This window comes from Somniosus microcephalus, chromosome 29 (assembly GCF_052327205.1).
Source record: "Somniosus microcephalus isolate GS21.2 chromosome 29, FLI_Smic_1.0, whole genome shotgun sequence".
NCBI lineage: Eukaryota > Metazoa > Chordata > Chondrichthyes > Squaliformes > Somniosidae > Somniosus > Somniosus microcephalus.
In genome coordinates, this window is record NC_141015.1 from 32703527 (window position 1) to 32847705 (window position 144179).

Genomic DNA, 144179 nt, shown 5'->3' on the forward strand with positions numbered 1-144179 from the left:
ATGGTCATGTGTTGTTCTGCCGCAGCGATAGCACTTCACTGTTCCGTATGCCATTCCATTTGTGCCATATTCTTGCGGTCTCCGTTGTATCTCAGCCGCGCCCCGTGCTGCTGCTTCGTGTGAGACTGCCATGCTGAAAGCCTTGTCCAGCGTAAGATCCTTTTCTGATAGAAGCCGTTTCTGGGTTCCTTCACTTTGAAGCCCACACACAAACTTGTCCCTTAAAGTATCTGCTAGTCCCGTTCCAAACTGGCAGTGTTTCGATAGCTTGTGCAGTTCCGTTAAATACTCAGCATTACTTTCATCTTTATGCTGGTTCCTTTTGTGAAACTTAAATCTTTCTGCTATCAGCAGCGGTGTGGGGTTTAAGTGGTCCCGTAGGATTGACACTATGTCTTCAAAATTCTTTTCCGCTGGTTTCTCTGGGGTTACTAGGTTTCACAGTAAGCCATACATTTTTGCACCCATTGAATTCAACAATACCAGCGCTTTCTTGTCATCTGGCACTTCATTCGCCTTGCAGTATACTTCAATGCGTTCGACATATGTCGTCCAATCTTCGACTTCATTGTCGAACGCTGTGATACTGCCACTCTTCGGCATTTTTGGGTGTGGTTAGACTGGCTCAAAATGGCATCTCTCACGCTCTCCCTTCTTCTCCGCTGCGGCTCAAAATGGCATCTCCCGCGCTCTCCCTTCTTCTCCGCTGCGGCTTGGCCCTTGAACACCGGCTACGCTCTGCGCGTTTTCCTGCACACCTCTCTCTCTCTTTGCCGCTGCTCGGCCCTTGAACACCGGCTGCGCTCTGTGCGCTCTACCCTCTCTCTTCTCCTGTCGACGCCGCTCAGTCCTGAACACCGGCTGCGCCCTGTGCGCTCTACCCTCTCTCTTCTCCCGTCGACACTGCTCGGCCTTTTCTGTGCCGTCGGTCGGCTCTAGCCACCACTGTCCGGGAAGGGTCTGCGCCGTACCTGCTGCCAGACCGTTTAGCTGGACCACCGTGACTGGAGAACCAAGCCCAGCTCTCAACAGCCTCCCCTGCGATGCTCAAATCTCTGTTGGATGGTCGACGCCCGTGCTTCTGGACTCGGCCTTCTTCTTTCACTGTTCTCCAGGAGCGAATCCCTGGGAGGTGATGCAGAGTTGCAGGTAGGTTTGAATCGTCTTGTCGCCACTGTTGGATCCGTGTATCTTGATGTTGTATTTCCTTCAATAATGAGACAAGAGACTGCAGGGAACAATCAACAGGTGTTTACTGGATGAGGGTTACTCTAAAACTAACTCTACAGATCCCTACTCAGGGTTTATATATAGGTGTGGTCACTGCCGGTACTACAGTATACAGGAGCTGTAAAAAGTAGTTCTCCCCTTAAAGGTACATACACTACAGTTTCCTCTTGACGAATAGGTTCCTGTGGAATTGTCTCTGTCCCTGGTGGTGGCACCACAGATGCACTTGGATAACTGGGGGCAACCCTGTCTTCAATCATTGTATCTGGAACCTTCATTTCAATTTCCCCTTGTCTGGGAAGTATCTGATCTACATGTCTGCGTACTACCCTACCATCTCCCAACATGACCTTGTATGATACTGGACCTGTCATTGAGTTGATGAAACCAGGAATCCACTTTGGTCCATAACTGAAATTCCTGGTAAGGACTGCATCTCCTTCTCCAAAACTTCGGCTCTTTGTTCTTTTGTCATGGTTCTCTTTTTGTTTGTTTTGTCTGTTTTCCATTTTCCTTTTTAGGTCTGGGTGGACAAGGTCAAGAGTGGAGCGTAGTCTATGACCTAATAACATCTCAGCAGGAGAGAGTCCTGTGGTGGATTGAGGTGTTATTCTGTAGCTGAACAGAACCCGTGACACTTTGGCTGCTAAACTCCCTTCTGCACTTTTTTACATCATCTCCTTAAATGTTTGTTTGGCTCTCTCCACAAGTCCATTCGAGGATGGATGATATGGGGCCGAGGTCACCTGCACTATGCCATTTTTTCTCCAGAACTCTTTTGTCTCTGTACTCACAAAACAAGTGGCATTGTCACTCACCACGATCTTCGGTAGCCCTTGATTACTGAAGCTCCAATGCAGGCAGTCTATAGTAGTAGTGGCGGAAGCAGAATTTACAGGATAAACATCCATCCATTTGGGATGTGCATCAATGATTATGAGGAACATCTTCCCCATGAATGGACCCGCATAATCTAAGTGCAATCTTCTCCATGGTTTATCCGGCCACTCCCAGGGGTGGAGAGGAGCCGCTGCTGGTGCCTTCTGGTGTTCCTGACAAGTGCTGCATGTCTTGACTAGATTTTCTATCTCCTCATCTAGCTTTGGCCACCACAAGTAACTCCTAGCCAAGGCTTTCATACGCGAGACCCCAGGATGACACTGATGTAGTTGCTCTAGGATAGACTGTCGTGCTGGCTGTGGAATAATCACTCGTGCTCCCCACAACACGCAACCATCCTGCACACTCAGCTCTGTTTTCCTGACACTGTAGGGTGTGAAGTCAGCCCCTTCCGGATGCTGTGGCCATCCCCTCACCACATATTCTCGAACTGTAGACAGTACTGGATCTTTACCTGTCCATGTTCTTACTTGCTCTGCAGTCACAAGTGCCGTGTCAGTGTCCTCCAACATCAAAACTCTGTCCTCTGGAGCTGCACGGATAGGTGTGCCTGGCAGTGGAAGACGGCTCAAGGCATTTGCGTTCCCATGGTACTTGCCCGCCTTGTAGACGATGACATATTCATATGCCCTCAACGTCACTGCCCACCTCTGGATCCGGGGTGACACCATCTGTGGAACTGCTTTCATTTCATTGAAAAGAGAGAGAAGAGGTTTATGATCGGTGCATATGGTGAACTTCTTGCCATATATGTACTTGTGGAACCTCTGTAACCCAAACATTACTGCTAACCCCTCTTTGTCTAACTGGGAATAGTTTTTTTCTGCTGGTGTTAGAGTTTGGGACATAAACCCTATTGGTCTTTCAGTTCCATCTTCCATGCAGTGTGAAAGAACTGCCTCCACCCCGTAAGGTGAAGTGTCACAAGAGAGAATGATGTCTTTCTCTGCATTGTAGTGAACCAGCACATCCGACAACAGCATCAGTTTCTTGGACTGTTCAAATGAAACCCCCTGCTCCTCTCCCCACTGCCACTGTGTCTCCTTGCACAGTAGTTTGTGAAGAGGTGCTAACACAGTTGACAAGTTTGGTAAAAACCTGTTATAATAGTTCAGCAGTCCCAGGTAAGCTTTTAACTCAGCCACATTTGTAGGAGCAGGGGCATCCTGCAGTGCTTGTACCTTCTCCTTGAGTGGATGGAGCCCGGTGGCGTCCACTCTGTGTCCCAGGAACACTGCCTCATTCCCCAGGAAAGTGCACTTACTCCTCTTGAGCCGGAACCCTGCCCTCTCCAATCTCTGTAGTACCTCTCTCAGAGTGCTCAGATGCTCCTGGTCAGTTCTTCCCGTCACCAGAATGTCATCCAGATAGATGGAAACATGTGGAATCCCTTGCAGTACACCTTTGATTGTCCTCTGGAAGAAAGCTGGACTAGATGAGACACCAAACGGTAAGCGGTTATATGTAAACAAGCCCTTGTGTGTATTTATGGTGACATACTTCTTTGATTCGTCATCCAGTATAATCTGCAAGTAGGCATGACTCATATCCAACTTTGTGAATTTCTTTCCTCCAGCCAGGTTTGCAAAGAGACCCTCTGTTTTGGGAATCAGATACTGCTCTAGTTTGGACACCCGATTGACTGTCAATTTATAGTCTCCACAGAGTCTTCCCGAATTGTCCGGTTTTAAAACAGGTACTATGGGAGCTGCCCATTCCGAACATTTCACTGGCTCCAGTATGTTCTCTCTCAATAGACGGTCAAGCTCAGCCTCTACCTTTGGCTTCATGGCATAAGGCACAGGTCGTTGTTTAAAAAACCTTGGCAGTGCCTCCTTGTCTACATAAATCTTAGCTGGGGGGCCATTAAATGTGCCAAGTTCCTCCTTGAACACATTCTCATGTTCACTCAACACTTCTTGCAAAGTCAACTGTTTGCCCGCATCTATTTGATGTACTGCTCCCCAGTCTAATTTAAGTTCTTTTATCCAGCCCCGACCTAACAGGTTTGGTCCGGTACCCGATACTATAACTACAGGTAGCTGTTCCACTGTGTCCCTGTGTTGCACAGTTACCTTAGCTGTACCTAATGTCGCTACTCGTTCACCTGTATATGTTTCAAGATGCAGGGAGCAAGGCTTTAACTCTGGAACTTTTGCACAGTTCCACAATTTTGAGTACTCTGCCTTGTTCATTATGGTCACGCCACACCCTGTATCCACTTCAAAGTTCACCTTAGAGTCATTTACTCTCAGTTGCAATGTGATAGGAGCCACTTTTGGAATGTTCTCTAACATGCTATATATTATGAACATATCCTCTTCTTCCTCAGCTTCCCCGCTGATGTGGTGTGCTCCATGTTTTTTCACTTCTCTCCCTTGGTTTTGCTGTCCTCCCCCTTTTGGTTTGGATTCCTCCACAGGTGATTTCACCCTGCAAGCTCGTTTTATGTGTCCTTGTTTCCCACACTTGTAGCACTTTTCCTCCAGAAACCGGCATTCACTCGCCAGGTGATCGCCCTTGCATCTATAACATGCCTTCACATGCTCACGTTGTGGTTTCTGACACATGTTCAACTTGTGCACAACAACCTGACCGGCAACTTGCATAGCATTAGCCCTGTCTGAACCCTGTATTTCTTTTACATCTCGGTTCGCTGTCTCTATGGCTTGAGCAAGTTCCAATGCTTTTTCATAAGTAAGCCCAGTCTTGGATAATAATCTGCGCTGCATTCAGTTGTCCATTATTCCGCAAACTAGCCTCTCTCTCAGCATTTCCTTCAGGTTGTTCCCATAATTGCAATCTTGTGCTAATTTACGCAACACCGCTACATAGTCCATTACACTCTCTTCCTCTTTCCTGTTCCTTGAATTAAACTTGAACCGCTGTACAATCTCACTAGGCTTAGGGTTGAAATGTTCTTTTAGCAAGGCCACTAATTCAACAAATGATTTGTCTCCAGGCTTTTCAGGACTGGGCAGATTCTTCATCAAACTGTAGGTTTGGCTTCCCACTGAACTAAGCAGAATGGCTTTCCTTTTTCCGGCATCATTTATTTCATTTGCTTCGAAAAAATAACCCAACACTTCACAGTATTCCTCCCAGGTTTGTGCTTGACTATCAAAAGCGGAAACTGTTCCTACCATGGCAGCCATGCTCTCTTCCAGCTGGTAGCTAACCGTAGCTCGTAATTTTGTTGTTTAAATGTCCTGGCAGACTTTTCTTCTTTATTCAGGGTCCTTTAGTTTTCTCGTCGCCAAATGTGATAAATCCATGTAGTGAGACAAGGACTCGAAGAGGCGAGGTATTAGGATTAATAAGAGTACTTTGTTAACAACTGGGAAACACATTTACAGACAGCCTGCATCAGCATCCTGGCATTCCACCTTGTGCTGACCTATACAGGAAGCAAACCTCTGACCTTAACAGGAAGCAAACCTCTGACCTTAGCAGCAGCATTGGCTACAGCACCACCTGGTGGATAACCTTAATCATAACATCCCAGATTACTATAGAAACATACGGAGCTTTTGAGCTCCGTATCTGGCAACAAACCCTGTTGCTTAGCAACAGCTCCCAAACAGTCGGCCGTACCTTGCAAGCGTCTCTGTAGCTTAGCAACAGCTTCAGCGAGACCTTGCAGAGCCTGACTGGTGAAAAAAAAGCAACGAAAAGAAAAAAAACCTAACGAAACGGCTCCTGATTTTTGCCTGTGGCTCGAGCATTCCGGACAGTTAACCTCCGGTTAAACCAAAGTTTCCTGTACTGTTCTCTTTTATTGTCAATTGCTGTCCAATAATATTATTTTCTACTATCCCTGTTAGTTTCAAGGACTTAGATTCATATTTACATAGTTACATGGAATCTACAGCACTGAAACAGACCATTCAACCCAACTGGTCCATGCCGGTGTTTATTCTCCACACGAGCCTCCTCCCACCTCTCTTCATCTAACCCTATTAGCAGATCCTCCTATTCCTTTCTCCCTTATGTGCTCAGCGAGCTTCCCCTTAAATGCATCTATGCTATTTGCCTCAACTACTCCTTGTGGTAGCGAGTTCCACATTCTAACCACTCTTTGGGCAAAGATGTTTCTCTTGAATTCCCTACTGGATTTATTGAAATATCTTGGGCCGGATATTCCGATCCCTACGGGTGTGTACGCGCTGTGTACCCACCCGTAGGGACATTGGAAATGCCGGTTTCAGACATGCACAGCGCATGCGCTGGAAACTGGTATTTCCGATCTGTCAAGATTGACAGATCCTCCATCTGCCCAGAAGCAGGGCCTCTGCGGGCGGATAGTTCCGCTTTTTGGAAACCCTCCACCCACAGAAAACCCTTAGAATTCTTGCGCCTGGTATAAGCAGGCGCAAGGCCTGCTTTTACTTGTATGAGTTTATTTTTAATTATTTTTTAAAATTATTTTTGTTTAAAATTGTTAATTTATTGGACTTTCAAGTAATTTTAAAAATGTGATCTTTTAAAAAAAAATTATTTAAAGTTTTACTATGTTTTTTCATTGATCTCCATTCATATATTTGACAGGTCTTCCTGTCAAGTGTATGAAGGGAGATTCCCTTCTCTGATTGGCTCCCCATGGCCCACGTGATCCCAGGGATGCTGCGAACTACCTGCGCCCCTGGGATACGTGGGCCCTGCGCACTTGGAGTTTGGAAAGGCCCAGGATCGGAAGTGTGCGCATCCCGGGAGCCCTCAGGTAAGGGCACAGATTTTTCCAGATCGCAGCCCTCCGCCCACGGGAGGCCTGCGATCGGAATATCTGGGCCCTTATATATATGGCCCCCAGTTTTTATCTCTCCCCCACAAGTGGAAACACCTTCTCTACATCTACCTTATCACTTTTTGAGGATGTAACTGGTAAAATAGATAAGGGAGAACCAGTGGATGTGGTGTATTTGGACTTTCAGAAGGCTTTCGATAAGGTCCCACACAAGAGATTAGCGTGCAAAATTAAGGCACATGGGATTGGGGGCAAGGTATTGACTTGGATAGAGAACTGGTTGGTGGACAGAAAGCAAAGAGTTGGAATAAACGGGTCGTTTTCCGAGTGGCAGGCAGTGACTAGTGGGGTACCGCAAGGATCGGTCCTAGGACCCCAGCAGTTCACAATATATATTAATGATCTGGACGAGGGAATTGGATGTAATATCTCCAAATTTGCAGATGACACAAAGTTGGGTGGGAGGGTATGCTGTGAGGAGGATGTCATGAAACTCCAGTACGATTTGGACAGGTTAGGTGATTGGGCAGAAACATGGCAAATGCACTATAATGTGGATAAATGTGAGGTTATCCACTTTGGTGGCAAAAACAGGAAGGCAGATTATTATTTGAATGGCAATAGATTGGGAGAAGGGGAAGTGCAAAGAGACCTGGGTGTTCTTGTGCACCAGTCGCTGAAGGTAAGCATACAGGTGCAGCAGGCGGTTAAGAAGGCAAATGGTATGTTGGCCTTCGTAGCAAGAGGGTTCGAGTACAGGAACAAGGATGTCTTGCTACAGTTGTACAGGGCCTTGGTGAGACCACACCTTGAGTATTGTGTGCAGTTTTGGTCGCCTTATCTGAGGAAGGACGTTCTTGCCATGGAAGGAGTGCAACGAAGATTCACCAGGCTGATACCTGGGATGGCAGGAATGACGTATGAGGAGAGATTGTGTCGATTGGGCTTATACTCACTGGAGTTTAGAAGATTGAGAGGGGATCTCATCGAAACCTATAAAATTCTGTCAGGCCTGGACAGACTAGATGCTGGAAGGATGTCCTGGTCCTGGACTCCCCGACCATCGGGAACATCCTTCCAGCATCTAGTCTGTCCAGGATAGAGGTCTTTAAAATTATGAAGGGGTTACATAGAAACATAGAAACATAGAAGATAGGAGCAGGAGTAGGCCATTCGGCCCTTCGAGCCTGCTCCGCCATTCAATGAGATCATGGCTGATCATCCAAATTCAGTACTCTGTCCCTGCCTTCTCCCCATATCCCTTGATCCCTTTAGCTTTAAGAAATATATCCAACTCTTTCTTGAATATATTTAATGAACTGGCCTCCACCGCCCTCTGTGGCAAAGAATTCCACAGGTTCACCACTCTCTGGGTGAAGAAATTCCTCCTCATTTCAGTCCTAAATGTCCTACCCCTTATCCTTAGGCCTTACCCACTCAGGGAATACCGCCAGCAGGTGTCCTATCTCACCATGACTGCCGCGCATTGTGTTAAGAGGCTGCGCTTCAGAAGGGAGGTGGTTGCAGAGATCTGCCAGCTGCTTCACAGAGATCTGCGTCCACAGCTGATGTGCAGGACGTCTCTGTCGGTGGAAGTGAAGGTCACGGTGGCTCTGAACTTTTATGCAAGCGGCTCCTTCCAAGCCGCTGCTGGGGACATAGCGAACATCTCCCAGTTCGCCATGCATCGCTGCATCCGGCAGGTCACCGATGCCCTTTTCGCAAGGAGACACCAATTCATCTCCTTCCCCATGACCCTAGAGAGGCAGGAGCAGCGTGCAGTCGGATTTGCCAGGATCGCCGACTTCCCCATGGTGCAGGGCGCCATTGACTGCACGCATGTGGCTATGCGGGCACCTATCCACAATGCCAAGGATTACCGCAACCGGAAGGGCTACCATTCCCTCAATGTACAGCTGGTGTGTGACCACAGGCAGCGCATCCTAGCTGTCAATGCCCGCTTTCCAGGAAGCAGCCACGATGCATTTATCCTGCGCCAGACTACTGTGGCTGACATGTTCGAGGCACAGCCTCCACCAAGGGGATGGCTTATCGGGGACAAGGGCTACCCTTTGTGCACATGGCTCATGACCCCGCTCCGCGCGCCCAGGACCCCTGCGGAGGAGGCATACAACGAAAGCCATCAAGCCACAAGGAACATCATAGAGCAAACGATTGGCGTCCTGAAGCAACGGTTCCGCTGCCTGGATCGATCCGGCGGATCTCTACAGTATTCGCCGGATAGAGTCTCCCAGTTCGTCGTCGTTTGCTGCATGCTGCACAACCTGGCTATCCGCAGGACTCAGGCACTGCCACCTCACGTTGGGCCACCACCTCAGGAGGACGAGCAGGAGGACCATGAGGAGGAGGAGGAGGAGGAGGAGGAGGAGTACCAGCCCAGAAGGGAGCCACAAGGTCCAAGGGCCGTCCGCCGGCGGCTTATTGAACGACACTTCTAGGCCCCCTGTCAGGGAATGGCTTGTGGCAATGAACGCACCTGAATGCAGCCGCTCCGCAAGCCCTCAGCCGGTCAACGCAACAACCACTTGAAACATGACACTTGGACAAGCTGAATAAATAAAAAGCTTTATTTAACAAACTCAGGGCCCTTCCCACATGAAACAGAAAAACAGACAAGACCCCCAAAAAACAGTGAAAAACATATCTCACTCCCACAACCTGGGGAGGAATAACAAAACTTGTCAATCCAATTGGCCTTCATCTTCGGCCTTTCCAAAATAAGCCCCCCCCCTCCAGAACACAAACACCCCCATATAAAAAAAACAGTTGCCGACACCCTCTACTTGGTGTGCCGAGAGGGCGAGTCCTTGTGCAGGCTTCTCCGGCCCCTGCCCGACCTGTTGCTCCGCCTCAACCTGGGCCCTGTGGGTGTTGGAAGGCTGGGGAAAGGCTCCTGAGGGCCGCAATGCGTAACGGCAGATGCCCTTGGGGGTCGGCCTAGACGAGGTCCGGCCCTGGAGGGTCCGGCTGCTGACTGCTGCAGCTGTGGCTGGGCAGCATCAGTCTCTGCAGCAGCTCGTCGCACCTTGGCTGGGGGAGTGGCAGTGGCGGCTGCAGCAATGGGGGCAAGCTGGCTGATGCCAGGCGCTCGCTGGTCGCCAGAGACATTGGCACTCGGCCGGGCTGGCACTGCAGCAAGCGCAGCAATCTGGTGGAGGCCAGACCGCTGTGCTGCAGCAGGGCGGCGGGTGCCCTGTCGATGCTTCCGTGACACAGCGAGTGTGGCAGAAGTGAGTGCCCGAACTGCCCTGTTCTGTGCCCGCATCAGATCAGCCAGTGTCTGCACGGCACCACTCATGAACTCGCGACTCGCGTCCTGTGCTGCCACGAGTTGGTCGACACCCCTGGCCTGTGCTGCCGCGAGTTGCTCGACACCCCTGGCCTGTGAGTCCCCGAAAGCGGCCACACTATGAGCCAGGGACTCAATGGCCTGAGGCAACTGTCCCACAACCCCCATGAACTCGTTGTGGCGCCGCTCGGAGGCCGTGGACATTTCATCAAGGAGGCGCACCTCCTGGGCGAGGACCGTCTCCGGACTGGAGGGCGGACTCTCCATCTGGGGAGAAGGCCGCCGAGCTGCCCGACCCTTCCCACGTGCCTGGACGCCACTGGGCCCAGCAACTGCCCTTCCCTGCAACACTTCCCCCCTCTGGGGAGAAGGCAGCCGTGCTGCCCGACCCTTCCCGCCTGCCTGGACGCCACTGGGCCCAGGAGCTGCACCCCCCTGCAACACTTCCCCCTGGCTCTCCTCCAGGCAAGACGTGTCCCCTCCATTGCCATCCCCTGGCGCGGATGAGGGTTCCCCCGATGTGCCGCCTTCCTCTTGGTCCTCGTCGTCCTCCTCTTCCGAGGGACTGGCACTCCCAGCTTCATGGACCTCCTCCTCACCAGCTGAAAGCAGGAAGGCACAAGAGTAGCTTTAGAGTGAGGACAGGGCGTCAGCGAGGGAGGCATGAGTGGTGGCATTATGCGCATTGGTCGGACAGTGGCAAAGGATGTAGATCTGAAGCGCAAGGGGAACGAGAGAGGTCCAAACGGTCATGCCCTTACCATTGGGGCCCAGCACAGGGTCGGCATCTCCAATAGCAACGGGGCCAACCACCCGGCCACGCATGAGTCGAGCCACGCGCTCCTCCAGGTCACTGAGCTCCTGGAACTGGCCATGGCCTCCCCCGGTGACATTCCGGCTCTTCATATTCTTGGCCAGCTTGGCCTGCAAGAGAAAGGACGGCCTCTAAGTACAGTGTGTTGCCCTGTTGTTGTCTGCACTGCCTCCCATGGTCGATTAGCATGGCCAGTGTGGTGCCCTGTTGTTGTGTGCACTGCCTCCCATGGTCGAATAGCATGGCCAGTGTGGTGCCCTGTTGTTGTGTGCACTGCCTCCCATGGTCGAATAGCATGGCCAGTGTGGTGCCCTGTTGTTGTGTGCACTGCCTCCCATGGTCGAATAGCTTGGCCAGTGCGTAAAGTGCAGAAAGTGCTATTGATGATCATGCCAGTGCCATAGCTGCGGGAGGAGGGATGGCCATTAGGCCTTTGAGGTCTCTTTGCCCATAATGTGAGGTGCACATGCAAGGATGAGGAGGACACTGGAAAGGGTACTCACCCTGACCATCCGAGTGAGGTCGTTGTACTTCTTGCGGCATTGGTCCGCACTCCTGGGGACATCGCTGGTGGATGACACCCTGTGGGCGATTTCCCTCCAGGCTCTCCTGTACTGCCTCCTGGGAGCCTTCTTGCCACTGTCCGGGCACAAGACCTCTCTTCTCTTTTCAAAAGCCTTAAGCAGCACCCTCAAAGCATGCTCTGAGAAGCGCTGCGCTCGTTCACGGGCCTTCTGCATGGCTTCAGGCGCTATTTGGGTCCACCAGCAGTGTTCAGGCCTAGCTGCAGGGCTCCACTATCCAGGGCGTGGCAGCAGACAAAGTCGACCCTTCCCCCTTTAAGAGCTGGCCGGCGTCAGGGTGTCTGCTGTCAATCAGAACATGACCGCACCTGCGCTGCGCCCGGCCTCGGCGTTATCAGTCCGCACCGCCGGCTTAGCGCCTAAAGATAGGAGTGCAACGCCAGTTTCAGCGCTCGCCCAAACTCCTTGGCCAAATCTACTGAATTTCGGCGAAGTGGCCTACACTTTCTGGCGGGCGCTAACTTTAGTGCCCGCCCGACTTTAGCGCCCCAGAAGTGGCGCGACTGAATTTCTAGGCCTCAGACTTTTCTCGTGGGCTCCGGAGGCTCCTCGGGCCCACAAAAAATAATTCAAGCACTTCTCTTTGCCGGGTCTCTTCTCCTCCATCGCCCGTGGAACTGGTCGGAGCCTGCACTGCGCTGGCTCCGACCAGTTCTGGCCTAAAATGGCAATTGGAATCCTATTTACGTCATAGGACCCCGATTGAAAGTGGCCTATCGCCTGAATCAGGCAGGTGCTTTAGACACCCAGAGATAGGGCCCTTTTTTAAAATGGCGCCGGCTGCACCGCTGGTGGTAACGGGCCGTCAAGGCTACCGACCCCATATTGAGGCCGTTACTGCCCTGATAACACCAGGTGAAGAGAGTAAAAATTAACCCCATAGTTTGGTCCCTACACAGTAACATCACCTTCATTTTTACCCAGTAGAATTTTGCAATGATTATGTCCAGTAAAAAGAGCAGCAGAACCGAGTGTGCATAGTCATGGTTGTGTAGATACAGGCCCCCACATTTGAAGTAGTCATGGTAGTCTTGCAGGACAAAATTGTTTTTACACCCGCAGTAATGCAGTGTCAGCACTGTTTGTGAATCAGAAGTTTGTGAGTTCAAGACTCATTCCAGGACTTAAGTATAGAGGACATGCATTAAAAAAGAAAGACTTGCATTTATATAGCGCCTTTCACAACCTCAGGGCATCCCAAAGCGCTTTACAGCCAATTAAATACTTTTGAAGTGTCGTCACTGTAATAATGTTGGAAATGCAGTAGCCAATTTGCGCACAGCAAGCTCCCACAAACAGCAATGTGATAATAATGACCAGATAATCAGTTTTTTTTTTAAGTGATGCTGGTTGAAGGATAAATATTGGCCAGGACACCAGGTAGAACTCCCCATCTCTTTTGAAAAGTGCCACAGGATCTTTTACGTCCACCCAAGAGGGCAGACAGGGCCTCGGTTTTGACATCTTATCTGAAAGGCAGCACCGCACTCCCTCGATGTCAACTTAAATTTTGTGCTCAAGTCTCATGGAGTGGGATTTGAACCCACATCTTTTATGATTCAGAGGCGAGTGTGCTACCAATTGAGTCACAGCTGACACACCCTGGCACTATACAGAAAAGAGGGGGGAGTTCTCCTGATAACCTGACCAATATTCTTCCCTCAACCAATGCAACTGGAAGACATCCCACTGCTGTTTGTGGAATCTTATTTTGCACAAAATGTGACTCTATGTTTCCCAAATAACAGCTGTTGTAAATATGTGATATTTCTGAGAGATATGATACAGTGCTATACAAATCAAAATTTTTATATTGAGGGATTGTTATAGTTTATTGATTGTCTTCAGGCCAGTTAGGCATGTAAGAAACTCTAATTACCAATAGTGGCCTATTTAAAACAATGAAATATATACTGGACATAGAATTTCCTGGTACTGTGCAGTAATGGTGATAATGATCATTAATCATAGCACGCATCCAAACTATGGAGCACAGTGACAGTTAACATCCAAACTGACCACTAACAGAATAAACTCTTGGTCAAATGTAAACAACTTCAATCTCTGGGATCAGTCCATGCTTATGAACTGCTGACGTGTTGCGGTCATGGTCTTTGAAGTTATCTCCATGTGATGACAGCCTTGTAAACACTCCCAGGTATCCATTACTCTGTGCACAACAAATCCCAGTGTGCCTGCTACCTTTGTATTTTCTCTCGAGTTAGAATTGGGGCAGCGTATCGAACAACAACAAGGTGCATTTATATCGTGCCTTTAACGTAATAAAACGTCCCACGGCTTGTCTCTGTATCCTGAGCTCTTTTACAGCTCAACTAGTCAGGTGGAGATGTTGGACAGAATAAGGGAACCAAATCTCCACAGATCTGAAGTAGTGGTCACTGTAAATAGTGCCTTAATTACTTCATTGCATGTGCTTCATTGTGAATGTTTCTGAGGCAACGGATGTCCTATGAGAGTCAAGCCCTGTTATTTTCACTTTATGATTTAAAAAGCCAAAAGTACAGGACATAAAGGCCTACACTGTGTCTGGTTTCTGCAATTCCTTGGGGGTTGGGAGATTACTCGTTGCTGTCACATTTCTTGCTCATTAGGAGCTCCCACTCAGTCTCCTACAACTGCCATGTGACCACTGTTCACTCTGGTCTATAATCAGCCCAATTATAAGAAAGTAAGAAATAGGAGCAGGAGTCAGCCATACGGCCCCTCGAGCCTGCTCCGCCATTCACCAAGATCATGGCTGATCTTCGACCTCAACTCCACTTTCCCGCCCGGTCCCCGTATCCCTTAAGAGTCCAAAAATCTATCGATCTCAGCCTTGAACACACGCAACGACTGAGCATCCACAGCCCTCTGGGGCAGAGATTTCCAAAGATTGACAACCCTCTGAACGAAACATAGAAACATAGAAGATAGGAGCAGGAGTAGGCCATTCGGCCCCTCGAGCCTGCTCCGCCATTTAATGAGATCATGGCTGATCATCCAAACTCAGTACCCTGTCCCTGCCTTCTCCCCATATCCCTTGATCCCTTTAGCCTTAAGAAATATATCTAACTCCTTCTTGAATATATTTAATGAATTGGCCTCAACTGCCTTCTGCGGTAGAGAATTCCACAGGTTCTGGGTGAAGAAATTCCTCCTCATCTCTGTCCTAAATGGTTTACCCCTTATCCTTAGCCTGTGACCCCTGGTTCTGGACTCCCCCACCATAGGGAACATCCTTCCTGCATCTAGTCTGCCTGGTCCGAAGAAATTGGTGCACTTGTATTGGTGTCAAATCTTGTCTGATAACGCCAGTGTGAAGCGCCTTGGGACGTTTTATTACATTAAAGGTGCTGTATAAAGGCAAGTTGTTGTAGCCTGTCTGTCGGTTTCCCTCCCCCCGCCCCGAACATCCCATCATTGCCTAACACTCCTCCTAGGAGCCCAGACAAAGGCTTTGCTCTTACGAGCAATAGCTGGGCTAAAGCAGTGGGCAGCCCCAGGACTCAATCCATCTAGTTGGGTCACAGCTGCTCGACGGGCTGCAACAGATAATGGCTTTTCCTACCAAAACAAACCCCTTCATAAAAAGCCTGCATCTGAGCCCAGGAGGCGGCAACCTTTCCTTTATTCCTCAGCACAAGTAGTTCAGCCGTGGAGCTGGCAAAACCTGACTCGATCTCAAAAGATTCTTCACTCAAAATGGACTTTAGAAAACAAAATCACCACTGCACACACTCCCGTCTGATTTATGGTAATTGAACAGTTGAATCTTCTCCAGCTTTCTAGTGTTTCCTTTCTTATTAAGAATAAACATGAAATTATCATTTTTCCATATGGGGGCTACTTTTTCAGGATTGTTTCAACCTGACTGCTTTCAAGAATAGTCGTCCGTGCATCCACGCGATCAGGTTTGCGTTTTAAAAGAGGAATTGAGGAGAAAATGGATGTTGAACTGATTTTTTTTTAAAAGGGGGAAAAAGTACATGACAGATAGTTGCAATGTAAAAGGGACTGTGGCGACAGCCTCTCGTGTAAGCTGTCGACCAACTAAAGTGCACAGAATACTCTAAAGAGTTTCACAGAGAGAATTGCGAACACATGCTGTTTTAACCACTTCCTCTTATCGTGAAAATCGTTTCCTTGGGGTGGGGGTTGGGGATAGTTTTTTGTTTTGGGCAAAGAAACCGCTAAAAGTGAAGAGAGAGCATTAATGAGACACAGTCCTGAGCAGTTCAGGCCCCCTCTGTCAACAGGAAGCCGCTCTTTGTTTATATGAGGCTAATTGGTAACATCAAAGATGGTGGTGGATAGGAATGAAAGAAACAGCCCGGCTTCCGAGATTCAGATCACGCTGACTTTCCTCGGGCACCAGGAACAAAGTCCAGATGAACAACGTCAGAGATTTAAAAGGGCACTGTCTTCAAGGGGTGGGGGGGGGTGGTTGAAAGAAAAGTCTTTAGCATACTTCTTTGGATTTAGGGAAAGAGGGAGGAGATGAGTGTCAGCTGCTAATTATAATGACTGGAGTGTCCCGATGATTTGTTTGGACATGATTCATGTCATGCCGTGTGTTCTAATTAACAAACAGGAAGAGGTTTGCCAAACACTTTTTCGTCTCGTTGCTGCTCCTTTAAGTCTAATAAGAGTGTGACTCTGCTGTTCTGAACATTAGTAGACATATATTATGGAATTTTTACAAAATGAGGGCGATTGGTTGCACTTTTTATAGTTAAGATAAGGTCAAGAGCAGGGAATGGTTTAATTGCCACATCTGAAAAGAATACAGTCACACGGATAATACCCCGCACTGGGCTCACCACAACCAACGCAACAAATTCAAACAGGTTTAAGAAAGAAAGACTTGCATTTCTATAGCGCCTTTCACGACCACCGGACGTCCCAAAGCGCTTTACAGCCAATGACGTACATTTGGTGTGCAGTCACTGTTGTAAAGTGGGAAACGCGGCAGCCAATTTGCGCACAGCAAGCTCCCACCAACAGCAATGTGATAATGGCCAGATAATCTGTTTTTGTTAAGTGGATTGAGGGATAAATATTGACCCAGGACACCAGGGATAATTCCCCTGCTTTTCTTTGAAATAGTGACTTGGGCTCTTTTACGTCCACCTGAGTGGGCAGACGGGGCCTCAGTTTAACATCTCGTCTGAAAAACGGCACCTCCGACAGTGCAGCACTCCCTCAGTACTGCATTGGAGTATCAGCCTAGCTTTATGTGCTCAAGTTCCTGGAGTGGGACGATGAAAACACAACCTCCTGACTCAGAGGTGAGGGTGCGACCCACTGAGCCACAGCTGACATTTTTATGCAGTGACTCTAACTAACAAACTGTCGCAAGGTGCGTCAGAGAAAAATAACAAGAACAACAAAGAGGGTGGTTAAGAGAGGTGACTGAAGGCTAAGTCAAAATGAAGGATTTTGAAAAGGTTTAAATTAAAACAACACAAGGCAGACTCAATATTGGTGTTTCAATGGAAGCCATCTTGGGTATAGCTGGCACAATATGCTTTGAATCATAAAATAAACCCCAAATACGAAGACAAAAGAAAGCCAAGTCCTGTAGCTCTAGTATTGGAAGTCCAGGCTTTTTCAATGAGTAATCTGAGACATGAACTATTGTAAGAGTGGTGTGCTTGAGAGAAAGAGCTGACTTTGAACCTATGCTTCCCAAAGCTTTTCACCACTGCTGAGTTTTCCTCACTCCATGTCTGGATCTGTTCTAGGCTAATTGATAGTGATTGATTGCCAGGATTAGTCATTAACTACATTGTTGTTGTGTCATGCGACTACCAGGATGGTCGAAGATGAATTAGATGGACCGTGGTCTATTTTTGTCTAGCAATTCCTATGTCTCTGTGGGACACACAGGTGCATATCATGCAGGACCTCATAAAAAGTTTAACTCAATGTTCTTTTTAATTTGTATTTTCTCGGGCTGAATATACAGACGGATCATGATGTTCCACCAACGGCACTAAGAACAGCCCTTTCCAAACCTACAGGCCCATAAAATTCAAACAGGACAAAGCAAGCAGTAAGAAGTATAAATTCAAATAGAGATGAGATGGCACATGTGGTCCTAGATTGGTTACCCCAGCTTCCAGCACATAGCAGGATGGAATATGCCTCACAATAGTGGGTCAGTAATCCAGGAATGACACCTTCTAAAGCATTGATCTGATTTATTGGGGGCACTAACTTCGCCGGGGTGCTACTTTTAGTGCCCCCGCGCCCAAAATTGAATGGTAGCGCCCCAAGCAGGAGGTGGGGTGCTACTGGAAGCGCTCCCCCTCCCTCTTGGGGTGCTCCTATGGAATATCGCGGCGCTATATGCAGCAGCGCCACGAGTGTCAGCACGTCGCGCCGCGGTACTGTGAGCCTCCCTCCCCTGATCAAAGGGGAGGGGCCTAGCACAGTGCGCACCAGGGCCCAGCTGGGCCACCAGGGAGCGGGCTGCCGGCAAAAGAGCCCGGCACCCCTCTTGAGTGCTGGGCTGACTGATCGTGGCCGGCACCCCGCAGGGGGAGGCGAGAGGGGGCAGGTGCTGGCAGGCAGCCCAAAAAAATGGTTGCCCGGCACCTGCCGGAGGCACAGCACCGTGGGGCACTACCGGCTACCGCCGCCACTAACCTCCCGCTGAATTTCACGGGAGGCATTAATGGCGCCTCGCCCAGGCGCTAGGTGCTTTGCACAACCAAATTTTTCCCCCATTATTTCTTCCAGCTGCACGGTTTTTCTACTTATAAAAAATATTTTCTCTCCACTCCGAAGGCGTTATCTCCTTAATGGGGTACAGTTTCACAGTCAGTGGTTGTCCTCCAGGGCTGGCCTGGCCATTATTCATATCTGAGCCTTGATAGTGAGTGCCAGCAGCCTATTCAACAAGGCAGGGCCAAGCCTGATCCTATTCTCACCTGTCCTCCACACACACCTACCTCAGTAGGGGTCACTGAGTTATATTGATCAGGAGTGTGGAACCTGGACAATTTTCCCTTTCCTAACCTAGGAATGGTCATGCGTAGCTCCACTACTGCCATCTTGGCTGGGATTAGGTAACTTGGCACAGGCCTGAATAGGAACTGTGCCTTCCTCCTTTTCTTCTTCTTAGGCAGTCCCTCGGAACCGAGGATGACTTGCTTCCACACTAAAAATGAGTTCTCAGGTGACTGATGAGTCCAATACGGGACCTACAGTCTCTGTCACAGGTGGGGCAGACGGTGGTTGAAGGGGCGGGTGGGTGGGTGGGGTGCTTGGGTTGATGTGCGCTCCTTGCGCTGCTTGCGCTTGGCTTCCGCTTGCTCCCGGCGAAGAGACTCGAGGTGTTCGGCGCCTTCCCGGATGCTTCTCCACTTTGTGCGGTCTTGGGCAAGGGATTCCCAGGTGTCAGTGGGGATGTTGCACTTTTTCAAGGAGGCTTTTAGGGTGTCCTTGAAGGGTTTCCTCTGCCCACCTGGGGCTCTCTTGCCGTGCCGGAGCTCCGAGTAGAGCGCTTGTGCCTTCCTAGTCTGTATGGCTCTGTAGGTGGTGACTTTACCTTACACTAAAGCTTTCTTGTACGACCATGGCAAGGCACTGCAGTGCTTGTGACAATGGGTGGTGCCATTCAATAGCAACATCACAAGGCCTCTTCCTCTCTCGGGCCTCTTCCTCTCTCGGGGCCTCTTCCTCTCTCGGGGCCTCTTCCTCTCTCAGGGTTTCTTCCTCTCTCGGAGCTCCTTCCTCTCACGGATCTTCTTCCTCTCTCGGGTCTTCTTCCTCTCTCGGGCCCTCTTCCTCTCTCGGGGCCTCTTCCTCTCTTGGGTCATCTTCCTCTCTCGGGGCCTCTTCCTCTCTCAGGGCCTCTTCCTCTCTCGGGGCTTCTTCCTCTCTCGGGGCCTCTTCCTCCCTCCGATCTTCTTCCTCTCTCGGGGCCTCTTCCTCTCTCGGGGCCTCTTCCTCTCTCGGGGCCTCTTCCTCTCTCGGGTCTTCTTCCTCTCTCGGGGCCTCTCCCTCTCTCGGGGCCTCTTCCTCTCTCGGGGCCTCTTCCTCTCTCGAGGCCTCTTCCTCCCTCGGATCTTCTTCCTCTCTCGGGGCCTCTTTCTCTCTCGGGGCCTCTTCCTCTCTCGGGGCCTCTTCCTCTCTCGAGGCCTCTTCCTCCCTCGGATCTTCTTCCTCCCTCGGATCTTCTTCCTCTCTCGGGGCCTCTTCCTCTCTCGGGGCCTCTTCCTCTCTCGGGGCCTCTTCCTCTCTCGGGGCCTCTTCCTCTCTCGGGGCCTCTTCCTCTCTCGGGGCCTCTTCCTCTCATGGGGCCTCTTCCTCTCATGGGGTTTCTTCCTCTCACGGGGCCTCTTCCTCTCTCGGGGCTCCTTCCTCTCACGGGGCCTCTTCCTCTCTCGGGGCTCCTTCCTCTCTTGGGGCCTCTTCCTCTCACGGGGCTCCTTCCTCTCTCAGAGTTGCTGCAGTGTAGACATAACCGCAAGCAGACCTGTAATTTACATTAAAAGCACAAGCCTTACAGTTGCCTTCTCCTTTGAGGTGGTGCGGGTAAGACAATCTAAATGAAGTCGCAGGGGCCTGTAGCCTTGGCAAACTTTTCTCAAAGCTCTGGAAAAAGAGCGAATCTTGTTAAAATGGAGAAAGTGAACCAGGCGGCACAATAGTGATGGTTTCCGTAAAGGAATGCTAGGAAAATGGATTAAATCCATGTCAGCTTTACATGCCGACGTGCAGCAGTCAGGAAATGACAGCTCTTGCAGTTAATGAAGTCCAGAAGCTAAAAGATTAGGTATTGCTTTCATCCCAACTTAGCTTTTAAACAACTGAGGAGCAATTCCCTCCAGTTTGTTTGCTAGTAAAATGTGCCTGCCCGTGGTTCAGAGTAAGTTCAAGGATTCCTTTGTAGCAGACTAGAGGCTGATCTGCCCTCTTAGTTCCACGCCAGTGACGAGTTTGTCTTTATCATTGGAGGTCAAACAGAGACTTAACCAACAAGTTGATGTGCCTGCAAACCTGACTGGGGGTAGGAATGACAAATGCGCACTCCATCAGAATCCCATTGTTGCACAATGTGTGCTGTACACTGATGCCCTTCATTTGTAACACAGCGTTCTCGAGTGACATTCCAAGCAAGTACTGCCGCACAATGCTCTTTTTGTTCTGGAGAATGGCACTCCTTACTTTTGCTATCATTAGCCAACATTCCACTCATATTACCTATATGTCTCAGTGAAACACCAATGTAATAGGTGGAAGCAACATCAAATAGGCTGCAGTCAACTCCTAGACACTCCTGCATGGAGGTTACAGGGATGCGGACCTGTAGTTGAACACAACTTGATATTTTTCGCTGATTCTAGCTACACAAACCATTGAACTCCTTTCAATGTTGATATCGTCTTGTCTTTTTTTTGTTAAGACAGATTTCCTTTAAATTCAGTGTCTGCTGCAATATGAAGATGGGGGGTTGATTCATTGATGGCGAGGGGAAGCACTCTCAAATAAATGTGGCAAAACAAGAAGAACTGCAACAAAATAGAGATGGGGAAATAATGAAACAGCGCGCAAAGATTTCCTCTGTGTGTTGGGCGTAGCAAAATCGTAAACCAGTTCTTTATAAACAGGTTTATGATATTATTTCACTTGGCACGCAGATGAAATCTTACCCAAGGAGGAGAAAAGTATGATACATAGGGCAGAACAGAGACCAGGTTACATTGATATTGACTGGGAGATTAACAGGCCGGGGTATAGAACCTGCAGAGGGAACAGGTACAGCAAGACAAGTGGTAATAGGGTAAAAGGGGCTATTGCATCCATTGAAAGAAAGGGTGTCGGTGCTTTAGCTGCTGCAGCCGGGCTACATAGAATTCCATATTACATAGAGTCTACAGCACAGAAACAGGCCATTCGGCCCAACTGGTCTATGCCAGCATTTATGCTCCTGAGTGTGGGGAGACAATCTTGTCCCATCTCTGGAAACACATGAAAAGAAAGACTTGCATTTCTATAGCACCTTTCACGACCACCGGACGTATCAAAGCGCTTTACAGCCAATGAAGTACTTTTTTGAAGTGTGGTCACCGTTGTAATGTGGGAAACGCTGCAGCCAATTTGCGCACAGCAAGCTCCCACAAACAGCAATGTGATAATGACCAGATAATCTGTTTTTGTTATGTTGATTGAGGGATAAATATTGGTCAGGACACCGGGGATAACTCCGCTGCTCTTCTTCGAAATAGTGCCATGGAATCTTTTATGTCCACCTGAGAGAGCAGACGGGGCCTCGGTTTAACGTCTCGTCCAAAAGACGGCACCTCCGACAGTGCAGCACTCCCTCAGCACCACACTGGAGTGCCAGCCTAGAGTTTTGTGCTCAAGTCCCTGGAGTAGGGCTTGAACCCCCAACCTTCTGACTCAGAGGCGAGAGTGCTGCAAACTGAGTTGATACTTACATAGAGTTTATGGCCCAGAAACAGGCCATTCAGCCCAACTGGTCTATGCCGGCATTTATGCTCCTGAGTGTGGAGAGACAATCTTGCCCCATCTCTGGAAACACATGCTCTTCTTTAACTCTTTCTCTGCTGTTTTCATGCTCCATAGTTGTGTAATTTACATTGACACCAAAAATGATGCTCTGGCTGTTAAGTCTGTGTGTTATAGTGATAATTACTACACAGACTACAAGAGTAAATTCAACAGGTCTTTACTGGTTGGAGGTAGGGACTATACTGAATACAATATTAATACACAGTGCTTATATACCGGTGTGGTCACCACCGGTATTACGTATACAGCAGCCAGAGAAAGTAGTACATCTCTTAAGGTGGAACAGGCTTAAGTTCTCTTAAGGTGGAACAGGTTACATACACCACAATCCTCCCTTTTTAGCTTAACAGTCATATCCCCATTTAACATAACATAATAACATATATACATATATAACTTCAGGTATAACAGTTCAAAGGTTCAGTCTCTCAGGAGGCTTTCTGATGCGGCTTGGATAACGCCTCTCAGTAGTCTCTGATTCTTGTTGTTGAGGTGCCTCCTCTATTTGGTTTCCAATGTATTGGGTGTCATCATCATCAAGTACATTCCCTGCCGAGGTAGATGCCTCAGGTTCATTAACGTCTTCCACAGTTGTCTCTGTCACAACCATGGGTTCGACCCTTGCTCTCGACTCTACCAGTTGATCCGCATGACGCCTTATCACATTATGACCAATATCTACTGTGTACATCAGAGGTCCTTGTCTGGCCCGAATTGTTCCGGACTGCCATTTTTCGTTTCCATAGCCCCTTGCCAACACTGGTTGTCCTACGTCGAAAGTTCGAGTGGTCTTGTTGTTAATATGCCGAAACTGTTTGTTTTCCACTTCCCTCCGCACATTTGGTTTTAACAAGTCCAACTTGGACCGCAACCTCCTGTTATAAAACATCATGGCAGGACTTTGGTTAGTCACTGCATGATCGGCGTTTCGATATGACATCAGGAACTTGTCGACCTTGTGTTGCAGCGGAATTTGATCATCGTTCATGGCCTTAATTGCCTTTTTGAATGTCTGGACAAATCTTTCAGCCAACCCGTTTGTCGCCGGATGATATGGGGCAGAGGTATAATGTTTTACTCCATTCTTCTTTAAGAATTGTCGGAATTCTTCCGATACAAACTGTGGTCCGTTGTCCGAACAGATCTGTTCTGGCAATCCGTTCCTTGCGAATATTGTTCTTAACACCGCAATTGTCTTTTCTGAAGTAGTGGTATTCATCTTGATGACTTCTGGCCATTTGGAATGTGCGTCCACCGCGATTAGGAACATGGAGTCCATGAATGGACCAGCAAAGTCAATGTGTACGCGTTGCCATGGGGCTGAAGGCCATTCCCATGGGTGTAGCGGTGCTATCGGAGGTGCATTTTGTACTTTTTGGCACCCAGCGCAGCTTTTCGTTAACTCCTCAATCTGTTGGTCAATACCCGGCCACCATACATAAGCCCTAGCAAGACTTTTCATTTTAACTCCCCCCAGATGACCTTCATGCAGTTCGTTTAAAACTCTTTCCCTTAACTTGGGAGGAATAATCACTCTTGTCCCGTACATCAAGGTACCATGGCAGACGGACAGCTGGTCTCGCCTTGCCGAAAATGCCGGTAACAGAGGATCACCCCGTGTTGGCCATCCTTTCACTGTCACCTCGTAGACTCTGGACAGTGTTGGGTCGTTCCTGGTTTCTCTTTCAATACTTGCATTGGTGACTGGTAAACACTCGATGATGGTCGAATGAAATAACTCAACAGGGTCAACTTTCGTTGTGTCCTCTTCTTCAGGTAGTGGCAGGCGCGACAGCCCATCAACATTGCCATGCTGTTTCGTACCTTTGAATTCTATTTGATATTGATGTGCCCCTAGGAAAAGAGGCCATCTCTGGAGACGCTGCGCTGTCATCACCGAAACACCCTTCTTAGGGTTAAAAATGGATACCAACGGTTGATGGTCTGTCAGAAGTGTGAATTTTTGGCCCTGCAGGTAATGATTAAACTTCTTCACTCCCCATACAAGGCTAAGAGCCTCCCTATCGATCTGCGCATAGTTGCGCTCAGCGGAGGTCAATGATCTGGATGCAAACGCGACTGGCCTTTCCGTGCCATTTGGCAACTTGTGTGAGAGTACTGCCCCAATACCATATGGAGAAGCATCACAAGCCAACCGAATAGGCAGTGTCGGGTTGAAGTGAGCCAACACTTCCTCTGAGGTGATCAATTCTTTGCTTTTGCGAAATGCCTTCTTACAGTTTTCGCCCCATTCCCATGGTACCCCTTTCTGTAAAAGAGCATTTAACGGGTGCAGTACCGTGGATAGATTTGGCAGAAATTTATGGTAATAGTTAATTAATCCTAGAAACGACCTCAACTGAGAGACATTCTCCGGAGCGGGAGCCTTTACAACTGCCTCAATCTTGTCAGGAGACTTATGAAGCCCCTCCCGGTCAATGACATGGCCACAGTATGAGATCCGCTTCTGGAAGAACTCACATTTCTGCCGATTTACTCTAAGTCCATACTCTTTCAGTCTGTTGAGCACCAGTTCCAAGTTTGCGAGATGTTGTTCATCACCATCACCTGTGATCAGAATATCGTCCTGGTAACATTGTGTGCCTGGAATTCCCTGTAATACCTGCTCCATGGCCCTCTGCCAAATTGCTGAAGCCGATGCCACTCCAAAAACCAGCCTATTGTACCGGTACAACCCTCGATGTGTGTTGATCGTGAGGTATTGGCGTGACTCTTCCTCAACCTCCATCTGCAAGTACGCCTGCGCCAGGTCTATCTTGGTGAAGTGTTTCCCGCCAGACAATGAAGCGAAAATATCCTCAATCCGTGGAAGCGGATACTGCACCGTGTGAAGCACCGGATTAACGGTGATTTTGAAGTCTCCACAGATGCGAACCTTCCCTGGATCTCCTGGCTTGTTGCTCGCAGGACGTTTCATAACGGGAACAATGGGCGTAGCCCACTCACTCCAATCTACCTTAGACAGTACACCTGAACGTTCTAGTGCTTCCAGTTCCGCTTCAACAGTAGGTCGTATTGCATAGGGTACCGGTCTGGCTTTAAAAAATTTTGGTTGTGCATGTTCATCAATCTTGATGTTTGCCGTAATTCCTCTCAGTGTTCCCAGTCCCTGCTGGAACACCTCTTTAGCATCATCCAATATTCTGGACAATCGTTTAGGTTTGACATCTGTTTCCCCGGAATCTACCATTAGTGCCTTCAAGGAGCGCCAGTCCATCTTCATTTTCCTAATCCACTCCCGTCCTAGTAGTGGTGGACCTCCTTCAGGTAGCACATATAAGTCCATTACTTGGCTTTCTTCGCCCTTGCGGACCACTTCTACCTCTATTTTTCCGATGGGGTACACTCTTTGCCCCGTGTATGCTTTCAATATAATCTCCGTATCCTGTAGGGGAATATGTTGGAATAACCTTCTGTAATCTTTCTTATTCATGACCGTCAATGCCGATCCAGTGTCCAATTCCATTTTTACTTGGACTCCTGCTATCTGAAGAGTGACCCAAATTGTCTGGAGATCTGCATCCTTACCAACGTTGTGTACTCTTAAGCTATCCAGTTCATTACTGCTAGCATCTGAATCTGACTTCTGTCCGGTCAAACTGTTCTTTGTCACCTTGTGTACCTTTGCGTATTTTCCTTGCGGTGACTTTTTGTTGCTGGTCTTCTTTCCTGACCGGCATACTTTAGCTATGTGGCCAAGCCTGCCACACGTTCTGCATTCTTGGTTTTTAAACCAACACTGGTTCTGATCGTGCGTTGTCTTTCCACAACGATAACATTTGACAGAACTCAAACCCAATTTGTTTGTACCGAGTTCCGGTGACCGTAGCTGCATTACTGCCGTGCCTCTCGCTGCGGCTTCGTGTGCTGCTGCCATCGTGACCGCCTTCTCAAGCGTCAGCTCATTCTCCTCGAGCAGTCGCTTTTGTGTATCCTGTTTAAATAAACCACACACAAATTTATCTCGTAGTGCCTCTGTCAGTCCCGTTCCAAACTGACAATATTTTGCTAGCTTACGTAATTCCATCATATATTCAGCATTGCTTTCATTCTGCAGCTGCCTTCTGTCGTAAAATTTAAATCGTTCCGCTAGCATCAGCGGCGTGGGGTTTAGATGATTTTTCAGGACAGTAACAATCTCATCGAACGTCTTATCCGCCGGTTCATCTGGTGATAACAGGTGTTTCAATTGCCCGTATGTCTTCGCACCCATTAAATTTAATAATGTTAGTGCTTTATCTGCATCAGGAATTTTATTTGCCTTACAATAATTTTGTATGCGTTCTACATACATGGCCCAATCTTCGATGTCACTATCAAAGGTATTAATGTTCCCATGTTTAGGCATCGTTGCAATTTATTGTATTTTTATGTTATCCAAGGTGGCGTCTTCCCGCTTTTGTCGTCGTCCTCTGCCCACAAAATGGCGGTTTTCCCGCGCTTGGCGGTCTTCAACCGTCCCCCGACGCTGTCTCCGCTTCACCGCGGCTCTCGCGCCTTCAGTTTCCCCAGACGCTGCGCCTTTTAGCCCGAATGCGGCCCTTATCTCCGGTCGCGATCGATGTCCCCGCGCTGCGCCTCTCGCTCAAAAGCGGCCCGGCCCTTATCTCCGGTCGCGATCGATCTCACCGCCCTTATTCCTCCGTCTTCCCAGCCCCGTCTGTACAGCCAAAGCGGTTGACTTTCTGTCGCGTCGCTGCCCAGCTTACCCACCACCGAGGTAGAAAAGAAGAAAGCTGACAGTCGCTGATGGAGGCTTCGAGGTCAGGATGTCTTCTGCACTCCGGTTTCTCGATGCCTGCCGCTCGACGTGTCTTCCAGTAGGGTGATGAGGGTGGAAACCTCTCTTCGACGTCCTGTCTGTGGACGAAGCAGCCGTGGAAATAACTGCCGCAGGGTAAGAATCCCATCCTCGTCGCTGTGGTGTATGTAACCGTTCCACCTTTAAGAGAACTATTTTAAGAGATGCACTACTTTATCTTGGCTGCTGTATACTGTAATACCGGTGGTGACCACACCGGTATATAAGTGCTGTGTAATGATTTATTGGGCAGTTCAGCCTGACCTCCGACTAGTAAAGACCTGTTGAATTTACTCTTGTGGTCTGTGTGCAGTGATTCTTATTAACAATAACTAGAACACACAGACTTAACAGTGGCGACGATGACGATCTTACCCTGCGGCAGAGATATATCCAAGGCAGTTTAACGGGCATCGAGAAGAGGCATCCGCCCTCATCATCCTGCTGAGAAAAGACTCGGGTCTGAAGAGCAAGGAAGAATCCTGACACGAAGCCTTCCATCAGCAACAGGCAGTGATCATCCCTTCTATCACGGTGGTGGGTAAGCCGATCAGCGACAAGCAGCAAGTCGGCCACGTTGGCTGTGAAGTAGGGGAGGGAAAAACGGAGGATATAAGGGCGGAGAACTCGACCACGGCCGGGGTAAAGAGCCGGACAGAAGTCGGGGCCAGAGGCACTGAGACTGGGGCAGCGTAAGGCACGGGAGCTGCGGTGAATGCAAACGCAGCCGGCTGCAAGCGGGCTGGGAGACGCAACAGCGTCGAGAGAGAGCTCGACCGCGACCGGGGAAAAAGGCCGGGCAGCTACCGAGGCCGCGAGGCGCGGGATAAAATAAAAAATAAAAAACGTGGAGAACTCAGCCGCAGCCGGGGGAAAGGACCGGACTGCAAGAGGGGCTGGGAGGCACGATTTGAGAACCGCTGGGGAGGGCGAACGCAGCAATACGGCAATCGCCATTACAGCCAGCGGGGGAGAAAGGCAAACGCGGGAAGCCGCCATTTTCGTAGGCGGGGGAAGAAGACAAACGCGGGAAACCGCCATTTTGAAAAAAAAATTAAAATTTCTTTTTGTTTCTCAAGAAGCTTGCGAGGATGCCTAAGCGTGGTAACATCAACGATTTCGATCCCGATGTTGAAGATTAGGCCACGTATGTAGAACGCATAGAGATTTATTGTAAGGCGAATAAAATATCAGATGAAGATAAAGCACTAACCTTACTAAACTCAATGGGTGCGAAGACATACGGGCTATTGAAGCATCTTCTATCACCAGCTAAACCGGCGGATCAGGCTTTCGCTAATATTGTTGCTGTCCTGAGAAATCATTTGAACCCCACACCGCTGATGTTAGCGGAATGATTTAAATTTTATGCGAGAACGCAACTGAAAGAGGAAAGCAACGCGGAGTATTTAATTTAACTGCGTAAGCTAGCGAAATACTGTCAGTTTGGGGAAAGACTGACAGAGGCACTGAGAGACAAATTCGTGTGTGGATTGTCGAAAGAAGGAACACAAAAGCGGCTGCTTGAAGAGAATGATCTTACACTTGACAAGGCTGTCACTATTGCAGCATCGCACGAAGCCGCAGCGAGAGGCACTGTGGAAATGCAGCTGAAGGCAGCGGTACTCAGCGTAGATCAAATGGCTTTGGGTACAGCGAAATGTTATCGTTGTGGAAAGACAACACACGATCAGAACCAATGCTGGTTTAAAAATCAGGAATGTAGAAAATGTGGCAAGCTTGGTCACATAGCTAAAGTATGCCGGTCAGGAAAGAAGACCAGCAACAAAAAGTCACCGCAGGAAAAGTGCAGAAAGGTACATAAGGTGGCTGAGAAGAGTTCGGATGAACAGAATTCGGATTCAGACTCCAACAGCAAGGAACTGGGTAGTCTGAGAATTCACAATGTGAGTAAGGAAGCTGACCTACAAACTATCTGGGTCACACTTCAGATAGCAGGAGTCCAAGTGAAGATGGAATTGGACACCGGATCGGCGTTGACGGTCATGAATAAGCAAGATTACAAAAGGTTATTCACACATATTCCCCTACGGGATACGGAGATAGTATTGCAGACATACACGGGGCAAAGAGTATACCCCATCGGAAAGATAAAAGTCAAGGTGGTACACAAGGGCAAAGAACACCAAGGAATGGACTTATATGTACTACCTGAGGGAGGTCCACCACTTCTGGGACAGGAGTGGATCAGGAAAATAAATATGGACTGGTACTCCCTAAAAGCAATAACGGTAGATTCCGGAAAAAAAAAAGATGTCAAACCTGAACGATTGTCCAGAATATTGGATGAGGTTAAAGAGGTGTTCCAACAGGGACTGGGAACACTGAGAGGAATTACGGCAAAAATCAAGATTGCAGAACGTGCAAACCCAAAATTTTTCAAAGCCAGACCGGTACCTTATGCGATACGACCTGCTGTGGAAGCTGAGCTGGAAGGGCTAGAACGTTCAGGAGTACTGTCTAAGGTGGACTGGAGTGAGTGGGCCACGCCCATTGTTCCCATCATGAAGCGTTCATCGAGTAACAAGCCAGGGGAACCGGGGAAGGTCCGCATCTGTGGAGACTTCAAGATCACGGTTAATCCGGTGCTTCACACGGTGCAATATCCGCTTCCGCGGATTGAGGATATCTTTGCTTCATTGTCTGGCGGGAAACACTTCACCAAGATAGACCTGGCGCAAGCGTACTTACAGATGGAAGTTGAGGAAGAGTCGCGCCAGTATCTCACAATCAACACGCACAGAGGCTTGTATCGATATAATAGACTGGTTTTTGGAGTGGCTTCGGCTCCAGCAATTTGGCAGAGGGCCATGGAGCAGGTATTACAGGGAATTCCAAGCACTCAATGTTACTTGGACGATATCCTGATTACAGGAGATGACGATGAGGAACACCTTGCAAATTTGAAACTGGTGCTCACCAGATTGAAGGAATATGGACTTCGAGTTAATCGCCAGAAATGTGAGTTCTTTCAGAAACGGATCTCATACTGTGGTCATGTCATTGACCAGGAGGGGCTGCACAAGTCACCTGACAAGATCGAAGCTGTTGTGAAGGCTCCCGCTCCGGAAAATGTATCCCAGTTGAGGTCGTTCCTAGGGTTGATTAACTATTACCATAAGTTTCTGCCAAATCTATCCACGGTGCTGCACCCGCTGAACGCTCTTTTGCAGAAAGAAGTACCATGGAAGTGGAGCGAGGACTGTAAGAAGGCCTTTCGCAAAAGCAAGGCATTGATCATCTCAGAGGAAGTGTTGGCTCACTTCAACCCAACGCTAGCTATTCGTTTAGCTTGTGATGCTTCTCCTTATGGTATTGGAGCAGTACTCTCACACAAGTTGCCAAATGGCTTGGAAAGGCCAGTCGCATTTGCATCCAGATCATTGACCTCCGCTGAGCGCAACTATGCTCAGATAGATAGGGAGGCTCTCAGCCTTGTGTGGGAAGTAAAGAAGTTTAATCATTACCTGCAGGGCCAGAAGTTTACACTGCTGACAGACCACCAGCCGTTGGTATCCATTTTTAACCCTAAGAAGGGTGTTTCGGTGATGACAGCACAGAGGCTCCAGAGATGGTCCCTTTTCCTAGGGGCACATCAATATCAGATAGAATTCAAAGGTACAAAGCAGCATGGTAATGCTGATGGGCTGTCGCGCCTGCCACTACCTACTGAGGAGGAGGCACTGACGGTTGACCCGGTGGAGTTATTTCACTCGACCATCATCGAATGTTTACCTGTCACCAATGCAAATATTGAAAGGGAGACTAGGAATGACCCGACACTGTCCCGGGTCTACGAATTGACAGTAAAGGGATGGCCAGCCCATGGTGATCCACTGTTACCGGCATTCTCAGCAAGACGAGAACAGCTGTCTATCTGTCAGGGAACATTGATGTATGGAACAAGGGTGATTATCCCTCCTAAGTTAAGAGAGAGAGTTCTAAAAGAACTACATGAAGGTCATCTGGGGGGAGTCAAGATGAAAAGCCTTGCTAGGGCTTATGTGTGGTGGCCGGGTATCGACCAACAGATAGAGGATCTGACGAAAAGCTGCTCAGGGTGCCAAAAAGTCCAAAATGCACCTCCAATTGCATCGCTGCATCCATGGGAATGGCCTTCAACCCCATGGCAATGTGTACATATTGACTTTGCTGGTCCATTCATGGATTCCATGTTTTTAATTGCGGTGGACGCACATTCTAAATGGCCAGAAGTGATTAAAATGACTACCACTACCTCGGAGAAGACGATCGCGGTGCTAAGAACGATATTTGCAAGAAATGGATTGCCAGAGCAAATATGTTCAGACAACGGACCACAGTTTGTGTCAGAGGAATTCCAGAAATTCCTGAAGAAGAGTGGGGTGAAACATTATACCTCTGCCCCATATCATCCAGCTACGAATGGGCTGGCCGAGAGGTTTGTACAGACGTTCAAAAAGGCAATAAAGGCCATGAGCGAAGATCAGATTCCACTGCAACACAAGGTGGACAATTTCCTACTGGCATATCGAAACGCCACCCATGCAACAACAAACCAAAGTCCTGCCATGATGTTCTATAACAGGAGGTTGCGGTCCAGGTTGGACTTGTTAAAACCAAATGTGCGGAGGGAAGTCGAAAACAAACAGTTCCAGCATATCAATAACAAGCCCACTCGGAGTTTTGAAATAGGACAACCGGTGTTAGCCAGGGACTATAAAAACGAGAAATGGCAATCTGGAACAATTCGGGCCAGACAAGGACCCCTGATGTACACGGTAGATGTTGGTGAAAATGTAATGCGACATCATGCTGACCAACTGGTGGGATCGAGAACAAGGGTCGAGCCCATGGTTACGACAGAGACAACCGTGGAGGAAGTTAGTGAACCTGAAGCATCTACCTCAGAAGTGAATATACCTGATGATGATGTCCTATCCATAGGGGATCAACTAGATGAGTCACCCCAGCAACGAGAACCAGAGACCCCTGAAAGGCGTTATCCGTCTCGGATCAGGAGGCCTCCTCAGAGACTGAATCTGTGAACTGTTTTTACATGAAGTTGTGTATATATGTTATTATGTTATGTTTAATGGGGAATATATACTGTTAAGCTAAAAAGGGAGGATTGTGGTGTGTATATAACCGTTCCACCTTTAAGAGAACTATTTTAAGAGATGCACTACTTTATCTTGGCTGCTGTATACTGTAATACCGGTGGTGACCACACCGGTATATAAGTGCTGTGTAATGATTTATTGGGCAGTTCAGCCTGACCTCCGACTAGTAAAGACCTGTTGAATTTACTCTTGTGGTCTGTGTGCAGTGATTCTTATTAACAATAACTAGAACACACAGACTTAACAGTCGCCACTGTTAAGTCTGTGTGTTATAGTGATAATTACTACACAGACTACAAGAGTAAATTCAACAGGTCTTTACTGGTTGGAGGTAGGGACTATACTGAATACAATATTAATACACAGTGCTTATATACCGGTGTGGTCACCACCGGTATTACGTATACAGCAGCCAGAGAAAGTAGTACATCTCTTAAGGTGGAACAGGCTTAAGTTCTCTTAAGGTGGAACAGGTTACATACACCACACTGGCCCTTTTTACACATCTTCCTGATCTCCAATACACTTCCCTGTCTATCCAGTCCAGGAGATCTAGGAGAGCAACTAATAACCTTCTTTTATCTGCTGTCCTCGAGCTCAAGGCATACTATCAGGTACATGTGCAGTTGGATGTCCAGCGCAATCGCCCACCCCTCTTCATCTCACACTATCAGCATAACCCTCTATTCCTTTCTCCCTCATGTGCTTATCTAGCCTCCCCTTAAGTGCATCTATGCTATTTGCCTCACCTACTCCCCATAGCAGCGCATTCCACATTCTTACCACTCTTTGGGTAAAGAAGCTTCTCCTGAATTCCCGATTGCATTTATTAGCTTATCGTATATTTATGACCCCCTAGTTTTGATCTCCCCCCACAACTGGAAGCATCTTTCCTGAAATGTTAACTCTTTTTCTGTCTTCACAGATGCTGCCTGACCTGCTGAGTATCTCCAGCATTTTCTGTTTTTATTTTATATTAGTGGAAACATCTTCTCTGGTTTTATGATCTCATTGGCCAAGGGGAAATCTACAGTACTACATCGCAACCACGAACATTTTACAAAGACACCAAGGCCTCTGACACTATATAGATTTGCACCAACATTTTAATTTATTTTAAATCCCGTTTATTAAAAAGAAAAATGATTGTGTTGGACATCCAACTACCTCATAGTATTTCTTGAGGTCAAGGACAGTCGACGAAAGAAGGTTATTAGTTGCTCTTCCAGATCTCCTGGTCTGGATCGACAGGAAAGTTTTTTGCAGATCAGGAAGATGTGTAAAAAAGAGCCAGAGCATCATTTTTGGTGTCAATTGAAAGTACCCAGCTATGACGCATGAAAACAGCAGAGAAAGAGTTAAAGAAGAGCAAGTGTTTCCAGAGATCAGGCTGTTGAAGAGTGAAGGTGTTCAGCACTTATTCTGGACCTAATCATTTGTAATGACCTAAGTATGGAACGTAAGAAAGCAGTAGGTGATTCACTGAACAATGGCCCAGAAATTCGGGTCCCAACGCGTGAGTACGCACAGGGTACTCACGCGTAGGCCCAACGAAAGTGCCGGTTTCGTGCATGCACTGCGCATGCGCGGGAAACCGCACTTCCGTTCCCCTGAAAGAAGGGGTTGAGAGGTGGAACGCGTGCGCTGGAGAGGCAGCACGTGCGCATCGAACTTACGTTTTTTTTGCAGGTTTCTCCGGGAGGGTAAGTCTCCAGCAGTTACACTTTTAAAAAGCAGATGCAAGGCCTGCTTTTAACAAGGTAAGTGATGAATTGATTAAAATTAAAACATTTTTCCCACAGGTTTATTATTTTTAAATACTTTAAAGAAAGGTAAGTTTATTTAAGCCCCATTAGAAAATGTAATTATTTTTTTCAAAAATTTAAATTATTGTTTAAAATAGTTATTTCATGTAATTTATAGTTATTTTAAAAATGTGATGTTTAAAAAAAAATGTATTTCAAGTTTTAGTGATGTTTTGGGGCTTATAGTATTTATAGGTTTGACAGCTTTTCCTGACAAACTTATGAATGAAGCATTCCCTGCTACCATTGGCTCTCCATGGCCCACGTGATCCATGGGGACGCATCGAACTAACTGCGCCCCTGGGATACGCAAGCACTGCGTGCCGGCAGTTGGAGGAGGCCCAGGATCGGAATCCCATGCAGGCCCACAGCTCAACGGCCGGCGCGCAAGGTAAGTGCAGGTCGGGGGCTTGCACCCGCGGGAAGCCTCCGACCCGAATTTCTGGGCCATTATATCACTGGAACTCAAATTTTATGAGCACGTAAAGAAAGGACATTGGACTTTAAAAGAGCAGACTTTGAGGGGACGTAAAATGAGTTTTGAAGGATTTTGTACTTTTGATACTTATTTTAAAGAAGACTAAAATAATGGACTTGAATAAAACCCTTGCTTTCTTGGTAACGAGCACAGCTGTCAGCTTGACCAAAGTCAAGAAGCATCTTGTCCAGGATGCTGAGAAAAGAGAAACGTATGTGCCAGCCAGACGAAATGGAGCCTTCGTAAGATTATATCTGAAGTAAGTCAGAAGAAACAATGTGGACAGTTGCAGAGATAAAGAAGCAAGGCCTGCAAACTGATAAGAGATCCTTTGATGTTTGATAGTTAGAACAGTAGATTTTGGAAAAGAAACCTTATAAAACAGCTCATTCTACCAGTGTCTTGAGGAGAACCACGGATGACATCAGAGCAAGACAGCACAGGAGAGCAACCTTCGTTTTCTCCCCAAGGCAAAGAATCTGGTCGATTCTTTGTCCTGAGTTGCACTCGCGAGAAAGAAAAAGGTTGTATGAAAAGTTACTACTTTCCTTCTGGTACAAACTGTCGTGTTGTATGTCAAATTAAATTCCCTAAAGTTAAAAACTAACTTCAGTGTCTCGCTTGATTTCTTAGCTTTTTGTATTCTGAATGAGAAAAGTAATCATACAATTTAAAATAGATTAATTGGAATACAACAAAGATGGGTGACTTACAATGGAAAGAATAGGAATTATTTAAGGAAATTTTGAAAAGGCTACAATTAAAGTTCATTCTGGGCAAATCAAAACCAATTAAGAGTAATAAAGGTCAATCTGATTAAATATTAATGTAAGGAACAATATTAAGGATGAGCCGATGGGTTTCAAAACATACAAGGAACCTGGTAGACAGGAGGATTGGAACAATTATAATGACAAGTAATAGCAAGTTTAAAAAAGAAAGTAACAAGCAGAACCAAACATAACAAGCGTGACCAAACGCAACCCAACAAACTGGGTCTTTTGTAGACTGATTGATAGTGACTGATTGATATGATTCGTCAAATACTCCATTATCATGGTATCATGCGACTACCAGGATGGTAGAAGGCGAACGAGATGAACGTTGGTCTTTTTCTGTTCCTATAAGATTGCTGAGAACATCTGAGCTGCCGGCACAGACACGATGGGTCGAATGGCCTCCTGCTGTGCCGTAAAAATTCTATGATTCTAACAATTAAGGATTTTAAACTATATGTACAATAAACAAAGGTTAAAAGAAAATAGTGCTCCACTGATAAATGACAGTCGGAATCTGGAGATGGAAGAAGTTGAGAATTTAATAATTGCTTCATGATGTCTTTACCCAGGAAGAGGAGGGGAAGTTGTCCAAGTTAAACATCATGCTTACGGGGACATCTAAAGAAGAGCTAAACAGTATATAAACATCAAAAGATACAATTATAAAAAGGTTAGACAAAATACGTGATCCCGACTACTGGTACTCATGAGCCTTGAAGAAGACATGGGCTGAAACTGGTGAAACTTAAACTGACATTTATGTAAGTTCACTACATTCAGGAGAAATTCCTCAAGATTGGAAAACATAACTCCATTATTTAAACTCAGGATCAAAGGACATACTTGGAAACTATAGACTACTAAGAAAGACTTGGAAAGAAAGTTCAACATCTGGCATACGAAAGTGCTTGAAACAATCTTCAGAGGTCTAAAAGACTTGGGAAAAGCATAACCTGTTAAAAGATGGTTAGCATGGGACCAGGAAAGGGAGGTCATGTTTAACTAACCTACTGGATTTTTGCAAAGATAGTACTGACATAGTGCAAATGCAGATATTATATATTTCTACTTTCGAAGTGATTTTGACAAGGTTCCGTGACAGCAATGAATGGTTAAGATAAGACGTCATTGGGCTATGGTTTCCTGCCTGGTACCAACTAGATATGGGCAGCACCAAGGCAGGCGGGGACCAGAAATTGACTGGGAAACCAGTCGGCTGACTCCCCATTGTTCACCATCACTTTCTGTTGGAAATGATGGCGATTGTTGAATGCATTGTCTAAACATGGGCTGGTGTATTCAGATTACACATTAATGGGGTGTAATGTCATACATTGCATTTTTCATCATTGTATATTAGGAATGCCAGTGCTGTGGGGACGGGAGAAGAGAATGGAGGCTAAATATTAAATGGTCCAGAAATTAAGTGCAACCAATTGCAAGTGATCGATGGACTCGTCCAGTGTTAACATTCTTAAGCCTCGCACAGCACTTTTCCAGCTGCCCCAGTCTTTTTCCAGTCGCCCATGCTCCGTTACTGAACGCCCCTGAGGTCTTCAGCAGGTTATCCTTCTCCCACCGTGCCCCCACCGCCCCTCCTTCCCCAAGCTGGCTTCCTGCTGCCAATGGAAATTCTGCCAGGAGCCTGTCAAAAACCAGAGTGTCTACTGACACCATTGTGTTAGCCATTGAGTTGGAGGTGGGACGGTACTTACGGCAGACAGTTTATTTTACAGCAAACAAAGTCTATTTACTCTGCAAACAGAGCCTATTTAAACAGCGCACTACAGCAAACAGCCTACAGAGTTTATTTAAAAAGAGTCTTTACGAACTACAGCAAAGTGGACTCATGACCAAAACTACAGCAAAGTCTCCTGATAAAAGCCAGGTGATTCCTCCAGCAAAATGCAGTGAGTGGAGGATAGTTATGTACAAATGATGTGCGTAAAATCAATCCCAGTAACTTGCAGCAGTCCGGTCTCCAGGCGTGATTGACGGGGGAATTGCCTAATCGTCTCCATTCTGGTCGGGAATAGTGGTGTCACCTACATGCAGCCATCAAAAAAACATGCAAATGGGCCTCACCCCAGCAGTCCCAGCCTGCCCTGCCACAGTTCAGGTTGGAGAGAGGAAATTCTAGGCAATGGAATGGCATTGGATCGAAAACTGGCTTAAAAAGTAATAAGATGGAAGACATAAATGGAAACTTAACAAGTTGGAAAGAGGTTACAGGCCAGCTATCCCGAGGTCGACATTTCACTCTTCCTATTTTCACTGTACATTAATGACTTCGACAAGGATATCATAAGCAAAACCTCCCAGGTTGTGGGTGGCACCAAAGTAGGAGGCAATAATCAAGAAAAGTGCAACCAGATTCAGAAGAACTTAACCTCAGGCAAATAGGTGGCAGATGTAATTCAATCTGGTCAGTGTAAAGTAATTAGTATGGGAATAAGAAACCGAAAGAGGGAATATGTGTTAAGTGAACTGCGGTACAGTATGCCGATCACAAAGAAGATCTCGGGGTTATAGTGGATGGTTCCATGAAAACTATCAGCACAAAAAAAAGGAGTGGGTTGCATTAGCTGAATGACCGAGAACAGATCTGGAGATAGTATTGATGCTTAATATGCTGTTCATCAGATGCCATGTAGAGTACCTCATGCACTTCAGCTTGTCTAATCTTAGAAAGGGTGATTGTGATCAGTGGTGGTAAATCTGAATGTTATATCACGTAATTTTGGGACAGTCCAGAACTAGGGGCCATAAATATAAGATAGTCACTAATAAATCCCAATACGGAATTCAGGAGAAACTTCTTTGAAAAATAAAGACTTGCATTTATATAACGCCTTTCACGACCACTGGGCGTCTCAAAACGCTTTACAGCCAATGAAGTACTTTTTTTGAAGTGGAGTCACTGTTGTAATGTGGGAAACGCGGCAGCCAATTTGCACACAGCAAGCTTCCACAAACAGCAATGTGATAATGACCAGACAATCTGTTTTTTGTTATGTGAGTTGAGGGATATATATTGTTCAGGGCACCGGGGATAACTCCCCTGCTCTTCTTCAAAATAGTGCCATGGGATCTTTTACATTCACCTGAGAGAGCAGACGGGGCCTCAGTTTAACGTCACATCTGAAAGACGGCACCTCTGACAGTGCAGCACTCCCTCGGCACTGCACTGGAGTGCCAACCTAACTTTATGTGCTCAAGTCCCCAGAGTAGGACTTGAACCCACAACCTTCTGGCTCAGCAAGTGAGTGCGCTACCAACTGAGCCACAGCTAACACTTTGTCCAGAGATTGGTAAGAATGTGGAACCCGCTACCACAGGGAATAGTTGGGGCAAATAGCTTAAATGCATTTAAGGGGAAGCTAGGTAAGCACACGAGGAAGTAAAGAATAGAGGCATATGCTGATAGGGTTAGATGAAGAGGGGTGGGAGCAGGCTCGTGTGGCGCATAAACGGCAGCATAGACCAGTTGGGCCGAATGGCCTGTTACTGTGCTGTAGACTCTGTCATTCTATGTAATACATAAAAAAGTTGCACGCGCTCTTCATAAATCATAAATTGTTGTAAAGCACCTTTGATCTTAAGAATGGACAGGTATTTTGGCCCTTGGGATTGCCATACTGCGGCTGTGATTTCTTGATGACATACTGACAATCATTGTAGCTGTTTGATGTACCAATATTGGTCCTTCAGTTTTACAAAGTCAATTAGACAGGAGTATTGTAGTGTATGTGCCTTTAAGAACCCCATGTGTGCTGTAATGCCGGTAATGGCCACTCGGGCTATATAAGCCTGTATATTGTGTTATATCCGTTAGTACCCCTCCAGACTTTGCTTAGTAAACACCTATGAATCAACTCCTGTCTTCAGTGTCTCTATCAACACACGGACACAACAGTGGTGGCGGGATGGTATGGGGCGGACGTGTAGTGCTTAACCCCACTGTTTTTTAAGAACTTCCTGAATTCTTCGGACACAAATTGCGGTCCATTATCAGAACAGATCGGTTCCGGCAGCCCATTCCTGGCAAATATGGTCCTTAATACTGTGCTGGTTTTTTCCGTGGTGGTGGAGGACATCTTTATTACCTCCGGCCACTTGGAGTGTGCATCAACCGCGATTAAGAACATTGAGTCCATAAATGGACCAGCAAAGTCGATGTGTACCCTTTGCCAAGGAGATGAAGGCCACTCCCATGGATGTAGAGGGGCTTGTGGTGGAGCGTTTTGGACCTTCTGGCATCCTAGGCAGCTCTTGGTCATTTCTTCGATGTCTTCATCGATACCTGGCCACCATACAAACGCCCTGGCTAGGTTCTTCATTTTCACTCCACCCAGATGCCCCTCGTGAAGCTCCTTTAGCACTTTATCCTGGAGTTTGGGTGGAATCACCACTCTGGATCCACACATCAAGGCTCCTCGGCACACTGACAGCTGTTCTCTTCTTTGCGAGAATGCTGGCAACAGTGGTTCGCCATGTGCTGGCCATCCCTTCACTGTCAAATCGTAGACCCGTGAGAGAGTCGGGTCATTTCTCGTTTCCCTTTCAATGGCAGAATTTGTTACTGGTAGACATTCCACTATGGTAGAGTGGAACATCTCCACTGGGTCTACTGTAGGTGCCTCTTCTACCGTTGGCAACGGTAGGTGCAATAAACCGTCAGCATTCCCATGCTGTTTTGATCCTTTGTATTCTATGTTGTATTGGTGTGCCCCTAGAAAAAGGGACCACCTCTGTAGCCTTTGCGCTGTCATAATGGGAACACCCTTTTTAGGATTGAATATGGAGATGAGGGGTTGATGGTCAGTCAACAAGGTAAATTTTTGTCCGTGTAGGTAATGGTTGAATTTCTTCACTCCCCATACCAGGCTGAGTGCTTCCTTGTCAATTTGGGCATAGTTACGCTCAGCTGAGTTCAATGAGCGTGACGCAAAAGCTATCGGCCGTTCCGAGCCATCAGGGAATTTATGCGATAATACTGCTCCTATGCCGTAAGGGGATGCATCGCACGCCAGTCTGATTGGCAGTGATGGGTTGTAATGAGCCAAAACTTCTTTGGATGTGATTAAGTCTTTGTGGATTGGCTGAAAGGTTTGTCCAGACCTTCAAGAAGGCCATAAAGGCCATGGGTAATGAAGACATAAAACTTCAGCACAAGGTGGCTAACTTTTTGTTCGCATACAGGAATGCAACACATATGGTTACAAACCAAACTCCCGCCATGATGTTCTTCAATAGAAACCTAAGATGCCGGCTGGATTTGGTCAAGCCCAACATCAGAAGGGACGTGGAGAACCGGCAGTTTCAAGGCATGAATGAAAGGCCAACTAGAACCTTCCAGATAGGTCAACAAGTTTTGGCCTGGGATTACCGTACCGAGAAATGGCAGCCTGGAACTATCTGCATACGACTAGGACCACTGATGTATACCGTGGACATCGGAGAAAGCATAATAAGGCGCCATGCTGACCAAATCATAGGGTCATCCGAAAAAGGACAACCTACACCACAACTCTATGCGCCTAACGATGAAGTAGAGATGCCGTTATCTACCTCCGATCCGGTGATACTGGAACCCGATGAACCCGACACTGGCATTCAAGCCGAATCAGCCTTGCCAAAAGAACCTACTACACCACCAGAAACTACTACACCACCGAGGCGTTATCCGGACCGAGTCAGGAAGCCTCCAGAGAGACTGACTTATAATTAATTAACTACAGCAATGTGTATATTATTTTTCTTATAACATGTAATTAATAATTACTTAAAATATGATGTACTGGTTAGCTAAAAGGGGAGGAATTGTAGTGTATGTGCCTTTAAGAACCCCATGTGTGCTGTAATGCCGGTAATGGCCACTCGGGCTATTTACGCCTGTATATTGTGTTATATCCGTTAGTACCCCTCCAGACTTTGCTTAGTAAACACCTATGAACCAACTCCTGTCTTCAGTGTCTCTATCAACACACGGACACAACAAGTATGCAATAGATGAGGCAGCTCATCTTGGCAGCTGTCTTTCATTCTGCCATCGCCATTTACGCTTCATCTAGAGCCATCTTTTGTTTCGTAACTTGTCCCATTACCATCTCCTTTTGCCTCGCACCATCATCCCTTTTGTCTCTTAACCTCTCCTCCCTTCCATCCTATCACAGACCTTCCCTTTTGTTCTTTCCTCCCCTCCCCCCTTTCCCTGCCCCTGCACTTGCTTAAAACCTGTTCCATCTCAAACTTTTTCAGTTCTGACGAAAGGTCATTGACCTGAAACGTTAACTCTGTTTCTCTCTCCACAGATGCTGCCTGACCTGCTGAGTGTTTCCAGCATTTTCTGTTTTCATTTCAGATTTCCAGCATCCGCAGTATTTTGCTTTTGTATTAGTATGTAATAGATGATGTGAGATGATGTAGAAAAGTATCTGTCATAGGGGTATGTTTATGTGATGTGATGGTGAGACAGATTCAGTATTGTTGCCACTAATCTCTCTTAACAATGACACCTCATCATCTCCCTCAGGCTCGCATAATTTGTCCTCATCCATAGCCAGGTTACAGATCCATCCTTTGACAATGTCACAGGGGAATAACCCTATGGGTAGGTAGGTTATCTACTATACAACAGAGTAAGAAATGTTTGGATTCGACATGATGCAGAGCACCACCACACCAATCAATGAAACAGAATCACTGCTCGGCATCTCAACAACAACAACTTGCATTTATATAGCGCCTTTAACGCAGTAAAATGTCCCAAGGCGCTTCACAGGAGCGTTATCAGACAAAATTTGACACCGAACCACAGAAGGAGCTATTAGGCCAAAGCTTGGTCAAAGAGGTAGGTTTTAAGGAGCGTCTTAAAGAAGGAGGGAGCGGTAGAGAGGCGGAGAAGTTTAGGCAGGGAATTCCAGAGCTTAGGGCCCAGGCAGCGGAAGACACGGCCACCGATGGTGGGGCGAAGGAAATCAGGATGCGCAAGTTGCCAGAATTGGAGGAACGCAGAGTTCCCTGAAGGTTGTACAAAGAGGGGCGGAGCCATGGAGCGATTTAAACACAAGGATGAGAATTTTAAAATTGAGGCGATGCTGGGCTGAAAGCCTGTGGAGGTCAGCGAGCACAGAGCTGATGGGAGAACGGGACTCGGTGCCAGATAGGATACAAGTGGCAGAGTTTTGGATGAGCTCAGGTTTACGAAGGGTGGAAGATGGGAGGCCGGCCAGGACAGCATCAGAATAGTCAAGAGATCTGGTACACTCGTGTACTAGATAATACTTAGCTAACACTTGCAGTGTCACAAAGAGCGCTCAATCACATCCCTGGTCTCGCAAAACTCGGTCTAGCATCTGGTTATTGTAATGTATGTACCTTTAAGAGAGAACTACTTTTACAGCTCCTGTATACTGTAGTACCGGCAGTGACCACACCGGTATATAAGCCTTGAGCATGCCTCTGTACTGTTAGTCTTTAGACTACCCTCCTCCAGTAAACACCTGTTGATTGTTAATTTACAGCCTCCGTCTAGTTATTGGAAAACATCATACTTTAAGAATCACGGATTCAACAGTGGCGACGAGGTTGATTCGAATCTACCTGCAACTCTGCATTTCCTTTCAAGGATTCGCTTCGGGAGGACGGTGGAAGGAAGTCGAGGCCAGAAGCACGGGCGTCGACCACGAGCAACCGCCCAGTCATCCGGCAGAGAGTGAACATCGCAGGGGAGGCTGTTGAGAGCTGGATTTGGTTCTCCAGCCACGACGATCCAGCAACAGACTGGCAACAGGTACAGCGCAGACCCTTCCCGGACAGCGGCGGCTGGAGCCGACCAATGGCACAGAAAAGGCTGAGCAGCGTCGACGGGGTAAGAGAGAGGGTGAAATACACAGGGTGCAGCCGGGGGTTGAAAACCGAGCGGCGTCGACGGAAAACAAAAAGAGAGAGAGGGTAAAGCAGCAGCCGGGTTCAGGACCAAGCGGCGGCAATGAGAGAGGCGCACAGGAGAACGCGCAGAGCACAACCAGGGCTCAAGGGCTGAACAGCGTCCTTGGGGGAAAGAAAGGAAGCGCGGGAGACGCCATTGAGCCGCGGAGAAGAAGGGAGAGCGCGGGAGACGCCATTTTAGAAGCCGCAGCGGAGAAGAAGGGCGAGCGCGGGAAGAAAGGAAAGCGCGGGAGATGCCATTTTGTGCCAGCGGAGAAGAAGGGAGAGCGCGGGACACGCCATTTTAGACAGTTTAATCACACCCAGGGATGCCGAAGAGTGGCAGTATCACTGCGTTCGACAATGAAGTCGAAGATTGGGCGACATATGTGGAACGCATGGAGGTGTACTGCAAGGCGAATGAAGTGCCAGATGCTAGGAAAGCACTGGTTTTGTTGAATTCCATGGGTGCAAAAACTTATGGCTTACTGCGAAACCTAATAACCCCAGAGAAGCCAGTGGATAAGAATTTCGAAAGCATAGTGGAAATCCTACAAGACCACTTAAACCCCACACCGCTGCTGATAGCAGAAAGATTTAAGTTCCACAAAAGGAACCAGCATAAAGATGAAAGTAATGCTGAGTACTTAACGGAACTGCGCAAGCTATCGAAACACTGCCAGTTTGGATTCGGACTAGCAGATACGTTAAGGGACAAGTTTGTGTGTGGGCTTCAAAGTGAAGGAACCCAGAAACGGCTTCTATCAGAAAAGGATCTTACGCTGGACAAGGCTTTCAGCATGGCAGTATCACATGAAGCAGCCGCACGGGGCGCTGCAGAGATACAATGGAGACCGCAAGAATATGGCACCAGTGAAATGTCATATGGAGCAGGGAAGTGTTATCGCTGCGGCAGAACAACACACGACCAGAAGGATTGTTGGTTCAAGGACCAAGTGTGCAGACAGTGTGGAAAAGCAGGACACATAGCAAGAGTCTGCAGGTCAGGGAAGAAAACCAGCAGCAAGAAATCTCCACAGGAGAAGTACAAAAAGGTACATAAGGTGATGGACAGTAGTTCAGACGAACAGAAAAGTGATACAGACTCTGGAAGCAAGGAGCTGGGTTGTCTGAAACTACATAAAGTAATCAAAATGGAGGATCACCAGACTATCTGGGTCATGCTCAAGATAGACGGAGTCCAAGTGAAAATGGAATTGGACACAGGATCAGCCCTAACAGTCATAAACCAAAGGGACGACAAGCGGCTATTTCCACATTGTGGTAAACCACTGTTAACCCTGTACATGTCTGTGTGGTAAACCACTGTTAACTCTGTACAAGTCCGGGCATGTCTCCACCCCTGGCTCCACCCCTAAGCCCGGGTATAAAGGTGACTCACCACCCTTCCCCCGGGAGCTCTTAGGATGGATCCACTAGCAGAGGCGTGCTCCAGTTCTTAGTCAATAAAAGCCTACTTCGTGTAAGTTCAACTCGTAGTCTTTGGTGTTGTTGATAGTGCATCACACATATACCCTTGAAAGCTACAGAGATTGTCTTGAAGACGTACATGGGGCAAAAAGTCTACCCCAAAGGAAAAATAAGGGTGAACATGATATACAAAGGCCAGGAAATACCCAAAATGGACCTATATGTATTGCCAGATGGAGGACCACCACTACTAGGACGAGAATGGATCCGGAAGATACAATTAGATTGACATTCCATACGGGCACTGAAGGTTGAGGCCAAAAAGGATGACGACGTCACACCTGGCTGACTGTCAAAAATGCTAACTGATGCACAAGAAGTGTTCCAGGAGGAACTCGGAACACTAAAAGGCATAACAGCGACGATTAAAATAGAGGAAAATGCAAGCCCAAAGTTTTTTAAGGCCAGACCGGTGCCTTATGCGATCCGACCAGCCGTCGAAGCAGAGCTGGAAGGGTTGGAACATTCAGGAGTACTGTCCAAAGTAGACTGGAGCGAGTGGGCTACACCCATCGTTCCTGTAATGAAGAGGTCGTTGAGTAATACGCCTGGGGAACCAAAGAAGGTCCGCATCTGTGGGGATTTTAAGGTGACAGTGAACCCAGTCCTTCACACGGTACAATATCCACTTCCACGGATTGAGGATATTTTCGCCTCGCTATCTGGAGGTAAACGCTTCACCAAAATTGATCTGGCCCAGGTGTACCTGCAAATGGAGGTAGAAGAAGCCTCGAAACAATACCTCACGATCAACACTCATAAAGGTCTCTACCAATACAACCGGCTGGTGTTCGGGGTAGCATCAGCTCCGGCTATTTGGCAAAGGGCAATGGATCAAGTCCTGCAAGGGATTCCAGGGACCCAGTGTTATTTGGACGACATCCTGGTCACGGGCGAAAATGACAGTGATCACCTCGCCAACCTGGAGAAGGTGCTCACTAGATTAAAGAAATATGGGCTATGAGCTAATCGCCACAAGTGCGAGTTTTTCCGGAATCAGATCTCGTATTGTGGCCACGTTATTGATGAAGAGGGGTTACATAAGTCCCCTGAAAAGATTGAGGCAGTAGTCAAGGCTCCAGCACCGGAAAATGTGTCACAACTGAAGTCGTTCCTCGGGCTGGTGAACTACTACCATAAGTTCTTACCAAATTTGTCTACAGTATTACACCCACTGAACACCCTACTGCAAACGGGGGTACCATGGAAGTGGAATGACGAATGTAAACGAGCTTTCCAGAAGTGCAAAGAATTGATCACATCAAAAGAGGTGTTGGCCCACTTCAACCCAGCACTACCAATTCGGTTGGCATGTGATGCATCACCCTATGGTATTGGAGCGGTGCTGCCGCACAAATTCCCAGATGGGTTGGAGAGGCCAGTAGCCTTTGCGTCTCGGTCACTAACCTCAGCCGAGCGCAACTACGCCCAGATCGACAGGGAGGCCCTCAGCCTAGTATGGGGAGTAAAAAAATTCAACCACTATCTGCATGGGCAGAAGTTCACCTTGCTGACTGACCACCAACCACTTGTCTCCATCTTTAATCCAAAGAAGGGCGTTCCGGTGATGACTGCACAACGGCTACAAAGATGGTCCCTTTTTCTAGGGGCGAACCAATATGAAATAGAGTATAAGGGCACGAAACAGCATGGAAACGCTGATGGGCTATCACGCCTGCCACTGCCTACTGTGGAGGAAGCACCAGCAGTGGACCCTATCGAAATATTTTATTCGTCGATAATTGAACGATTGCCAGTAACTAACACGGATATAGAGAAGGAGACCCGCAATGATCCGACACTGTCTCGGGTATATGATTTGACGGTGAAGGGATGGCCAACACATGGCGACTCACTGTTGCCAGCATTCTCATCCAGAAGAGAACAGCTGTCAGTATGCCAGGGGACAGTGATGTGTGGATCCCGAGTGGTAATTCCACCCAAGTTAAGGGAGAGAGTGCTCAATGAGCTTCACGAATGCCATCTGGGAGGGGTGAAAATGAAAAGCCTTGCTAGGGCTTATGTGTGGTGGCCGGGGATCAATCAACAAATCGAGGGCCTAACAAAGAGCTGCTCAGGATGCCAGAAGGTCCAAAATGCACCACCACATGCCTCTCTACACCCATGGGAGTGGCCCTCCTCTCCATGGCAACGGGTGCATATTGATTTTGCTGGTCCATTCATGGACTCAATGTTCTTAATAGCAGTGGATGCGCACTCAAAATGGCCTGAGGTGATCAAAATGTCCTCAACCACTACAGAGAAAATGATTGCAGTCCTATGGACCATATTTGCCAGGAACGGCTTGCCAGAGCAGATTTGCTCTGATAACGGACCACAGTTTGTGTCCGAAGAGTTTCGGAAATTTATGAGAAGGAATGGGGTAAGGCATTACACATCCGCCCCGTATCATCCAGCCACAAATGGATTGGCTGAGAGGTTCGTACAAACCTTTAAAAAGGCGATAAGGGCCATGTGCGATGATGAAATTCCACTACAGCATAAGGTGGACAATTTCCTGTTAGCCTACAGAAATGCGACACATGCAGTTACCAACCAGACCCCGGCCATGATGTTCTTTAACCGAAGGTTGAGATCTCGTCTGGATTTGCTCAGACCAAATGTGCGAAGAAATGTTGAGGATAAGCAATTCCAGCACATCAATGAGAAGCTGACAAGGAGCTTCAATGTAGGACAACCAGTCTTGGCCCGCGACTACCGAACAGAGAAATGGCACCCCAGAACGATATGCACACGGCAGGGGCCATTAATGTACACAGTGGATGTCGGGGAGAACATTGTGAGACGCCACGTCGACCAGATCCTAGAGTCACAGGAATGAGTCAAACCCATGTCTCGCGTACCTGGGGATGAACCCGACATACCGGTAGCATCTACCTCAGAAACAGTAGCAGTGGAAACTGATGAACTAACCGACGAAAGGGGGCCAGAACCGCCTCCGCACCAAGAACAAGAACCTCAGGAAAGGTGCTATCCAGAAAGGATCAGGAAGCCGCCCCAAAGACTGAATCTATAAATGGACTATTTCAGTTTAAAGTGCACGTTAAAGTGTTAACTGTTATTTGAATGTTATGGGTACTTTTAATCTAAAAGGGGAGGAATTGTAGTGTATGTACCTTTAAGAGAGAACTACTTTTACAGCTCCTGTATACTGTAGTACCAGCAGTGACCACACCTGTATATAAGCCTTGAGCATGCCTCTGTACTGTTAGTCTTTAGACTACCCTCCTCCAGTAAACACCTGTTGATTGTTAATTTACAGCCTCCGTCTAGTTATTGGAAAATATCATACTTTAAGAATCACGGATTCAACAGTTATCTTGTTCAAATAATCCAGGCATCTGAGAACGAATAAGCATGCAGACTTGGGAATGCTGCAGTCATCTGGAACATTCTGTTCTGGCCACGACAGACCATCTCCTATTGAGGGAATGGAAACCCTTGCAGTGTGGATTGTATTTTGATGTTGGCTCAGTCCATCATCGGCAGTATTCTTGAGGACTTGATAAGAGACTAAAAATGTTTGCTTGTGGTTGTTTCTCTGCACTTTACAGAATAAAAATGGAGGAACCTGCCAGTCCTTCGAACAGTCCATCTGTCACCGTGTAAAGTCCAGATGCTTTCAGATTTGGTACCTTGAGCAATGCCACCATAGCCTCCAGGTACCTGGAATTTCCCTGTAGCAAAAACATTACAAAGATGTTTACAGCGACTGGCAGGAAGCAGTAGACACCCTCCAAATCTGGAGTGAATACGTGCCGAATGTCAGCAGCTACTTCCCGGCTGAACACTGTCGTACAGTTTGGGCTTGTTCCGAACAATCTCTATTAAATCTCTTGACGTAGAAAGAAAGAAAGACTTGCATTTCTATCGCACCTTTCACAACCTCAGGATGTCCCAAAGCGCTTTACAGCCAATTAAGTACTTTGGGAGTGTAGTCACTGTTGTATTGTAGGAAACGCAGCAGTTAATTTGCGCACAGCAAGCTCCCACATACAGCAATGTGAGAACGACCAGGTAATCTGTTTCAGTTGGATGAGAGATAAGTATTGGCCAGAACACCTGGGAGAACTCACCTGCTCTTCTTCAACATGGTGCCATGGGATCTTTTACATCCACCTGAGAGGGCAGGCAGGGCTTCAGTTGAACGTCTCATTCGAAGGACGGATTCTACTCCCTCAGCACTGCACTGGCGTGTTAGTCTAGATTATAGTGCTCAAGTCTCTGGAGCGAGACTTGAACCCACAACCTTCCGACTCAGAGGCAAGAGTGCTACCCACTGAGCTGACGCTGTGATAGTTTTCGACAGAGTGAATAGGGAATGACTATTTGCTCTGGTGGAGAGTCAGTCACAAGGAAGGCTTTCAAATTAACTTTTTAACTAAAACAGGTTATGAGAAATTTCTTTACTCAAAGGGTTGTTGGAACAAGGATTGCTTTGCCGCAGGGAGTGGATGAGGCAGCGAGCACAGAATTGTTGATAGGAAAATTGGATAAATACTTGAAGAGGACGGACAGTGGTAGGCCCGGTGCTGGCGGCAATGGGCCGGTAGGTCATTGACAACCATTTTCAGGGCACAACTGTAATGTATATACCTTTAAGGGGGGAACTACTTTTTACAGCTCATGTATACTGTAGTACCGGCAGTGACCACACCTGTATATAGCACTGAGTAGTAATCTGTACAGTTCAGTTCCAGAGTGAGCCACGTTGAGTAAACACCTGTTGTACCGTTCTCCTGCAGTCTGTGTCTTACTACTGACGGACACAACATTGGTGACGAGGCAAATTCGATCCTACCTGCAACTCTGCATCCCCTCCCAGGGATTCGTTCCTGGAGACCAGTAGATTGGCGGTCAAGGCCAGAGACACGGGCGTCGACCACGGGCAACCGCCCAGTCATCCAGCAGAGACTCGAGAATTGCGGGGGAGGCTGTTGAGAGCCAGGCTTGGCTTTCCAGTCGCGGTGGTCCAGCGAAACGGGCTGGCAACAGGTAGTGCGCAGACCCTTCCCGGACAGCAGCGGGCTAGAGCCCGACCGAGCAGCACAGCAAAGGGCCGAGCAGCGTCGACGGGAGAGAGAGAGAGAGGGCAGAGCGCACAGGGCGCAGCCGGTGTTCAGGGGCCGAGCAGCATCGAGGAGAGGGAGAGAGAAGCGCGTGAAACCTACAGGGCGCCGCCATTGCCACGAGGACCGCTGAGAGCGGCGTTGGCAGCAGCGGGGGAGGAAGGAAAGCGCGGGAGACGCCATTTTATGCCATTTTAAACCACACCCAAAATGCCGAAGGGTGGCAGTATCACTGCATTTGACAATGAAGTCGAAGATTGGACTACATATGTCAAACGAATAGAGGTATACTGCAAGGCAAAGTGTCAGATGACAAGAAAGCGCTGGTATTGTTAAATTTAATGGGTGCAAAGGCGTATGGCTTATTACGAAATCGAGTAACCCCAGCGAAGCCAGTGGAAAAGAGTTTTGGAGACATAGTGACGATACTACAGGAACATTTAAACCCCACACCGCTGCTGATAGCAGAAAGATTCAAGTTTCACAAACGGAACCAGCATAAGGATGAAAGCAATGCTGAATATTTAACAGAACTGTGCAAACTATCGAAACACTGCCAGTTTGGAACGGGACTAGCAGATACCTTAAGGGACAAGTTTGTGTGTGGGCTTCAAAGTGAAGGAACCCAGAAACGTCTTTTATCTGAAAAGGACCTTACGCTGGACAAGGCTTTCAGCATTGCAGTATCATATGAAGCAGCAGCACGGGGCGCTGCAGAGATACAACAGAGACCGCAAGAATATGGCACAAACGAAATGTCATACAGAACAGAGAAGTGCTATCGCTGCGGCAGAACAACACACGACCACAATGATTGCTGGTTCAAAGACAAAAGTGTGCAGACAGTGTGGAAAAGTAGGACACATAGCACGAGTCTGCAGGTCGGGAAAGAAAACCAGCAATAAGAAATCTCCAAAAGAAAAGTACAAGAAGGTACATAAGGTGATGGAGAGTAGTTCAGACAAACAAAAGAGTGAAACCGACTCTGAAAACAGGGAGCTGAGTTGTCTGAAACTACATAATGTGATAAAAACGGAGGATCACCGAACCATTTGGGTCACTCTCAAGATAGCAGGAGTCCAGGTAAAAATGGAATTGCCACAGGATCAGCCCTAACAGTCATAAACTGACAGGACTACGAGTGGCTATTCTCACACATACCCTTGAGAGACACAAAAATTATTTTGAAGACGTACACGGGGCAAAAAGTCTACCCCAAAGGAAAAATAAGGGTGACCGTTATATATAACGGTAAGGAAACACCAAAACTAGACCTGTATGTATTGCAAGATGGAGGACCACCATTACTGGGACATGAATGGATCCGGAAAATACAGCTGGATTGGCATTCCATACAAGCACTGACTGTGGCTGCCAAAAAGGATGACGACGTCACACCTGGGCGACTGTCAAAGATCCTAACCGACGCGCAAGAAGTGTTCCAGCAAGGACTCGGAACACTAAAAGGCATGACAGCAACAATTAAAATCGAAGAAAACGCAAGCCCAAAATTTTTTAAGGCCATACCGGTACCTTATGCGATCCGCCCAGCTGTCGAAGCAGAGCTGGAGAGTTTGGCATGTTCAGGAGTACTGTCCAAGGTAGACTGGAGCGAGTGGGCTACACCCATCATCCCTGTGATAAAAAAGTCGTTGAGCAGCACGCCTGGGGAACCAAGGAAGGTTCGCATCTGTGCGGACTTTAAGGTAACAGTGAATCCAGTCCTTCACACCGTGCAATATCCACTTCGGCGGATTGAAGATATTTTCGCCTCGCTATCTGGAGGGAAACGCTTCACTAAGATTGATCTGGCCCAGGCGTATCTGCAAATGGAGGTAGAAGAAGCATCAAAAAAATACTTCACAATCAACACCCATAAAGGTCTCTACCAATACAACCGGCTGGTATTCGGGGTAGCATCAGCTCCGGCTATTTGTCAAAGGGCAATGGAACAAGTCCTGCAAGGGATCCCAGGGACCCAGTGTTATTTGGACGACATCCTGGTCACGGGCGAAAATGACAGTGATCACCTCGCCAACCTGGAGCAGGTGCTCACTAGATTGAAGGAATATGGGCTCTGAGCTAACCGCCCCAAATGCGAGTTTTTAAAAAAACAGATCTCATATTGTGGCCACGTTATTGATAAAGAGGGGTTACATAAGTCCCCAGAAAAGATTGAGGCAGTAGTCAAGGCTCCAGCACCGGAAAACGTGTCACAACTGAGGTCGTTCCTCGGGCTGGTAAACTACTAACATAAGTTCTTGCCAAATTTGTCTACAATACTACACCCACTGAACACCCTACTGCAAACTGGAGTGCCATGGAAGTGGAGTGACGAATGTAAATGAGCTTTCCAGAAGAGCAAAACACTAATCACATCGAAAGAGGCATTGGCCCATTTCAACCCAGCACTACCAATTCAGTTGGCGTGTGATGCGTCACCCTACGGCATTGGAGCGGTGCTGTCGCACAAATTCTCAGACGGCTCAGAGAGGCCAATAGCCTTTGCGTCACGATCACTAACCTCAGCCGAGTGTAACTACGCCCAAATTGACAGGGAGGCCCTCAGCCTAGTGTGGGGAGTGAAAAAGTTCAATCACTATCTGCATGGGCAGAAATTCACCTTGCTGACTGACCACCAGCAACTTGTCTCCATTTTTAATCCGAAGAAGGGCGTTCCGGTGATGACTGCGCAATGACTACAAAGATGGTCACTCTTTCTAGGGGCGCACCACTATGAGATTGAATATAAGGGCACGAAACAGCATGGAAATGCTGATGGGCTATCACGCCTGCCACTGCCTACTGCGGAGGAAGCACCAGCAGTGGATCCTGTCGAAATATTTCATTCGACTATAGTTGAATATCTACCGGTAGCTAATGCTCATATAGAAAAGGAGACCTGAAATGACCCGACACTGTCTCGGGTATATGATTTGACGGTGAAGGGATGGCCAGCACATGGCGACTCACTGTTGCCAGCATTCTCGACAAGAAGAGAACAGCTGTCAGTGTGCCGGGGGACCTTGATGTGTGGATCCCGAGTGGTAATTCCACCCAAGTTCAGGGATAGAGTACTCAATGAGCTTCATGAGGGTCATCTGGGAGGGGTAAAAATGAAAAGCCTTGCCAGGGCTTATGTGTGGTGGCCGGGAATCGATAAACAAATCGAGGACCTGACAAAGTGCTGCTCAGGATGCCAGAAAGTCCAAAATGCACCACCACATGCCCCTCTACACCCATGGGAGTGGTCCTCATCTCCATGGCAACGGGTGCATATTGATTTTGCTGGTCCATTCATGGACTCAATGTTTTTAATAGCTGTGGATGCGCACTCGAAATGGCCTGAGGTCATCAAAATGTCCTCCACCACCACGGAGAAAACTATTGCAGTCCTACGGACCATTTTTGCCAGGAACGGCTTGCCAGAACAGATTTGCTCCGATAACGGACCACAGTTTGTGTCCGAAGAGTTCCGAAGATTTATGAAAAGGAATGGGGTAAGGCATTATACATCCGCCCTGTATCATCCAGCCACAAATGGATTGGCTGAGAGGTTCGTACAAACCTTTAAGAAGGCAATAAAGGCTATGTACAATGACAACATTCCGCTGCAGCATAAGGTGGACAATTTCCTGTTCGCGCACATGCAGTCACCAACCAGGCCCCAGCCATGATGTTCTTTAACCGAAGGTTAAGATCTCGCCTGGATTTGCTCAGACCAAACGTACGAAGAGATGTTGAGCGTAAGCAATTCCAGCACATCCATGAGAAGCCAACAAGGAGCTTCAATGTAGGGCAACCAGTCTTGGCCCGTGACCACTGAACAGAAAAATGGCAGCCAGGAACGATATGCACACGGCAGGGCCCACTAATGTACACAGTGGATGTTGGGGAGAACATCGTGAGACGCCATGCTGACCAGATCCTAGAGTCACAGGAACAAGTCAACCCCATGCCTCGTCCATACGTACCTGGTGAGGAACCCGACGTACAGGTCGCATCTACCCCAGAAACAGTAGCATCGGAAGCTGATGACCCAACCGACGACAGGGTGCCAGAATCGCCTCCGCACCAAGAGCGAGACACTTGGGAAAGGCGCTATCCAGAAAGGATCAGAAAGCCTCCCCAAAGACTGAATATATAAATGGACTATTTTCAGCTAACGTTGTATGTTAAAAGTGTTAATTGTAATTAGTTTGATATTTAATTGTTAAATGAGTGTTATGGTACTGTTAATCTAAAAGGGGAGGAATTGTAACGTATATACCTTTAAGGGGGGAACTACTTTTTACAGCTCATGCATACTGTAGTACCGGCAGTGACCACACCTGTATATAGCACTGAGTAGTAATCTGTACAGTTCAGTTCCAGAGTGAGCCACGTTGAGTAAACACCTGTTGTACCGTTCTCCTGCAGTCTGTGTCTTACTACTGACGGACACAACAACAACCATCACCATTTCTGCCAGTTGACAAGGCTGCATATTCATCCTGTCGAGTTTTAAATAGATCGGGAATCAATTGGCGGCGAGAGGAAATATCTGCTATAAAGAAAGACCCAATTAGCTGACATCAACTGCAACATAGTTTTGAGTCAAGGCTTTGAAGTTCTTTTTGATCAGCTAAGCTAGTTTTGTTGGTAAAATGAACTCTGTTGATATCGCAGTGGTTGACAGTATTTTATCAAAGGTTTTGTTTGTTCACGTAAATACAAATCACCTTCATGCCAAGCTGTAAAACTCCCAGCACAACTCTCATTAAATGCTGCAAGCAACCTTTCTCTCAGCTGATTTCACTCAGCCCTTTAAATATTATAGGCCACGAATTACAAAATGGACACTCGCATAATGATGATGCCTCCCACATTCCACCCAACGTAAACTTGAGGTCATCCAAAACTTGGCTGCCCGTGTCCTAACTCGCACCAAGTCCCGTTCACCCATCACCCCCTGTGCTCGCTGACCTACATTGGCTCCCGGTTAAGCAGCGCCTCGATTTCAAAATTCTCATCCTTGTTTTCAAATCCCTCCATGGCCTCGCCTCCTCCCTATCTCTGTAATCCCCTTCAGCCCCACAACCCCCCCCCCGCCGAGATATCTGCGCTCCTCTAATTCTGCCCCCTTGAGCATCCCTGATTATAATCGTTCAACCATTGGTGGCCATGCCTTTTGTTGCCTGGGCCCTAAGCTCTGGAATGCCCTGCCTAAACTTCGCCGCCTCACTACCTCTCTTTCCCCCTTTAAGACGCTCCTTAAAACCTACCTCTTTGACCAAGCTTTTGGTTACCTGCCCTAATTTATCCTTATGTGGATCGGTGTCAAATTCTTTTGTCTTAAAATACTGTGCAGCGACTTGGGACGTTTTACTATGTTAAAGGTGCTATATAAATACAAGTTGTTGTAGTTGTTGGTGTCTGAAATTCCCTTCTCCGTTGTTTTAGCTGAGGTGTTAACCTGCTTAAGATAACCCAGGTTAACGCTGTTACTGAAACAGCTAAGCATTTCACATGAACTCATTAAGTGTTCGTTGACTGGTACCCACTGTGCAATTTCAAAATGAATACTTTTTTTTAATGAGGGGGGTCTGAATAAGTACTTTGTGCTCGCCAGAGGTCGGGATGGCAGTGGGGAGGAATGGAATCGTTTCGTTGTCGACATCAAGCACTCCAGGGTAAGGTATAGTGTAGGATAGCAAAATACTGCGGTTGCTGGAAATCCGAAATAACAACAGAAAATGCTGGAAAAACTCAGCAGGCCAGGCAACATCCGTGGAGAGAGAAATAGAGTCAACGTTTCAGGTCGAAACCCTTCGTCAGGACTGAAAAAGCACAGGAAATGAAACAGATTAAAAGGCCAGTTTGGGGGCTGGGAAATGGGGATGAGAGAACAAAAGAGAAGTGAAGAGACATTAAGAGGTATTCAAAACCAGACGAGATGGTGATAGGACTAGTGGAGACAAAAGACGGCTCTAGATGAAGTGTGAAATGCGCTGGCAGAATGAGAGACAGCTGCCATGTGGGAGAGAGAAAAAAAGGGGGAAGGGCACAAAACAAAGATGTGGATAAAAAATATATGTAAAAATGTAATGGGGGCCGAGGTTATGATCTGAAATTGTTGAACTCGATATTGAGTCCGGAAGGCTGTAAAGTGCCTAATCGGAAGAGTTAGTGTAGGCCAGGTACACAATGAAGCTTCCTCTACTCTGCTGCAACAATGCACCTTAACTCCAGTTTCTGAAGAGCACCCCAACTGCGCCAGGATAACGTTGCCATTTCCTACAGGACCCAGTCCTATGATCTGGCCAAATCAGACTGCCAACTCGGTGCTAATTAGTGCAAACTATAAACAGTTTGATGCTCTGTCCTTACATGCATTAAGAAAGATACATTTGCACACTCTGGTCCAATTCCCCCCCACCCTCTAACCCTACTTCACCTGAAGGAAGAAACAAAGACTTGCATTTCTATAGCGCCTTTCACGACCTCAGCACGTCCCAAAGCCCTTCACAGCCAATGAAGCACTTTTGAAGTGCAGTCACTGTTGTAATGTAGGAAACGCGGCAGCCAATGTGATAATGACCAGATAATCTGTTTTTGTGATGTGGGTTGAGGGCTAAATATTGGCCAGGACACCAGGGAGAACTCCCCCTGCTCCTCTTTGAAATAATGCCGCGGGATATTTTACATCCGTTAAGGATTGGCTGCCGAAAGCAGCATTTTGTTTCATTTTGGATCCTCACAGCTGCCATATTGAGCACACTTTCAACACATCAATTTGGACTGGACTGAAAGCCAGGCCTGGAGAGGAAGGATAATCTCCTTTTCAACTGTACTACCAAACATGGCTTACAAAAACGGTATGTCGAAAGGTGAATAATCTGGTTACATTTTAATGTGAAGTCACTGACATTATAGGAATCTGAGGAAGCTCTATTGCATTGTGGTGCTAAAGATGTGAGAGTGGAGTTTCTCCCAGTACGTTACCTGCCAGCAAATTTGCCGACATATTCGAATGTTTTTGTGAGTTGTTAGGGTGCAATTTCACGTCAGTTACACCCCATAAATGGGCATAATCGTACCAGGCTTATCTGGTTTTATTTTGCCCCCAGGCAATTTTTTCTGCTCTACGCTCTACTCCTTAAGGTGCTGCCTTGCACTAGGATACAGCTTCACTTCAGCATCTCATCCAAGTGGTGTGAAGGAATAAGCCATATAACCTATTCAGAAAAAGACACCATTCTATGAAAGTATTCTGGCCTTATTGAAACATGACAAACTGGGTCTGGAAATCTCGAAACCTAATGATGAAAAAGCTGTGAAAGCATTCTGGCTATAGAGATAAGATAGTTGTTGACACTGAATCAATAACCTTATTGAAACAGAAGGTTAAAGGCTCCGGCAGGCTGAACCTTTCAGAATCAAACAATGGTTCACCCTGTACAAGGTGTTCTAATTTACACTTCGTAAAGAAGCACATAAAAGTAAGAAACATCTGCCTTCGTAAAAGTGACATCAAGTAAAACACACCTGCCGTTACACTGTTTTTTATGGTAAACTTAGAACACCTAGAGAGGAGACATGATTCTGTAATGCTACCAGCTGAGGTGACTGTAAGAGTTGCAGGGGTCAGCAGAAAAATGACTAGAGATAATTAACTTACATCAGCAGAAAACCTTAAAGGAAATACCACTGGAAAAGGGTATAAATATTGAACTCTCAAATGGGATAGTAGACTCGCTTTAAAGGGGCAAAGTGATTCTCGGCTTCAGAGGCGGCTCTGTAGGTCTCCAACTCTTTGAACCTTGGGAATCAAAGGTATTGGATTTTGGTGGATATCCTGAATATAACTTTAAGAACTGTAAAACTGTAGTGAAGTTAAGATTTGAGAGTAAGGTTCTCTGATAATAGAATTGTAAGCTTTCTCTTTTTGGAACTGCTAATGTTGCGATTGACTCACCAACTGTAAATTACATGCCGGTTCTTTAATAAATCTATATATTTTTAGAATTGTCTCACATAAGACTTCTGTATCAAACTCGCGAACTCAATCTCTGTACACTCTTTGGTGAGGAGTTGCAGAATTCTGGGGGAGCTTTCCGGACCCTTATAATATCCAGAACGTTACAGTCTAGCTAAACTTATTAAAAGTGCTATCTGGAGGATGGTAACATTTTCAGGTTGTTCCTTTCCTTTGGGGAGAGATAGTCCGGACCTTTAGACCCAATTAAGCGTCTTTAGGATTCGGCTACCTCAAACTTTAGTTGAAAGTGACCGTCTGATGAATACGCCTGATCCGGGGTAGCCCTAAAGGGGCTAGGACTAGTAATTATCCCTTCAGTGGTAGTTCTTCATGTGATCCACGTGGCTTCAGACTGTTCATTTTTAAAGGGAGGGGAGTATCACAGTCAACGTTCCCGCTAATGTTCTTTTGGTTTGTGCACGGTCCCTTTAAATTTGCTGCGCATCCGCCCATGCACGGTATGTTCCAGCGGCAACAGCTTGTGAGCTGCCTGTGCGGGACCTCCCAATTGATGCGCAGCTGCACACCCGCGCACCTTAGGAGGAACATTGACCACAGCCCAGCCAAATTCCACCCCACCCAGTGTCCAAATGTGCACAGTTTTCAGGAAAAGTCACTGCTTAGCGATCAAGAGTGAGAACTTTGGCTGACTATTTCCTCAGTCAGCCAATTGCAATGGCCAAGGCTAATTGCAGCACCTAACTCAGGGGTCAAACATGGCACCTTCCTAGTCTTTCTGCTGCTTCATATTTAAAAGTCAATATCCTGGGGGTCACCATTGACCAGAAATTTAACTGGACCAGCCACATAAATAGTGTGACCACAAGAGCAGGTCAGAGGCAAGGTATTCTGCCGTGAGTGTCTCACCTCCTGACTCCCCAAAGCCTTTCCACCATCTACAAGGCACAAGTCAGAGGTGTGATGGAATACTCTCCACTTGCCTGGATGAGTGCAGCTCCAACAGCACTCAAGAAGCTTGACAACATCCAGGACAAAGCATCCCGCTTGATTGGCACCCCATCCACCATCTTAAACATTCACTCCCTCCACCACCGGCATACCGTGGCTGCAGTGTGTACCATCTACAAGATGCACTGCAGCAACTCGCCAAGGCTTCTTCGGCAGCACCTCCTAAACCCGCGACCTCTACCGCCTAGAAGGACAAGGGCAGCAGGCGCATGGGAACACCACCACCTGCAAGTTCCCCTCCAAGTCACACACCATCCTGATTTGGAAATATATCGGCCGTTCCTTCATCGTCGCTGGGTCAAAATCCTGGAACTCCCTCCCTAACAGCACTGCGGGCGCACCTTCACCACACTGACTGCAGCGGTTCAAGGCGGCTCACCACCACCTTCTCAAGGGCAATTAGGGATGGGCAATAAATGCTGGCCTTGCCAGTGACACCCACATCCCATGAACGAATAAAATAAAAAGTCACTGCTGCTCCTGTTGAGCATTACATCTCGTAGACAAGGGCTTTTTCGGTTTGATGAAGGGATTGTCCAGATAAAGGTGATTTATTTTTTTGGAGGCTTTCAGAACACAGTCAGCACACAGTTTCAGATACACACACTGAGTGAAGGCAAGCTGAACGCTATCACAAAAACATCCACATATGATTTGCTTGACACGCAATATGCTGGAATTGATTGCTCTGCCTCCGGGTCGCACACCTTCAGTCAGATCGTCTCACACACAAGGTGATTCGCACATCAACAGAAGAGGGAGACGGTCAGGGAGTACCGATGGCCATTTAAAGGGGACGGAGTGAGACGGTAAAAAGGTGTCCTCATCTACCAATGTCTGTGAGAAGAAAATAAAAAGGGAACAGTCAAGCAAGTGGCTAACTTGACTGTGCTCTTCATCTTGTCTGCTGATCCTACCTTTGATGAAAGACAATTTTTTTTTAATGTACTGCAGCTCCAAAGCCTTCCATTTACACACACTTTAAATGAAGCGGTTTGATGATTCTTCGGAGACTGGCCAGATAGCTCTTAGAAGGCAGGGCAGGAACACTCTGTATGTATGTGAGCGTGTGATAAGCCTATAATGAGTCGGTTGCTATTCCAGCGAGGTACTGGATTCTGAAAAAAAGGTGGGTATTTGTATTGATTTATTGTATGTATAAAATACTTTTGTATATAAGGAACCAGTTTATTTTATCTCCCAACTCTATGGCACAAGCTATGTCCCTGCTTTGGGATTTGAGTGAGCGCCATATGAAATGGAAAAGCATTGCACAGTCTTCTTTATTCTGCTGCTGCAGTTCTTGGCTTTTCAAAAAATGGAATTTCAGATTACTCTTTCCAAGATTTATAAAGATGAGCTTTTTTTTTTAACCAATTTATAAGGTGATGGCTGTAATAAGTTTCTCGCTCAGTTGTCCCTGAAGCTGTAGGATCTTGTCTCGTATGGGAGCCAATCTTCACTTACCCTGCTCCCAACACACTGAAGGACTCTGATCGACACTCGCTGTAGGTAAGGGATTTGGTCTTAATCAAAATGGTGTCGGATCAATCTGTCGTAAGCTATGAGACTAGAATTTGGAATTTTAGGACCATAGCAAGTGCAGCTATTAGTACTATTAAAGGCACTCTGTTGTCAAGATTTCTTTCATGTAGAACAGGATCTCTGATCACACAAACAAAAAGAGGCTGCAGTCACAATACTGGTGCAACTTGAATGGCTGTGATCTTTTCAATAGCTTTGATGAGCTTAAACAGAAGCCTCTATACGAAGCTTTGGTACAAGCTCTTCAAAGCTACTAATCACTTGGGCCCCTTTTTATTCAATAAGCACTTCCTGTTCTAATTAACAACAGCAGTCTGTTTTATCCGAGGCTTTTCATGCTGGTTTGAGCCTTGGGAGTAAATTTGGTGTGGCAAAACCAAAGGGAGAGTGGGAAATCAAAGGTGAGTTATCACTGGGGGGCACCATTGCGTGCCTCCTAGAGGCAGACCTGGCTCAAGAGCAGTATCGCTTCTGCCTGGGAGCAGACTTTCTGCCCGCCCAGTCAATCACAAGGTCAGGGAGGTCAGAAGTCATTTTAGCTACGAGGAAAGATTGGATAGGCTGGGGTTGTTTTCTTCGGAACAGTGGAGGCGGAGGGAGACTTAATCGAGGTGTATAAAATTATGAGGGGCCTAGGTAGAGTGGATAGGAAGGACATATTTCCCCTTATCAAAGAGGTCAATAATCAGGGGGCATAGAGTTAAAGTAATTGCCTCACAGCGCCAGAGACCCGGGTTCGAATCCGGCCTCGGGTGACTGTCTGTGTGGAGTTTGCACATTCTCCCCGTGTTTGCGTGGGTTTCCTCCGGGTGCTCCGGTTTCCTCCCACAGTCCAAAGATGTGCGGGTTAGGTTGATTGGCTATGATAAATTGACCCTTAGTGTTAGGGGGATTAAATACGTGGGGTTACGGGGATAGAGTGGGATATGTGTTGGTGTAGGGGTTACGGGGATCGGGCGGGATATGTGTCGGTGCAGGCTCGATCGGCCGAAATGGCCTCTATCTGCACTGTGGGGTTTCTGTGATTCTGTGATGAGAGAGGAGTTGGAGAACTTTTTTCACCCAGTGGGTGGTGGGGGTCTCAAACTCACTTCCTGAAAGGATGGTGTCACATTTAAAAAGTACTTGGATATGCACTTGAAGTGCCGTAACCTACAGAGCTATGGGACCAAGAGCTGGAAAGTGGGATTAGGCCGGAGAGCTCTTTTTCAGTCGACACAGACACGATGGGCCAAATGGCCTCCTTATATGCCGTAAATTTCTCTGATTCTATGATTAACTGAAGGAAAAATAAGGAGGAATAAAATTAAAGGTAATATATCCGCAAATATTTATAAAAGTGAAGAAAGAACCTGCGTTCATATACCGCCTTTCATGTCCTCAGCACGTCCCAAAGCACGTCACGTCCAATGAGTTACTTGTGAAGTGTAGCCACTATTATATAGGCCTGTATGCCTCAGAGACATGGACCATGTACAGCAGGCACCTCAAAGCACTGGAGAGGTACCAGCAACGCTGCCTCCGCAAGATCCTGCAAATCCATTGGCAGGATAGGCGCACCAACGTCAGTGTTCTCGCTCAGGCCAACATCCCCAGCATCGAAGATTTGACCACGCTTAATCAGCTCTGATGGACGGTATTATGTCCATGTGTAATTGAGACATGGACTGCAGGAATTGGTTACAACAGGTCTTTACTGAGTGGAGACAAACTGGAACTAACTATGCAAAGTTACTACACAGGCTTATATACGGGGGTGGTCACTACTGGTACTGCAGTATACAGGGGCTGCAGAATATAGTTCCTTCTGCAAAGTACATACACTACAATTCCTCCCCTTTTAGCTAAACAGTACATAACATTCGATTAATAATTAAATAACATATTTACAATTACAGTTGCTAGATACATTAGCTGAAGTTAAGCAATTATAAGTTCAGTCTTTGAGGAGGCTTCCTGATTCTGTCTGGATAACGCCTCTTTGGGGTATCAGGTTCTTCTGGCAAAGTTGATTCGGGATCAACGTCGTTGTTTGGTTCGTCTGCTTCCAATATCACCGATTCTGAGGTAGATGCAATTGGTACTTCGGTTTCATCACCAGGTGTATCGGATCGTGGTGTGGAATTGACGTTTTCCAGTGACTCTAGAATCTGGTCAGCATGGCGTCTTACAATGCTCTCTCCAACATCCACGGTATACATTAGGGGTCCTTGCCGTGTGCAGATCGTTCCTGGCTGCCATTTCTCTGTGCGGTAGTCCCGGGCCAAAACTGGTTGACCTATCTTAAAACTCCTGGTCGGCCTTTCATTCATATTCTGAAACTGCCTGTTCTCCACATCTCTTCTGATGTTTGGCTTAACCAAATCCAAGCGGCATCGTAGTCTTCGATTGAAGAACATCATGGCTGGAGTTTGGTTGGTAACCGCATGTGTCGCATTCCGGTAGGCAAAAAAGAAGTTATCCACCTTGTGTTGTAGGGGTATGTCTTCATTACACATTGCCTTGATAGCCTTCTTGAATGTTTGAACGAACCTCTCAGCCAATCCATTGGTGGCTGGATGATATGGGGCGGATGTGTAATGCTTAACACCATTGTTCTTTAAGAACCTCCGGAATTCTTCAGACACAAACTGTGGTCCATTGTCGGAGCAAATCTGTTCAGGTAGCCCATTTCTGGCGAATATGGTTCGTAAGACTGTGATAGTTTTTTCTGTGGTGGTTGAGGACATTTTTATTACCTCTGGCCACTTTGAATGTGTATCCACCGCAATTAAAAACATCGAGTACATAAATGGACCAGCAAAATCAATGTGCACCCTTTGCCATGGAGATGAGGGCCACTCCCATGGATGTAGAGGGGCTTGTGGTGGGGCGTTTTGGACCTTCTGGCATCCTGTACAGCTCTTGGTCATCTCTTCGATTTCTCTATCGATTCCCGGCCACCACACAAACGCTCTGGCTAAGTTCTTCATTTTTACCCCTCCCAGATGACCCTCATGAAGCTCATTGAGCACTCTATCCTTCAATTTGGGTGGAATTACTACTCTGGATCCACACATCAAGGTTCCTCTGCACGCTGACAGCTGTTCTCTTCTCGGCGAGAATGCTGGCAACAGTGGTTCGCCATGTGCTGGCCATCCCTTCACCGTTAAATCATAGACCCAGGAGAGTGTCGGGTCATTTCGTGTTTCCTTTTCTATGTTTGCATTCGTCACAGGTAGACATTCAACTATGGTCGAGTGGAATATCTCCACAGGATCCACTGCAGGTGCTTCTTCCACCGCCGGCAACGGTTGGCGCGACAATCCATCAGCATTCCCATGCTGTTTAGTTCCTTTGTGCTCGATGTCATATTGGTGTGCCCCTAGGAAAAGGGACCACCTCTGTAGCTGTTCTGCTGTCATTATCGGGACGCCCTCCTGAGGGTTGAAAATGGAGACAACAGGTTGATGATCAGTTAGTAGAGTAAATTTCTGACTGTGCAGGTAGTGATTGAACTTCTTCACCCCCCACACCAGGCTGAGGGCCTCTCTGTCAATCTGGGCGTAGTTACGCTCGGCTGAAGTTAACGAGCGTGACGCAAAAGCTATCGGCCTCTCTGAACCATCAAGGAATTTATGTGACAGTACCGCTCCAATGCCGTAGGGAGACGCATCACACGCCAGTCTTATCAGTAGTGATGGGTTGCAGTGAGCCAATAGTTCTCGTGAAGTGATTAGGTCTTTACTCTTCTGAAAGGCCCGCTTACATTCATCGCTCCATTTCCATGCTACTCCAGTTTGTAGTAGGGCGTTCAGTGGGTGCAGAATTGTGGACAAATTCGGCAAAAACTTATGGTAGTAATTCACCAATCCAAGGAATGACCTCAGTTGCGACACATTTTCAGGCGCTGGAGCCTTAACCACCGCTTCAATTTTGTCAGGGGACTTATGTAACCCCTCTTCATCAATCATGTGGCCACAATACGATATCTGTTTCTTAAAAAACTCGCACTTGGGGCGATTGGCTCGTAGCCCATGTTCTCTTAGTCTAGTGAGCACCTGCTCTAGGTTGGCAAGGTGTTCACTGTCATCTTCACCTGTCACTAGGATGTCGTCCAAGTAACACTGAGTCCCCGGAATCCCTTGCAGGACTTGTTCCATCGCTCTTTGCCATATCGCCGGAGCTGATGCTACTCCGAATACCAGTCGATTATACTGGTAACGACCTTTATGAGTGTTTATCGTGAGATACTTCCTAGAGGATTCTTCAACCTCCATCTGCAAATATGCTTGTGCTAGGTCAATTTTTGTAAAACGCTTCCCTCCAGATAGTGAGGCGAAAATATCTTCTATCCTCGGGAGAGGATATTGTACTGTGTGAAGGACTGGGTTCACCGTCACCTTGAAGTCCCCACAGATGCGAACCTTCCTTGGCTCCTCAGACTTATTGTTTAACGTTTTCTTCATGACAGGAACAATGGGTGTCGCCCACTCGCTCCAGTCTACCTTAGATAACACGCCTGCATTCTCCAGATTCTCCAGCTCTGCCTCGACGGCTGGGCGAATTGCATACGGTACCGGTCTTGCTTTGAAAAACTTGGGAATTGCATTCTCTTCTATTTTTATCGAGGCGGTTACACCTTTAAGAGTTCCCAGTTCTTGTTGAAATACCTCTTTGGCGTTGGCTAAGATTTTTGACAATCGTCCAGGTGTGACGTCGTCATCCTTTTTACCAGCCACCGTCAGTGCCTGAATGGAGTGCCAGTCTAAACTTATCTTTCTGATCCATTCACGTCCCAATAACGGTGGTCCACCATCTTGCAGTATGTACAGATACAATTTCTGTATTTCCTTGCCGTTGTATTCGACAGGCACCCTTATTTTCCCTCTGGGGTATACTTTCTGCCCCGTATGCATCTTCAAGACAATGGATGTCTCTTTCAAGGGTATGTGTGAGAATAGCCACTCGTAGTCTCGTCGATTCATGACGGTCAGGGCTGATCCTGTATCCAATTCCATTTTGACTTGGGACCCTGCTATCGTGAGGGTGACCCAAATGGTTCGGTGATCCTCTTTTGCGATTACGTCGTGAAGTTTGAGACAGCTTAGTCTCTTGTTCCCTGATTCATTATCGCTCTTCTGGTCTTCAGAACTACTGTCCATCATCTTTTGTACTTTCCTGTACTGTTCCTTAGTAGCCTTTTTGTTGTCGTTTGTCTTCTTCCCAGACCTGCAAACTCGTGCAATGTGTCCCATCTTTCCGCATTGCCTGCATATTTTGTCCTTAGACCAGCAGCCCTTCTGGTCATGGGTTGTTCTGCCGCAGCGATAACATTTTTCAAATCCCCGTGTCATTTTGTGGGTGCCGTATTCCTGTGGCTTTTGCTGTATTTCCACAGCTCCCCTTGCTGCTGCTTCGTACGATACTGCCACGCTGAAAGCCTTATCTAGCGTCAGCTCTTTCTCTGAGAGTAACCTCTTCTGGGTTCCTTCACTCAGGAGTCCACAGACAAATTTGTCCCGTAGAGTATCTGTCAGTCCTGCTCCGAACTGGCAGTGCTTTGATAGCTTGCGTAGTTCCGTAAGGTAATCAGCATTGCTCTCATCTTTATGCTGATTTCTCCTGTGGAATTTAAATCTTTCTGCTATCAGCAGCGGTGTAGGATTTAGGTGTTCCTGTCGGAAATCAACAATTTCGTTAAAACTCTTCGCCTTCGGTTTGGCTGGCGATGCTTGCGCCCATTAAGTTTAGTACTACCGATGCCTTTTTCTCATCGGCTACTTCGTTTGCCTTGCAATATACTTCGACTCTTTCCACATACGTGGTCCAGTCTTCTATTGCATTATCGAAGGCAGTGATATTGCCTGTCTTTGGCATCTTGGAAATCTAAGATGGCGCCTCCCGCGCTTTGCCTTCTTCCCCGATTTAACAAAATGGCGCCTCCGCTTTCTGTCTTCTCCGCTGCTGCTAGCGCTGTTGCTGGCGTTTTTATGCCTTGATGGCGACGCCCTATGGTCTTCGCGCACTTCTCCCCCGCGCTGCTGCTAACGCCACTCTCCGCGGTTCCCGTGGCAAACTGCAGCTCCTTGCGGCTTTCTGCGCTTCTAATTTCTTTTATTTTCCCGTCGTCAGAGCAACCCTATGGGACACTTTCCTCCCTCTTCTCGGGTCTGTACGCTGCCCGGCTTCGTAGCACCGGCCGCCCCCTGTGTGCTCCACCCTCTCTCTCTCCTCTTCCCGACAACGCTGCTCGGCCCCGTTGAAAAGCCACCTGATCGAGCTCTAGCCTGCCGCAGCCCAGGAAGGATCAGTGTACTACCTGCCACCAGCCCGATTAGCTGGAACACCATAGACAGGATAACCAAGCCCCGCTCTCGACAGCCTCTCCTGCAAATCTTCAACTCCGATGAATCAGAGGCGGTTGCCTACGGTCGACGCCCGTTTCTTCTGTTTGTTTTTTTTTTCTTTCTTCCTTCTGGCCTCAACCTCTAACAACTTCGCTTCAGGGATGGATCCCCATGAGGTGGTGCAGAACTGTAGGTAAGTTCGGATCTGCTCGTCACCAGTATTATGTCCGTGTGTAATTGAGACACGGACTGCAGGAGTTGGTTACAACAGGTCTTTACTGAGTGGAGACAAACTGGAACTAACTATGCAAAGTTACTACACAGGCTTATATACAGGGGTGGTCACTACTGGTACTGCAGTATACAGGGGCTGCAGAATATAGTTCCTTCTGCAAAGTACATACACTACAGACGGGTCACATTGTCCGCATGCCCGACATGAGACTCCCAAAACAAGCGCTCTACTCGGAGCTCCGGCACGGCAAGAGAGTTCCAGGTGGGCAGAGGAAACGCTTCAAGGACACCCTCAAAGCCTCCTTGAAAAAGTGTAACATCCCCACCGACACCTGGGAATCCCTGGCCCAAGACCGCACAAAGTGGATGAGAAGCATCCGGGAAGGCATCGAACACCTCGAGTCTCTTCGCCGGGAGCAAGCGGAAGCCAAGCGCAGGCAGCGCAAGGAGCGCACGTCAACCCAAGCACCCCACCCGCCCACCCCTTCAACCACCGTCTGCCCCACCTGTGACAGAGACTGTAGGTCCCGCATTGGACTCATCAGTCACCTGAGAACTCATTTTTAAAGTGGAAGCAAGTCATCCTCAGTTCCGAGGGACTGCCTAAGAAGGAGAACACTTGTGAAGTGTAGCCACTGTTATATAGGCATAGCAAGATGCCACAAACAGCAACTGAGATAAATAACCAGTTAATCTGTGTTTCTGGTGTTGGCTGAGGGATGAATGTTGACCTGCCCTTCCTTGAATAACTCCATGGGATCCTCTACACCCACTTGGACAAACAGACGAGGCCTCAGTTTAATGCCTCATTCGAAACCCGGCACCTCCAGCAATGCAGCACTCCTTCAGTATTCACTGAAATGTCAATCTAAATTTTGTGTTAAAGTTCTGGGATGAACGCACAGGGGGTTATTTTGACCAAAGGGTGAAAACAGGCGCTAAATGGGCGCTGTGCTAATAAGACACGCCTGCTTGAAAGTCTGGATTCAGCACACAATTTTGGTCCGAATTGCTGATTACCATAATTGGAACTTGTCTTGAGGCGCTAAAACAGAGACACTTGCCGGTTTAGCACTCAAGTGCTGTTGTGTATTTTGAATGTGTATTAGAATTGTCCCACATGGGATACCGTAGTGGTGATTTGCAATGCACTATGGGAAATGTAGTGCATTGAGTGAAGCCATATAAATACTGTGGCTACAAGAGCAGGCCAGAGGCTGGGAATTCTGTGGCGAGTGTCTCACCTCCTGACTCCCCAAAGCCTTTCCACCATCTACAAGGCACAAGTCAGGAGTGTGATGGAATACTCTCCACTTGCCTGGATGAGTGCAGCTCCAACAACACTCAAGAAGCTCGACACCATCCAGGACAAAGCAGCCCGCTTGATTGGCACCTCATCCACCACCTTAAACATTCACTCCCTCCACCACCAGCGCACTGTGGCTGCAGTGTGTACCATCTACAAGATGCACTGCAGCAACTCGCCAAAGCTCCGTCAACAGCACCTTCCAAACCCGCGACCTCTACCACTTAGAAGGACAAGGGCAGCAGACGCATGGGAACATCACCACCTACAAGTTCCCCTCCAAGCCACGCACCATCCTGACTTGGATCTGTATCGCCGTTCCTTCACTGTCGCTGGGCCAAAATCCTGGAACTCCCTTCCTAACAGCATTGTGGGTGTACCTACACCATATGGACTGCAGCGGTTCAAGAAGGCGGCTCACCACCATCTTCTCAAGGGCAATTAGGGATGGGCACTAAATGCAGGCCTAGCCAGCGATGCCCACATCCTATCAATGAATAAAAAAAGAAAGAAGCACATTGTAAATAAAATGGCCGTTAACTAAACTCTCCACCCCAGAGTCCTTCTTAATTGTTATATAGGTAAAGGTATAAAAACCCCTTGAGACACAACAAAACTGACGACGAGGACGACGGACTTGCGCATCACTTTGCACTGGAATCAGCGATGTTTAAAGTAAGAAGTTCCTGTCTTTTCTTAATGGCACGCCCGCAGTTTAGTGTTGATGCAATCGCCTCGTAAAGGTGGTGGTTCGTGTGTTACACAAATAAGAAGGGGGAGAGTAACGTTACAGTGAAACGAAGTGGAGGAAAAGGACTGTAAAAATAAATTTAAGACGTGGAGGAAAAGGACTGTAAAGAAAAAAAAGAAAACAAAATGGCTATGCTAACCGGAGCGTTTGGACCATTTGATGAAACGGCGGAGCAATGGAGTGCTTATACAGAGCGTTTCGGATTTTTCGTGACTGCAAATGGCATTAAAGGTGACGTGAATGTGGCGACGTCCCTCAGTGTGATCGGAGCAAAAACATTTGGCTTGTTACAGAGTTTGATGCACCCGGATAAGCCCGGCGCTAAGACATGGTCAGATTGTGGAAGTTTTGGAAACACATTTCGCACCCAAGCCGCTGCTGATTGCCGAGAGGTTCAGGTTTCACAAATGAAACCAAGGGGAGGGTGAGTCCATAGCTGAATATGTTGCAGTGCTAAAGAAGCTAACTGAGCATTGTGAGTTTGGTGAAACTCTAAATGACACTGTCCGTGATAGGTTTGTGTGTGCATTAAGATGTGAAGCAACACAGAAGCGCTTGCTCACAACTGACAAACTGACGCTTAAATCAGCAGTGAAGCTCGCTGTGTCTATGGAGTTAGCAGCTAAAGATGCACAGCTGTTGGGGGCTGCAACAAGAGTGCACAGGGTAGCAGCTACGCCGGATAAGCATGCAAGGGGCGCCAGAGAGTGTTACAGATGTGGAAGGTCAGGTCATCAGCCATCTGACTGCTGGTGTAAAGACCTGACCTGTCGGAAATGTGAAAAGAAAGGACACATTGAACGTGTGTGTAAAGGGCAAAGCAAACAATCCTACACAGAGACACACAAAAACAAACAAGGAAACACATCCAACTGGCGTTCTAAAAAGAAAAACCTACACATGGTGAAACAAGAACAGGAAGACAGTGGCACAGACTCTGATGGGGAGCTGAATCTCCATGTGTTAACGGTGAATGGAGGCTCATCAGGCTATGGAGTCACTCCACTACGAGAGGGAATACCGGTCAAAATGGAGCTGGATACGGGGGCCGCTGTCTCCTTGATTTCAGAGAAGCTATTCAAAGAAAAACTGAACCACCTATCACTGACGCCGGCCAAGATCATCTTAAAGACCTACACTGGGGAAACAGTCCCAATGCTGGGTAAGATAGAGGTCAAGGTGGAGCTTAATGGACAAACCGTGATGCTGCCAGTTTACGTGGTCAAGGGTGACTATCCATCCCTGATGGGCAGGCCATGGTTGGAGAAAATTCATCTGGATTGGAAAAAAGTGAATGCGGTGTCAGTCGAAGAGGCGGGGCTAGCAGCAGTGTTGACAAAGCATGCGGCTGTCTTTGACGGAGAATTGGGGAGTATGAAGGGGATTACGGTCAAACTCAAGGTGAAGCTTGACAGCCAGCCACGATTCCTGAAGGCCAGGAACGTTCCTTACGCCCTCAGACCAAAGGTGGAGGCTGACCTGGAGCGTCTGGTCAAGATAGGGGTCCTGGTGCCGGTTTAGCACAGTGAGTGGTCACGCCCTTGGTACCAGTGATGAAGAGTGATGGCGCGGTTCGTTTATGTGGAGATTTCAAAGTAACAGTGAATCCTGTGCTCTCAGCTGAACAGTACCCCCTCCCCATCATTGAAGATCTTTTCGCGGGTCTAGCAGGCGGTCAGGAGTTTAGCAAGATTGATCTATGCCAAGCCTACTTGCAGATGCATGTAGAAGAGGACTCACAGAAGTACCTCACCATCACCACCCACAAGGGCCTCTACAGGTACTGCCGCCTACCCTTTGGTATAACGTCAGCACCAGCATTGTTTCAGCGGGCTATGGACCAGATCTTAAGCGGCATTCCAGGGGTACAATGTTATCTCGACAATATCCTTGTCACAGGAAAGGACGACAACGAGCATCTGCAGAACCTGATGAAGACACTGGGAAGACTTGGAGAATATGGCTTACGCGTTCGCAAGGACAAATGCAAATTTTTCAAGCCATCAGTGGAGTACCTAGGCCATGTCATCGACACGGACGGCCTACACACAGCACCGTCGAAAGTGAAAGCCATTGCCGACGCTCCTGCACCTACAAATGTCGGCCAGCTGCGGTCATTCTTAGGTCTCCTGAACTATTACGGAAAGTTTATTCCACAGCTGGCATCACTGTTGAAGCCATTACATGAGTTGCTGTGTCAGGGCAAGGCCTGGGCGTGGACGAAGGAGTGCGAAGCTGCATTCAAGAAAGCCAAAGCAGCTTTGACTGACCCCAGAGTGTTGACGCACTTTGACCCGTCGTTGCAGATTCAGCTGGCCAGTGACGCGTCGCCTTATGGCGTCGGTGCGGTCATGTCCCACATCTTTCCCTCAGACGAAGAGAAGCTGATTGCATTCATGTCAAGGTCCCTGAGCAAGGCGGAGGTGAAATACCCGCAGATCGAAAAAGAGGCTTTGGAATCAAAAAGTTCCATCACTACTTGTTCGGAAGGAAATTCACCTTGCTGACGGATCATCGTCCTCTGACATCGATCTTCGGTCCACACACAGGAATACCCTCCCTGGCAGTGTGCAGGATGCAGCGCTGGGCGCTGATGTTAAGCGCTCACAATTACAACATCAAATACCGGAGGTCAGCAGCACATGGCAATGCGAACGGATTGTCAAGGCTTCCGCTGCCTGTGCCCTCTGAAGGCTGTGAGCAGAAGATTTTCTACTTTGATATGGTGAGCAATGCCCCTGTCGCGGCCCGGCAGGTCAAGAAAGAGACCAGAGGGGACCCTACGTTAACCAAGGTGCTGGATCGGGTGATGCGAGGAGACGGATCACGGGTGTCAGACGCACCACCTGAGCTCCTACCTTACCTGTCAAGAGGGAAAGAGTTGTCTGTCACGTCAGGATGCCTCCTTTGGGGCATGCGAGTGATCATACCACCAAAGCTGCGGAAACATGTCCTCAACGAGCTGCACTCAGGACATTGTGGTATTGTCCGGATGAAGGAGCTGGCATGAAGCTACTTCTGGTGGCCCGGTCTGGATCATGAAATTGAAGTTGAAGCGAAATCATGCCCATCATGCGAGACAACCAGGGATACGCCAAGAGCAACGCCACTGCATCCATGGGAATGGCCGGCGACACCGTGGCAATGGATCCATCTGGACTTCGCGGGACCAGTGGAAGGAGCGATGTTCCTGGTCACGGTGGACTCCCATTCCAAATGGCCGGAGGTTGCAGTAATGTCCACTACCACTACGGAGAAAACCATTGAGACTCTGAGAGAGATGTTCGGGTGATTTGGTCTGCCGGAGCAGATCGTAACCGACAATGGAACACAGTTCACATCCCAGGAGATGGAGGAGTTCCTCAAGAGCAATGGAATCCAGCACACGTTCTCCGCGCCTTATCATCCATCCACGAATGGATTGGCGGAGAGATTTGTCAGAACGCTGAAACGCGCGTTGAAAGCGGCAAGAAGTGATGCTCCTCTAAAGCAGCGCCTGAATGCTTTCTTGCTGAAATACCGAAACACGCCTCATGCTACGACTGGAGCATCTCCTGCTTACCTACTCATGGGAAGGCAGCTGCGGACACGCCTTGACCTGCTGAGGCCAACGTCCACAGAAGCAGTGGTGCACGCCAATCAGCAGGATCAAGTCAGCAGACGAGCTCAGAGGTCCAAAGAACGACACTTTGTGGTGGGGTCAAAGTCCTCGCGCGTAACTACACCACCCCGGAGCGGTGGGTCCCGGCTACGGTTATTCAAAAGACGGGCCCTGTTTCATACCGAGTCCGCACCGGAGATGACCGAACATGGAGATGGCATGTAGACCAGTTACTGCCAAGACAGTCGCCACAGGTAACCCAAGAAACAGAGGATCAAGGACCTGCTGGGGGCTCCAGCAGGGACTGGTCGTCCGACCCTGAGATGGTGGCACCATCCACTCTTGTGCCATCGAGGGAGGAAGCCACGCCTGCAGGGTCACGGGAGAGCCAGCCAGAGCCTGCTCCTGAGACTAGGCGTTACCCCCAAAGAGAAAGGCAGCCTCCAGAGCGCATTAGTTACAGTTAGTGCTAACCTGTGTGCATGGGGCAGAATAATCCCCAGGGTTAGCGGAATGTAGAGGCAGTCTACCCTCTCTTCCAAAGTTATAGTCATTTTCAGTTATTCTGTTTTGTGGACATTCTATTTTAAGGGGGAGGAAATATGTTGTGTATTTTGAATGTGTATTAGAATTGTCCCACATGGGATACCATAGTGTTGATTTGCAATGCACTATGGGAAATGTAGTGCATTGAGTGAAGAAGCACATTGTAAATAAAATGGCCGTTAACTAAACTCTCCACCCCGGAGTCCTTCTTAATTGTTATATAGGTAAGGGTATAAAACCCCTTGAGACACGACAAGTGCTGATTAGACGCAATTTTTGTGGAGCAGTATATGTGGGCTCCTCGCACCCACTTCCACTGAAGGTGTGGAATGTGCTGGCTGATACACAGCGACACATTGCCGGAGGGCTCAGGGACAAAGGGAGAGAACGCACAGGTTCTTGGACATGCCACTGGAGGTCTTGGTGGAGCAGGTCCAGCGGAGGAGGGATGTCCTGTACCTACAGGGGGGAAGGACGCCACCTCGCCCTTCTGTCCCTCTCTCCTGCAGCAGCTGGTGCTGCTCTGCCTGGCCTCATGTCCTCCTCCCATTCCTCGTCCAGACCAAGGGGGACCCCTAGCAAGATGCCGATGGCCAAGCACTCCCTTTCTCCTGGTGACTCCAATAAGGTACCAATAAGGTGGAGTCGCAGAGCACATACTTATTTCAGGTGAAGTCCTCAGAGAATTTGCAGAATAAATGTTGCTCGAGTGTTGCTGAAGTCTTGACAAAATATACCAGAAAGTCTCCCGATGTGTTTCCGAGGTCCTCTTCACAGCTCCAGCAGCAATGAACATGAAATGGTGAGTATCCCTTTAAGTAGTGCTAGAAATCCTTAGCAACGACCTGTTTACTTCCAAACAGCTGGTCGCTGTTAGGAGAGGGACATTAGGACAAGCGCTAGCCGCCAAAATGATGCCGTGCAGCCTCCTTAATGAGCGCTAGCAGGCCTTTTAAAGTGGCAATCAGCTCCTTAACGCGCTTCTGGGAGGCCAATCCTAGCGCAGGCTTCAACTCCTTTACCAAGATGGCGTCTTGGGCTAAAGTGGCGTTTCAGTTCGGAGGCTCTTTAGCGCTTAGACGCCGCAAGTCATCCCCACAACAGAAATCACAGAAATCACAGAAACCCCACAGTGCAGATAGAGGCCATTTCGGCCCATTGAGCCTGCACCGACACATATCCCACCTGATCCCCGTAACCCCTACACCAACACATATCCCACCCTATCCCCGTAACTCCACGTATTTAATCCCCCTAACACTAAGGGTCAATTTATCATAGCCAATCAACCTAACCCGCACATCTTTGGACAACCTTCTGACTCAGAGGTGGGAGTTTACCTCTATGGTGTGACATTGATGCTCAAAGTGGTATTGGCCTTCTCCCAGGAGATTGCAACTCTGAGGGGGTTGGGGGTGGCGGAGAAGGATGATGATGCATGTTGACTGCACTGAGTCTCGGTGGGGCAGGTTTGATGGACCAGTTGGTCTTTTTCCGTCCTTTTTCCTCTGCCCGCATGTAGAGCAAACTTCTTCCTTCTTCACTGAAACCAAGATAGGGATGTGAATGAATTACCTGTCCACACACTGGGGCTGAGATGAATGACATTGCAGTAGAAAAGATCTGCCCATGCAGATAAGGTTAGCGAGGTTGCTGAGCACAGTACACATATGATGATAGATGAGCTGGTTAGGTCCGAGGGTCAGGACAGGAGGCTTAGAGAAATAGTGGTTGTGGGAGACTCGATGCTAAGATGAATGGCTAGCCACCTGTATCACAATGAGAGTGTAAACAGAATGAGACGTGTGCTTGCCTGAAGCCAGAGCTGCTCACATTGAAGAGAGGTTTGGAGAGTACTGGGATCAGGAGGTTTAGGATCAGTAGCAATTATCCATGTAGGGGCAATGATATAGGGAGAAACCACACTGGAGCCCTTACACACAGATATGTAGGAATAGTTAGAAAAATGGAATCAGCGAGGATCTGACGTCGCATTGTCACACATACTTCCAGTATTAGACAACGGGGGAAAGAAATAAACAGGAAAACTGGAAACGTTAACATTTGATTAGCTGAATGGTGCAAAATGAAAGGAAATTCATCAAATAGAGTCAAAAATTAAAATATTCTGGGGCTCCTGCCCCATGCCCCCTAGAAAATAAATCTTGTGCCTTCAATACTTGATTCTGCATTCAGGCTCTCATGTATTTAACATGAAGGGATGTTGGATATTCCCATGGCTTATTTTACAAGGTTGTGTCCCACTGCATTTTCAGTGTAATTACTTGCCTTCATTTACTTTTTTTAGTTTTTTGGGGGCTTTGTCAGCTTTTTTGAAGCTGTGGATCAACTTATACCAGCTTTCTAGGCTGAGATTTATGCAGGAGAAAGAACAGTGGATTATAAACATGCTACTTTTTGGAGGTTTTTTTTTAGCAGAGAGGACACGATAATATACTGGCCAACATCAAGCTCAGACTGGGTGTGTTCCTACTTTACAACAGTGCCTACACATCAAAAAGTACTTCATTGGCTGTAAAGCGCTTTGGGACATCCAGTGATCGTGAAAGGCGCTATAGAAATGCAAGTCTTTCTTTTTTTCTTTCCTAGTATTTGACATTAGTAAAGTAGTTGCTTGAGATTCACTGCATGAGTTGACAATCAATAAATCCCCAGGAAGGATAAATTAAACCCAGGGTACCTTGAGAGACAACAACAGAGATTTGTGAGGCATTGCTACTCAAATTGAGAGAGTAATTGAACACTGAGGGCTGGATTTTGTCAATGGGGACGTGATGGAGGCGGGACTCCCACTTTTTGGGTTGTAGTCCCGCCTCCATCGATTTGTGGCCAACCCACGCGATTTTCCCTTGATTGACCTTGTTGAGCCCACCCAGCAACTTTTGACAGCTCGCGGCCATTCTGCTTTCTGCGCCGGTGAGATGAGGGACTCCCGAGACCTGAAGGAAGCCTGCATTAGTAAGTAAAGGTAAGTAAAACTTATTTAAACACTTTACACACAACAAGCACACTTACCTCTGCACTCATGCACCCATCACTCACCTGAACACCGGACATCTCGAACCCTCCAAGCCCTTCAGCCCGACGGTCCGCCTCGCTAACCTGGTGTGGTTTGGAGCCATCGGGCAGCCCACACTTCAGGGCTAAGAATAGGGATTAGGCCAAAAAATGCCTGTTAACTACCTGTTAACAGGCAGTTAATTGGCACTAATCCCCTTCCCGCCTCGGGGAGGCGGCTCCCAGCACAGGTCGGGTACCCGCCTCCTGGGAAACGGGCATGGAGGCGGGTTGGGGGCGGGAAGGGTTCTTGCCCCCCGATTCTGCAATTTTCCCCCCACTTCTGCCTCCAAACCCGCCTCCACGGGGCTTGGAAATTCGAACCCAGATAGTTTAATAGATTGGAAAAAGGCAAATGTAATAATAATAATAATAATAATCAACTTTATTGTCATTGTTCGTGCACAAGTGCAGTACAACGAAATGTAGGCTTGCGGCTCCCGAGAGTGTACGTTTAGATTAAGACATTTAAACATTCAACATTCATTTGGCTTGTAATACATTAACATAAACATAACCATAATAAAGTGCATTGGCAGATGTGCAGGCTTTAGAGTTTATTTGTGGAGTTCAGTAGGATGACAGCCCTGGGAAAGAAGCTGTTCCTAAATCTGGTCGTTCGGGTGCGAATGCATCTGTAGCGTCTCCCAGATGGCAGGAGGGCGAACAGACTGTGGCTGGGGTGGGTAGGGTCTTTGATGATGGTCCGTGACCTCCGTAAACAGCGTTTCTGGTATATGTGCTCTATGGTCGGTAGCCGGGTGCCGGTAATGCGTTGGGCAGTTTTGACTACCCACTGCAGGGCTTCCCATATTTAAGATGGTGCTCAACACCTGGGATGGTTTAACAGGAAGGATGGTTGAGGCCAGGAACTGGGTTCATTCTAAAATCAGCTGGATGATGTAATAGGAAAACAGTAGAGTTGGTATTCTGCGAGGATGAGATTAAATAGGCGGAAGGCTCTTTTTAGTCCCAACCTATCTTATGTAGCTTTTAAAAGCTCTTTAGAATAATTTGTCCATGACTACACAAACCACTCCAGGTACAGGTATATTGGCCCAGAAATTTGGGTTGGGGGCTTCCCGCGGGTGCAAGCCCCCGACCTGCACTTACCTTGCGCGCCGGCAGTTGAGCTGTAGGGCCCCGTGGGATTCCGATCCTGGGCCTGCTCCAACTGCCGGCGCGCAGTGCTTGCGTATCCCAGGGGCGCAGTTAGTTCGATGCATCCCCTGGGATCACGTGGGCCATGGGCAGCCAATCGGAGCAGGGAATGCTCCATTCATAAGTCTTGACAGGAAGAGCTGTCAAGACTTATAAATACTACAGCCCCAAAATAGCAGTAAACCTTCAAATACATTTTTTAAAAACATCACATTTTAAAAATAAACTATAAATTACATTAAATAACTATTTTAAACAATAATTTAAATTTTTGAAAAAAATAATGTTATATTCTAACGGGGCTAAAAATAAACTTACCTTGCTTTAAAGTATTTAAAAATAATAAACCTGTGGAAAAAATGTTTTAATTTTAATTAATTGACCACTTACCTTGTAAAAAGCAGGCCTTACGCCTGCTTTTTAAATTTCTAAATTCTAAAGACTTACACTCACGGAAAAACCTGTAAAACAAATGTAAGTTCGATGCGCACGCGCAGACTCCCCCACACACGCGTTCGACCTCTGAACCCCTGCTTTCAGGGGAATGGAAGTGCCGGTTTCCCACACATGCGCAGTGCATGCAGGAAACCGGCACTTCCATTGGGCTTACGGGTGAGTACTCCGTGCATACTCACCCGTGGAGACCCGAATTTCTGGGCCATTGTGTATAAGTAAAACAGGTTTATTAAGTAATATTAACAAGAAGATAGTCGCAGTCTCTTCATCGAACCCCGGCGTTCCTTCCGAGTGACTGTGGCGTAGTCTCTTTAATCTCTTGCTGTATTCTGTTGACTGAAGCTTCTCATCCTCTGGTTTCACGCTGCTTTCGGTGTTCAATATCTACATTTTTATACATTTTTTCTCCCATTTTTAATTAGCTTCTCTGACACCTAGTAAATGTCCCTCCTCTCCTTGCCAATCATCTTATGACCTCGTTAGTCCCACTAGGCCTCTTTCTGTGCATAACAAAATACCCTCATCTAAGAATTTCACTTTAGAAAAAACCCAAAGGATGTTCTGTAAACAGTTTGTCTATTCTGCAGTTTCTAAAATGAAGGCTCCAACTCCTATCTCTCTCTAGCTCTTATCTCTTTTCCATAACATTACCGAACTCCATGTCCCCGACAGTCTCCGTGTTTATTCAGCACCACATTCCATTACTCCAGTCATTTAAAACTGAGGTTTTTAGTCAGGTTGGCATAATTTCCCATCCTGCTTTGGTCTCAGCCATTCACCATTTTATACAGGCTTTTTAGGTTTTTAACATACAATTTCGCATATTATAGTTATATAATAATGGTATAGAATCTTAATAATGTTTACTGAATCCTACAGGTACACTCTATCCTACACTTATGGTATGGTTGTATAAATTATATACACAGGAGCTCAAACTCTGTGTTATCTGAGCAATTTACCTGTTAAAAGGTTGCGGTATAAGATCTGGTTTGCTTACACATCTTTTGTGGAATTCAGATAAAGGCATAGAAATTAGTATGCTTCTTAATATCATACGCAGTGTATTATCAGTGTGGTGTCTTGATACCCTACGTTGCACTTGAAAAATGTTTCTGTATAGAGACTGCCGCAGTACAGTGTTACACAACCTGCCCTATCTGGGAGACTTTGCAGACATGACCTCTTTTGAGGTTGAAAAGCTTGGCCAGTTTCCCTTCCAGTCAGTAATTTTATTCTCATGGTGTAGCTCCCCTACGCTCCCTCTATTATGTGTTACCTTCATCCTTCCCATACTTCTGAGGTCATTGAGATGCTTCCTGCAAACTGCTCCACCTTTTTCAACCTCTAAAATGATGTAATTGTTGGGGTTCTTAACGTTTAGGTTTTTTGATGCCCACAAAGTATACCTTTCGGAATTCATTGCTTCTTTCTTTCCTTTTGTTGAATTGATTTCCTCAAATGTGAGCTTCCAGTCCCTGATGTGTGATTTATGCCTTGAAGGGCTTTGCCAAGCCATTTTCTTTCATTTATCGACAGGGAAAATACTTGTTAGCAAAGGTTGGGTGGGTCATTTCTAGTTATTAAGCAGCCATCATATTTGATGTTCCTATGGATGGCTTATCTTGCCGTGCGAAAATGTAGAACACCCTGACATTCTGATGGTTGAACAGTTAATTTAAAAATGAGGATTAATTCTTTCCCATCTCCACCTACTGAAGTTGGTGATTCTTGGCTGTGCAGTTCCGTGGGACCTAGTACCCGCTGTATTAGCCTTGGCAATACATCAGTATGCTATTTCACCTTGGGGTGTGAGTGATTGCCATTCAATGTTGTTATACATACGTTCTAGCAAGGGTCATTGGCAGTTGGTACAGGGAGAAAGCCTTGGATGATTTCTGTCCCCCTTCTTCCCCAGCTGACATACCGCCATCGACTGTAGGCTCTTTATGGCTGCCCCCTGGCTGAGGTCAGCTAACGCAGCAAGGAGTGCAAATGGAACCTGACACCCTCCTGGTTTGCACAGCTGAGTACCTCGCCTTGCTGTGCATTTGTCGATGACCCATCGGGCATCCAGGGAACCAATTCGACAGCACTTCCCAAGCCCGCAACCTTTACCACCTAGAAGGACAAGGGCAGTCTTCTTCTTAGGCAGTCCCTCGGAACTGAGGATGACTTGCTTCCACACTAAAAATGAGTTCTCAGGTGAGTCCAATGCAGGACCTACAGTCTCTGTCACAGGTGGGGCAGACGGTGGTTGAAGGGGCGGGTGGGTGGGCTGCTTGGGTTGACGAGCGCTCCTTCCGCTGTTTGCGTTTGGCTTCCTCTTGCTCCTGGCGAAGAGACTCGAGGTGTTCGGCGCCTTCCCGGATGCTTCTCCTCCACTTTGTGCGGTCTTGGGTCAGGGATTCCCAGGTGTTGGTGGGGCTGTTGCACTTTTTCAAGGAGGCTTTGAGGGTGTCCTTGAAGCGTTTCCTCTGCCCACCTGGGGCTCTCTTGCCGTGTCGGAGCTCCGAATAGAGCGCATGTTTTGGGAGTCTCGTATCGGGCATGCGGACAATGTGACCCGTCCACCGGAGTTGATTAAGCATTGTCAAAGCTTCGATGTTGGGGATGTTGGCCTGAGCGAGAACACTGACGTTGGAGCGCCTATCCTGCCAATGGATTTGCAGGATCTTGCAGAGGCAGCGTTGGTGGTACCTCTCCAGTGCTTTGAGGTCCAGGGCAGCAGACGCATGGGAACACCACCACCTCCAAGTTCCCCTCCAATGTCACACACCATCCTGACTTGGAAATATATCGGCCATTCCCTAATCGTTGCTGGTTCAAAATGCTGGAACTCCCTCCCTAACAGCACTGTGGGAGTACCTTCACCACACGGACTGCAGCAGTTTAAGAAGGCGGCTCACCACCACCTCCTCGAGGGCAATTAGGGATGGGCAATAAATGCTGGCCTTGCCAACGATGCCCACATCCCATGAACGAATAAAAAAATAAAAATTGCTTGTTGGACGTTTTTTTCTGACAGTACTAAGATAAAAATAGTGCCTATTGATTTTATTTTGTGAGACAGAATCCCATATTAAGTTCTGTAGTGCGACAAACCCTAGGTTTATCAGAGTGACATCTTCTTACTCAGAATAGACTGACGAAAGCTGAAGTAATGCATTCCACTATCCAGGTAGTGAAAATGCAATGTCATACCTGACAGGACACCCATAACATCTGTATGAAGCTCTACCGATATAATTTAATAAAATAAGTGTATGGTTCAAAGAGGAAAAGCATTGGTGTGGAGCTCTGTTTGTATTTGCGCTTTTGACCACAATACCTGGTTTTGTGCTTTCGACGCATTGCTGATCTTTTCACTTAACTGTGCCCTTGAGTTGGTGATCCCAAAACCATGCGCTGTGTAATAACCTATTACTATACCCTCCACGCTGCTGGTGATGTATTTCTGCTGTAGCATTCAAATGTATTTTCAGATGCTCTGCAGTCTAAAGATTGAACAAAGAGCACTGGCACTGCTAAAGGTAATGCATTTAAAATAGCGAAATTATTTATTGAAGGACGGAATTGATTCGCAAATAATCTGCGCTGAGCCGAGCTTTCCTCCATCTCGATAGATGTGCTGTGGCTGTTGCAGTCCATGGATCACTGATCTCACATTCTGAAGTGATGGGAGTGCTCCTCTGAAATGTTATCCAAGTTGTCACTGAATTTGGTGAAGGACACAAGACAGAGTGCTTGAATCTTTATGAGACCATATCCAGTGGAACAAGAATAATTTGTTTTCATTTTGTGTTAAAGTGAGGGTGGGGGACCTCTACTCTATTCTAAATAGGGGAAAAAAAAATTGAACAATTCGCTCGCAAACAAAATAGTCATCCCAGCTCAGACAAAAATAATAATAGGTCATTGATTTTATTTATGAAGCAAGAGGCAGAATTCTGTGGTAAGCGATGGAGCATTGCTCCAGACCGTAAGCTCATCGCAGTGAGGTCATCTTACCCAGAAGGTACTGCAGGGCGACAAAGTGGCAGCGTTTCCCTCTCCTGGAGGCGAGAAATGAAATGACAATGTCACAAATCGCGTTTCTCCACAGCATGAAGCTACATGTCGGTCAGGACAAGTGCTTGTGAGAAAAGCATTTCACATAGATTGTATGAAATAAAAGTTGTGTTCCTGTTTAATATGCTTCCCCATCTACCCTTACAGTAGATTTATACTTGCACTTCACTGCACATTGCTCTATGTAGTGCAGTATGCATAAAGATTAATTAAATATTTTTAATTTTTAATTGTCTGTACCATGAATCCGTAACCTGAGTGGAAATAACAAGCGACACACATTCTCAAAGGTTACGTATTCATTTGCCTTTTGATATGCAGCTGAGAGCATGTCCCTGACATTTTTTCATTGGAAGATATCCAGGATTTACAATGTAAAAATTATTGCTGCTAATTGCTCCACTGATATATTTTCTGACCTAACATAAACCATTTTATTTGTAAAGGTTAATGTGTGTCATCCACTGTCCAGGTGATTGAGGAGGGATGAGATTACAAGGAGGGGCTTGCAAAAATGCATGAGGGATGAACGGATTGAGATTCCCATCGAACCCAAGCCAAAAGCAGGTCTAATTCAAATTACTAAACACTGTTGTTCCCCTCTGTTGCTTCAAGTTTCTATTTCTTCAGTGAATAATTGTATCTAAAAGCTACTATCAGTAATGGTGATCATGAAACTGCTGGATTGTCGCAAAAACCCATCTGGTTCACTAATGTCCTTTAAGGAAGGAAATCTGTAGTCCTTACCCGGTCTGGCCTATATGTGACTCCAGACCCACAGCAATGTGGTTGGCTCTTAACTGCCCTCTGAAATGGCCGAGCAAGTCAATCAGTTGTCAAGAAGGTGGCTCACCACCACCTTCTCAAGGGCAATTTGAGATGGGCAAAAAAATGCAAGGGTTCCCAGCCCAGGCCACATCCCGTGAATGAATTTTTAAAAAGTCTGAGTTTGTCTGTCAAATTTTGTCTGACTGCGCTTCTGTGAAACGCCTCGGGAGGTTTTACTACATTAAAGGCACTATAACGCCCTCCTGTATGCTTCAGAGACATGGACCAAGTACAGCAGGCACCGCAAAGCACTGGAGAGGTACCACCAACGCTGCCTCCGCAAGATCCTGCAAATCCATTGGCAGGATAGGCGCAACAACGTCAGTGTTCTCGCTCAGGCCAACATCCCCAGCATCGAAGCTTTGACCACGCTCGATCAGCTCTGATGGACAGGCCACATCGTCCGCATGCCCGATACGAGACTCCCAAAACAAGAGCTCTGACACGGCAGGAGAGCCCCAGGTGGGCAGAGGAAACACTTCAAGGACACCCTCAAAGCCTCCTTGAAAAAGTGCAACATGCCCATCGACACCTGGGAATCCCTGGCCCAAGACTGCTCAAAGTGAAGGAGAAGCATCCAGGAAGGCGTCGAACACCTCGAGTCTCTTCGCCGGGAGCAAGCGGAAGCCAAGCGCAGGCAGCGCAAGGAGCGCACGTCAACCCAAGCACCCCACCCCTTCAACCACCGTCTGCCCCACCTGTGACAGAGACTGTAGGTCCCGCATTGGGCTCATCAGTCACCTGAGAACTCATTTTTAATGTGGAAGCAAGTCATCCTCGGTTCCGAGGGATGGCCTAATGAGAAGAAGATATAAATACAAGTTGTTGTTGTTTGAAACTATCAACTCTCAGTCATAGCCACTGAGAAGAAAAGGGTGTAAAAGAAAAGACAGCCATCCGTGGCTAAGTAAAGAAATTAAGGATAGTATTCGACTAAAAACAAGGGCATATAAGGTAGCCAAATCTTGTGGGAGGATAGAGGATTGGGAAAACTTTAAAAGACAGCAAAAAATAACAAAAAGATTGATTAAGAAAGGGAAGATAGATTATGAAAGTAAATTAACAAAAAATATAAAAACAGATAGTAAGAGTTTTTATAGTTATATAAAAAGAAAAAGGGTGGCTAAAGTAAATGTTGGTCCCTTAGAGGATGAGACTGGGAAATTAATGGTGGGAAATATGGAGATGGCAAAAACACTGAATGCATATTTTATATCAGTCTTTACAGTAGAAGACACTAAGAATATCCCAACACTGGACAAACAGGGGGCTAAAGGGGGGGAGGAGCTAAACACGATCAAAATCACTAAGGAAGTGGTACTCGGTAAAATAATGGGACTCAAGGCGGATAAATCACCTGGACCTGATGGCTTACATCCTAGGGTCTTGAGGGGAGTGGCAGTAGGGATTGTGGATGCATTGGTAATAATTTTCCAAAACTCCCTGGACTCGGCAAAGGTCCCGGCAGATTGGAAAACTGCTAATGTAACACCCTTATTTAAAAAGGGCAGTAGACAGAAGGCTGGAAACTATAGACCGGTTAGCCTAACATCTGTGGTAGGAAAAATTTTGGAGTCCATTATTAAGGAGACAGTAACAGGACATTTGGATAATCATAATTTAATAGGACAAAGTCAGCATGGTTTTATGAAGGGGAAGTCATGTTTGACAAATTTGCTGGAGTTCTTTGAGGAAGTAACATATAGGGTGGATAAAGGGAAACCAGTGGACGTCGTGTATTTAGACTTCCAAAAGGCATTTGACAAGGTGCCACACAAAAGATTATTGCTTAAGATAAAAAAATCATGGGATTGGGGGTAATATTCTGGCATGGATAGAGGATTGGCTATCTAACAGAAGGCTAAGTAAGTGGGCAGAGATTTGGCAGATGGAATACAATACTGAAAAGTGTGAGGTTATGCACTTTGGCAGGAAAAATCGTAGAGCAAGTTATTATCTTAATGGCAAGAAACTGGAAAGTACTGAAGTACAAAGGGATCTGGGGGTCCTGGTGCACGAAACTCAAAAGGTTAGTATACAGGTGCAGCAAGTGATTAAGAAGGCCAATGGAATGTTGGCTTTCATTGCTAGGGGGATAGAATATAAAAATAGGGAGGTATTGCTTCAGTTGTACAAGGTATTGGTGAGACCGCACCTGGAATACTGCGTACAGTTTTGGTGTCCATACTTAAGAAAGGACATACTTGCTCTCGAGTCAGTACAAAGAAGGTTCACTCGGTTAATCCCGGGGCTGAGGGGATGGACATATGAGGAGAGGTTGAGTAGATTGGGACTCTACTCATTGGAGTTCAGAAGAATGAGAGGCGATCTTATTGAAACATATAAGATTGTGAAGGGGTTGGATCGGGTGGATGCGGGGAAGATGTTCCCGATGATGGGTGAAACTAGAACTAGGGGGCATAGTCTTAGAATAAGGGGCTGCTCTTTCAAAACTGAGATGAGGAGGAACTACTTCACTCAGAGGGTGGTAGGTCCATGGAATATGCTGCCCCAAAAAGCTGTAGAAGCTACATCATTACATAAATTTAAAACAGAAATAGAGAGTTTCCTAGAAGTAAAGGGAATTAAGGGTTACGGGGAGCGGGCAGGAATTTGGACATGAGTCTAGGTTCGGATCGGTCATGGCCCTGTGGGTAGCGGAGCGGGCCCAGGGGCCGTGTAGCCTGATCCTGCTCCTATTTCGTGTGTCTAATTCTGTTAGATTCAGGAGATGGTTCTGTGATAGTAGATTGGCGGTTAGGATCAGATCAGCCATGATCTTATTGAATGGCGGAGCAGGCTCGAGGGGCCGATTGGCCTACTCCTGCTCCTATTTCTTATGTTCTTATGTTCTTATGTTCAACAGATTTTACCCAAGTTTGGTGTTCGGGAATCGAATTTGCTTTCATCTCCAAGCATAATAGAAAATAGAGTGGTTGTATTAATCTGACCTAACAGACAAAGAATTTACATTTAAGGTGGCACCTTATCATATTCTCAGGACATTCCAAAGTGCTTCAAAATCGTCTGAATTACTTTTTGAAGTATAGTCACTGTTGTTATGTATACAAACACAGCAGCCAATTCGTACACAGTAAGATTGCAAGAGGGGAAATATGTCTCTGGAAAATGTCGACACAAATTACACACGAATAAAAAGTATAAAATTGGAGAAACTTCTATTTGTAGTATCAGTAGCCAGATATTAAGATGCCAACACAAAATATCAGCATGGAAACTTTCAGATGCTAATCTATTTAGATACCTTGGGCGCGATCTTACCAGCCCTGGGGAGGCGGGTTTGGAGTCGGGACTGCCGGGAAAATGGCAGAATCGGGGGGGCGGGTACCCATCCTGCCCCCAACCCGCCTCCATGCCATCTTCCCAGGAGGCGGGTAGTCGACCCACGCCGGGTCCTGTCTCCTGGAGGCGGGAAGGGAATTACAGCCACTTAACTGCCTGTTAACAGGTAGTTAACAGGCAGTTAAGAGGATTATCCCCATTTTTTCAGCAGAGACGTGGGCTTCCCGACGTCAGGAAACCCTGCCAGGGTCACCGAGGCGAGCAATAGGTCTGCGGGGGTTGGAGGGGTGCAAAAGTGCGCTGTGAAGGTAGGTGATGGTTGCATGTGTGGAGAGGTAAGTATGTAAGGTGATTGAAAAGTGATAGAAAATGTTTACTTACCTTTTTTTCTTCCTGCAGGCTTCAACAGTTGGGGATACGGAGAGTCTCGCATCTCACTGGCAGAGATGACAGATTGCTGCTGCATTCTCCGATGCAACATCCATCTAATTTCTGCTCACAAAAGAGGTTTGGTGAGTCTTGAATACAAGAACTCATCAAACAATGGAGAATGTCAGTGTTTGACAGCTTTACAGAGCTGTCAAACGATGACAATTCATCTGTCAAAATATTTTGACAGACGAAACGTCATACACTGACGTTCTCTGTAACTGGCTTCCCCTTAATTGACTGGCTAAACCCGCAGGGCCGGCTTAACAAGGTCAATCAAGGGAAAATAGCGTGGGTTGGCCACAAGTCGATGGAGGTGGGACTGAAACCCGACAAGCAGCAGTCCCGCCTCCAGCGCGTCCCCATTGGCAAAATCGCCCCCCTAGTATATGTATGCAGTGTCACATCTTTCAACGGGCCACACCTGAAAAGAGTTACTCTTCAGGGAGTCACACTTCCAAAGTGTCATATGTCCATGGGGAAATAAACACACCCGATAGGTCAAATGGCCACGCTGTTTCTGTGCTGTGACAGTCATGCTTCTATAAATCTTAGCACACACAATTTTCCAGTCGGGCTGCATTCAATAAATCTCGATTGTCTCAAATACTATTTATTTAACAAAAATATGAACACATCGATAACAAGGAAGAAGTAATCAGAAATTCAAATCTCCCCATTTTATTCGAAGCTACCGTTCACAAACTGGCAAGTACCACAAAGCTAACCACTCAAATTGCTCAGATAATTTCTCAACGCACTTTGTGCCTGTTATCATCACCTTCTCTGAGATCAGTGTACACCGGCTCAAAGTATCATTTCTAACACAACTAACAAATGAAAAAAAATGGCAACATTCTGAGAAAATCTTCAAACTTACCCATAAAATTGGGCCATTTCTTTTTAAACTGTGCTTGCTGCTCACACTTTCTAATTTTCCTCTTTTTTTAATTCCATTTTAAAAGACTTCATGGACTCTGCTTCAGCAGCAGTTTTTGGAGGAGAGAATTTCACATTCCAACTACTCTGCGTAAAGAATTTTGTTCTATTCTCTTTAATCCTTTTTGTGATTCTCGTAAGTCTGTGCCTTCCTGTCTGGAGCCTTGCTTTCCTTTTTGAGCGCCCCATTGGTGCTTGTTCCTGGGGTGCTTTGATGAGGTTGTCACCAGCCCCAGAAGTGTTTGATGTGCAGTTCCAGTTGGGCGGGTGCAGGAAGTGAGAGCTTTCATAAGAGCTCCTGATAATTATCGAGAAAGACTGAACAGGCGGGGGCTCATTTTTTTTTCTAGGAAAGAGAAGGCAGCACGGTGGCATAGTGGTTAGCACTGTTGCCTCACAGCGCCAGGGACCCGGGTTCAAATCCGGCATCGGGTGACTGTGTGGAGTTTGCACATTCTCCCCGTGTTCGTGTGGGTTTCCTCCGGGTGCTCCGGTTTCCTCCCACAGTCCAAAGATGTGCGGGTTAGGTTGATTGGCCATGAAAAAAATTGGCCCTTAGTGTTAGAGGGGATTAAATACGTGGGGTTACGGGGATAGGGCTTGGGTGGGATGGCTGTCGGTGTAGGGACCGGGTGCTAGGGTTTGGATGATCAGCCATGATCTCGTTGAATGGCGGAGCAGGCTCGAATGGCCTACTCCTGCTCCTATCTTCTATGTTTCTAAGGCTGAGGGGTGACCTAATAGAGGTCTTCAAAGCGGTTTGATAGGGTAGACGTAGAGAAAATGTTTCCTCTTGCAGGAGAGTCCAAAACTAGGGGCCATACATATAAGATCGTCACTTATCAATCCAATAAGAAATTCAGGAGAACCTCCTTTATCCAGAGAGTGGTTAGAATGTGAAACTCGCTACCACATGGAGTAGTTGAGGCGAATAGTAGAGATGCGTTTAAGGGGAAGTTGGATAAGTACATGAGGGAGAAAGGAATAGAAGGTTATACTGATAGGATTAGATGAGGTAGGGTGGGAGGAGGCTCGAGTGGAGCATAAACAGCAGCATGGACCAGTTGGGCCGAATGGCCTGTTTCTGTGCTGTAAATTCTATGTAATTTGAAGAATGCGGGAGCTTCATTATAATATTTATATAATTCAGAACCGCCGATCTGAGGCCTCCCACTTCTTTTCTGCACTTGGTCCTGTTCTAAGGCCATTGTAACTGGCTTTCCAGGTAATGAGCAATGCAGGTAAGTAAATTTAAAGGTGCCATTACACAGTGTTTTGCAGTTGAGTGGCTATTTCTGCTCTGTTTCTCTTAACTTGTTTTTATTTATTTTTCCCTCACGGCACATAGGTTCCCATGGACTTCCTTGCCAATTGTTTTTTGTTTGTTTATTTTTCCCCGCAGCACCATTCCAGCCATCGGTGGATTTCCTGAGGAGAATCCACGGATAGGAGATGCTGGGACGAACAGGAAGATGACCAATGGTGTGGCAAACAGAGTCATGATGCGCGAGAGGTGCTCTGTATCTATCCACTGCTAGCTGCAAACCCACATCTGCAGAGAGAGAGACAACCAGACCTCTCTTTGGCAGCTGATTAATTGGAGACTCCAATTCTCATGGCAGGTTGTGCCCGCAGACCCCACGGCACAGATAAGTGCGAAGGCCTAACTGCTATGCTGGATGGTTCTTCAGAAGCACTCCAATCATGATATGTGGCACTGCTTTGAACAAGGTGTGCCAAGGTGATCATCGACCACTGAGGTTTGATGGGCAACATCCATCAAAATGCCACGAACCATGTTTCCAAGCGTTGCCGTCCCCACCTGGAACTAGCTGCAGGAAAGGGTCCTCACAGGGCTAGGGTCAGCACAGAGCCGTGCCATCTGGCTGTCAGGACATATGCTGCTAGTATGGACTGCAGTGCTGGCACAACAATCGATTAACACAGCAAGTGACAGGACCGGTCAGCTGTGGCTTCAAGCTGCATATGAAGCTTTGCTTGCCTTCATTTATGTTGTTCACTATTTAATCCCCTCCCCCTTCAGTCTTGGCAAAGGCTGTTAATGAGTTGCGATGACTTTTTACATACATAGGATTACATAGGATAGATGGCACAGAAACAGGCCATTCGGCCCAACCAGTCCATGCCGGCGTTTATGCTCCACTCGAGCCTCCTCCCGTCTTTCCTCATCTAAATCTATCAGCATAACCCTCTATTCCCGTCTCCCTCATATGCTTGTCCAGCCTCCCCTTAAATGCATCTCTACTATTCGCTTCAACCACTCCCTGTGGTAGCGAGTTCCACATTCTCACCACTCTCTGGGTAAAGAAGTTTCTTCTGAATTCTCTATTGGATTTCTTGGTGACTATCTTATATTGATGGCCTCTAGTTTTGCTCTTCCCCACAAGTGGAAACATTCTCTCTGTATCCACTCTATCAAAACCTTTCATAATTTTAAAGACCTCTATTAGGTCACCCCTCAGCCTTCTTTTTTCAAGAGAAAAGAGACCCAGCCTGTTCATCCTTTCCTGATGTGTATACCCTCGCATTTCTGGTATCATCTTTGTAAATCTCTGCACCCTCTCCAGTGCCTCTATATCCTTTTTATAATATGGCGACCAGAACTGCACGCAGTACTCCAAGTGTGGTCTAACCAAGGTTCGATACAAGTTTAGCATAACTTCACTACTTTTCAATTCTATTCCTGTAGAAATAAACCCTAGTGCTTGGTTTGCTTTTTTTATGGCCTGTGTCGCAACTTTTAGTGATTTGTGTATTTGTACTCCGAGATCCCTTTGTTCCTCTACCCCACCTAGACTCGCACCCTCCAAGTGATAAGTGACCTCCCTATTCTTCCTACCAAAATGTAATACCTCACATTTATCTGTGTTGAACTTCATTTGCCAATTATTTGCCCATTCTGCAAGTTTATTAATGTCCTCCTGTAATTTGTTGCAGTCCTCCTCAGTATTGACTATCCCCCCCCCCCTCAATTTGGTATCTGCAAATTTAGAAATTGTGTTTTTGATTCCAAAGTCTAAATCGTTAATGTAAATTGTGAAAAGCTTTCAACATTTTTGTCCCCCCCACTTTTCTAATTCTCCCCATCCATTTCAATTTTGCTTAGACACTCCGACTACTGTGCTGCCTATACTTGCACTACTCTGTATCTGCCACTATTTATTTATCATAATAATCCTTCTTAAGTTTGAAGAATTCTATCAGGTCCATCCTTCAACTTCTCTCACCAGAGTGGAAAAAAAAGCCCCAACTCCTCAAGCCTCTCTTCACAACTGTAACCCCTGAACCCTGGTGACATCCTAGGGAATTTAAACTGCACCTTTCCAATTGTGGTTATAACCTCTCGATAATGAGATGTTGAAAGCTTTCCAGATATTTCCCAACCGCAGCCTACCTAAGGTCTTGTACAAGTTCAACCTCCCCTCCTTGTTTTTGTATTCTATGCCTCGAGATACAAACAAAAATTCCATTTGTTTTTTTAATGGCCTTATCTACTTGTGATGCCACCTTTAATGTCTTGCTTACTTGCACACCAAATTCACTCTCCTCCTCTACTCCATTTACATGTTTACCATTTAAGCTTTCTTTCCTTTCCCTACTCTTACTTCCAAAATGTATTAATTCCTATTTTTCTACATTGAACTGCTTTTGCCACCTATCTTTGAACATATGTAAGTCTTTCACAATCTTCCTTGCAGCCCCACCCCTACAATTTGCTGTCATGAGAAATGTTTTGATGTTGTTTTCTCATTTCTTACAACCACATAAATAATCTGGAGTTAAGAGCAGGCCCTGCATGGATCTGTGTGGAATAGCACTCATCCTACCTTTCCATTCCAAGAAAATTCCTTTTTTTTTATTCGTTTATGGGATCAGGGCGTCGCTGGCAATGCCAGCCAGCATTTATTGCCCACTCATCCAGGCAAGTGGAGAGTATTCCATCACACTCCTTACTTGTGCCTTGTAGATGGTGGAAAGGCTTTGGGGAGTCAGGAGGTGAGACACTCGCCGCAGAATACCCAGCATCTGACCTGCTCTTGTTGCCACAGTATTTATGTGGCTGGTCCAGTTAAGTTTCTGGTTAATGGTGACCCGCCCAGGATGTTGATAGTGGGGGATTCGGTGATGGTAATGCCATTGAATGCCCAGGGGAGGTGGTTAGATTCTCGCTTGTTGGAGATAGTCATTGCCTGGCACTTGTGTGACACGAATGTTACCTGCCACTTATCAGCCCAAGCCTGAATGTAGTCCAGGTCTTGTTGCATGCGGGCATGGACTACTTCATTATCTTTGGAGTTGCGAATGGCGCTGAACACTGTGCAGTCATCAGTGAACATCCCCATTTCTGACCTTATGTTGGAGGGAAGGTCATTGATGAAGCAGCTGAAGATGGTTGGTCCTAGGTCACTGCCCTGAGGAACTCCTGCAGCAATGTCCTGGGGCTGTGATGATTGACCTCCAACCACCATAACCACCCCATCTCATGGCTTTATGCCCTTTCATCAGTCTCTTTATCCATGAGGCTACATTCTCCTTAATTTCATGTGCCATCATCTTTGCCTTGTGTCTTTTATGTGGTACCTTATCAAATGCTTTTTGAAAATCGACTGAAAACCACATCATTGCCTTTCATTTATTTATCCTCCCTGTTATTCTTAGAGGGCTTGACAGGGTACATGCTGAGAGGCATGGCTAGAGAGTCTAGAACTCGTGGTCATAATCTCAGGATAAGGGGTCGACCGTTTAGGACTGAGATGAGGAGAAGTTTCTTCACTCAGAGGTTTGTGAATCTTTGGAATTCCCTGCCCCAGAGGCCTGTCATGCTCAGTCATTCAGTATGTACAAGACTGTGATCGATCGATGTTTGGACACTAGGGGAATCAAGGTGAGGTTGGGCAGGAAAGTGGAGTTGAGGTTGAAGATCAGCCATGATCTCATTGAATGATGGAGCAGGCTCAAAGGGCTATATGGCCTACTCCTGCTCCCATTTCTTATGTTCTTATGTTCTTATATTCTTATGTTATCTCTACAACACTTCTATTCTGTTTGTCAAGGACCCATTGCCTACCTTTTAGGAATCCATGCTGACCGAACCTGATGACTCCTGTTTCTCCTGGTTCAAATCTTTATGGCCCCAAAATTCTGTAGGGCAGTAAACCTGGGCATAAGTGTCAAGATGCACCCACGCCGGACCTCTGTCACTGATCCAGCCAAAGTTGACAGGGTTAGGGTTAAGGTAAGGCCCCACAAACTACTTATCCTCAATAGACAAGCCAAGAAATATGGCCAAAAAGTCCCAGGCAAGGGCATTGATCCCCAGCAGTAAAATCTAGGTGCGCCCCCCCGACTACCCCCTTACTAAAGTGGCCTCTTTAAAACTTTTTAAAATAGGTGGGCAAATATTTTGGGCTCTCGGCCCCAATTGCAGCCTGGATCCCCAGTCGAGCCACCACAACCACTAGTAGATCAGGTGGTATGTACTGGCTAACCGTATGTCACATCCCAAAAAAAGGCCTGGGCCATGGGAACTCCAACTTTCACAGACCCTTCCCCTCACATCAATGGCCTCATAAGGAGCAGGCAAAGGATACATCCCCAATCGACCATCCTGGACACTCTGGTGCTAGGCTGAGCCCTAACGTAACTGGGCCCCAGCCTATTTCTGCTGGAACAGTGGCGGATTTACGAGACCAAGTAGTTTACCAATAACTGAAGCAATACTAGCTGACCTATAATTTCCTGGCTTATTGCTGTCTCCTTCTTTGAAGATGGATGGCCCATTTGTCACCGTTCAGTCTTCCGGCACCTAATTTTGCAAAATTATAAAAACATCACCATTTCTTCCTTAACTTCCTTCAGAAACCTCAAATGTAAACTATCGGATCCTGGTGATTTTTCTACTTTAAGCTTGAATAACTTCCTACCATTATCTCTGAATATTAACCTCCAGTAACTGTTTTACACCCACCTCTGGTGGTTCCCCCATTCCAATACCCGCCTCCTTTGTCAAAACAGAGGCAAAGTTCTTACAGGACTCGACAGGGCAGATGCAGGGAGGATGTTTCCCCTGGCTGGGAAGTCTAGAACCAGGGGTCACCGTCTCAGAATAAGGGGTCAGCCATTTAGGACTGAGATGAGGAGAAATTTCTTCACTCAGAGGATGGTGAATCTTTGGAATTCTCTACCCCAGAGGGCTGTGGAGGCTATTCAAGACAGAGTATATTCAAGACAGAGATCGATAGATTTTTGAATATTAAGGGAATCAAGGGATAGTGCAGGAAAGTGAAGGTGAGGTAGAAGATCAGCCATGATCTTATTGAATGGCGGAGCAGGCTCGAAGGGCCAAATGGCCGACTCCTGCTCCTAGTTCCTATGTTCTTATGGTCTTTCTTTCTGTCATTCCCACACTCTCCGCTTGTCTCCTGAAATCTACTTGCCAGCTTTTCCAATCCCAATTCACAATTTTCTTACTGGCACTGCCAGTGAGAAGCATCGGGAAATTGACCCTTTACGTTGTCTTGAGCATTGTGTTCTGTGCCCAGCCACCTTATATTGTGCTTCAGTCACCACACATTGCACCCTGCATTGCATGGCATCAACTTGAGTAAGGGATAACAGCTGAGGTGTACTTTACCCAATTATAGCTCCTCCTCCAATCAGATAAAGAACACAAATTCAGGTGCTTGTTAAATATGCTTCACATCACAGTGGGAAGCCGTTGAAATCTGTTTTTCTTCTGAGTGACATAGTCCTAATTGGGATTGGCATGGATGATGCGAGTAACCACATTGGACTAAGCTGTTGGGCACCATGCCACTACCTACCAAATTGTTGCTCTCAAAGTTGGCACAGAAAGGTCCACTGATATCCCACAAGTGATGGTGACATTTATGTAATACAGTACATGGGATAGATATGCCAAATCATTTTTTTGGGCTATCCTGTAATGATTCCTGTGAGCAATCTAACTTCTAGAATGCAAAGGTGCACTCAACTGACACTCGTTGTGCCCTGCTTACTGATTATCTCGCTGCCGCTTACTGATCAGTTTGTAACAATCCAGAGAGGGTGAATGGGGCAAGATGGTAGTGTACATTAATGATTTAGATATGAATGTAGGAGATATGATCAGTAAGTTCGCAGATGACACGAAAATTGGTGGAGTGGTAAATAGTGAGGAGGGAAGCCTCAGGTTACAGGATGATATAGATGGGTTGGTTAGATGGGCAGAACAGTGGCAAATGGAATTTAACCCTGAAAAGTGTGAGGTGATGCATTTTGGGAGGACTAACAAGGCAAGGGAATAAACAATGAATGGTAGGACCCTAGGAAGGACAGAGGATCAGAGGGACCTTGGTGTGCATGTATATAGATCCCTGAAGGCAGCAGGACAGGTAGATAAGGTGATTAAAAAGGCATATGGGATACTTGCCTTCATTAGCCGAGGCATAGAATATAAGAACAGGGAGGTTATGATGGAGTTGAACAAAACACTAGTTAGGCCACAGCTGGAATACTGTGTGCAGTTCTGGTCGCCACACTATAGGAGGGATGTGATGGCATTGGAGAGGGTGCAGAGGAAATTCTCCAGGATGTTACCTGGGCTGGAGCGCTTCAGCTATGAAGAGAGACTGGACAGGCTGGGGTTGTTTTCCTTAGAGCAGAGAAGGCTGAGGGGGGACCTGATTGAGGTGTACAAAATTATGAGGGGCATAGATAGGGTAGATAAACAGGAACTTTTCCCCTTAGTAGAGGGATCAATAACCAGGGGGCATAGTTTCAAGGTAAGGGGCAGGAGGTTTAGAGGGGATTTGAGGAAAATCTTTTTTGCCCAGAGGGTGGTTGGAATCTGGAACTCACTGCCTGAAAGGGTGGTAGAGGCAGGAACCCTCACAACATTCAAGAAGCATTTAGATGAGCACTTGAAGCGCCATAGCATACAAGGCTACGGACCAAGTGCTGGAAAATGGGATTAGAATAGACAGGGCTTGATGGCCGGCGCGGACACGATGGGCCTCTTTCTGTGCTGTATAACTCTATGACTCTATGGGCAGGATTTTCATTGTGCCATGGAGTCGGGATTGGAGGCGTGCGGGGGGGTTAAAATCCTGAAATCAGGGGTCCCGACCCCTTCCTGCACCCAAACCCGCCTCCGTGCCAGTTTCAAAGGAGGAGGATACCCGCCCCGCACTGGGACCCGCCTACCCGAGGCGGGAAGGGATTAGTGCCAATTAACTGCCTGTTAACAGGTAGTTAACAGGCAGTTTTTAGCCTAATCCCTATTTTTGATGTTGAAGTGTGGGATTCCCGATGGCTCTAAACCACGCCAAGTTAGAAGAGGCGGGCCGTCGGGTTGAAGGACTTGGAGGGATCGAGATGTCAGTGTTCAGGTGTGTATGAGTGCAGAGGTAAGTGTGTTTGGTGTGTCTAAAGTGATTAAATAAGTTTTACATACCTTTTCTTACCTTTTCAGCCTTCCTTCCTTTAGGTTCCGGGAGTCCCTCATCTCACCAGCACAGAAAGCAGAATGGCTGCGAACTGTCAAAAGTGACAGCCTTCAGCTTTCTGTGCAGGAGAGATTTCTAACTGAGTCTGTGGAGAAGGACTCAGGTTAGAAGTAAGACTGTCAGTGTTTGACAGCTTCAAACAGCTGTGAAACGTTGATATTTCAACTGTCAAAAGCTCTTGACAGATGAAATTTCAGTCTGTGACGTCACCGGTTGCCGGGTGACCCTTAATTGGCCTGCTGAGCCCGCTGGGCGAGCTCAACAAGGTCAATCAAGTTAAAATCGCGTGGATTGGCCGCATCTTGATGGAGGCGGGACTACAACCCCGAAAGTTGTAGTCCCGCCTCCTACCCGACTCCTGAGTTAAATTCCTGCCCGATGACTCTATGGTATGAATTACTGCAGAAATCAGAAAAGACTACAAAGGTGGCATTGTTGGCACCACATACCAGCTTCATTCTGTGGAGGTAAGGCAGTCATGTGTGGGTGCAGCAATTTGCACCCAGATCATTTAGAAAGTTAGCATTACTTCTTACAGGGCTGGAAATTGCGGTCGGAGGCTTGCTGCCTGCATACGCTTCCGAACCGCAAGAAAACTCCGTACTTACCTGGTGTCTCCGGAACTTCAGACTCTTGCGCTCCTGGGCCCGCGTAAAGGCCCACGCATCCAAGGGGTGCACGTGATTCGCAAGCGTCCCTGGGATCACGTGGGCCAGCCCAACCAATGAAAAAGCGGGATTCCGATGATGCTTATGGGGATTCCATTTGCCTACAGAATCCCCCATAACCATAATAGGAATCACCGAAAAAATAAAATTTCACACCACTGAAATAAAAATAAATGGCCACAGGTTCAAAATGAATTTAAAATAAAAATTCAATTTTTTGAAAAATAAATTTAAACATTTTTAACCGGGACAAAATTGACTTAAACTAATTTTAAATGTAAGTGAATGTTTAAATCATTCAAAAAAAATTATTTTAACATTTATTGAAACCCTTACACCTGGTAAAAGAAGGGTTTGGTGGGTATTCGCTGGGCAGTACGGTAGTTGGGCAAATAGCCCCACCCTGCGCCAGCGAACGTGAACTTCCAGTGGATGGGTACGATCGAGGAGAAACTTGACAGATCGCAAGTTGCGGGTTTTCGCTCGGGCGCAGCGCACGTGGAAACCCGGAACCTGCGGGGCACTTACAACGCTGAGTGTGCGCCATCGTAGGCCCCGTCTAATCCGGGCCATGAATAACATGCTGCTGTGTTTTCAGCTGCTACTGAGAGCTTGGCATTCGCTGCTGGCATAAAGCTTTATGCTGGCAACAGCAAGCAGTGTTGGTACAGCAGTGTAAAGGCTGTGTGACTGGACCAGTAATCTAGTAGGCCTGCAATAATAATCCAGAGATTGTGGGGTCGATTTTCATTGACCCGTGGAGTTGGGATTGGAGGCGTGCGGGGGGTTAAAGTCCCGAATTCGGGGGTCCCAACACGATCCCGCCCAAAACCCGCCTCCATGTAAGTTTCAAAGGAGGCGGGTACCCGCCCCGCACTGGGACTCGCCTACCCGAGGCGGGAAGGGGATTAGTGCCAATTAACTGCCTGTTAACAGGTAGTTAACAGGCAGTTTTTAGCCTAATCCCTATTTTAAAGCTTCAACTGTGGGATTCCCGACTGCTCCAAACCACGCCAAGTTAGAGGAGTCGGGCCGTCGGGTTGATGGACTTGGAGGGGTCGAGATGTCGGTGTTCAGGTGAGTGATGGGTGCATGAGTGCAAAGGTAAGTGTGTTTGGTGTGTGTAAAGTGTGTAAAGAAGTTTAAATTACCTGTATTTACCTTTACAGCCTTCCTTCCTCTAGGTTTCAGGAGTCCATCATCTAACTGGCACAGAAAGCAGAACGGCTGCGAACTGTCAAATGTGACAGCCTGCAGCTTTCTGTGCCGGTGAGATTTCTAACTGAGTCTGTGTAGAAGGATTCAGGTTAGAACTTCAGTCTGTGACGTCACCTGTTGCCGGGTGGCCCTTAATTGGCCTGCTGAGCCCGCTGGGCAGGCTCAACAAGGTCAATCAAGTTAAAATTGCGTGGATTGGCCACATCTCGATGGAGGTGGGACTACAACCCCAAAAGTTGTAGTCCCGCCTCCTTCCCGACTTCTGAATGAAAATCACCCCCTGTGAGTTCAAGTCCCGCCACTACTGCGCCAACACTGCTGTCCGTACCCAGTTTGATCTATATGTGACTCCACTGTGCTTGCTGGAGACCTCTGCACAACAAGGAACATCAGTACGGCTCTGCCAGTGACCATCAAAGAACATTGTCGTAGGACAGTAAAGGGTCTATTTTGCAACTTTCGGGTTCCGAGCAGGGAGCCTCCGCCACCAAGAGCGTACATCAGAAATTCCATTGCCCACCAGCTTATGATCTTGAAAATCATGAGCAGTGCACTCCTGAGTTTCTCATGTGTGCTCTTGGTGGCTGAGCACCCCCTACTCAGAGCACAAAGTCAGAGAATTAGTCCCTCGGGGCTCTGGTTACACCACCTGTTTTTGCATCGCTGCCGAGAAGTTTCCGTCATAAAAGTGACACTCTGGGCTCAGGTCCCAATCTGAATCCCGAGGGGAATGGTGTGCGACCTGCTGCAGGATATCATGACGCGGCATTGCAACTTGGCATCATTTCTAACTCCAGTGCAGTGCCAATGGTAGTTGGCAAATGACTCAGGTAGTGCACTGAAGGAGGCCATCTCCACCAATGGTCCACTGGACCCTCTGAGCACTTTATACACTGAAGGAGAGTTTCTATCATGATCAAAGAGTACAAATGAAAGACTTGCATTTATACAGCACCTTTCACCACCTCAGGACATCCCAAAGCGCTTTATAGCCAATGAAGTATTTTTGAAATGTAGTCACTGTCGTAATGTAGCAAATGTGGCAGCCAATTGCACACAGCAAGGCGCTACAAACAGCAATGTGATAATGACCAGATAATCTATTTTTGTGATGTTGATTGAGGGCTAACTATTGGCCAGGACACCGGGGAGAAATCTCCTACTCTTCTTCGAAATAGTGCCGTGGGATCTTTTAGGCCCACCTGGGAGAGCAGGCAGGGGCCTCGGTTTAACGTCTCATCCGAAAGACTGCACCGCTGACAGTGCGGCACTCCCTCAGCAGTGCACTGGAGTGTCAGCCTAGATTTTTGTGCTGAAATCTCTGGCATGGGGCTTGAACCCACAACCTTCTGACTCAGGGGCGAGAGAGTGCTGCCCACTGAAAGACAGTTGACAATGCTCCCAATGCATTTCAAATTTACCAGTTGGGAGCAGAGCTCTTCACACGTTGCGGCAGGGTTCATGAGCAGAGCTCTATGCTTGGCTGGGAGAGCGAGCTTCACAGCCGGGCAGGTTTGTAGTTGGCAGGTGTTGCCCGCTACAAATCCATATCACAGCCACCGATCTGAGTTTGGTACTACCGCAGCTCAGCGCTGTGCAATCATAATCCATGTAGAATTGGAACCGTTTGTATGTCGTCCAAAATGAACTAGCGCTATTAAAATAGAAATGTGCTATTGATGAGGTATGGATTCAGAAGGTCATGTATTATAACTGAAAGGTATGAGGTCACTGTCTACACCATCCATGCAATATGTGGTCAATAAGATTTTTATAACTTCGTTGCATAAAGGATGATGGATTCATTTCTTAAAAGCATCAGATAATTTTGATTTATATGGGAAAAATAAATGCAGAAGTTTGGTGCTGCATAACGTAACGTTGTCCATTTCATTTCAACTACATCTGGTAGGTGTTAGCCGTGGCTCAGTGGGTAGCACTCTCGCCTCTGAATCAAAAGGTCATGGGTGCAAGTCCTACTATAGAGACTTGAGCATAAAAATCTAGGCTGACACTCCAGTGCAGCACTGAGGGAGTGCTGCACTGTCGGAGGTGCCGCCTTTCAGATGAGACGTTAAACCTCTCTGGTGGAGATAAAAGATTCCATGGCACTATTTCGAAGATGAGCAGGGGGCGTTCTCCCTGGTGTCCTGGCTGATATTTATCCCTCAATCAACATCACTAAAAAACAGATGATCTGGTCATTATCACGTTGCTGTTTGTGGGAGCTGATATTGATGTGCCTCAATAATTACGAGACTCGAAGTTAGCAGAACAAAAACAAGGCTTTTATTAACTTAGAAAGTAACACGTAAGAGAGAGAGATGTCTTCCTTCTGGAGACTGAGGCCAGACTGAAGCTAGCTTACAAACGGGGCCAGGTATGGGCGGAGCCCTACACACAGCACATTCCAGCACATTCCAGTATACAATACAGCACTTTCCAGTACACAATACAATGAGGTCTGGGGGAAGGGAAATGACACTGAAACCGATCTCAGTCACAGGCAATGGTGAATGGAATATTTCATCACATTCACCCCTTCTATAGATTTAGTCTGTTCGGGGGTTTGATAGTCCTCTGCGACCGACGTGGCTGTTGCGGTGCCGCGGGTGTCGGCTGGGTGTCCCCGGTAGCCTCCTGGGTCTCTGCCGGGGGTGCCGCCAGGGTTGTTGGAGGGGTAGTTGGTGGGGGTGCCGTTGGTCGGTGTTCTTCCGGGGGTGATGAAAGAGTAGTGGGTGGGTAAGAGTTGCTGTGATCGTCGTTGCCGCTATTGCCGTGGTTGTTGTCGATGCCGGCTGGGGCGACGTCTTTTATGGACACGGTGTCCTCCCTTCCGTCAGCGTGCCGGACATATGCGTATTGGGGGTTGGCGTGGAGTAGGTGTACTGGCTCCACGAGAGGGTCCGTCTTGTGGCCCCTCACATGCCTTCGCACGAGTACCGGACCTGGGGTGGAGAGCCATGACGGCATGGATACGCCTGAGGTGGATTTCCGGGGAAAGACAAACATTCGTTCATGAGGCGTGGTATTAGTGGCCGTACACAATAGCGACCGTATCGAATGGAGCACATCCGAGAGGACTTCCTGCCAGCGGGAGATAGGGAGGCCCTTGGTCCTTAGATCTAGAGTGACTGCTTTCCATACTGTCCCGTTCTCTCGCTCCACTTGGCTGTTACCCCGGGGGTTGTAGCTGGTGGTACGGCTCGTGGCGATCCCCTTGGACAGCATGTACTGGCGTAGCTCTTCACTCATGAAGGACGCCCCCCTATCCGTATGGATGTAGCTCGGCATACCGAACAGGCAGAACAGGCTGTTGAGGCATTTAATGACCGTGGCGCTGGTCATGTCTAGGCAGGGGAAGGCGAATGGGAACCGGGAGTATTCGTCCACAATGTTCAGGAAGTAAACATTGCGGTCGACGGACGGGAGGGGGCCCTTGAAATCTAAGCTGAGCCGCTCAAAGGGCCGTGTAGCTTTGATTAAGTGGGCTCTATCTGGGCGGTAGAACCGAGGCTTGCACTCAGCGCAAGTGCGGCAGTTCCTGGTCAGGGACCGAACTTCCTCAATCGAGTAGGGTAAGTTACGGGACTTTATGAAGTGGAACAGCCGCGTGACCCCTGGGTGGCAGAGGTCATTGTGGAGGGTCTGTAGCTGATCCCCGGTGGCGCTGGCACACATCCCTCGTGAGAGGGCGTCAGGGGATTCGTTAAGGGCCCCTGGCCGGTAAATGATGTCGTACTCGAAGGTGGAGAGCTCGATCCGCCACCTAAGAATCTTATCATTTTTAACCTTCCCCCTCTGTTTATTATTGAACATAAACGCTACCGACCGCTGGTCGGTAAGTAGGGTGAAGCGTTTGCCGGCTAGGTAGTGGCGCCAGTGGCGCACTGCCTCCACGATGGCTTGGGCCTCCTTTTCCATGGAGGAGTGTCTGATCTCGGGCCCTTGGAGGGTCCTCGAGAAGAAAGCTACGGGCCGCCCCGCCTGGTTGAGGGTGGCCGCCAAGGCGAAGTCAGACGCATCACTTTCCACTTGAAATGGAGTGTTCTCGTCCACTGCCTGTAGCGTGGCCCGCTCAATACCCTGCTTAATGCTTTTGAAAGCGGCGTGGGCCTCAGCAGAGAGCGGGAAAGAGGATGCTTTCAAGAGGGGGCGGGCTTTGTCGGAGTAGTTGGGGACCCATTGGGAATAATAAGAAAATAACCCCAGGCACCTTTTCAGGGCTTTGGGAGTGTTGGGCAGGGGCAGCTCCCGTAGGGGGCGCAATCGGTTGGGGTCTGGCCCGATTTCCCCATTCTCCACCACGCTGCCTAGTATGCAGAGGCGCGTGGTGTTGTAAACGCACTTGTCCTCGTTGTAGGTGAGGTTGAGTTTTTGTGCGGTTTTCAGGAACCTCTCGAGGTTCGAGTCGTGATCCTGCTGGTTGTGACCGCAGATGGTGACGTTGTCGAGGTAGGGGAAGGTTGCCTGCAAGTGGTGGTCATCGACCATGCGGTCCATCTCCCTCTGGAAGACCAAGACCCCATTCGTCACCCCAAAGGGGACTCTGAGGAATTGGTAGAGGCGTCCGTTCGCCTCGAAGGCGGTGTACGGGCGGTCCTCTGGTCTGATAGGGAGCTGGTGGTACGCTGATTTGAGGTCGATGGTGGAGAACACCCGGTATTGGGCGATTTGGTTCACCATTTCTGATATGCGGGGTAGCGGGTAGGCGTCTAGTAGGGTGTACCTGTTGATCGTTTGACTATAGTCGATCACCATCCGTTTCTTCTCGCTACCCCTTACCACTACCACTTGGGCGCGCCACGGGCTGTTGCTGCGTTCAATAATGCGCTCTTTCAGGAGCCTGTCTACCTCGGTCGCGATAAACCGCCTGTCCTCCCAGCTGTACCTCCTGCTTTTGGTCGCTATTGGCCGGCAGTTAGGGGTAAGGTTCGCGAATAGCGAAGGCGGCTTTACCTTCAGGGTAGCCAGACCGCACACTGTGAGGGGCGGCTGGGACCCACCGTACTTGAGCGTGATGCTTTGGTGGTTGCACTGGAAATCCAGGCCCAAGATCACGCTCGCACATAGGTTCTTCATGATTAATACTTTAAAATGATCATATACAGTTCCGTTAACGCACAATTGTACCGTGCAGTAACCCAGAATGGTCGATGTCTGGGTTTTATCAGCCATAGAGATGGTACCCTGAGTAGGGACCACCTTTAGGGAGAGTTGTTGTGCCAGTTCTGGGTGGATAAAGCTCTCCGTGCTTCCACTGTCAATTAAGCATTTAACCCGGCACCCGTTTACCTCGATGTCCACCATTGATCTGGATAGCGGGTGCGGCCTGGTCTGGTCTACTGTGACCGATGCCACTGTAGGGCCCTGATCGATACAAGATGGCGTCCACGCTGTCTGCTCACAAGATGGCGGACCCCACGAGGTCGGGCAAGATGGCGTCCAAGATGGCCGCTCCCACGGCGCACACGCGGCGGTGGCGGGTTTTCCGGCGGTTGGTTTTCCGGCGGGGTTCCCTCTGCACACCTTCCCGAAGTGCCCCTTCTTACCGCACTAAAAGCAGGTGGTGCCTTTCGCTGGGCACAGGTTTCTGGTGTGCTTTGGCTGCCCGCAGAAGTAGCAGTTGGGTCCCTGACGCGTCGCGGCTGTCATAGGGCTTCTGGGGGGAGAGCGGGGCCCAGCCGGTGTCGGGCTGTCGAGCGGGGAAGATGCCTTCCAAGATGGCAGCACCCTCGGTGCACACGTGGCGGCGTGGACGGCGCGGGCTGAAGAGTAGGCGTCCGAGTTTCTCTGGGCCACATCCAGGGATCGCGCGGTGTCCGCAGCCTGTTTCAGGTCCAACCCCGTTTTTTCCAGCAGTCTTTGCCGGATGTAAGTGGAGCTGAGGCCTGTGATGAAGGCATCGCGAACAAGCTCGTCAGTGTACACTGTGGCTTTTACATCTCGGCACTTGCAGTCTTTGCCAAGCATTTTCAGGGTGCTTAGGAACTCCTCCACCGATTCCCCAGGTCGCTGTGCGCGGGTAGCGAGCAGGTGCCTAGCATACACCTCATTCGTAGGCTGCTGGTGATGCGCCTTTAAGATGTCGCAGGCGGCCAGGTACGTCTCGGCGTCTTGGATGAGGGGGTAAACCCGGTGGCTTACCCAATTCCGCAGAATTCCGAGTCTCATCCTCGCAGCGTCCGTAGCGTCTTTGACAGCTGCGGAATTGTCCAGGAAGAATTCCATACACTCAAACCAGTGTCCGAAGCATGCTGATGCGTCCAGAGCATGTTGATCCAAATCCAAACGTTCGGGTTTCAGGAGTTGATCCATAGTGTTGAAAAATAAGTTAATAAAATTGATGTGCCTCAATAAGTCCGAGACTCGAAGTTAGCAGAACAAAAACAAGGCTTTTATTAACTTAGAAAGTAACACGTAAGAGAGAGCGATGTCTTCCTTCTGGAGACTGAGGCCAGACTGAAGCTAGCTTACAAACGGGGCCAGGTATGGGCGGAGCCCTACACACAGCACATTCCAGCACATTCCAGTATACAATACAGCACATTCCAGTACACAATACAATGAGGTCTGGGGGAAGGGGAATGACACTGAAACCGATCTCAGTCACAGGCAGTGGTGAATGGAATATTTCATCACAGGAGCTTGCTGTGCCCAAATTGGCTGCCGCGTTTCCTACATTACAACAGTGACTACACTTCAAAAGTACTTCATTGGCTGTAAAGCGCTTTAGGACATCCGGTGGTTGTGAAAGGCGCAGTAGAAATGCAAGTCTTTTTCAACGGAAATCAAAGTGGATTAAATCGCACCCCAATGACAAACCAGTAGATATTCCTCCATTGACTGTACTGGAAGTATTTGGATAATGCTTATTGGATTAAAGCAGAATAGTGAGTTGGAATTGGCAGTAAAAGTTACTCTCAAGACGCTGCTACATAAGCCACGTCCCTGTGCTCGGGTACACTATTGCTGTGTGTTCTTTTGGGGGAAGGGGGCGCTTCAATAACACTTAGAATATAAAATGATGTCAGAACAGCCATAATTGATGATGTGATGTCATCATTTCCTTGATAACATCATCACACAACAACCTTTTCTCAAAATTGCTTTGTCAGTGACTTCACCGTGCAATGGTGATTCTCCAAACCCCTTAAAAGTAACAAGTGACCCAATAGAGAATTCGGCCGGCATTCTAAGATGTGACTTAACTGTGCCCACTTTGGGCGGGCAATGGGCTGTGCGATCGTGCCACCCGCCCCGTGTCATTAGTGAGGAGCCCGGGTCATTTCGATTGGCCGGGCCTCTCAGTAACATTTCAGCAGCAAACTGCGAGCACTGAGCCAGCTCGCCGATTGGGGTGGGCGGGGGGCTGGGGGGTGGGGGAAATCTCGTGGCCGAGCTGGAAGTTGGTATTTAAGGAGGGGGAGGCGCTCGCTGGGGCAGGGTGCACATGGACAGACAGGGGATGGGAGGATACTTGTGGGGCCAAGAGGAGCATTCAAAATTGTGGCGGGGTCTTATGTACGTAACAGGACCCCGATTGGCATATTGCAAGTAAATTTCCCCATGGAATTGGAGGGCACCTTGGCCACCCATGCAAAGTGAATTTGGTTAGTAATGTTAAATAGAAGTGGACTGTGTATGTGTGTGTGCTTCAGCGCTTATGTTGTCGTAAAACACAATCTGGCCTACAAGTAAGTACGCTGTCTTATGGCACAGCCCATTTAAAAAGGAGTACAAGATAAAAGTCACACATCGAAGTTACAACAGGAAAAACAGGCCATTCAGCCCAACCAGTCCATGTAAGTATTTATCCGAAACGTGAGTGAGGTAATAAAACTCACTACGCACTTGGTTTGAGTATAAAGCAAGGCTTTAATCAACTTGTTTCAGAACATGGAGGTCTAGTTGTACTTCACTAGTTCCTTGTCTTACAAAATGTCTCTGGGCAAGCTGCACCCATGCCCAAGTATTTATACTCCTTGGACGGCGCCACCAGCTGGCCATCCAGCGTTATTTCATGAATAGTTTCTTGATGATGATGAGATTTATAACAGTGAGCAAATAGTTCCAATCACGCTTACTCATCCTCAATCTCCGCCTATGAAGCTGTTCAGGCTGCTCTACAGGTTCTGACTCGACTAATTTCCACAGAACCATCTCGCCATTCACATATTGGGGGGAGGGGGGTCATTTTGACTTTGGGTGATCGTGCAAAAGGGGCGATCTCGATTCAGCCGCTTGCTATACATCTCTTTCATTTTCATTCCCATTTGCCATCCTGGTGACATTTAATGCATTTATACGACTTTCCTCTGTCCACCTTTTCTACGACGGCCTTAATCCATTTAAAATAAACAGGTTAACCCTTTTGCTAAGCAGCAGACAAATTGAATTCCACAGGAGGATGCTCAAGCAACCATAGGTTTATAGATCGCAGTGCAGTTTTTTTTTTATTCATTCGTCGGATGTGGGTATTGCTGGCAAGGCCAGCTTTTATTCCCCATACATAAAAGAGAATTCAAAAGTTTTCTATAGGCATATTGTAGTGTATGTAACCGTTCCACCTTTAAGAGAACTATTGTATGTAACCGTTCCACCTTTAAGAGAACTATTTTAAGAGTTGCACTACTTTATCTTGGCTGCTGTATACTGTAATACCAGCGGTGACCACACCGGTATATAAGTGCTGTGTAATGATTTATTGGGCAGTTCCGCCCTGACCTTCGAATAGTAAAGTCCTGTTAAAGTTTACCCTTGTGGTCTGTGTATTAATTCTCAATATAACACACAGACTTAACAGTGGCGACGAGTACGATCTTACCCTGCGGCAGAGATTATCCAAGGCAGTTTAACGGGCGTCGAGAAGAGGCATCCGCCCTCATCATTCTGCTGAGAAAAGACTCGGGTCTGCAGAGCAACGGAAGAATTCTAACACGAAGCCTTCCATCAGCAACAGGCAGGATCATCCCTTCTATCACAGTGGTGGGTAAGCCGATCATCGACGAGCAGCAAGTCGGCCACGTTGGCTGTGAAATAGGGGAGGGAAGATCGGAGGAGATAAGGGCGGAGAACTCGACCACGGCCGGGGAAAAGAGCCGGACAGAAGTCTGGGCCAGAGGCGCTGAGACTGGGGCAGCGTAGGCACGGAAGCTGCGGTGAATGCAAACGCAGCCGGTGTGAGAGACCGCAGTGAATGCAAACGCAGCCGGTGTGAGAGACCGAGCTGCAAGCGGGCTGGGAGACGCAGCAGCGTCGAGATCAAGCTCGACTGCGACCGGTGAAAAAGGCCGGGCAGCTACCGAGGCTGCGAGGTGCAGCGACCGGGACAGCAAGGCGCGGGAGAAATTTTTTTTTTTTTAAACCGCAGAGAACTCAGCCGCAGCCGGGGGGGGGAAAGGACCGGACTGCAAGAGGGGCTGGGAGGCACGAGTGAAAACCGCTGGGGAGGGCGAACGCAGCAATACGGCAATCGCCGTTACAGCCAGCGGGAGAGACAGAGCCCGAGCGAGCGGGAGAGACAGAGCCCGAGCGAGCGGGAGAGACAGAGCCCGAGCGAGCAAGCGAGACCGAGCGAGCGGGAGAGAGAACGAGACCGAGCGAGCGAGGGAGAACGAGACCGAGCGAGGGAGACCGAGCGAGATTTCCGCCCAGCAGCTTACAGCAGCTTTCCGCAAAGGACCAGGAGCTGGAACTGTCCGCCGCCAACTGGTTGCCCCCAGCGCCTGGTTGCCCCTGTCGGGAAAGGGAACAAGGAACTCAATCAGCTGTTCTCGCGCTTTCAGAATAAACTGAAGCCGGCGCGCAGGCTGCGAACCCCGAAAGCCAGCGGTCGTCGCCCGAGGGCAAAGCTTTACCCCTCCCGCCGAGGAAGAAACGCGGGAAGCCGCCATTTAGGCGGGGAAGAAGACAAGCGCGGGAAACCGCCATTCTCGGAGGCGGGGAAGAAGATAAGCGCGGGAAACCGCCATTTAAAAAAAAAGTTAAAGAAAAAAATTTCCTTTTGTTTCTCAAAAAGATTGCGAAGATGCCTAAGCGTGGTAACATCAACGATTTCGATCCCGATGTGGAAGATTGGGCCACGTATGTAGAACGCATAGAGATATATTGTAAGGCTAATAAAATATCAAATGATGATAAAGCACTAACCTTACTAAACTCAATGGGTGCGAAGACATACAGGCTATTGAAGCATCTTCTATCACCAGCTAAACCGGCGGATCAGACTTTCGCTAATATTGTTGCTGTCCTGAAGGATCATTTGAACCCCACACCGCTGATGTTAGCGGAACGATTTAAATTTTATGCGAGAACGCAACTGAAAGAGGAGAGCAACGCGGAGTACTTAATTGAACTGCGTAAGCTAGCAAAATACTGTCAGTTTGGGGAAAGACTGACAGAGGCACTGAGAGACAAATTCGTGTGTGGATTGTCGAAAGAAGGAACACAAAAGCGGTTGCTTGAAGAGAATGATCTTACACTTGATAAGGCTGTCTCTATTGCAGCATCACACGAAGCCGCAGCGAGAGGCACGGCGGAAATGCAGCTGAAGGCAGCGGTACTCGGCGTAGATCAAATGGCTTTGGGTACAACGAAATGTTATCGTTGTGGAAAGACAACACACGATCAGAACCAATGCTGGTTTAAAAACCAGGAATGTAGAAAATGTGGCAAGCTTGGTCACATAGCTAACGTATGCCGGTCAGGTAAGAAGACCAGCAACAAAAAGTCACCGCAGGAAAAGTGCAGAAAGGTACATAAGGTGGCTGAGAAGAGTTCGGATGAACAGAATTCGGATTCAGACTCCAACAGCCAGGAACTGGGTAGTCTGAGAATTCACAATGTGAGTAAGGAAGCTGACCGACAAACTATCTGGGCCACACTGCAGATAGCAGGAGTCCACGTGAAGATGGAATTGGACACCGGATCGGCGTTGACGGTCATGAATAAGCACGATTACAAAAAGTTATTCACACATATTCCCCTACGGGATACGGAGATAGTATTGCAGACATACACGGGGCAAAGAGTATACCCCATTGGAAAGATAAAAGTCAAGGTGAGACACAAGGGCAAAGTACACCAAGGAATGGACATATATGTACTACCTGTGGGAGGTCCACCACTTCTGGGACGGGAGTGGATCAGGAAAATAAATATGGACTGGCACTCCCTAAAAGCAATAAAGAGTGAGAACTCGGTGAAGACAATCAGCTCAGACTCTGGAACTGATGATGGTAAGACCAGCCCATGTGCAAAAGACAAGTCTAAAATGGACTTGCAGACTAATGATGGAAAAACAAAGGAGTGCATAAATGCTTATGCTTCAGAGGAGAACAAAGTATCAGAACAGAATTCCACTGAACAACAACAACATAGTTTGACAGAGAATTCTGAGTCTGTCCAGTCTACAGACATGCACATTTCTGAGGAACACCGGGCTCAAACTCAACTCCATTTCAAACTACAACAGCAATTAGAACAAATGATTCGCCGTTTTGAGCAAGAGATGAATGCAAAGAAAAAGTTCTTTGACACAGAGTGGGAGAATCTGGAAAGACAGCAGAAGCAGCTGATGGAGAAAATGGAGCAGGAACACACAAACCGTCTGCGCGAGGAGGCCAAATGAATCAAAGCTGATTCGGTTTCTGAAGGTGCGTGCTCTAAGCTGGTGGAGCAAGATGTTCAGCAACTGAAGGCAGAAAAGGCTGATTTGGTTGCCATGAATTCCGAGCTCCTACTGAAGTTGGGTGCAGCATCACCGGACGATTCATTTGTTGAAATTCGAATGGTGGAGGCTGCGGATGATGGCAAATTAAAAGCAGCAAAGGAGCCCCAGTGCAAGGTTACAAACGGCCCTGCAGCCTATATGTCAAAAACACATGACAACGATACTGGGAAACGCCTGATGTCAGAAGAGTTAACGGTCAGCCAACTCCTTCATATGCTGAGGGACAAGACTCTGAAATGGGAAAAACTTGAACACGAGCTTCAATCTTCAAAGGGAAGGGGTTCGGAGCTCTCAAAAGTTATTGAAATAGCTGAGGTTGCAACACAGACTGAGAAGATTGCAGCAGAGCAGTCCTTGGATGCCAAGAGTACGCTGACTCACGTCAATGTAGAACAACAGAATGCTGAAACAGCTGCTCCAGTAGAGAGATTGAATAGTCCGAACAATCAATCTCCGAATGAAGTTGAAGTATTGAAATCACAAATGATGTCATTAGTAAAAGACTTGCAGGAAGCCCAGAAAAAGCTGGATGAAGCTGAACACATGAAGAAGTCTCTTCAGGAGAGATGTCTGGATTTGGAACAAAAGCTGGCTAACGTCCAGCTGGGCATGGAGGAAATAGAAGACCCTCTCGCTGGCCTAGCTCAGGACGACACCGAATGTTACCACGACCTGTTCTGCCCAGCTTGTGGGGAAATCTTCCAAAGTGCAAAAACCATGAAAAATCACGAAAAGTCTAAGAAACACCGGGAGATGGTGGCGCTACTACGGCAACAGCTGGAGGAAGAGGAGGAGGAACTGTGCATGCAGCTGGGAGTGGAGCCCAGAGACTCTCCAAGAAGCAGGAAAGGAAAAGACGAAGCAGAAGATGATGACCCATCTGAACCATTATCACCTCTACCAGGTCACGCACGTGGTCCCTCCGAACTGAGTCAAATCAGTTTGGAAGTAGAAAAACTTCCCAAGGTACTCGAGCTTTTAGAAGTCAGCAATGCTGGTTCTGAAGTTACGGAAGTTCAAGCTGGTTCTGAAGCTACGGAAGTTCAAGCTGTTAAGTCCAGTGAAGGACTATTAGATGAGTCACCCCAGCAACAAGAACCTACTACACCATCGAAAACTACTACACCACCGAGGCGTTATCCGGACCGAGTCAGGAAGTGCAGGAGGCGTCTCCACAGAGACTGAACCTGTGAACTGTTTTCCGCAGAGACTGAATCTGTGAACTGTTTCCCGCAGAGACTGAATCTGTGAACTGTTTTACATGAAGTTGTGTATCTATGTTATGATGTTATGTTTAATGGGGAATATATATATTGTAAGCTAAAAAGGGAGGATTGTAGTGTATGTAACCGTTCCACCTTTAAGAGAACTATTGTATGTAACCGTTCCACCTTTAAGAGAACTATTTTAAGAGTTGCACTACTTTATCTTGGCTGCTGTATACTGTAATACCGGCGGTGACCACACCGGTATATAAGTGCTGTGTAATGATTTATTGGGCAGTTCCGCCCTGACCTTCGAATAGTAAAGTCCTGTTAAGGTTTACTCTTGTGGTCTGTGTATTAATTCTCAATATAACACACAGACTTAACACATATAAATAATAAACGGGTAGTAAGAGGAGGGGGTGGCGATTAGGAATGAAAAAGGAGACCTACACATGGAGGCAGAGGGTATGGCTGAGGTACTAAATGAGTACTTTGCATCTGCCTTCACCAAGGAAGAAGATACTGCCAAAGTCATAGTGAAAGAGGAGGTAGTGGAGATACTGGATGAGATAAAAATTGATAAAGAGGAGGTACTAGAAAGGCTGTCTGAACTTAAAGTTGATAATTCACCAGGACCGGATGGGATGCATCCTAGGATGCTGAGGGAGGTTAAGGAGGAAATCACGGAGGGACTCGCCATAATCCTCCGATCCTCCTTGGATACGGGGCTGGTGCCAGAAGACTGGAGAATTGCAAATGTTACACCCTTGTTCAAAAAATGGTGTAAGGATAAACTCAGCAACTATAGAACAGTCAGTTTAACCTCAGTAGTGGGGAAGCTTTTGGAAACGATAATCAGGGACAAAGTTAACAGTCACTTGGACAAGTGTGGATTAATTAAGGAAAGCCAGCATGAATTTGTTAAAGGCAAATCATGTTTAACTAACTTGATTGAGTTTTTTGATGAGGTAACAGAGAGGGTTGATGAGGGCAATGCGGTTGATGTGGTGTACATGGACTTCCAAAAGGCGTTTGATAAAGTGCCACATAATAGGCTTGCCAGCAAAGTTGAAGCCCATGGAATAAAAGGGACAGTGGCAGCATGGATACAAAATTGGCTAAGTGACAGGAAACAGAGAGTAGTGGTGAACAATTGTTTTTTGGACTGGAGGAAGGTATACAGTGGTGTTCCCCAGAGGTCGGTACTAGGACCACTGCTTTTCTTGATATATATTAATGACTTGGACTTAAGAGTACAGGGCACAACTTCAAAATTTGCAGATGACATAAAACTTGGAACTATAGTGAACAGCGAGCTACGGTCATCAGTGTGTACGCCCCAACACTGGAAGCCACAGACGAGACCAAAGAGGAATTCTACTCCAGCCTCGAACAATCCCTGTCCCGAGTCCCAACGGGCGACAAGCTGATCCTCCTTGGTGACTTCAACGCCAGAGTTGAAGTCAACAGAACTGAATATCGGGCGGGAACGAGAACAGGAGGCCAATTCGACACTGTTCATTTTACTCTTCCGCCCAAGACGAATTTCTATCCCATGTCTCCATGAAGTACTTTGATACATTTATTGAAAGGGCTTCTTAGAGAGTAAAAGCAAATGGTTGACTACTCAGCTAACAGAAATAAGAACTTGCATTTCTATAGCACCTTTCACGACCTCCAGACACTTTACAGCCAATTAATTACTTTTTGAAGTGTAGTCACTGTTGTAATGTAGGAGACGCAGCAGCCAATTTTGCACACAGCAAGCTCCCACAAACAGCAATGTGATAATAACCAGATAATCTGTTTTAGTGATGTTGATTGAGGGATAAATATTGGCCCAGGACACTCCCTGCTGCTCTTCTTCGAAATAGTGCCATGGGATCATTTACATCCACCTGAGAGAGTAGACAGTGTTATGTTCATTAATAACTAGACATTCTTATTATGAACAGCTAGCTTCTAGCTAGTCATTTATTCAGTACACGTTCTCTAGGTACAGCATCTGTAGAGATTCAGCATGTGTACTTCTGTGTGCAGGCAGCCATCTTGACTACTGCCTTGTGGGTAGCCTAGTGCATCGTGGGTAGTGTAGTCTTAAACACATACAACTAAATATACAGCTCTATACAGCTCTACGGCTCCATCTAGTGTACCACTCTAGAATGATCATTACATCCCCCTTTCTTTGAGGTTTAACAAAATCAATATCAATCAACTTTCAAGAAAAATGATAAAGATGATATCAGTAACACTTTGTTAGTGCTCTATAAACATAAACATTTTCACAACAGTCAACACATTTTGAAAGCTTCACTTTATACTCAAAGATTAAGTCTATCAGGCTTTTTTACTTCACGTGTGGATCTTCTCAGCACGGGTAAGTTTGATGTGTTTTCATGAGATTGTTCTGGTGGTGAGTGACAAGATTCAGTTTCGGCATTGTCATCAATCTGCTCTTGGATAGTCTCTTGTGTTTTTAGGAGGGAACGGCGGTTCCTCCTGAGATTCTGTCCTTCCTCAGTTCTAACAGTGTATGACCTTGGTCGTACTTCCTCAAGAACTGTAGCTTTCCTGTTCCATGCATCTGGATCCTCAATCCTGACAACATCATCTCTTGTCAATGGTTTCAGAGTTTTGGATGACTTGTCATAGTATGACTCCTGTTTCAGCTTTAGCAGTTGAAGTCTCTGTCTCAGTTCCTTACTTTGCTGTTCTTTTGCACAGCAGGGTAGCATGGTGTGCAACTTGCGACCCATTAGTAGTTCAGCAGGTGAAGAACCACAGTCTAAAGGTGAGGCTCGGTAGCTCAGCAGGGCGAGATAAGGATCAGACTTGCTTTCTGTCGCTTTCTTCAGTAGCTGCTTGAGAACTTGAACACCTTTCTCTGCCTTACCATTTGACTGAGCATACAAAGGACTGGATGTGATGTGCTGAAAGTCATAATGTGCTGCAAACTGTTGCCACTCCTTACAGTTGAAGCACGGACCATTGTCGCTAACGGCAATCCTGGGAATTCCATGTCTGGCGAAGATGGATTTCACATGCATTATGACACTGCTTGCTGTGGTGCTTGAGAGCAGCGCCATCTCAGGATAGTTAGAATAGTAGTCAATCACTATTAGATATTCTTTACCATTCAAATGAAAGAGGTCCATACCAACCTTTTGCCATGGTGCTGTTGGTAAGTCAGCTACTATCATTGGTTCCTTTGTTTGTTTGCTTTGGTGTTTCTGACATGTCTCACATTTGCCTATCATGTTCTCAATGTCCTTATTTATGCCCGGCCAATAAACAGTGTCTCTTGCTCTCCTTTTGCACTTTTCAATTCCGAGGTGTCCCTCATGAATCCTTTTGAGCATATCTTGACGTAGAGCCTGTGGAATGACTATTCTGTTCTGTTTTAGTAATAGTCCACTTGCGACACTCAACTCTGACCTGATGTGAAAGTATTTTGGACAGGAACCTTTTGGCCAACCATGATGAATGTTCTCTATTACTGTTTGTAACACTGTATCTTTTACTGTTTCTTCTGCTATTTGCTTTGATTTTGTGTCTGACACGGGCAGCGCAGCAGTGACCATACTCACATGAACATCCACGTCTTCTTCAGTAGAGCTCACATGACTCATTGTGGGTGCTCGGGATAGTGCATCTGCTAACACTATGTGTTTGCCTGGTGTGTAGATCAGTTCAAAGTCATATCTTTGCAGCTTCATCATGAGTCGTTGAATCCTTGGAGACATCTCATTCAGATTTTTTTTTATGATGGCAACCAGTGGGCTGTGGTCTGTCTCAACTGTGAAGGTGGGAAGTCCATATATGTAGCCATGGAACTTTTCTAATCCAACTACCAAGCCTAGACATTCCTTTTCAATCTGGGCGTATCGACACTCAGTATCAGTCATAGACCTGGAGGCATAGGCAACAGGCTTCCAATCTTCACCCTCTGCTTGTAGCAAGACCGCGCCTAGGCCATCCTTTGATGCATCTGTTGACACTTTGATTCTCTTTGTTGGGTCAAAGAAAGTGAGTACAGGTGTGGTTGTCAGCACTGTTTTAAGATTCATCCACTCTTGTTCATGTCTGTCTGTCCATGCGAACTCATTTGTTTTACGTAGCAGGTCTCACAGACAGGCTGTCTTGGCTGACAAGTTAGGAATTAACTTTCCAATGAAGTTTATCATCCCCATGATGCGTAGCACTCCTTTTTTATCAGTGGGTCGGGGCATGTTGAGTATAGCGTTTACTTTTTCCATATCTGGCTCTATTCCTTTACCAGATAGATTATCTCCTAGGAAAGTGACTTCCTGGACGCCAAACTGACACTTGGCTTTGTTGAGCTTCAGTCCATTTTAACACTTTAGTCAGTCTCTCATTGTGTTCTTTCAGTGTGGAGCCCCAGATGATGATGTCATCAACATAGACCCGAACTCCTTCCAGACCTTCAATTATGTGTTCCATCGCTCTATGAAAGATTTCAGATGCAGATATTATCCCAAAAGGCATTCTGAGGAAACAATACCTGCCAAATGGTGTGTTGAAGGTACGGTATTTGGTGCTCTCTTCATCCAGTTTTAGTTGCCAAAATCCTTGTGAGGCGTCGAGCTTTGTGAAGTATCTGGCATCTGACATTTCACTGGTGATTTCTTCTTGCTTGGGAATCTGGTAGTGTTCACGGTTTATGTTTGCATTTAAGTCCTTTGGATCCATGCATACTCTTAGATCATTGTTCTTTTTCTTTACACATACCATGGAGTTAACCCAGTCTGTTGGCTCTTCAACTTTCCTGATGACTCCTAGTGTGGTCATTCTGTCCAGTTCATTCTTGAGCCAATCACGCAGGGGTGCTGGAACTCTTCTTGGAGCATGTACCACTGGCTGAGCATCCTCCTTTTGCTGGATCTTGTAAGTGAATGGTAGAACTCCAAATCCTTTGAACACATCCTGGAAATTACTCACTACAGAATCCACCGAGTCATCTGGTCTGCTTATGGCACAGTTTATACGGTAGACTCTCTTGACCAGTTCTAAGTCCTCACAAGCTTTGTCACCCAGTAGTGAATCAAGTCCTTCAGCCACAACAGAAAACATGAGATGATGCACTTTGTCTTTGACTGTCACTTTAAGTCTGCATACACCTAAGCTATCTATTTTCTGTCCATTATAGTTCTTCAGTAGTACTGACTTTTTCTGTACTTTGGGCTTTTCTTTCATATTTTTAATGTCACTCATACTGATTAAGTTTGCTTTTGCCCCAGTGTCTAGTTTCAATGTAACTAATGCTCCATTTATCTGCAGTGGGTTCATCCATTTGTCCTCTTTTACTGCATTGACGTTATGTTCAGCATTGTCCATATCTGAGGGCTGCACATTTTCTGTATCATTTTTGACATTGTCACATGACACCATTCGTACAAAAAGTGTCTCACTTAAATCAGTGTCCTCAATTATATTGACTTGTTGCCCTTTCTTTGTTGTTACTTTTGAAAAGCATTGTTTGGCAAAGTGATTCTTTCCATTACATTTTGTGCACATTTTTCCAAACGCTGGGCATTGTCTTAACTGGTGTTTGTAACCACAGCGTTTACAATTAAAATTTCCTTCCTCCGATTGCTTTTCATTTCTGTTCTGCCCATGTTTCTTCCCCTTGTAGGACACAGCACCGACAGCAGCACTTACTACAATCGCATCATTATTGATTTCACTGAAAGTCTTCGCGTGCTGTCGAGCTAGCTCACTGGCTTGGCATATTTTCACAGCATTTTCCAATGTCAGTTCGGTTTCTCTCAACAGACGTTCCCTGACCTTTTTATCATGAATACCAAACACAATTTGGTCACGAATCATGGATGCTTTCAGCTTAGAGAAATTACATGTCTGTGCTTTCTGTTTCAGATCAGTCACAAAGCTATCAAAAGTCTCATTTTGCTGCTGTGTCCTTGAACAGAACACATACCTCTCATAGGTTTCATTCTTTTTGGGAGAACAACGTGTATCAAATTTCTTTAGCACATCGTCTAATTTGTTTCTGTTCTCCTCTGGATTAAATACAAATGTATTAAATACCTCTATCGCCTGTGGGCCAGCAACCGTGAGCAGCAACGCTATTTTCCTTGCGTCTGGCTTCGTACCGAACCCGATGGCAGCAATGTAGAGTTCGAATTGTTGTTTGAAAGTCCGCCAATTGTAGTCGACGTTTCCCGTGAGATTCAAAAACTCTGGTGGCTTCAAATTCTCCATGTCGCGTTTCACAATTTTGAGCAGATCTTCACCCCACTCCTGGTACCATGTTATGTTCATTAATAACTAGACATTCTTATTATGAACAGCTAGCTTCTAGCTAGTCATTTATTCAGTACACATTCCCTAGGTACAGCATCTGTAGAGATTCAGCATGTGTACTTCTGTATGCAGGCAGCCATCTTGACTACTGCCTTGTGGGTAGCCTAGTGCATCGTGGGTAGTGTAGTCTTAAACACATACAACTAAATATACAGCTCTATGGCTCCATCTAGTGTACCACTCTAGAATGACATGTTATTGATCATTACAGATGGGGCCTTGGTTTAACGTCTCATCCGAAAGACAACATCTCTGACAGTGTAGCACTCCCTCAGCACTGCACTGGAGTGTCAGCCTACATTTTTTGCTCAAGTCTCATGGAGTGGGACTTGAACCCACAACCTTCTGACTTAGAGGCGAGCGTGCTACCAACTGAACCACAGTTAATACGCAAAGATCTTTTGACTCTCGCAGTTGGCACTGAAGAATTCAACATTGTAATATCCAAAAGGCTCCAAAGTCTTTCAGACTTGTTTTTGTTTTTAAAAAAAATAGTAGCAAGTCATTCAAGAGACGGCCAGCAGCTCCTGGTCAAAGAATATTTTATTCTAGCTCAAGCGAGCAAGTATTCAAGCAGAGGAAAGATTGAATGTTTGACCTTTTACGACATTAAAAGAAATGTTGCTCTTTCATATAGCCCAAGGACTGCCCATATGCTCGGCAGATGGTATTTTTAAATATATTGAAAATACTTCTGTGCTGCTTATGAGCATAAATTCCTAACACAATACTTAAGGGTGAAGCTCTCACTGAGTGTTTAATGTGCCATGTGGTGAGGTGCTGAGCCACACCGATCGGGTTCAATTCCAGATCCATGTTGAGTTAACTGATCCTAGCTGGACAAGCAGTAGGGGTGCTAAATTTTGCCTCATCCTACCTGAGGCGGGAAGAGGTCAAAAAAGATCAGAGTTCTTTCCGCTGATAGCTATGCAGTGGCCCAGGCTGAAGAGTATGTGTGTGTGTGTCTGGCCTCTTGCGCGTCCCCGATGTCCTTCGCTCCACCATTGGTGGCCGTGCCTTCAGCTGCCAAGGCCCTAAGCTCTGGAATTCTATCCCTACGCCTCTCCGCCTCTCCACTTCTCTTTCCTCCTTTAAGACGCTCCTTAACACCTATCCCTGACCAAGTCTTTGGTCATCTGCCCTAATATCATCTTATGTGGCTCGGTGTCAAATTTTGTCTGATAAAGCACTTTGGGACCTTTTCCTGCGTTAAAGGCACTATCTAAATGCAAGTTGCTGTTGTTGTTCTATTTTGTGTCGGTTGACATGAGTGGACTGAGCTCCACAGTTGCCATAACAACAAGTTGCATTTACGTGGCACCTTTAACGTAGAAACACGTTCCGAGGCATTGCACGGAGACCTGGTCTAAAAATTGGTATGACCAATAGTATTAAGAGGTGAGTTTAAAGAAGGGCTTAAAGGAGGAGAGAGCGAGGCGGAGGAGGTTAGAGAGAGAATTCCAGGGTCTGCGGCCTTGTTAGCAAAAGCCACGTTACCGATGGGGCCAAGGGAGGGGGGTTGGGGGGGGGGATTGCACAAGTGGCCAGAGTCATCGGAACAGAAATTTCGGAGAAGAGGTTGTAGTGCTGTTGGAGGTTAGGAATTTTAAATTTTAGGCTTTGGGTCCGGGAGTTAACGTAGGTCAGTGAGGACTAGGGTGATGAGCAAGCAGGACTGTCTGTGGGATAGGATAAAAACCGCAGAATTTCAGACTATGGAGGGTGGAGGGTGGGAGGGCAGCCAGAAAAGCATTGGAATAGTCAAGTCTGGTGTTGATAAAGGCAATGGATGAGGATTTCAGTGACAGATGGGCTGAGATAGGGGCAGAGGTGGGCAGTGTTACAGAGGTGGATGTAGACAGTCTTTGCGATGGCGAGGATATGAGGTTGGTAACTCAGCTCGGGAGTCAACTAGGACAACTGGAACAGCCTGGTTTGGCCTCAAACATTGTGATCTCAAACAGCTCCCTTCCCTTGTGAAGTGGAGCATTCTTTCATTCAACCTTGGCAACAGCCAAATTTAAAAACTTGTTTTGCACTAGAAAAAACATTGAAGCAAAACTATTTTTCCCCTAATATTCTTTATTTCATTTCGAAGATACTCCTTAGATATGCGTAGAATGTAATTTTTTTTCTCAGGAGTGTTAAATTTGAAAGGTATATTTTCCAATTACCGAAGCATGTTGAGCATTTGTACCTGAATTTCATTGATCGGAAAATATACCCTTGCACTGAAATTTTATGTCATATTCTTAAATTATCATTTCAAATGTCTCCCAACATTGGGCCGGACTTTGTGACCCCCACGGGTGGGTACGAGGTGTGTACGCACCCGTAGGGGCCTCGCAAGTGCCGGTTTCAGGCATGCGTTAAAACCCGGCACTTCCGATCAGTCAAGAATCCTTTTGATCCTCCGCCTGCCCAGGAGAAGAGCCTCCGCGGGCAGAGAGTTCCGCTTTCTGCACAACCTCCGCCCACTGAAAACCTTTAAAAATCTTACGCCTAGTAAAAGCCTGCGTAAGGCCTGCTTTTACCAGCGTAAGAGTTTTAAAAAATAAAAAAATAAAAAATGTTCACTCATTTATAATTTGAAAATACTTTTCAAAAAGGTAAGTTTATTTTTAGCCCTGTAAAAAACTTCAATTTTTTTTCAAAAAATTAAATTTTTGTTTAAAATATTTTTGTTTAAAATGTAATTTTAAATATGTGAGTTAAAAAAAAATTATTTAATGGTTAACTGTGTTTTTAAATGTGACCCCCATTCATACTTTTGACAGATCTGTGCGTACAGACCTGTGAAAAGTGTGATGGGGGATTCCCTTTGATTGGTTCTCCATGGCCCACGTGATCCCAGGGGCGCTTGCGAACCGCCTGCGTCCCCTGGGATACCTGGGCCTCTGAGCATTTCGTAGAGCAGAGGCCCAGGATCGGAAGTCTCGGGACCTATGGAGCCAGCAGGTAAGTGCGTAGATTTTTTTCCGATCGGAGGCATCCGCCCGTAGGAAACCCCCAATCGGAAATTCAGGGCCATTATTTTTTCCAACCACAACCTCTGTAAACACTGGACCCTCGCCATTGTGTTATATACCTTATGGGGACATAAAAGTAGAGCTAGGCCATTCAGGTGGTGTCAGAAAACCTTTCTTCATACAAAGGGTAGTGGAAATCTGGCACTCTCTCCCCCAAAATGTTGTCGAGGCTGGGGGTCAATTGAAAATTTCAAAACTGAGATTGATAGATTTTTGTTAAGGGTTACGGAGCTAAGGCAGGTAGCTGGAGTTAAGATACAGATCAGCCATGAACTCATTGAATGGCAGAACGGGCTCATGGGGCTGAATGGCCTCCTCCTGTTCTTGTGTTCCTACCTCAAAGCAGTTTACCACACAAACTACAAGCATTTCATTGAAATGCATCTCTTTTCAGTTCAAATTTTAGCAGTATTCATTATCGTGCCAGATTCGGTGCTGCTTGAGACACACCCTGTACAATATATTAAAGATGTGGCACTGAATGCTTAACATACGTGTTATCAGTTCCTCTCTCCGCCACTTTAATAAAGGCCAAGTCCCATCCATTTTAAACAGGTGGAACAGCCCATTATAATAGCCGAGGTAGGAACTCAATGCAAGCATAGTAAGCCTTGTCTGATAACATTGCCAAGGCACTTCCAGCCCCCGTGCTTAATTTATATTGTGATGGTCAGTGCTGAAGGCACAAGGTTCTGTGTAATGTCTTTTGCCTTCAGCTGCCGTTTTATGCTACCATCTGGATCAGATCACGTCGACTGCCTTGTATGTTGCTCATAAGTCAGAAATGAGCTTTCGGGAAAAAAAAAACCTTCACAGACTGTATTATAATAAAGAGTAACAAATAGCCGAGTTACAGGCAGTAATTTACTCTTGGGGTACAGTTGACATTCATAAACCATTCAGTTGAATTACTGCCTTGTAGCATTCTCCCAAGCAACTACTTTCCTTCAGTGAGGTGAAGGGCTACATAAGCAGAGCCGTCTTGAGATAAACCGCTTTTTTTGTGCTGTTCAGCCACATGCCTCTGCACAGTCTGGGTCTGCATTGTCACATTGCTCATTCTGTGCTAAAATGTGCCTTCTTAAATGGCTTTGAAACCGAGGTCCTTTTTTAAAAAATTCCGAGAACAGTCTTTCAAAGGAACTTTCATTTCAACAGTATGGCACCTTAAGCTGAATTTTTTTTAAAGAGATAAGGGCTGAAGATGTTATTGATGGAGGTTAAGGCAAACAGGAAGTGATGTATTTTGAAATTGGCCATTTTAGGATCTCAGAAATGGTTAATTTAAGCTCGTCAACGCTCAGTTTTGCATTTCAACCCATAAAATTACAAATTATTGAAGTTACAAAATGTTTCCATGAAGTAGATTTACAGAGCCAATGAGGACATTACTATTGATTTCAACATCACCAGACTTGGGAGGATATTTCTTCATGAGAAGCACTTATTATGGGTAACTGACCCGCCACAGACTTATCCTGTTACATGAATGTTTGTGGTATACTGTTGGTATTCATCATATGCTGTGCTTCATATTTCTACTTAATTTGTAAGATGAATATTCGCTGTAATAGTTCATCTGAGTGTAATATCCACCATTTCTGCACTGCAAGTGATAGTGTAGCACTAAACTATGTTCAATCCAGTGGGAAGATCACTGCAAGCATGGTAACTATTAACTGAGTCACACAATCCTGCAATTGCTGAAAAGGTATAGCTTCCAGCTACTGAGGCCAAAGTTCACTTACAAGAAATTGTTGATAGAGAAATGGTTCCATAAAATCGCCGAATTGTAACAACCTCTCTCACACGACTGGACAGTCTACCAGTAAAGATTTGGCAAGTGATGAGCATTCTTTCTCTTACCTCTTGCCTGCATAGGAGGATAGAGCAGATGAATGCGTGGCTGGAAGGATGGTGCAGGAGGGAGGGCTTTAGATTCCTGAGGCATTGGGACCCTTTCTGGGGGAGGTGGGATCTGTACAAGCCGGACGGGTTGTACCTCAACAGAGCTGGGACCAATATCCTCACGGGGGGCGGGGGGAGGGTGGTTGCTGGTGCTGTTGGGGAGGGTTTAAACTAGCTTGGCAGGGGGATGGGAACCTAAGAATAGAGTCAGTAGGGAGGGAAGAAAAACTGGAATTGGAAAACAAAAATGTAGAAAGTAAATTGGAAGGACAGAGGAATCAAGGGCTAGATAGTAGTCAACAAGGAGGTTTGCCTGTACTAAATGGTATATACTTCAATGCAAGGAGTATAGCGAACAAGGCAGATGAGCTGAGGGCACGGGTAGATACTTGGGACTATGATATTATAGCTATTACAGAGATGTGGCTGAAAGTGGAGCAGGTATGGCAGCTGAACATTCCTGGTTACAGGATTTTCAGATGGGATGGAGAGGGAGGTAGAGAGGGAGGTAAAAAGGGAGGGTGGTTGCGGTATTGATTAAAGAAACTATTACAGCTGGGAGGAGGGATGATATGTCGGAGGGATCATCAAACGAGGCCTTATGGGTCGAATTGAAAAACAAAAAAGGGGCAATCACACTTCTGGGAGTGTACTACAGACCCCCAAAGGGTGAGAGGGAAATAGAAGAGCAAATATGTAGACAATTTTCTGAGAAGTGCAAAAACTATAGGGCAGTAATAGTAGGGGATTTCAACTACCCCAATATTAACTGGGATAAAATCAGTGTGAAGGGTATAGAGGGTGTGGAATTCCTAAAATGCATCCAGGAGAACTTTTTTAGCCAGTAAGTAGCAAGTCCAACAAGGGAGGGGGTGGTTCTGGACTTAGTTTTAGGGAATGAAGCTGGGCAGGTAGAAGGCGTATCAGTGGGAGAGCATTTTGGTGCTAGTGACCATAACTCAGTTAGATTTAAGGTAGTTATGGAAAAGGACAAGGATAGACCAGGAATGAAAATTCTAAATTGAGGAAAAGCAAATTTTGCTAAGCTCAGAGGGGTTTAGCCATAGTGGACTGGAAACAGCTACTTGAAGGTAAATCAGTGTCAGAGCAGTGGGAGGCATTCAAGGAGGAGATCAGACCAAATATGTGCCCTTAAAGAAAAAAGGTGGGACTAACAAATCTAGAGCCCTTTGGATGTCTAGAGACATACAGGGTAGGATAAAGAAAAAAAGGGAGGCGTATGACAGATACCGAGGGCTAAATACTCCAGAATCTTTAGAGGAGTACAGAAAGTGCAGGGGTGCAATTAAAAAGGATATTAGAAAAGCAAAGAGAGAGCATGAAAAATTCTTGGCAAGTAAAATCAAGGAAAACCCAAAGATGTTTTATAAATATATTAAGAGTAAGAGGATAACTAAAGAAAGGGTAGGACCTATTAGAGATCATGAGGGTAATCTGTGTGTGGAGGCGGGAGACGTCGGTAGGGTTCTTAATGAATACTTTGCATCTGTTGTCACAAAGGAGAGGGGCGAAGCAGACATTGCTATCAAGGAGTAGGAGTGTGAAATATTAGATGAAATAAACATAGTGAGAGAGGAAGTATTAAGGGGTTTAGCAGATATAAAAGTGGATAAATCCCCAGGCCCGGATGAAATGTATCCCAGGCTGTTAAGAGAAGCAAAAGAGGAAATAGCAGAGGCCCTGACCATCATTTTCCAATCCTCTCTGGCTTCAGGTGTGGTGCCGGAGGACTGGAGGACTGCTAATGTGGTACCCTTGTTTAAAAAGGGAGAAATGGATAGATCGAGTAATTACAGGTCAGTCAGCCTAACCTCGGTGGTGGGAAAATTATTGGAAAAGATTCTGAAGGACAGGATAAATCTTCATTTAGAAAGACACGGATTAATCAAGGATAGTTCAACACGGATTTGTTAAGGGAAGGTCATGTCTGACAAACTTGATTGAATTTTTTGAGGAGGTAACAAGGAGGGTAGATAAGGGTAGTGCGTTTGATGTAGTGTATATGGACTTTAGCAAGGCTTTTGATAAGGTTCCACATGGCGGACTGGTCACAAAGTTAAAAGCCCATGGGATCCAGAGCAAAGTGTCAAGTTGGATTCAAAACTGACTCGGGGGCAGGAAGCAGAGGGTAATGTTCGAAGGGTGTTTTTGTGACTGGAAGGCTGTTTCCAGTGGGGTTCCGCAGGGCTCAGTACTAGGTCCCTTGCTTTTTGTGGTATATATCAATGATCTAGACTTGAATATAGGGGGTATGATTAAGAAGTTTGCAGATGATACTAAAATTGGCTGTGTGGTTGATACTGAAGAAGGAAGCTGTAGACTGCAGGAAGATATCAATAAATTGGTCAGGTGGGCAGAACAGTGGCAAATGGAATTCAATCCGGAGAAGTGTGAGGTAATGCATTTGGGGAGGGCTAACAAAGAAAGGGAATACACATTAAATGGTAGGACACTGAGTAGTGTAGAGGAACAAAGAGACCTTGGAGTGCATGTCCACAGATCCCTGAAGGTAGCAGGCCAGGTAGATAAGGTGGTTAAAAAGGCATACGGAATACTTGTCTTTATTAGCCGTGGCATAGAATACAAGAGCAGGGGGTTATGCTTCAACTGTATAAAACACTAGTTAGGCCTCAGCTAGAGTATTGCATGCAGTTCTGGTCACCACATTACATGAAAGATGTGATTGCACTAGAGAGGGTACAGAGGAGATTTACAAGGATGTTGTCAGGAGTAGAGAATCTTAGCTATGAGGAAGGACTGGATAGACTGGGTCTGTTTTCCTTGGAACAGAGGAGGCTGAGGGGAGACCTTATTGAGGTGTATAAAATTATGAGGGGCCTAGATAAAGTGGATAGTAAGGACCTATTTCCCTTAGCAGATGGGTCAAAAACCAGGGGGCACAGATTTAAAGTAATTGGTGGAAGGTTTAGAGGGGAGTTGAGGACAACTTTTTTCACCCAGAGGGTGGTGGGGGTCTGGAACTCACTGCCTGAAAGGGTGGTAGAGGCAGGAACCCTAACCACATTTAAAAAGTACTTGGATGTGCACTTGGGATACTCTAACCTGCAGGGCTACGGACCAAGAGCTGGGAAGTGGGATTAGGCTGGATAGCCCTTTGTTGGCCGGCGCAGACACAATGGGCCAAAATGGCCTCCTTCCGTGCTGTAACTTTCTATGATTCTATGATCCTTCCTTTCCATCACAATTTTTACTGTGGCCTGGAGTTTAACTCCAGGCGGGAGTTGTGTGGGCAGGAGGCCTATTCTGGCTCAGATCCTGCTTTTCCGGCAGGTTTTACCGATGGGTCCATCATTGTGCGTGACTGCGGCGATCAGTAGTTAAAATGGCGCCGGGATCCCAATTGCGTCAGTCCACCTCGGCATTTAAATATCGATGAGGCCCCCACCTGCCCATGACGGGAGGCCTCACTGCTCATGAAAACCCGACAGTTAAAATGGCGGTGGACAGGAGCACACCGGGTACAGAGAGCAAAGCCTGGGGCCGCCAGTTTAAGCAGCAGCGCGCCCTGTTCCCATTGGGCGGGCCGGGTTAAAGTCAACCTTTGTGTCCCTCCATTTCATTGATACTACGGACTAGCTTTCATCTGTACTTTCAGAAGTACTTCATTGGCTGTGGCATCCTGAGGTTTTTGAAAGATGCTAAAGAAATGCAAGTTCTTTCTTTTCTATGTCTGACCAATAAGTACATGAAGGAGAAAGGAATAGAAGGTTATTCTGATAGGATGAGATGAAGCAGGGTGGGAGGAGGCTCGTGAGGAGCTTAACAACTTGCATTTATATAGCGCCTTTAACATAGTAAAACATACCAAGGCGCTTCACAGGAGCGTTATCAAACAAAATTTGACACCGAGCCACATATTAGGGCAGATAAGGTAGGTTTTAGGGAGCGTCTTAAAGGAGGAGAGAGAGGTACAGAGGTTTAGGGAGGGAATTCCAGAGCTTAGGGCCCAGGTATCTGAAGGCATGGCCGCCAATGGTGGAGCGGTTAAAATCGGGGATGCTCAAGAGGTCAGATTTGGAGGAGCGCAGATATCTCGGAGGGTTGTGGGGCTGGAGGAGATTACAGAGATAGGGAGGGGCGAGGCCATGGAGGGATTTGAAAACAAGGATGAGTATTTTAAAATTGAGGCGTTGCTTAACCGAAAGCCAATGCTTCAGTCTTCCCAATATTTAGTTGGAGGAAATTTCTGCTCATCCAGTACTGTCATAAACACCGGCGTAGATCTATTCGGCCAAATGGCCTGTTTCTGTGCTGTAAATTCGATGTCTATGTCTGCCACTCCTACTCAGCTGCAAATGTATCAGCCTACGTCCTTATCCTCCTCCCTGAACCTTTGCTCTATCGAAACCAGGAGTCGCCACACTGTCTCCTTCTCTAACACATTCTTTACCAGTTCAATAGTGAGCAAGTCCTTACCTGCCTCATTCTTTCCTTCCTTGTACAATTGCAGGCTTTTAAAACCCCTTGTTTGACATCAACTGATCACTACACCTGATGCAGCTCATCTTCCCTCCTCTTCTCAGCCCTGCCGCTGCCCTGTGTTATGGGCCTTGGTTGCTGAGTAAATAAAATCGCCTGACCTTGTTTCTCCCCAGAAACAATCATAGCTGGCGAAAGCAGCAGAACAAACTGCTGTTGCCCCGGTCTATTGTATTGAATGGAGACAACAAAAGGATCCGCTCTCCGCCCACTGCAACACTTTAGGCCCTTGAGGCACCTTGACTATTGTCCACATTCTCTCGTCAATGTGCGTACTCCTGATGCATTCACCATAGAGAACCAGGTCACAGTAACATCCTCCAGCTCCTGTGCGGCAAGCAGTCTCTGCCAAGACAGACATAAATCCTCAAAAGTAGTATGGAACTGCCAACGTTAAAACAAGTATTAGCAACACAACATAATATGGCAATGTAACATAATATGGGATGTGAGTTATTTCACCTCATAAGGCAGCGTACAACTTGCTTATGAGTTACCGGTCTTGGTTCACTTGTGAAAATCAACTTTAGATCCCACTCTCTCCCTTAGTGTATCTGCCATTTAACAAATGTGACCTGTAAATTTGAGATATTTGGGCTAAGATTTCCCTCTTGCCAGAATCGCCGAGGTTAATTTGGCAGAGGTGGTCTTTGTGTCCACCCATTGCCCCACTGCTGATCCCAGCACATGTCCCAGGGTCAACCTCATCCTTCAGCAAGCTCCCGACAGTCTCCGCATCTGTCGTTGAGAGCACGGCAGTGGGGGCCTGGAGGCAGGAAATGGCCACCACTGACAGGAGTTGGATGCAGACAGCCTCAAAGACCAGCAGCATCTATTCAAGCTTTGTTTCCAATTTGTAATCTTCCATCTGCGTCAGTTCATCAATCATCTACTGCTTCAAGTGCATAAAGTGGACAAGTAAGTTTTTACGCACATTTTGATCTTGGAGTTTGACTTCAGTGGTAATGAAAATGGGGAGAGATATGTCTAATGGGCTGCTGATCTGAATTCCCCCGTTTTATGCGATCGCCCAAAGTCAAAAGACCCCCATTGTGCCTCCCTAGCAACGCTGGATGCCTGTTGTGCACTTGCGTTGCTCGCAACCAGCGCTGCTAGGGTGATAATGCCATAAATGGTGTCATGAATCTTATCATTCATGAAGAAATGACTCATGAAATAACACTGGGCGGCCAGCTGGTGGCGCCGTCCAAGGAGTATAAATACTCAGGCGTGGGCCCAGCTTGCTCAGGACATTTTTGTAACCAGGAACTAGTGATGTAACTAGAAACTCACGGTTGTGAAGCAGTTGATTAAAGCCTTGTTTTATGCTCAACGAAGTGCTTAGTGAATTTTCTTACGTCACATGGCGTTGGTCCGCCATTTCTGCCTAACTTAAATATGTCGGCCTGCTTTAAGTGAAGGTTACCTGAATCCGGGTCACTTGCGCTGGAAAAGATAACCGGCTATAAAATGGGAGGGGATCCGGCAGTACGAGCCCCTTCCCATCCCTGCGACCACACTGTGGCCATTGAAACATCAGAAAGACCGAAGAAAAGAAAGAAAGACTTGCATTTCTATAGCGCCTTTCACGACCACCAGATGCCTCAAAGCGCTTTACAGCCAATGAAGTACTTTTTGAGTGTAGTCACTGTTGTAATGTGGGAAACGCGGCAGCCAATTTGCGCACAGCAAGCTCCCACAAACAGCAATGTGATGACGACCAGATAATCTGTTTTAGTGATGTTGATTGAGGGATAAATATTGGCCTCAGGACACCAGGGAGAACTCCCCTGCTCTTCGAAATAGTGCCGTGGGATCTTTTACATCCACCTGAGAGAGCGGACGGGGCCTCGGTTTAACGTCTCATCCGAAAGACGGCACCTCCGACAGCCTGAAAATAGCGTTCCACAATGTTAAATAAAAACAGAAAATGCTGGAAATACTCAGCAGGTCAGGCAGCATCTGTAGAGAGAGAAACAGAGTTAGCGTTTCCGGTCGATGACCCTTCATCACGAAAGCGCTGCACAGGAGTATTATAAGACAAAAAATTTGACACCGATCCACATAAGGATAAATTAGGGCAGGTGACCAAAAGCTTGGTCAAAGGGGTAGGTTTTAAGGAGCGTCTTAAAGGAGGAAAGAGAGGTAGCGAGGCGGAGAGGTTTAGGCAGGGAATTCCAGAGCTTAGGGCCTAGGCAACAGAAGGCACGGCCACCAATGATCGAGCGATTATAATCGGGGATGCTTAAGAGGGCAGAATTAGAGGAGCGCAGATATCTCAGGGGATTGTGGGGCTGAAGAAGATTACAGAGATAGGGAGGGGCGAGGACATGGAGGGATTTGAAAACAAGGATGAGAATTTTGAAATCGAAGTGCTGCTTAACCGGGAGCCAATGTAGGTCAGCGAGCACAGCGGAGATGGGCGACCGGGACTTGGTGCGAGTTAGGGCACAGGCAGTTGAGTTTTGGATGACCTCAAGTTTACGTAGGGTAGAACGCTGGAGGCCAGCCAGGAGTGCGTTGGAATAGTCAAGTCTAGAGGTAACAAAGGCACGGATGAGGGTTTCAGCAGCAGATCAGCTGAGGCAGGGGCAGAGACGGGCGAGGTTACGGAGGTGGAAATAGGCGGTCTTAGTTATGCTGCGGATATGTGGTCGGAAGCTCATTTCAGGGTCAAATATAACACCAAGGTTGCGAACAGTGTGGTTCAGCCTCAGACAGATGTTAGGGAGAGGGATGGAGTCAGTGGCTAGGGAACGGAGTTTGTGGCGGGGACCGAAAACAATGGCTTCGGTCTTCCCAATATTTAATTGGAGAAAATTTCTGCTCATCCCTACCTTTCAGGGACCTGCACTGTGTTCTAAAGGTTAAACCAATGAGCGCTATGGGGAGGTACATGCTGTGATTACAGTGAGATTCAGTGATGTGCTCTGGGTTTAGATCTTGAATCTGCAATGTTAGATTTTGCCAAGTTGCTGGGTTTATATGGTTTTTGTTTCTGATGAATGTGCATTTATCTTCTGATGTTGGCTGGAAAAATGCAGGCTGAGAGAATGGGTTGATTCATCGATGAGTCTGCCTACAGATTACATTGACAAGTGCCTGAATGGGAACTGACATAAAACCCACCCACGAGACAGATCACCTTATCAACAGCAGCAAATGGAACCCCCTTATTCATATCACCGAATGAAATTTGGATTAGAACCAATTTTGGGTTCAATGTATTCTCCAAACTCCAATACAAACGGGACTTAACAGAGATCATGACCCAAATCTGTTCTCATTAAAAAAAAATGCATGGCAAGGATATGATCCAAATTTTTAAAAAAATCACGGAATCATTGATGGGATAAGTGTGGGAAGTCTGAGGTGCACGTGGTTCTAATTTATAAAAAGGGATGGAAGGATAATCTAAGGAATAACAGGCACTATAGAGGTAAAATCATAGGAAGCATCTTGAAAGAGAGAATAATGAGACATCAGCAGAAACCTAGTATAAGAAGTAGTCAACCACACTATACAGGTGAAAAATCTACTTGCATTCTTTGAGGATTTAACATTGTAGTTGACAAGGGGAATTCACTAGATTTAATATACCGAGAGGGAGTAATTCGATATCGCCCATTTTGGGGCGCTAATTATCGTCTCCGACTGCAAAATTCATCTCTATCGCCCCTGGAGGTGATTTGAGCATTAAATCAGGTGCTACACACCTCTCTTAAGGCGCAAACGTCAGGTAGCGAGGCGCCACCTCAGAACGCTACCGAAGCTCAGGCGATGTCCGTTACCATGGAAGCCAGACAGACTGGCGCTGTCCAGTGCTTAAAGGGGCGGGGCCAACTTGCTGGCCAGCCACTCCCTGCTCATTGCAGCCTTGAATCTCGGCCTGGAGAGACCTCGAAAGCAATTGTGTTGGAAGCACTAATGGAGAGGCCCAGGGAAAGAGCTCGGCGCTTAGGAACCTCAAAAGTGGTGCTGAGGGCCAAAACTCCTTAGGACAGCGTTAAAGCCAATAATTTTGCCGACAAGAAAAGGCAGGAAGCGCCCGCCTTTAAATAGCACTCCCCCAGCCCCTTCCCAACTTGCAAACGTTCCCCTCTACCTGTCGTTCCTAGCGGCAGGCGCTAAGGCCGGCGGCGTGATTCAATATCCGGTCCGGGGCCCTACTGAGGCGTTGCACGCTTGACTGACGTCACGATCTGCGGGCGCAGGAGATCATAGCGGTAGTGTTTAGCGCCGCCGCAAAACGACTGGTCAATTTCGCGAGCGCCGCTAAAATTGCTGCTAAGTTCCTAGCGCCCCGTTAGCGCCCCCGGAGGCGCAAACAGGAGGCACAAAGCAACTGAATTTCTCCCCCTAGACTTTAGAAAATCCATTGATGTAGCACAACATAGGAGATTACTTAAAGTAGAAAGGTGTCCTGGCCAATATTTATACCTCAACCAACACCACTAAAGCAGATTACCGGGCCATTTTATCTCATTACTGTTTGTGGGACCTTGCTCTATGCAAATAGGCTTCTGCTACATACTGCAACAGTGACTACACTTGATAAAGTACTTCATTGGTTGTGAGCACTTTGGGATGTCCTGAGGTCATGAAAGGTGCTATATAAATGCAAGCACTTCCCCCTCTGCTGAGAAGATACAGAATGGGGGCAAGCTTGTGAATTGGGTAACTGGTCAAGTATGCAATGGGAGCAGTGTCATAATCAAAAGGTGCTGTTGGGATTGGGTCTGGACCATTGTCTTCATGCATATTAATGATCTGCAGAAAACAAAGATAACATTCTCCAATACAATAGCAAAATACTGCGGATGCTGGAAATCTGAAATAACAACAGAAAACGCTGGAAAAACTCAGCAGGCCAGGCAGCATCCGTGGAGAGAGAAACAGAGTTAACGTTTCAGGTCTGGGACCCTTCGTCAGAACTGGAAAAAGCTGGAGATGTAACAGATATTAAGCAGGTGCAGAGACAGGGGGGGGGGGAGGGAGGGGAGGAAGGAATTGAAGGAACAAACTGTGCTTTTGTAAGAGGCAGGAAAGAAACCGAGTCTTGGCAGATACCTGATCAAACACGAGAAGGGAAACTGAAAGCAATGATGATGAACAAGGTTGAAGAGACAAACGGAAATCCTGTCGGAGAGAAGAGCCGAACTTCTTCAAGGTGGGCATTCCTAGAAGAGAGGTGGCAGTGAACCAAACACTAGTTTGTTGATGATACCAAACCGGGAGGGTCCATAAATTGTGGGGAGCAAGCAGACTCGTTGCAAACTAAAAAAATGGGTCCAAAATGGCGGGTTGGGTGGAAGTCCTCATCACTTCCTCTCCCCCACCACCACTATGCTGACAGAGAGAGGAACATCCATCCTTCAAAGTCATGAAGCTGGAGAGGAGTAACAGTTGGATTACAAGATAAATGGGAGCATTCTACAAGAAACAACACAAGAGAGGGATCTGGGGTTTCGATAGAAAATACCTGCAAACCATCAGCACAGTATGCAGCGGTGACGAGAAAGGTATATCTTTATGGCTTTGTTAACCTGCATTGCTACTATTAATGATTTGTGAATCTGTACCCCCTAGATCCCTTTGTATCTCTACACCCATTCTGCAAGTTTATTAACATCTTGCATTTTGTCACAGTCTTCTTCAGTATTAACTATACCCTCAATTTGGGGTCATTTGCAAATTTTGATATAGTATTTCCGATTCCTGAGTCCAAATCATTTATGCGAATGGTGAACAACAGTGGTCCCAGCTTCTCTCCTTCCACCAGTCTGAGTAACTACCTTTAACCCCTACTTTCTGTTTTTTGTATTGTAGCCAGCTTGCTATCCATTCTGCTGCTTGTCCCCTGACTCCACATGCTCTGACCTTAGTCATGAGTCTACCACGTGGTACCTTTGACCACGCTCAGTCAGCTCCGATGCACGGGTCACATTGTCCGCATGCCCGATACAAGACTCCCAAAACAAGCGCTCTACTCGGAGCTCCGGCACGGCAAGAGAGCCCCAGGTGGGCAGAGGAAACACTTCAAGGACACCCTCAAAGCTTCCTTGAAAAAGTGTAACATCCCTGTAGAGTCCGCGCCTTAATAATACACGGACTGCGGGAGAACAATAAAACAGGTATTTACTGAACAGAGGGTAAACGTCAGACTGAAGTACAGAAGCCTGCTAGGGCTTTTTATACAGGTGTGGTCACTGCCGGTACTGCAGTATAAAATCAGTTCTTCTCTTAAAGGTACATACACAACAATTCCTCCCCTTTTAGATAAACAGTACATAACATTCATTTAACAACTAAATAATAACTAATTACAATTACAATTTTCTCGGTACTATATACATCAACTGAAATAATTATTTATAAGTTCAGTCTTTGAGGAGGCTTCCTGATCCTGACTGGATAGCGCCTTTCTCGAGTATCCTGTTCTTGCAGTGGAGTCGCTTCTGGCTCATTGTCATTGGTTGGTTCGTCAGCTTCCAATACCACTGCTTCTGAGGTAGACGCAATCTGTACTTCGGGTTCATTACCAGGTGCACATGCTCGTGGTATAGGTTTAGTTTGTTCCTGTGACTCTAGAATCCGGTCAGCATGGCGTCTCACGATGCTCTCTCCAACGTCCACTGTGTACATTAGTGGTCCCTGCTGTGTGCATATCGTTCCTGGCTGCCATTTTTCTGTTCGGTAGTCACGGGCCAAGACTGGTTGTCCTATCTTGAAGCTCCTGGTTGGCTTCTCGTTGATGTGCTGGAATTGCTTATCCTCAACATCTCGTCTTATGTTTGGTTTGAGCAAATCCAGGCGACATCTTAGCCTTCGGTTGAAAAACATTATGGCTGGAGCTTGGTTGGTGACTGCATGTGTCGCATTCCGGTAAGCAAACAAGAAATTATCTACCTTGTGTTGTAGTGGTATGTCGTCGTTATACATCGCCTTTATTGGCTTTTTAAAGGTCGGAACAAACCTCTCAGCCAATCCATTTGTGGTTGGATGATATGGGGCAGATGTGTAATGTTTCACCCCATTATTCCTCAGAAACCTCCGGAAATCCTCGGACACAAACTGTGGCCCATTGTCGGAGCAAATCTGTTCTGGCAAGCCGTTCCTGGCGAAGATGGTCCGTAGGACTGCAATAGTTTTCTCCGTGGTGGTGGAGGACATTTTGATGACCTCTGGCCATTTCGAATGGGCATCCACTGCGATTAGAAACATTGAGTCCATAAATGGACCAGCAAAATCAATGTGTACCCATTGCCATGGAGATGAGGGCCACTCCCATGGGTTTAGAGGGGCCTGTGGTGGTGCATTTTGGACTTTCTGGCATCCTGAGCAGCTCTTGGCCAGGTCCTCGATTTGTTTATTGATTCCCGGCCACCACACATAATCCCTGGCTAGGCTTTTCATTTTTACCCCTCCCAGATGACCCTCATGAAGCTCATTGAGCACTCTGTCTCTCAACTTGGGTGGAATTACCACTCGGGATCCACACATCAGGGTCCCCCGGCACACTGACAGCTGTTCTCTCCTTGGCGAGAATGCTGGCAACAGTGAGTCGCCATGTGCTGGCCATCCCTTCACCATCAAATCATAGACCTGAGAGAGTGTCGGGTCATTTCGGGTTTCCTTCTCTATACTTGAGTTTGTAACAGGCAGACATTCGACTATGGTCGCATGGAATATCTCAACAGGGTCCACTGCAGGTGCTTCCTCTACCGTAGGCAATGGTAGGCGCGACAGCCCATCAGCGTTTCCATGCTGCTTCGTACCCTTGTACTCTATGTCGTACTGATGTGCCCCTAGAAAAAGTGAACATCTTTGCAGCCGTTGCGCCGTCATCACCGGAACGCCCTTCTTTGGGTTAAAAATGGAGACCAGGGGCTGATGATCAGTCAGTAGGATGAATTTCTGCCCGTGCAGATAGTGATTGAACTTCTTCAACCCCCACACCAGGCTGAGGGCCTCCCTGTCAATCTGGGCGTAGTTACGCTCGGCTGAGGTTAACGAGCGCGACACAAAGGCTATTGGCCTCTCTGAACCGTCAAGGAATTTGTGTGACAGCACCGCTCCAATGCCGTAGGGAGACGCATCACATGCCAACCGAATCGGTAGTGTTGGGTTGTAGTGGGCCAATACTTCTTTTGAAGTGATTAGGCATTTACATTTCTGAAAGGCATGCTTACACTCATCACTCCATTTCCATGTTACTCCAGTTTGCAGCAGGGCGTTCAGTGGGTGCAGAGTTGTAGATAAATTCGGCAAGAACTTATGGTAGTCGTTCACCAGCCCGAGAAACGACCTCAGTTGTGACACATTTTCCGGTGCTGGAGCCTTGACTACTGCCTCAATCTTGTTTGGGGACTTATGTAACCCCTCTTCATCAATCATGTGGCCACAATACGAGATTTGTTTCCTGAAGAACTCGTATTTGGGGCGGTAGGCTCGTAGCCCATATTCCTGCAATCTAGTGAGCACCTGCTCCAGGTTGGCAAGGTGTTCACTGTCATTTTCACCCGTAACCAGGATGTCGTCCAAATAACACTGGGTCCCCGGGACCCCTTGCAGGACTTGTTCCATCGCCCTCTGCCAAATAGCCGGCGCTGATGCTACCCCGAATACCAGTCGATTGTACTGGTAAAGGCCTTTGTGAGTGTTTATCGTGAGGTATTTCCTAGATGCTTCTTCCACCTCCATTTGTAGATACGCTTGGGCCAGATCAATCTTCGTAAAGCGTTTCCCTCCAGATAGTGAGGCGAAAATATCTTCTATCCGTGGAAGTGGATATTGTACTGTGTGCAGGACTGGGTTCACAGTTACCTTGAAGTCCCCACAGATGCGAACCTTCTTCGGCTCCCCAGGCGTGCTGCTCAATGATTTCTTCATTACAGGAACGATGGGTGTGGCCCACTCACTCCAGTCCGCCTTGGACAGCACACCCGAATGCCCCAGACTCTCCAGTTCTGCTTCAACGGCTGGGCGGATCGCGTACGGCACCGGTCTGGCCTTAAAAAATTTTGGGTTTGCGTTATCTTTGATTTTTATCGTTGCCTTTACTCCTTTTAGAGTCCCAAGTCCTTGTTGGAACACCTCTTTCGCGTCAGTTAGAATTTGTGACAGTCGTCCAGGTGTGACGTCATCATCCTTTTTGTCAGTCACAGTTAGCGCCTGAATGGAATGCCAATCCAATTGTATTTTTCGGATCCATTCACATCCCAATAATGGTGGTCCTCCATCTTGTAGTATACATAGATACAGTTTCTGTGTTTCCTTGCCATTGTATTTAACTGGCACCCTTATTTTTCCTCTGGGGTAGACTTTTTGCCCCGTGTATGTCTTCAATACAATGGACGTGTCCTTTAAGGGTATGTGTGAGAATAGCCGCTCATAGTCTCGTCGATTCATGACAGTTAGGGCTGATCCTGTATCCAATTCCATCTTTACTTGGGACCCTGCTATCATGAGGGTGACCCAAATGGTTCGGTGATCCTCCTTTGCGATCACGTTGTGTAACTTTAGACAACTTAGTCTCCTGCTCCCGGAGTCGTTATCACTCTCCTGATCTTCCGAACTACTGTCTGTCATTTTTTTTACTTTCTTGTACTTTTCCTTAGTAGTTCCTGTCATGTTGGTTTTCTTTCCCGACCTGCAGACTCTTGCTATATGTCCCATTTTCCCGCATTGCCTGCATACTTTGTCCTTAAACCAGCAGTCCTTCTTGTTGTGTATGTACCTTTAAGAGAATAACTGGTCTCAGACTGAAGTACCGGCAGTGACCACCCCTGTATAAAAGGCGCTAGACAGCCTCTGTTTGTTTGTTTCGCTATTGACTTCCACCAGTAAAGATTTGTTTGTTTTCACTCCTGCTGGTCCGTGTCTCAATCATTCACGGACTTAGCACTGGCGACGAGTAAGAAACGAACTTACCTGCAGCTCGGCAGCACCTCAGACGACGTTGTTGAAGGTCGGAGCCAGAAGAAAGAAAAAAAAAATAGAGTTCAAAGAAACTCGGGAAACGGGCGTCGACCGTCAATCATCGGTTTGAAAACTTGCAGGAGAGACTGTCCAGAGCCAGGACGGGTTCCTCGGTCTGTGGTTTCCCAGCTAATCGGGCTGGTGGCAGGTAGTGCTCTGATCCTTCCTGGGCTGCGGCGGGCTGAAGCTCGATCGGGTGGCTTTTCAACGGGGCCGGGCAGCGAGTCGGGAAGCAAAGAGAGAGAGAGAGGGTGGAGCACACAGGGCGCCGGTGCTTCGAAGCCGGACAGCGTTCGGACCTAAGAAGAGGGAGGGAAGTGTCCCAGAGGGTCCGCTCCATGACGGGAAAATAATAAAAGAAAAAGAATCAATATTTTACGCGCAAGAAACCGTGGAAAGCAGCACTAACAACAGCGGGGAAGAAGGCAAAGCGCGGGAGGCGCCATTTTGTTAAATCGGGGAAGAAGGCAAAGCGCGGGAGGCGCCATTTTAGATTTGCAAGATGCTGAAGACTGGCTGTATCGCTGCTTTTGATAATACATTAGAGGACTGGACCACGTATGTGGAAAGAGTCGAGGTATATTTCGAGGCAAACGAAATAGCGGAGGGGAAAAAGGCATCGATATTGCTAAACTTAATGGGCGCTAGAACGTACGGCCTATTGTGGGACCTGATTACTCCAGCCAAACCGAAGGCGAAGAGTTTTAACGAAATTGTTGCTGTCCTACAGGAACACTTAAACCCTGCACCGCTGTTGATAGCAGAAAGATTTAAATTCCACAGGAGAACTCAGCACAAAGATGAGAGCAATGCTGAATATCTTACGGAACTACGCAAGCTATCAAAGCACTGCCAGTTCGGAGCAGGACTGGCAGATATCCTACGGGACAAATTTGTCTGTGGACTCCTGAGTGAAGGAACAGAGAAGAAGTTACTTTCAGAAAAAGAGCTGACGCTAGATAAGGCTTTCAGCGTGGCAGTATCGTATGAAGCAGCAGCCAGGGGAGCTGCAGAAATTCAACAAAAACCACAGGAATACGGCACCCACGAAATGACACGGGGATTTGCAAAATGTTATCGCTGCGGCAGAACTAACCATGACCAGAAGGACTGCTGGTCCAAAGACAAAATATGCAGACAATGCAGGAAGATTGGACACATTGCACGAGTTTGCAGGTCTGGGAAGAAGACCAGCGACAACAAAAAGGCTACTAAGGAACCGTACAAGAAAGTACAAAAGATGACGGACAGTAGTTCCGAAGATCAGATGAGTGATAGTGAATCCGGAAACAGGAGACTAAGCTGTCTCAAACTTCACAATGTAATCGCAAAAGAGGATCACCGAACCATTTGGGTCACCCTCACGATAGCAGGGTCCCAAGTTAAAATGGAATTGGATACAGGATCAGCGCTAACCGTCATGAATCGACGAGACTACGAGCGGCTATTTTCACACATACCCTTGAGAGAGACATCCATCGTCTTGACGACGTATACGGGGCAAAAAGTATACCCCAGAGGAAAAAAAAGGGTGCCTGTCGAATACAATGGCAAGAAAATACGGAAATTGTATCTCTACATACTGCCAAATGGTGGACCACCGTTATTGGGACGGGAATGGATCAGGAAGATAAACTTAGATTGGCATTCCATTCATGCAATGACGGTGGATGGTAAAAAAGATGAAGATGTCACTCCTGGACGATTGTCAACAATCTTAGCTAACGCCAAAGAGGTATTTCAACAAGAACTGGGCACGCTTAAAGGCGTAACCGCCTCGATAAAAATAGAAGAGAACAGCTGTCAGTGTGCAGAGGAACCTTGATGTGTGGATCCAGAGTAGTAATTCCACCTAAGTTGACGGATAGAGTACTCAATGAGCTTCATGAGGGTCATCTGGGTGGGGTAAAAATGAAAAACTTAGCCAGAGCGTTTGTGTGGTGGCCGGGAATCGATAGAGAAATCGAAGAGATGACCAAGAGCTGTGCAGGATGCCAGAAGGTCCAAAACGCCCCACCACAAGCTCCTCTGCATCCATGGGAGTGGCCCTCATCTCCATGGCAACGGGTGCACATTGATTTTGCTGGTCCCTTCATGGACTCGATGTTTTTAATTGCGGTGGATGCACATTCAAAGTGGCCAGAGGTAATAAAAATGTCCTCAACTACCACGGAAAAAACTATCACAGTTTTGCGAACCATATTCGTCAGGAATGGGCTGCCTGAACAGATTTGCTCCGACAATGGACCACAGTTTGTGTCTGAAGAGTTCCGGAGGTTCTTAAAGAACAATGGTGTTAAGCATTACACATCTGCCCCATATCATCCAGCCACTAATGGATTGGCCGAGAGGTTTGTCCAAACATTCAAGAAGGCTATCAAGGCAATGTGTAATGAAGATATACCCCTACAACACAAGGTGGACAACTTCTTGTTTGCCTACCGGAATGCGACACATGCGGTTACCAACCAAACTCCAGCCATGATGTTCTTCAATCGAAGACTACGATGCCGCTTGGATTTGGTTAAGCCAAACGTCCGAAGAGATGTGGAGAACAGGCAGTTTCAGAATATGAATGAAAGGCCGACCAGGAGTTTTAAGATAGGTCAACCAGTTTTGGCCCGGGACTACTGCACTGAGAAATGGCAGCCAGGAACGATTTGTACACGACAAGAACCTCTCATGTATACCGTGGACATTGGGGAGAGCATTGTAAGATGCCATGCTGACCAGATTCTAGAGTCACTGGAAAACGTCAACTCCACACCACGATCTGATACACCTGGTAATTAAATTGACGTTCCAATTGCAGCTACCGCAGAACCGGTAATATTGGAAGCAGATGAACCAAACAAAGACATTGATCCCGACGCAACATTGCCAGAAGAACCTGATACCCCAAAGGGGCGTTATCCAGACAGAATCAGGAAGCCTCCTCAAAGACTGAACTTATAATTGCTTAAACTTAACCAATGTATCTAGCAACAGTAATTGTGATTGTAATTCCTAATCATTTAGTTGTTAAATGAATGTTATGTACTGTTTATCTAAAAGGGGAGGAATTGTTGTGTATGTACCTTTAAGAGAATAACTGGTCTCAGACTGCAGTACCGGCAGTGACCACCCCTGTATAAAAGGCGCTAGAGAGCCTCTGTTTGTTAGTTTCGCTATTGACTTCCACCAGTAAAGATTTGTTTGTTTTCACTCCTGCTGGTCCGTGTCTCAATCATTCACGGACTTAACACTTCTGATCATGGGTTGTTCTGCCGCAGCGATAGCACTTTTCTGCTCCATACGCTATTTCGTTAGCACTGTATTCTTGTGGTTTCTGTTGTATTTCCACAGCTCCCCGTGCTGCTGCTTCTTAGGATACTGCCACGCTGAAAGCCTGTTCTAGCGTCAGGTCCTTTTCCGAAAGTAGTCGTTTCTGGGTTCCTTCACTCTGGAGCCCGCAGACAAACTTATCCCGTAAGGTGTCTGCCAGTCCTGCTCCGAACTGGCAGTGCTTCGATAACTTGCGTAGTTCCCTAAGATAGTCAGCATTGTTCTCATCTCTGTGCTGGTTTCTTTTATGGAACTTGAATCTTTCTGCTATCAGCAGCGGTGTAGGGTTTAGGTGTTCCTGTAAGATATTAACAATCTCTTCAAAACTTTTCTCCATTGGTTTAGCTGGGGTAATTAAATTCCGCAATAGGCCGTACGTTCTCGCGCCCATTAAATTTAATAATACCGACGCCTTCTTTCCATTGGCCACCTCAATGGCATTGCAGTACACTTCAATTCTTTCCACATACGTGGTCCAGTCTTCTACCTCGTTGTCGAAAGCAGCGATACTGCCACTCTTCGGCATCTTGGGTGATTTAAAATGGCGCCTCCCGCGCTTTTTCTTCTTCCCCAAGGGAATAAAATGGCGCCTCCCGCGCTTTTCCTTCTTCCCCAATGGAATAAAATGGTGCCTCCTGCGCTTTTCCTTCTTCCCCTTGCTGCCACGCTGCTCCTAGCGTTCTACAGGGTAATGGCGGTGACCCGCAACTTCGGCGCGTCTCACTTTTCCTTACCCTCGTTTATTTTTTTCTCCACTGCCCGGTTCTTGAGCACCGACCACGCCCTGTGCGCTCCACCCTCTCTCTCTTTCCTCCCGGCGACGCTGCGCGGCCCCTTTTGCAGAGCCGCTCGATCGAGCTCGAGCCTGCCACAGTCCGGAAGGGTCAGCGCACTACCTGCTACCAGCATGATTTGCTGGAACACCTTGACTGGGGAGCCAAGCCCAGCTCTCCACAGCCTCCCCCGCAATTCTCCGAACTCCGATGGCTCCTTGGGCGGTTGCCCGCGGTCGACGTCCGTTGCTCTGACTTCGACCTCCAAGAAGCTTCTTCTCAGGGAAAGATCCCCGTGAGGTGATGCAGTACTGCAGGTGAGTTCGAACCTGCTCGTCGCCACTGTAGAGTCCGCGCCTTAATAATACACGGACTGCGGGAGAACAATAAAACAGGTATTTATTGAACAGAGGGTAAACGTCAGACTGAAGTACAGAAGCCTGCTAGGGCTTTTTATACAGGTGTGGTCACTGCCGGTACTGTAGTATAAAATCAGTTCTTCTCTTAAAGGTACATACACAACAATCCCCACCGACACCTGGGAATCCCTGGCCCAAGACCGCACAAAGTGGAGGAGAAGCATCCGGGAAGGCGCCGAACACCTTGAGCCTCTTCGCCGGGAGCAAGCGGAAGCCAAGCGCAGGCAGTGCAAGGAGCGCACATCAACCCAAGCACCCCACCCACCCTCCCGCCCCTTCAACCACCGTCTGCTCCACCTGTGACAGTGACTGTAGGTCTTGCATTGGACTCATCAGTCACCTGAGAACTCATTTTTAATGTGGAAGCAAGTCATCCTCGGTTCCGAGGGACAGCCTAAGAAGAAAAAGAAGAATCTTGTGGGGAACAGAGCACAGTACCCAAGAAGTACTAATTAGCTTGTATCAGCCCCATTTTGGGTTACATTAAGCATTACAAAAGCTGCTTATGACATTGCAAAAAGAGCAGTCCTCCACCCTTGTGATCTTCACCTTCACGAACACCTAATTAATATTCCTGTTAATAAGAAGTGTTAGCAGACGAATTGACCACAGAGTTAAAGCCCCATTCCGTCCTCACTCCCACACAAATTCCGGCCACACGCAACTCCAGCAGGGGCCACTGCGTGGTAATCAGGAACAGGAACCATGGCCAGTTTAGCCCTCCCCACCTGGGGTGCTGAGGTCAACTGGAGCATCCCTATTGATATACCTGAGGCACTAAGGCCAACTGTAGCGCCCTGGGCTAATATGAACTAACTGAGTGCAAGCTGAGGATTGAACCGAGGACTTTCATATTATTTATGGCTCTACTGCTGACTGAGGAACACTTGCTGAGCCATCAGGGGAGCTTGTGAAGAGGCTGTTTCTGCAAAAGCAGAAAAGCACTAAGGGACATGATTAGAGGCCTATGAAACCGTCAGCTAAATTAAAGCCTCAGGGGTAATTACTTCAAACTTGCTGTTGGCTTACAGATTAAGTGTTGTGAATATATATACTCCAGCATATACGTTCATTAAAGAGCTGAACAGATTCCTAACTGCTCGCCACCAAGGGAAGAGGAAGAAGACAATGGCCGCTGCTGATTGTGAGCAAGGACCTAAACAGCTGCTATTATATTGGCACAGTTTTAATTTGGATTCCGGGACTCGACTCACTTATCCCATTGGCAGACTGGTAGGCTTAGTATTTGTGGGTCTACAAAGCGTGCCGCCAGGATAAGGGAGTTGGATTTGGCAGTGTAAACACTGAGTGCTGGCTCATAGAAAGACAACAAAGAACTTGCTTTTATGCGGCACCTATCACAAACTCAGGAGGCCCCAAAGTACTTTACAGCCAATGAAGTACTTTCTGAAGTGGAGTCACTGTTGTAATGTAGGAAACACGGAAGCCAATTTGCGCACAGCAAGCTCCCACAAACAGCAATGACCGGATAATCTGCTTTTTTGTGATTGTTGGTTGAGGGATAAATATTGACCAAGACACCAGGGAGCGCTCCCCTGCTCTTCTTCGAATAGTGCCATGGGATCTTTTACGTGCACTTAAGAGGGAAAACCAGACCTTGGTTTGACGTCTCATCCGAAAGATGATGCCTCTGACAGTGAAACACTCCCTCAGTACTGCCACTTTGACAGTGCAGCCCACCCCTGGTACTGCACTGAAAGTGTTAGCCTAGATGATGTGCTCACGTCTCTGGAGTAGGACTTGAACCCATAATCTTCTGACTGAGCCAAGGCTGACACCCAGTAATACCCCTCTCCCACATTACCAAACTAAAACATCACCAGTATAAAAGCAGTTAACTAGTGCATCACTGTGATGAAAGATTTTATTTTTCCTCATCATCTTTAGTTATTAAACGTGCTAAAGAAATGGCTCTATTGAAAGAAAGAAAGACTTGCATTTCTATAGCACCTTTTACAACCACCGGACGTCCCAAAGCACTTTACAGCCAATGAAGTACTTTTTTTGAAGTGTGGTCACTGTTGTAATGTGGGAAACGCGGCATCCAATTTGGGCACAGCAAGCTCCCGCAAACAGCAATGTGATAATGACCAGATCATCTGTTTTTATTGATGGATAAATATTAGCCAGGACACCGGGGATAACTCCCCCTGCTCTTCTTCGAAATAGTGCCGTGGGATCTTTTACGTCCACCTCAGAGAGCAGACGGAAATAATTGAGTTGAAATAACTTCTCTGGGCAACACGCTTTGTTGTGCTAATAAAGGAAAGTTCTCCTACATTTTATGATAAAGGGCAGGCGTGAGAGTTGGGCAAAGCCTCAGGCACATTCAATTGCTTTTATGCTTAAACTCCTCTATTCCAGCTTAAAACATATTGGAACATTAATTAGCATTAGCTGATATGATTAAAGTGCGTTGTAACTATTAGCTAACACAATTTGATTTCCTTTGTATTTCAGGCTTGTATCTCAGTTCCAATATCTGGGTATTTGCAAAACGGAATTTAAGCTTGATAGCCAAACATAAAATTAGGAACGTAGTAACCAATGTTCTCGCTAATATTTTTTTTTGGGTGCGCGGCCCCTTTAATGGGCTGTGCGACCTGTTCAATTTTTCGCGCGTGCGCGATTATTTCAGTTGTGAAGCCATTGAGCGGCCTGAGAGGGACCTCCAGATCGCTGTGCGGCTGCACAGCTTCACGGGAACTTTGATAGTAACATAGGAACAGGAGGAGGTCATTCATCCCCTCGATCTTGCCCCGCCATTCAATTAGATCATGGCTGATCTGATCTACCTGCCTTGATTCCATGAGGGGAAAATTCAGTTGGTTTGCGCCTCCCGTTAGTGCCTTAATTGCCTAATTGCCCTCGAGAAGGTGGTGGTGAGCCGCCTTCTTGAACCGCTGCAGTCCGTGTGGTGATGGTACTCCCACAGTGCTATTAGGTACGGAGTTCCTGGATTTTGACCCAGCGACGATGAAGGATTGGCGATATACTTCTAAGTCAGGATGGTGTGTGACTTGGAGGGGAACTTGGAGGTGGTGGTGTTCCCATGCGCCTGCTGCCCTCGTCCTTCTAGGTGGAAGAGGTCGCGGGTTTGGGAGGTGCTGCCGAAGAAGCCTTGGCGAGTTGCTGCAGTGCATCTTGTAGATGGTACACACTGCAGCCACGGTACGCCGGTGGTGGAGGGAGTGGTTGTTTAAAATAACAACAGAAAACGCTGGAAAAACTCAGCAGGCCAGGCAACATCCGTGGAGAGAGAAACAGAGTCAACGTTTCAGGTCGAAAC